Raw genomic sequence first — 122,743 nt, forward strand, 5'->3', positions numbered from 1 at the left:
GAAAAACATAAGGGTACAGCCTGTATGACTAACATTTATAATGACCAATATGAGAGCTTTAAAGTAAAAGTTGTGAAATTGCTTCATAGAGTTAAAACTACAAATGTCCGCCTCAAGAGATGCCGATCATATTAGGGGATTATATTAAGATTTATCCTTGGGGGAACAGGAATATCTGTGCAAGATTTAAGTCTGGGCTTGACAAAACCTGAGCTGAACAAGCCTCTCAAACATCCCATTCAGTAGAAGTTGAAGCCTCCGCTGCTCATCTTGATTTAACATTTTCATTTACAAATGCATCTCATCAATTTCGTGTCGATTTTTGAGTCAAGAGGGAACCAGCTTCCTGCGACCGTACTAGAATCCAGACCTGATTGTTTGCTCGGCACTTCGTTCACAGATTTAATTATCGTGCTCATTTGGGACAGTTTAAGTAAATTACGTAACAGACAGAACAATAACCGAGATGCTACGTGATGCTTGTTATCTGCTGCAGCAACTAAAGGGCAACAGCAGCGATGATCCATTTCCTGGAAACAACAAGTAGACACGCCTGGAGATGATGTTTATCAATTTACACCTCTGCAAAAACACACGTCGGATAACCAGACAAACCTATTTTCTTGCTTTGCGATGCTAAAATGGCAGTTTTTGGTCCAGAGCAATGGAGAGTGTGGAAAAGAGGTGAAGAAGAAAGCAGGTCGGAACGAGCAGAGGAAAAAGTATCAGCAAGAACAAAATGAAAGGTGTAAAAAACAGTGGTGAGATTAGTGATATTGTCTGGTACAACAAGACAGTAAAAGTGAGGGAAAGACAGGAGGCAGAGCTGGAGGTAGTAAAAGGTTAAAAGGTTGAGGTTTACTTTGGGATAATAATGGATAATAATGACAATAATAACTAACAAAAGAACACCGAGAGTGCAGTACTCGTACTTGTATCATTTCCGACAGTTGAAATCTTGAAAAAATTAGTGGCTGAAATCACGGTACCATTGAATGCATCCATTTAATATAGATGTACCCGCAAACAAAATTACCTAGCGCTGAGCACAGTTGTGTTTTTTACACATTTTGAACGACATACTAAACTATGATGTTTTTTATACATTTTGGACGACATACTAAACTATGACATTTTAGTGATATTTTGGACAACATACTAAACTATGACGTTTTATTGACATACTAAACTATGATGGTTTTTCCACATTTTGGACGACATATGAAACTATGATGTTTTAGTGACATTTTGGACGACATACTAAACTATGACGTTTTTGTGACATTTTGGACGACATCCTATGACATTTTTGTCAAAGTTGTTTTTTGGGCCCTTTTGTTGGTTTTATTCAATAGGTAAGTAGAGAGGAAGACGGGAAAGCAGGGAAGACCTGCAATAAAGGGCCATGAGCTGGAACTGAACCTGCATCTCTGACGCAGTCCTGTTTAGGAGTCACCCTCTCAACCACCTGAACTACCTGGGCACCATTTGTCCACTTGTTGGACGACAACATTGACATTTTTTCATACATTTTAGATGACAGACTAAACTATGACGTTTTGGTCATATTTTGAATGACATACTAAACTATGACGTTTTGGTCATATTTTGAACGACATACTAAACTACTAGAAAAGCACTCAGAGAGCGCAGTACTCCGCAGGGCTGCAAAGTTGATGTATCATTTCTGACGGATGAAATATTTAATAAAAAATGACTTTGGGCTGAGCACAGGCACGTGTTTTGCATGTGCAGTGCACGTTATGTATGGATACCAAATTGCGTATAAATTACTCTTGTAAAGGTCTGTTGATCAGTTCATCACTTTTGGCAAGCCTTTGTTTTGCTTGTGTTAAAATAACCGTTCCCTCCATGCTTTTATTTTGACGACGTATTTTTAAATGTTACAGGTTTTTATTTTGGCACCATTCCGGTGGCACAGGAAATGTTTATCTAAGAAGCGATTTCTTGACATGTCGAAGACGCTGCCGACCAATTTAGTATAGATGAAAGAAAACGGTTCCACGCTGTTGCTGTCTAGCAAAGGACGTGTCTAAACTTAGAAGCAGCTGGAATGGAGACAAGCTCTTACAGTGTTTCCTGAAAGGAGTGAAGGACAGAAAGGTGATTTTGTGTTCAAAATAAGGCTGATGGCTGATGTAAATAAAGGCTTTGTGAAACACCAGGAGCTTCACCATTGTCTGGCTGGGGGTTGCTACATTGCTTGACCTAAATATGCAGCGGGCGGCAGGAATTGATGGGACTCAGAAACACCCCACAGTTTAATCATTTGTTCCTTGTATGATTTCCAACTGATAAATCATGGTCAGTTTGTAGTAGGATCGCAATCATGTGATCGTCAGCAGGTAACTGACAGTGTTCACTTGTCATGGTTACAGTGACACTGTGCCAGCAGCTATATCGTCCAATGGGAAATCATTAACAAAGCCGTGGATCCAGGTTATAAGCCGCATCACTGTGAAAATTTAATGATGTGGTCCTTGTGTCATTTCTGACTTCCCCTGAAAATTTCATCCAAATCCGTTAGTCCGTTTTTGAGTAATGTTTCACACTGACAGACAGACAGACAGACAGACAGACAGATTTACAGATTCACAGACAAACGTACGCCGATCATCACAGAACTCCACTGTTCCTTGGTGGAATAATAAAACTTAAAGATGCAAAAAGTTTAAAAGAAGGAAATGTCAGAGTGAGTAAGCTTGTTTGAACAGGTGGGGTTTGAGACGAGATTTGATAATAACTTTAATAACTTTATTTATAGAGCACCTTTCAAAACAAAGTAACACAGTGCTTTACAAAGTGAATAGTGATAGTGAACATATCAGTAGGAGGCCTAGAGGAAGACCAAAGAGGTGGTTTATGAATGTAGTGAAAGAGGACATGAAGTTAGTTGGTGTGAGAGAAGAGGATGCAGAGGATAGGTTTAGATGGAAGCAGATGGTTCCAGAAGGGAAAATCAAAAAAAAAAAAAAAAAGAAATGATGCTAAAATGGCAGCGTTATTTGAACTGTACAAGCCACTGTTGAGATTTCTAGTGAATAACGGACCTCTTAAGGTACTTTACGCAAACTCAGATTGGGCTAACAACGAGATACACACGTGGATTTTTGTCCAGGCCTGTTTCATGAGTTTATTTTTTTAAATAATTCTGTTGAACGACCGTTCAAAAGCAATGTCTGATTTCATTGGTTAATTCTCATAGAATTTTTATTTATTATTACTTTTGTCAGATTCAAATTATTTCTGTGACCATTGTGGGTTTTTCTTTCACCAACTGAGGGGTACCAACAACTTTGTCCACGTGTGTATAAGAATGACAAGATCAAACAACTTAAACAGGTTCTGAACCAGAGCACTTGTCAATCATAATTGATCTTGAGTAGCGGGGGGCTGGATGAAGGCACGCAGCAAGCATCATCCCCGGAGGCTACAAGCACTTTTTAAGAATCAGAGGCCCTCAGGGGCTCCAGCGCCCTTTACCCTGCTTCAAGATCAAACCCATTTCTCCTCCATCTCGCTCTTCATCTTCCTCATCAAAATTCCTCTTCATTATATTCGCTGAAATACAACCTCCTAACAGCTGGAAATAAGAGCAGCACGTTAGTAAGTTTACGGACGAGCGTCTATTCGGAATTCATTGCCGAGTCGCAGAGGGGCTCCGGTGGAAAACACGCTGGCAGGCCATGATTCACTTTTATCTGCACATTGAAATTCTCCCTCCCTATTTTCCAAGCAAGCGAATGTCCTGTACAAATGCATTAGCAGCTGCTTTTGTTAAGCTGCGTTTGGTAAAAAGGCTTATTATCATAGCTCTTACACTGTCACTGTAATTATCTTTAAGAGAAACTCTGTCAAAGGCTTTTTACCCCCTGTGCAGTCAAATCTGATAATACATCCAGCAGGGCAGGAATGCACTGAAACATAATTCTGATGTATTTGACTATTGTGATCATTTAGATTATCTCCTTCGTCTGAGACCTCATAATGTTTCTGATTCTGTGTACTGTATGTTTTGGTCTATGCAGCATTAAAGTTCATGCATGTGAATTCTTGGGGCTATCTGTAGCTATGCTAATGCTATGGCAATGTTGGTCTGTCTTTCAGTTTGGAGTGAAATATTACAACAACTCCAGGCGCATCTCAGATTATTAGAATTAAATCCTCAGACTTTTCCTTTAAAACCACCATGTTGTTCACATTTTTTAGTTCAGACTGAAATGCCCCAGTTACATGATGTTCTGTGACATTTGGTGCAGAATTCAGGCTGAATTTTAGCAAGTTTCAGGTCAGTATTTTAACTTTTCCAACACTTGTTGATTCCCAAATTCCAAATTAGGAAAATGACGCTGACACAAGATGCTAATTAGCAAATGTTAGCACAGTAAAATGATTAACAGGGAAAATGTTACACCTGCTACAGCATTTAGCCCAAAGCTACAGGTTAAAAAGAATGGAGCCTCTCAGATGCAGTCCTCCAAGTCTGATGAATTGGTGCAGAGCAGCGCCTCGTGTTCTGAACACCAAAAACACTGACCCTCATGGCCATGACTTTTGTCTTTGTCTTGAATTGGGCAATGGCTGTTGGCAATTGTGATTTTTTTTTTTTGCAATTTGAGGAGCTTCAGTTCAATATTAACTGATTTAAAACGTGATGGAGCATTTACAGTCACTCATTCAACCTTCACTTAAACTTAAAGGCCTCATTCGGAAATAAAGCCGAATAAGAAAGTAAAAAATGTAGGTGCATGAATAAGAAACCTGGATAACAATGACCATAAGAATATTAAAAGGCAACATTTGTACAATAATAAAACTGTTAAGTGTAATTAGAGCATTTTAAAGTTTAAAAACAAATGAATGAGCTGAAACAAGAACAGCTGGAGGTGAAATAGGATAAATTCAACAACCTAAACTGCCCTAAGGCGTAAAAACAAGTCACAATTAAAATTGTTCTGCATGTTTTTCAAGGTTGCAGGAGCACAGTGAGTAAACACACATGAGAGACCATTAAAATCATGCCTGTTGCACAATGAGGACAGCAATGAATTTGTAAAAATACTCACAAAACAGTTTGAACTCTGCAAAATGTACGAGCTGTGGCTGTTGAACCCCAACTTGCAACCTGAATCACGTATTATACTTTGATCAACAGCCAGCAAAGACAAAGCCTGAAAATTGTGACCTGCTTGGATTAAATACGACTGAACTACAGCATTATATCCTAAACTGCAGCCTCTGCAATTTGTGAATTCCATCATTTCACGTTGCAGTTTCAGTTGAAATCAGTTAATTGTTGAGGGTTAATTTGGACACTAACTTTCAGCAAAAACTGAGCATTATAACCTTTGTGAAGGTTGGATCTATTGAAGGAGTGTTGTTTCAGTAGCTAGATGTAGCTAATAAATTGGCAACTAGTATGCTGTATATAGTGTACACCTATTTTGGAAACAATTTTGTATAAATTAGTGAATTAACCAGCTAAAAATGCATGCAACTGTGACAGGTAAATAATGAGATTTGGCTTATGTCATGCAAACCACAACATGCAGCCTGAACCACATGGTCTACATTGATCAATAGGCAGCAAACACAAAACCTGAAAGTTTCAATCTGCTTGAATTAAACAGAATTGAATTACAGCTAAATAGCCTAAATTCTAGCCTTCGGGGCTAGTTTGAGCCGTAGTTTTCAACAAAAACTAAGCGTTATAACCTTCATTAAGGTGGCTCTATTACAGGAATGTTGTATCAATAAGTAGGTGTACCTAATAAACTGGCAGCTGTTATACCGTTTACTCTTTTCATACAAAGCAGCCAAAAAGAGTTTGTTTTTGCATAAAGAAGTGAATCAAACAGCTGAAAAAGTGAGATACTTCAACTGCAAACTTTGCTGTAAACTCTTCTTCACTGGTCGGCACATCGCCTCTAATGGTCTAATAAATGAGAGATACTAAAAGTACGGACACCTAACATCAACTGGGTTGTATGCTTTTTCCGTTCTGCATCAGATACGTAGTACAGTTTTTTGTTTTTTTTCTGTTTCGTCAGACAGCTTGCATCTTTCTCTCATGTAATTGCAAACAGCAGGTTTCTGGGCAGGTATGATGAGAATCATAGTGTGCTACATTAACAATATGTCTTTCTTTGGAAGTGATGCTGCTGCTGAGTTGCTCTTCACTTTCTTTTCACATTCGCTTTAATTTCACAAGTTGCTTTTTTTTTCTTTTAACAGCAGCTGCGTCGACATTCCATCCTGCAAACATTTGCAGTTCAGAAGCGCATTGAACCAAACTACCTGAGCCAAATGTGAAAACTGTATTTTCTTTAATCTCTATGTCTCACAAGATCCATTTAAAGTCACAGTCAGCAGGTTGTTTTTCGCTCTTCATCAGAGTGTGAGACAAACTCAAGGCAAATGATTATGAAGTCTGGCATTGGCTGAAGTTTATTTACCTCACAGCCTCTTTGGCGGGTACCAGCGCCGGGTTGGAGGTTATTTTTAATCCAAAAGGTCAACCTTTGCTTTTGATTTTGGGAATCTGAAAGCTGTTTTGGCCTGTGAGCAAAAAATGTTAATTTCTTTGCCTGATGTGAATGTTCATATATTTGAACAGGATGAGTCATGGAAGGTTCAAGTTCAGCCACTTGGAGGAAACTGCAGCGAGGAAATAAGACTAAGAACTAAAGCGAGCAGCTGGTCCGTTGCCAGAGAGCCACAAAAGAGAGAAGTCCATTTCACTTTTCTGTGCTCCTCAGCTGTCCCTCACATTCCCCCAAATGAAATGACCACTGGCAGAGATCGTGGAATGTGTCTTTTGTGAAAGAGTAATGCTGTTGGAGCAGAAAGAGCGTCGCCTCTCCCCACTTCTCTCCTCCTGGTTAATTTCCTCGGAGCCTGCCGGGCCAGCCGGTAGGGGGATTTGACGGAGGACTTCTGACAATCCTGAAGAGAGCTGACACCGAGAGCACCAGTCTCCCCGTCGCTCGCGGCCAGATTGGAAGATGCTCAGCATGCAGAGAGCAGATGAGACAACCAGAGGAGCCAGGAGGGCCGTCGGTGCAGAGCTGGCTGAACTTGAGATGCCTGAGATGGGCACAGCGAGCTCACACTGCCACACAGAGGCCGCAAATCATACTTCATCCACAGCCGGCAACCAACTAAATCTGTGGTCACAACCCTTTCCAGTTAATTTCTGAACGACAGTGAAATTAATATTTGAACAGCTGAATGGATCACCACTTATTCAAAAGTGTGCTCGTGAGATTTTTGGAAACAGTTTAGCAGAAACGCAGCTCTGCAGAAAAATGTCCTTGTCACCCTCATCTGATATGAGAAGCGACGCGAGCGTGTAACTTAGCTTTTAATGGAGCCCCATTTGAAATGCGGCAGCGATTGTCAGCCTGCAGCTCGCACACTTCAGTCATTTCTTGTGACCTTTCAAAGCAGAATTTACATTTAAATTTAAATAATAGGCGAGTTCAAACATTCACAGCCGAATTCAAAAGGCCAGATTCATGCCCGACTCCTCTCTGCACTCCGTCCACAAATCTGCTTCTCGCAATATAAATGGGAGGGAGGAATATGCATGCAGCCATTTCCCCCAATCAATGTCGAGTCATAGAGTGTTCATGATTCATGGGAATACAAGCCAGTGTTTGGTACAGACACATGTGCAGTACAGGGAGGGGAATAGAGAGAGACAGGCTCATGAAGGGTTTCTGGGAAGAGAGAGGAAAATATGTCACTGATGAATTTTTAGTGCCGCGTTGAAGCTCGGCACATCAAAAATCTGCATGTAACAGAAAGTGATGTTTTGATTTGGGCGAAGCAAAGTGTGGAGAAAAAATCTTGACAATCGTTCGAAGGAATATTTTCCTGTGTCACAAAGTCGCGTTCTGTATTCAGTGAAAATGCATCAAAAGTGAATAGACCTTCATCTGCCAGACAGCTGTGAAGCCCCACTCGTTACAACCATCGGCCAAACCAAGGACAACTTTATTATAAACCCATCCAGCATCTTATATCACTCAAGAGGAGAACAAACAACAGTCAAGATTCTGGACAAGACGGGTTTTTGTTCAAAGCAGCAGAACCAAGTGTGTTGCTGCTGTGGTTAAAAACATGGCCAGACAGACTGTAGTAGTAACCAGGTAGAATCAACCCTGTTTTTTTACAAAATTTAGCCCAGTTACTAGTGATAACTTAAACTGTGTGTTAGTGTTACTCCTTCTGCAAACCATTCTGTAGTGTTTCATATATAATTCATGTATTGTCTTCATTGCTATATGGCTAGAAAATCAAATGTTGTCTCTTGAAACTTCCTTGAGTTCTTGGATACATCACAGTGAAGCATCAAATTATAAAATAGATCAAATCAGGCTACACTTAAATTACAGTATTTAAGTAAAGCCTTTATTATTTCCTGTTGTAGTTCTGTATGTACATCTAAAACAGACATATGAAACTTTAAGCAGTTTGCAAATTAGACTACACTAATACAAAGTTCTTGCACAGTTTGTAGCTGAGAAGTGAGACCTGGCATAAACAGATAAAACTGTTTTTTAAAATTTACTTTAAAGGTGCAATATACAAGTATTTCAGTATAAAGATAGCATTAATGTAGTTAATAGCTATAGGTAATGTACAGTTGTAGAAAATTTTGGCACCCTTGTCAGAAAATGAAATCAATCTCCTTGTGTGTTTTAATCTGAGCATAGATGCTAATGATTGATCGATTTATTGCGGTAATAATTTAATCAATTTAAAATATATTCACCAACAGGTTGTAGTACCTGGATACACCACCAGCCTCTTACTGTTTAACACTGCATCAACTTGAGGATTAGGTTACCAACTTCCATGTTGGCAAGCAGAGAGCATTGTGGGAGTTTAGCTAGTGAAGTGCCACCATGAGAAAGTCTCATGTGACATTTAATACCTGATGGACATAATGAAAGATAGCAGATGAATTTAATGCATGTCATCCAAGGAGGATTCCACTTGGCTTTTCTGCGGTGGTGAAGGTGGTTAAAAAGTTCAAAAAACGGGCAGTGTCATGGACAAACACCATTCTGGATGACCAAATGTATTAGCCCAAACTAAAGAGTTGGTCATGGCTAAAATTCATGCTAGCCCCCCAAAAATCCCCTCCCTAACCCTACCCCTATCTTTCGATATGTCCATCCTTCATGTCCACTAAGAAGCACGAGTTCAACTCTTTCTTCTTTCGACAAAGCCATATTTAATCTGTGCAGGCAAAAAAAAAACATAGTTAATGAGATTTCCTATGTGTCTAGACTTTAGGGACAGTCTGTACACTGCTCAAAAACTTAAGGGAACACTTAATCATCACAGTATTACACCAATTCAACTAAACTTCTGGAATATCGATCTGTTCAGTTAGGAAGTGATTGTAGTAATTTTGGTTTCCACTGTCCATTCTTATGTCATTTTGTTCTCAATAAATTACACTGTGTATATCAGTAAATACAGTGTTCCTTTAAATTCGTAGTTTTTGTAGTCAGATTAGCTGTAAATGCATGTTAGTGAAGGTTTGTGCACGAGTCCCTCCCATTGAAACTGTTGGCCTTCCCCACATTTATAAATGGACCTACAGTGACCTTCCACACTGCTTTGTCTAGACTGTTTAGCTGGTGCCCTATATAACCAAAGCATCTTAAAAGTTGACCTTAGTATTGTATTTATACGTGTTATTTGCCTTATTTTTGTACACTTTTTCATTTTAGCTCAATGTGAGAGTCTTTGTTTTGCTGCTCGCCTCCTTCACTTCACCTTGTGTTTTCAGCTCTGAGTGTTTACAGAGACTTCTGTCTGTGTGTTTCACTGTCAGTATGTGTGTTTCTTTGATCTGCTGTGTCTCCTCCGCTGTGTGTCGCGGACTCACAAATACACACTGAGTGCAGTCGAACAGACATCACGGAGCAAAGAGGTGACAGGTGAAGTGAAGATAGCATTACTTTAGTTGACGGCCACACTAGCATGCACTCTAACATATCCTCATCACTTAAATAAATGCATGATCACAAGATTAAACTTCTAATTTACTGATTTACATTAACCTTTTAAGTTACAAACATTATTTAGATGGGTTAAGTTGACATAAAAACTTAGCATTAGCTTCATTTTGTGTGTGATTTAAACTTAATTTTCTGCATTAGTTGCTTTAAAACTAAGTTTAAATTGAGGTAACTTAATGAATTTGGCTTGATAGCTAATTTTTTATTCACCTTGAGATCAGAAATTCAAGCATCATCTCCTGTTAATTCACCAAATTAAAAATTATTATTGTAATTAATTATGTCACCCTTAAAAAACCTTCTATATAACATGAAAACACCATTTGAAACACTTTAACACTTGTATTTATGCTACTAGTTATTAAATAAGTTGTAATTATCTGTAACTTTGATTGTGGAGGATAGGGTCATTTCCTTAAATCAACAATTTGTTGGTGGAACATGATTTAATTCTAAATTGTCATGTTTTAAAAAGAGTGTTGTGGTTGGATTGTATTTTTGGCAGTTCTTCTACACTTTTCTGATGTACATAAAAGTGACAGTAGGAGATAGTTATGGCCGATGTACCTGTTTATTCTGTTCTATTATATGTTTTAGATGCTGATGCTGTAGTGTGACACCCAGTGGTTATGTAGTTTTCTCTCTTTTACACTGACATTGTGTATATGGATTTTGTTGGACAGAACAAGCACTTTGGGAACTTGTGATGACCTTTGCTCAATATTTTTTGTAATTTTTAGGACTAAAAACGATAAATCAACGAACACATTTATCAGTATAGTAAATTCACAGAGTTCAATAACAGTTGTGTGAATGATTTAGACTGAAAAACACATTTGGTGACAGATTCTTGTTAACTTTTACCCACAGAGCTTGCAGGATCGTTGTTGCTGATTTAGTATCGAATTAACTTTCGTCACCATTAATGTGGAAATAACAGTCATGAGGATGAAATCTCATTAGGATACTCTTTTCCGATACTTGGCTGTAATTGCAATGATTTTCACTGGATTGACTTGAATTCCTAATTTTGCCTGAAACCTCCTACATCCCCTCCAGGGTCCCTCCTGGGGGTCCCTGGATCCCACTTTGGGAACTTCTGCAGCATCACTCCTTCTTCACATTCGAATAGCAGTTAGTCTTGGTAACAGCCCCCATGTGGTCGTGCAGATGTCCCTATCTTTCTCTGTCTCTGTTCTGATTCGATACATTCACACCTGGCTTCAAGGTGAGGTGAGGTAGCTGGAAAGATAGCCAAATAATGATGTGTGGGAGTGAGATTGTGTCCAGGGCAGCCCTGGCCGCTGTTCTTTCGACTAATGGTGGAAATGTCCAGCCTCTGATTAATTAAACATCCCTCGGGGTCACGGAGTCATGGAAGGTGATGTGATTTATCATCTGGCTCATGGGTAATGGAGTGTGGCCTACTGCAGAGTCTCTCATTAAGAGTGATAAACTCAGTGGTTGTATCCAAGGCCTCTCCACAATTCAGCGCGGCCAAGAAAAGGAACAGGACAGGGTTGTGTCTTTTCTGGGAGCCGCCTCTATTTGCTCCTGGAAATGAAACGAGTGTGATCGTAATCGGCCGGCTTTCACCTTGAACTCGGTGGAACAATAGCAGCTCTTCCAATTTCAGGAGGGCTTAAAACACATATTGGTGTTCAAAGAAAGTGCCACCCCAGAGGAATTTCACATTTCCAAGCCTTTCTCCGCAACGATATGTTACATTCAGGGTTAGCATCACAGATATACAGCATTTATTCATACAGTAGTTTGGCAGGTGCTCTCCATATATCCCAAAAAGAGCATTTTCAACCGTTTTTTACAACAGTTTTGGTAAACATTTACAGCTGAAATGTTATCAGAAACCCTCAAGCTGCTTCACTTTATCGCTTTAAACAGAAGCCAAATGAAAAGTGTATCTTCTGAGCAACAGAGGACTGCAACTCTTGCAGAACCTGGAAGTTACAGAAACAGCTGATGCAAGATTAAATCACCACCTACACACGTGAACCTGAGGCAAGATGCCGTACACCGAGGTTAGTCGGACAACAATTAAAATTTTAAGGGGTGATGCACTTTCTTTGAGCACCAGTGTTGACAAGTGTTTTGCCTCCAGTCGCCGGAGTCAAAGGAAAGAAGAAAAAATTTAAATCACCACTGGAAACACTGCTATAAATAGTGTAGGGGTTGGTTCAGTTCTCTGAATACTGAGCTGTCGACGCTCCTATTGTTTAACGCAGTTTGTGTTTTGAGAGGTTTTTACCTTTGCTGCACTGATGCAATTTGGTCTCTTTTGTGCCTTTTGTCAAATTTGGATTGGACATTTCTCGATTTATAACATGAGTTTTACCCATACCTTAAAGACTGCATGTAGGTATTGTTTTGGTTCATCATTTGAGGTAAACTTAAAGGTTGTATATGCAAGTTTTCTACATCTCTGAAAGAGTGTCCAAATCTATTTTTTGATAGTCCACTTTACATTTTGGGTTGCTCTGCATTGTGAGCAGTTGATGCTAGTGCTACGATAGCCATTTTCCCTGCAGGATTTTCCTTTTTTTTTTAAAATCAAAACAGCAATGTACATCTTCATTTGGTAAACAGCCAATAAAAACAATGCCCACTTTTTCAAAAAAAGATCTGTGATTGGCTGAAATCTCTCATTACCGGTTAGCTATTCTAAATCCTGAAATAATAATCAAGAGAAGGTGCAGAACTTTAGTTTCTTCCCAAACTACTTCAATTTCAATATGCTGAATTGTTATTGTTGATACTAAAAAATACTGCCTACCCCAGCTTTAAACGTGCTACGCTAACACATTGTATGCATTTTACTCTGTGAACCCCAGCTAGCGTCTGGGTGTTATTTGCTCCCGTGTCACATTTTTACTCACTGTAGTCTCGTTTTTCACCGTAATATAAAAGTCCTGCACCTCAATGGAAGCAACACAGCCATGGATAGAAGAAGAAAGACTTTAGAAATGTAATTTGTACAGAATGGCACAGTTAGAAGGCCATAAATCACAAAAAAAACTAACTTCTTTGATTATTTATTGTACAAAAATGTAAAAAAATAATAATAATAATCTTGAATGAACATATATAACAATTGTCTTCAGATGTTACAATGCTGGATTCCACGATATAAATTTTACTGCTTACGTTTTTAATTTGCTTTCATAGTTTTGTCTTTTCTGCTCAGTGTAGACACAGCCTGCAGTACAGCCGAGAAGTTTCTGAATGTTTGTCACACGACTGTTGCTTGCAGCTGAGTCACTTATGATGATAAAGATATATAGCCTGGTGCAAAATGTTTATTTAGATATTTTTAATGAAGCATTCACTCCTATCATGCACCATGGTCATGGAATAATCTTCAAAAAAAAATTAGAAACATTCATATCCATTAATGAGTTTAAGAGCATCATAAAGAATACAGTGAAGGAGGAATGGCAATGTTTTTCATGAGAGGCCTTGAATTAACTGTCAATCTCTTTTATTGTTTTACTGTTTATTGTTTATTTGTGCATTATGTATCTGTTTTATATGACTTTTAAATCTTTTATGGCTGCTACCTTTGCCAGGTCTCCCTTGTAAAAGAGATTTCTAATCTCAGTGGGACTTTGTGGTTAAAGAACGGTAAAGAAAATAAAGTAATTTTCCTGAAATATCACAATTTTTAAGCTTAAATGTGATTACATTTTCGGATGAAATGCCGCATTACATATGAGTCATTCAAGACCTATAGGAAAGTTCAACATATGATTATTTCAGTTTTAAGAGTTTCTGGCTCTGATAAACGGTGTGATTTTGGTGATTTTTAAAAGACCACATGCCTTTAAAATCTTAGCTTTCAATAATGAACAGCTTTGAAACTTCACATATCCCCATCCTGACTGCCAAACGCTGTCCGTAGCTAATTTGTGGTGATAATTCCTACTCAAGCTAATATTGGCCACTTTGGTGCCAGTTTGATTTCACACTTTAGTAATTTTCCATGAGGTGCTTACATTATTCTGTCAACACTCTGCTTCAGTAAATTGTCTCTCTCAGAGGCTCATATTCTAGTGTAAGCAAGTCCATAACCGCAATTAGTCATCTTCCTCTGAGACAAAGATTTACAGGCCCAGAGAAGCTGTGCAACTTGCTTAATGACAGCTGATTGTGGAAATCCTTAAGTGGACTAAATTTGCGCTCACTGATCAGACGCTTGTCGCAGCTGAATTATCCGTCGCTTATTAGCTCGTCTATTCCGTCATAAAGCAAATGTAACTTGATACTTCAGAAGAAACAAAGGGATGAACTCGGACTGATGTGATGTAACGATTACAAGAAAAGAGACTTTGAAATGGCTTTCATCTCTCTGTAATGATGAGATGGGAGAAAATCTCTCCCTGGATGGGCGGTTTTCCCCAAGCTGGTCTGTGCGCTTATTACGATGTGAATTATTGAAAATGTTTATTGGGAATTTTGCTTTTACTAAGCAATTAGAGATTCACTAGCAGCGTGTCAGGAAGGGCAAGCTAATTAATCAATACAAATCTGCTCTTCAGTGTTGTTCCGTGTGGGTCGAAAGGTCAAAAAAAGTGCTTCTCTTTGTGATGTATTTGACAGCAGAGGAAGATTCCCTGACGCTGTAAATTACTCTCTGATCAGATGCTCCCTCTTTTTTTTTTTTTTTGCTCTCATTGGTAAATCCAGCAATGTGACCTGAGAAGCATCGCCTGCCATTTTCTCGGTTTTCCCCGCTGAGCTGCGTAGGCGTGACTCAAACGAACTTCCCCCCGCCGGGCAGAGAACATCCACGAGGCCCCGCAGCTACACTCCTGCTGGAATATCAGAGCATCTGTCCCCCCCGCGGCTCGCCTTTCTAACAGCGCGAGGCCATCTTCTCCCAGCACCAGCATTTTTCAAAGGCACAGCCAAACGCTTGGGGAATATATTATCATCGCATCCCAAAGCCCATCTGGTGGAGCAACACCTGGGAGGGCGTTCTCGCCGATTGTCGAGCCCACACCGGGAGAGAAATTCTTGCCCTGCAACGCTAATAAAGAATCCCTCTGCCGTCGTGAGCCGCTCAATCATTAAAATTCATTTCCGTGCACCTCCTCCTCGCTGCCTCTCAGAAGCAAAGAGTAAAGGTGACGTCTGATAAGAAAGGGGATTTTTTTATATATGTCTATCAGAGTTGTGATATCAGATATTAACTCGGATGAAAGGAGCTGTGGGCTGTTTCCTCGTGGTCAAAGCAAAAAAAAAAAAAAGAAAGATAAAAATTCCCCAAGGTGCAGCACTGACTAGCATGCTGGGTTGTAATGTGTCATAAGAGCCAGCAAGTTTTCATTTAAGATACATGACAGACACAATAAAAGCTGTGAGGTTTCAATATTTTTCTTCATATGAAATCCCCTCCTGAAGGGTGTTTTTGACAGAATTGCTGCTTACGTGATTCACACACGGTTTTGTCAAAAGAGTTTTTCTACTGTTAGGTCTCTAGTGGCCTGAAAAGGTCTGGACTTGACCTTTGTGAATATTCAGATGTTGTGCATTTCTAATGAGAGACACGAAGGAAGAAGACGTAGCACTTTTTCTGTTGTCTTTCTGGAGAGCAGAGATGTCTCCAAAGGGGGACCAGAGAGGGCTATGCTCACCCCTAGAATCTCACTGTACACCCTAGATCTCATAGGTCAAGTTCATTCACCATAGATTAGCTATACAGTTTATACAGGGGGTCCTTGGTTCACGAAGTCCTCGACCTACGGCGAGCGGAGCATACGATTACGTCGTCACGCGGCACTATAAGACGGATTTGTTTACATTCGCTGGTTGTACGCCACCTTGGATTGTGCTACATTTGCTAACGTCTTGCTCTTCATTATGACTCCCAAGCATGAGTCAGACTCATGAGTCAGATGCTTCGACACGTCCTGTGCCGCTGGAATGGTGACAAAATAAAAGCCCGTAACATTAAAAATACACCTTCAAAATAAAAGCATGGTGGGAACGGTTATTTTAACACTAGCAAAACAAAGGCTTGCCAAAAGTTATGAACTGATCAACAGACCTTTAGAAGAGTAATTTACATGCAATTCGGTATCCATACATAACATGCACATGCATAACACATGCCTGTGCTCAGCAAAAGGTCATTTTTTCTTAAAGATTTCATCCGTCGGAAATGATGCGTCAACTGAGCAGCCTTGGCGGAGTACTGCTCTCTCTGAGTGCTTTTCTAGTTTTATCTTACCTTCACTTTATACCCTAATATTCTGTGTTGCCTTATATCCATGCTTTTGTAACAACTTTCCCTCCAGGGATTAATAAAGTCACATAAGCCTAAGATGTCCAAGTGTTAGTGAATGCAACTTCACAACATCAACACAAGCTGAAGATTAGTTTGTTGCTGTTTGTAGGAGTCTTTTAAAAGTCTCTTTGAATTTATTAAACACCTGCAGCATCAAACAGTAGCAGGATCAATATGAGCGACTCCAAAATGAGAAAAGTGCATTTACACACAGCACAACAAAGCGGTAACATAATTATTTGGATCTAATGTTAGTTAGACTTTTCTTTATACAAATTTGTTCGCTACAATCAAATAATTTGTTATAAAATTGAATTCTGAGCTCCATCAAAGCTGGATATTGTTGTATTTACGTGAAAAATCTGATTTGTTCATGACTAATATTGTTTTTCATAACAGGGGTTTTCTTTATTAAGGAGTTGTTCCTGCTTGCCTGCAAGGTATTTACAGCACTGGCATTAATATGCATATAAAGGCTTTGTATACATGTGACCTCTTTCATGTACAAGAGGGAATTAATCCTTGTGCAATCTGATAATAAGGGTCATGCAAACCAACGTGTGCAATATTACTAATATGTGCAATATTCTTCGATTTTGCTGCTGCTTTTTTTTGTTACAAAGTTGCCTTTGAGAAATGCACAAGAATTCCAAAACACCTGTACTGTAATGTAGCCATACATGCAAATGGCAATGAAACTTCTATTCTGTTCCATTTTGTTCTTAAAGTAACTACAGAAATACGGCAACAAGCAACCCAGTAACAATAAAAACACATATTGTTGCATCATAACTGGCTGTAGATTGCCAGAGATATTTTCATCTTTGCTCACCGCAGTAAACAACATAACCGGTGCTGCAATAGTCTGTGAATATCAAATAATTAGTAGCATTAACTGGAAAATAAGAAAGCATTTCATATCAGCATGTGATTTCTTAACTCTCATATTGACATTGTTTTCAGCTCTTGCAATGGCATAATAAGATTCCTGAAATTTCTGAGTTTTTTTTTTTGCGTGCCACCTCTTTGAAAACTTTCTGGATGCCTCCCTGCTAGAGAGAGAGCGAATTCACCTCCTCATTAAATACAGATTTTCCCAAAGTGTGCATGTTAATTAGAGAATGACACAAGCTACACTTGAGCACAGAAACCTAGCCTGTTCATAAACAGGTACACAAGAACTAGAGCAGCGACTGTGCTTTGCTTACCTTGACTGGAATATAAATCACTTGTCTTGTAGTGCACACTGATTCATTTCTTTGTAATATAAAGAGCCGAGCAATCAGCTGTACTTGCACACTGCTATTCTGCAGGCTCGGGCACATTGGAATAGTAAATCAGATGGCAGGAGCTCAAACCAAAACCACTCGGGTTATGCATGCCTCTTCATGCTTCTACACATAAATTCCATGCAGTAATCGGCGTAAGTTTGTCTGTCTGTCTGTTAGCAACATCACTCAAAAATGGACCAACAGATTTGGATGACATTTTCAGGGAAGGTCAGAAATGACACAAGGACCAACTGATTAGATTGTGGCAGTGATGCAGCTTATAGCCTGGATCCATGGATTTGTTAAAGATTTCTGTATAATTGCGAGATAGTGGCATGGCATCACTGTAACTATGACAACTAGTGAACACTACATCAGCTGCCTGCTGACGATCACATGATTGTGATCCTACTACAAATCGACCATTGTGGACTTATCGGAACTTATCCTTTGGAGATCGTACAAGGAATAATTTATTAAATTGTGGGGATGTTTCCAAGTCCCATCAATTCCCGCCACCCGCTACATATTTAGGTCACGTGCTTCGGTATCCCTACATAACGTACACATGCATAACACATGCATGTGCTCAGTGCAAGGTAATTTTGTGTGCGGGTACATCTATATTAAATGGACACATTCTATGGTGCCATGATTTCTGCTACAAATTGTTTCAAGATTTCAGCCGTCGGAAATGATACGACTGAGCAGCCTTGGTGGAGCACTGTGCTCTCTGAGCGCCTTTCTTTTTGGCAAAATGTTAGCACTTTATTGGCTCAAAAACTTTATTACATTCTTGGCTTTATTCATTTAAAATGACCAAAATTATCACGTTATTTGCAGGTATTAATTTATCGGCCGTTATTAAGTTATTGGTTGGTACAACATATTTAGCGCAGTCTATCTCAACATTTAGATTATTCATACAACGTACCTGGTTTAAGTATAGTGAATGGTAAATTATTCCTTACAGATGTAGCGGCCATTATTTTTTAACTTTTTGTGGCTGAAAGAACTCTGTACGGACTCAATAAACTGATGAGATCGCAGAACTTGCTGACAGCAGTTACAATTGGCTTAGTCATTATGTTTTTGCAGAATCGTTTGTAAAAATATCAGCCGGTGGCATCATGTCAATTTCAGAATTTCCTGATTAGAATTTTATCAGTATTAATGCCAATAAATAAACAAGCATTTAGCTGTGACTCGAGATCTTCGGTAAGTGTCGAAGTCATCATGTCGCTGTTATTTCAACAAGTAAATACATATTTAATCAACACTGACAACATTTGAGGATGAATTAATTCCGATCTGATCTCATTTTTAGGTTGTAGCTGGAGCGTGTAAACATTAATTAGGCTGCCACTCAAAACTGTGTCTGTCTGCACAACCTTCAACTACATCACTTGAGCTGAAGTTTTCCTACAATCGCAGCAACTTTAGAAACTAACAGTGAACATGAAACGCTTCACCAAGAGGTCAAATGATTTTAATACAAGCCTCAGATTTAAATAATTCATAGACTTGACTCCAGAGATGAGAAATGCATTAATTAAGTACAATGAACTTCACTCAGCAGCAAATCTTATGTTTCAGTACTCTTCTTCCAGTTAAGTCAGTTTTATATGTATGAAAAGAAGATGCATTAATATAATTCCTTGAAGAGTAAACATATTGGTTTTCCAATTTTTTTTCATTGAACCACATAAATTATCCATAAATAAAAAAATGTGTGAATTATTGCATATGTAGACATGTTCTTTATCGTTTTACTTCATCTGTGAAACATTATTTATGCACTTTGTCAATTCAAACCTCACATTTGGTGTGGTTCTCCCAGGCACTAATCAAATTGTGAGGTCATGAAAGCTACATGGTCAAAAGGTTATTCTGGAGGAGTCAAAGGAATGCAAAGAATGGGCATTTCTGTCTCATAACACTTCATAAATATAGCTTAGTGATTAGTCCCTTCGTTGTGGTGATTTGTCTTAAACAGTTAGACGATTTGTCAATTCCAAATTTCAGTATGAGGCAGACAGAGATCTGTCTCTGAAACATTTGTCTTCCATGAATGAATCCACTTTGAAATAGTGTGATGGTTGGAATTCTGTTATAGAGGGTTTTAATAATCATTTCATTGTTTGCATTAATTGGCGGTGTTTGTCAAAAATCACAGGAGGGGAAGGTTTTAGTAGCAGATAAATACTATTACGAGTCTAAAATATATCAACTTCTCCTGTAGTATAGTTGGTATCACTCATTTAGTAAAAGTACAAGCTGCTAAAACAAATATAAAATGACATGAGCAAAGTTAGTGGGAGAATAAATATTAACTTCTGCCTGATATGCAACTCCACACATTAAGGTCACACCAGGGATGCACGACGAATAAAGGTTTTAAAGTGAAATATCTGCATCAAAAAAATGAACGTTGACAAACAGATTTTGCCTGTCAGGCTTAAACTTTACAGTTTTGTTTGAAAATGTTGCCAGTGGCCCGTCAAGATGACAGGAGGCAGATGTTAAACTGTTCAACCCACTACAGGAGAGATGTGATGTTCTCTGCAATTACAGTATACAGGAGTGAGTGCAGCTCTGTGTAGTATCACTTAAATGTCAAATGATTAAAAATCCCATCACCCCTCAGTAATTGCATTACTTCTACGTTGAACAGCAGGGTTTTTGCTCTTCAGTAAAATTAAAAACTAACTGTTTACTGTATTAAAAATACAGGCCTCGCACTAGGAACTGGAGAAACGTTCTGCCTTTCCTCAGAGATGATTTTTTGTTCCAGCTGTTCTTTACTGGAGGGGTTCTGTTTCTCTGCTTTTCTCTTTAAAAACTCCCCCAAAGGTGTTTTATTGGATTTGGTTCAGGCGACATACTTGGCCAGATGATAGTTTTCACTTTGTTCTTCGTCAGAAACTCTTGTGTGATTTTGGCGGTGTGCTTTGGATCGTTTTCATGCTGAATTATTCCTCTTCTGGGAAGCTTCTGCAGACTGGGAGTCATCCTGTCGGCCCGTGTTTTAGGAAATCCATGGATGTTTATGGTGCTGACTATGAACATCGTGTCCCCAAACACCTTCTGCACTCGTACAACCCCATATCATCACAATCTCACCTCTGTGCTTCACTGTCAGGACTATGCATTCACTGTGGAAGCCCTAAGCAGGTTCTCAGCAAATATGCTACACCCCATGAGAGCTGATGAATTTAGCTTGACCAAACCTGACCAAAGAATGTGCTCCTAATATTATCAGGCTTCTTTTTGTGCTTTTAATAATTAATAACTCCTGTGCCAAGTCTTCTGTTTTCCAGCACTAGATTGTGAAAGTAACACATTTTAGGAGGACTGCAGCCCTGATTAGTGGGACCAATCAGATTTCCTAATATACTATAATAATACTATATCATTCTATACCTCCTGATTAATACTGCAACTGTGTTTCAACAGATTTTTTTCACCATCCTCTCTCATTTTTAAATACAATGACATTATCAGTTCCTCTGGTAATTCTTTTCCACATGGAACCATGATGCAGACGTGCAGATACACAACCTGTAGATCCAAATTTGATAAAGTTCTGGTGTTCTTAGCTCATTTTTAAACCATGTTCATGCAGTTTACTGACTGGAAATCACAGGGTACTCAATATTTTTTAATCACTCACAGGTTTTCTGCATTATTAGTCAGTGATAACAGGTGTATTCACTTGTGTTGCATTGAGCCTCTGCTTTGGGGCCTCTATTTTCAGTATTTATGATGTATTTGCTTTTATTGTTTCTAAACTCAATTAGTCAATGTAGAAATAATGCAGTCATTAGGAGCTGATATAGTTCTCACTCATTTGACATTTACGTGATATTCTGTTGGGGAAAAAATGTGCAAACCAGCAATTACCCAAAATTAGATGCAAAATATCAGTGAAAATCCAACAAACATACATACAAGATCTATCAATTCTGCCACACATTTACATTCGGAAACATCTTTGAAGTAAACAATTAGCATTAAAAGCATCTACTGTGATATTATCCATGCTTAAAACTACTGACTACCATGTTTGTTCACTATTACATCAAACGAACACTAAAATAAAGGAATAGAGAGGCAGGAAGCAGCCTCACTCTGAGAAGCTGAGTTTATTTTAACCCCTAGTGTGTAGATTACAGTGGGATGAGATCATGAATTCTCAACGGGGTCTAATCACTGAAAAGCATAGATTTATGTCGGCGTGCTAATGTCAAAACCGCAATCACACATCTCTCCGTAATAACACTCTCCTTTCCCTTCCTGATTGAAATGTAATTTATTATCTAAACTCTGCGGGGTTGTGCATTTGAATGTTAAAAAATCTCAGAAAAATAAATAACTGGAGAGGAGAGCTGCAAAGCCGGTGTATGTTGCTGTTTTATTTTTTCCTTAAATGCAAGCATGAAACGTCCTTTTCCTCCCCTTACTTCTGCATTTATCACTGGAAGACAGACAGAATGAATATTGACTATGCCTGGAATAATAGCTTGCAAAGCGCAAAATCTGGGCTATTCAAATATTTCTCCCTTGCAGTTGCAGACTCATGAGCCCCACTGAGTCCTCCTCCTGATAATTTAATTCCCTTCCTTCTCTTCCTCCACTTCTCACCATGTGTCCTCACTTCTCCGACCCCTTTCTCGTCTGGCGAGTTGCGAACCTCGTGTTCTTTCCCTCAGGATCTCGCAGCTGTATGCCGCTCCATCTTTCCTAGCTTTAGCATTCTCTGCAATGGAATTAATATTTCACAGGCAGCACCTCAGCCATTTTTCTTGCTGACGAATGGGAGGTGGGAAGAAAAAAGTTTCCAACCAGCCCACAGAACAATAAATATTTAAGTGTTTCCCTTGGAACTTCTCCAATCAGGAGAGCCTTATGTACACTGTCAAGCACGTGCTCTCCTGCCATTCCTCTCTTTCCCTTTCCTTACTCCTCATCTATCCATCTATCCCTCCCATCTCATCTGCTGCACCATCTGTGCAGCTGTAATAAGCAGGACTCCTCATGTGCTCCCTTTCACTCCCTTGGCTTCCCTTCCCTCCTGATTCTGGCTCACCCTCCTCTCCAGGCTCGGCCTCCCCCGCTCGGCTGTTTGACTGACTCGTTTGCGTCCCACGATGGAGCTCCCAATGTGGTCTCTGTGTGCACAAATGGCCTGACGCCGTTCGCTCACACACTACGTTCTGCCATCACGCAAGCTCAGTTAGCACGACGTCGCTTTCATGTCTCAGTACAACAGTAACAACAACAAAAAAAAAAAAAAAACAAGAAGCATGCTGCAAGCGTGTGATGACCTCTCTCTCTGTGCCATGTACAAAACGCGTGATCACTCTCAATTACTCCGACAAAACAAGACCGTCTCCCTCGCACAGAAGAGCAAAGAGTGTGCAGCCCAAATGTAACAATTCAAGTCCTCACCAACAGCAGACTATTGATCTGAGCCAGTAATCATACAGACACCCCACTCAGCTGGATGATGGAAAAATAGGGATGGTGGAAAAAGCTTCTCCTGGCTCACGGTTCACAGCAAAACCGCCTTCAAAAGACCAACTCACAGTGTGTGATTAGTTCTTTTCTTTACCCATGTAAAGCACCAAGTAAAAGCCTTCCATTGGCCGGTGAGGACACTGTGCGACACTGCAAATACTGATTTGGCTTTTGTGGTGTCCGTATTGATTGTAGGCCCACCAGAACAAAATTGCATCATGGGGTAAACAAGGCACGCCATCCAATACAGCGCAGAGCTCTACCACCTCACTGTGGCACATTTGGACAACAGTCTGATGTTTTGGACTGAAGGAGGGACAATAAATATAAAATAAACTTAAATGTGGGTTCATCCCCCTGAGATGAGTAACACAAACATGAGAACAGTTTTGGGTTTGTTAAGCCCTTATATTCATCACTTCACGGCATGCTCACTTAATTTTCAATGAGACTAAACTATGTCTGCATATTTTAAAGGCATCATCCTTATGTATTTCATACATTTCTATGTTTTGACTGTGATTTTCTCACTCATTTGAGGTGAGTGAAGCTCAGGAACACGAGAATCAGTTCAACAACATCTGATTCAACATGTGCTGACAGTTGTTTGCTGCTGCTGCTTTCAACTCTGTCAGTTAAATGTGATCAAACCACACCCACACGCTGCTGAATAAATGCATAGCAAGGTTTTTCAGCGTTTTAATAGCTTAGGATGCATTATTTCGACATAAACTTAAATTGTTTTATATTGAGGCATGAATATTCTTTGTAATAGGCAGTTTAAAAGTAATGTTCTGAGTTTTTCAAGCCACAGAAAATCTAAATAAATGAGAATGATTTAATAAAAAAAAATAAAAATGAATCGGCATGAAAGATTAGGTTGTAAAATTGTTATAAAATAAGCATGATACTCTGCTTTGAAACCATACAAACAGACCTGGATTTGTTTTAATCAAGCAGTTTAGATGTGAACTGACAAAGGCACACTGTAGAAAATGAATATTTTTTTTGTTGCTTTGTGACTGTGGACTAAATTACCTGCATTAATTAACTAAGTGTGACTCCAGTCATTAGTTCTGAGCTGCCTGACTCACTTGAACATGAAAGTGATGAAAAATAATCTAATTCCACACTTCAGTCCCATGTAATTCACAGTCCTGTCACATTATCTGACACGTATGATATATTCAGAAACTAATCAGAGCACAGCAAGGGTCACAGTGAGAAGTTTTTGACTTCAGTTACCTTGCAATTCTTGCAAAATTCCGCCTGAGTTATTGGTCTGGTCCAGTTGTAACTCACTGCAAATAGTACAGAAAAGAGTGTAGTGTTAATGATACTGTATAATACTAGTATAATACAGTTGTGACTGCACCCTCAGCTGTGACATTTGCATGTTTACTGGTTGTAACAAATAAATGAAAGCTGCTGTATTCCCGAACTCCTAAATAAACAAAGAAACGCATCTGTCTCGGAAAGGTTCAAACAGGAACAGCTGGACACATCCAGAGCAGCAGCTGAAGTCCGAGCAGCAACCATATATCGAGCCACAGCTGTGCTCACAGCAGCTGGATGCTGTCGGAGAACCACATTTAAAAATGAATAACGAGCAATAAACGCATCACACACAGGGTCACACCATCCCTCCTCTCCATACCGCCTGCAGGTTGGTTCCAATAAACACAATAAACGTAGATAAATACTCATTTTATTCAGAAAATGTTCTGAGAAAGCTCTGAAAAGTTATTTTAAAGTTTGCAGCAGGAAGTTTTCTTTTAGTTCCAATAATGTTCTTCTCTAAGATAGAGGACCAAAACATGTTCTCAAGATATTTGGCAAGAATTTTCTTCCAAACATCTGACTTTGCTGCATGAGGTTTCAGCAAACATCAGAGTCCAGTTGTTTTTTTTTTGTTTGTTTTTTTAAATTATCCCTTATTAATCCCACAAGGGGAAATTCTGATTTTCGCATATCCCCCCAGCTGGGGGAGTCAGAGTGCAGGGTCAGCCACGGTACAGCGCCCCCTGGAGCAGGAAGGGTTAAGGGCCTCGTTCAAGGGCCCAACAGTGGCAGCATCAGGGTTTGAACCTCTGATCTTCCGATTAGTGGTCCAGAGACTTAACCGTTGCACCACCACTGCCCCAATATGTTTGTTATAGAAGAATGTTCTAGGACATGTTTCCTCACAATGAAATCTAATAAGAATTTTCTGTCATCTGAGGTTTTCTGAATGTTGGTTCTTCCTTCAAGTGCTTTATAGAAGAACGCTCCATAATGAGTTCCCTCAACAAAAAGGTGAAGTGTTCTACCTTTAATGTAACACAAAACATTACAGGAACAATGTTCCACCTTTGTTAATAAAATACTTGAGGAATGTCTTCATCATATGTCATCTGAAGTCTCCATAACATCTTGAAAACGTTTTCTGTATGTTTCATTGATGTTTTCATTTATCATTGTGTGAACATCTTGTAAAGGATTGTTCTACTGAAAAACTTGTTCTTTCAACAAAAAAGGAAAACGTCCCACCTTTAATGTAACGGATTATAAAGCCTTGGTTTGAGAACGTTTCTCCTTGTTTAGAAGAACGTAATGCTCTCTACTATGTTTCCTAATAACTACATCTTACAAAGAACTTTCTGTCACCTGAGGCCTCAATAACATCCAAATGTTGGTTCTTCCTTTATGGTGTTGTAGAAGAACGCTCTATACCAGGGGTGTCAAGCTCATGTTAGTTCAGTGGCCACATTCAGCCCAGTTTGATCTCAAGTGGGCCAGACCAGTAAAATCACAGCATAATAACTTATAAATAATGATAACTTCTAATTCTTCCCTTTGTTTTAGTACAAAAAAGTGCATTCTAAAAATGTTCACATTTAATGAAATATCTTTTTGCAAAACATTATGAACAAACTGAAGTTTCTTGAGAAAAATACTTTCCAAAGTCATGTATGTTTGACACCCCTGCTCTGTACTGAGTTTCCTGAACAAAAAGATAAAATGTTCTACCTTTAATGTCTCACAGAACGTTGCAGGAAGAAAGTTCTACCTTTATTTATAAATTACATTAGAGGAACATTTGATAAAAATCATCTGAGGCCTTAATAACATCTGGAAAATATTTTTCAAATGTTGGTTTGAGAACATCCTTCTTTTGTTATCATAGAATATAATATGTTTCTCACAACATTCTCTGAATGTTGACATTGAAACAATTATATAACTTTACAGGAACATTATTGGAAATTAAATTATTCCTGAAAGGTTCTTTGAACTTCTTACAACTTGTAAGTAACGTTAGCCAATGTTTTGGGAACGTTCCCTGCTTGCTGGGAAGGTTCATACGGTGAAAGAATGTAAAAATAGTCCTCAAAAAATTCTCAGCATGACCTCTAGGGGGCTCCAGAGAATTTCCTTTACATGAACTTTAGGCATTAACTTCAAATGCACATTATTCAGTTGAATAGAATTGGAATAAAGCAGCTCTTAGGTGATGTCAAAGTGACAACAAGCTGAACATAAAGCACATCAAGGTTCATGGTAAGACATATAAACCAGAAAGTATCTGCAGCTGCACTTCTAGTATCATTGAGAAACGCATGAGCCAACAAAGACCTTCACAGTAAAACGTGTAAAATGTATAATCAAGGTGAATTACTTTGTGCAGACCTTTCGTTTGTTGAGAGATTCCTACCGGCTTCAAGTTCAAGGTTGCAGATCAGCTGAGACAATATTAAACCCTCCCTCGCCGGTAGCTCTTCCTTCCATTAGATTGGATTTTTCAAATCTCCTCTTAAGCAGCAGAAATTCTACCGGAACGATTCCTTCAAGAGTTATTGATTATAAAAAAAAAAGTCGGATATCTCCGGACAGTGCCGGATCGATACCACTAAGCTATCTCATATCTATCCGTATAATGCCTCCAGTTAGCCAATCCTTCCAGTTTAGAGGTCAAGGAGTTGGCTTAATCTCCAAACAGTTTAGCCACTAAGTCAGAACCAAACCATTTTTTTTTTTTTTTTTTTTTTTTTTTGGAGGCCACAGTCATAATTAGGGAAAATACGCTGCGCAGAAACACAGATGCCATGATCCCTCAATGAGTTATTGATCAGAGCGTATTGAACGGAAATAAGCGGCGGCTGAGGAGCAACGACCGACTCTCTGATTCGGCATCAGAGGCCAGACTTCCTCCACAGATTGCCGGGCCGTGGGCAGCCGGGGTGGGGGATTATCCTGCCGGTGCAGCGCCGGGTTGTGCAGCTCAGAGCGGGACTCGGCACCGGCACCACGAGGACTCGGTGGATAATGAGCAGTCTTTGTGATGTGTGCTGCAGGGGCTAGTGAAGGCTGAGCCAGGTAGCAGTAATGAAGCCTCCGTCTAAAGCCACACACACGCATTCAGACCGAAATCCACCTCTATTGTTGTCCGTGCCGTCTCTCTCGCTCTCTCAAATTCTGCTGCCGCTTGATATGATTTCACACATTTCTGCGTATCATTCTGCATCTTATTCTCATTATGGAAATCAGGGAGTGCCTTGGTGTCAGTAGTATTTTTTTTAACATATCTGTGGCCAGAGGTACATGCAGTGGAGAAGATTTATGAACTTTCAGGTAGAATTTTAAAGACTCCTGACTTCCACTGCCTCCTCTTCCCTGTAAAAACAACAGGTCAGGTCTGTGTAAACAATAAATCTTTAGACGACGGATAAAAAAAGTGAAACTTCTGCAGTTTGTGCGCAGATGCTGCTTTGTATGCAGCGGTAGTTACTGCATGGCTGGTGAGGACAAGACACCCTGACCTTTACTTCCACAACAACATGTAATGCAGTTGTCACCGCTGCTTTACAATTCATGCACCGCCCATCCAATGTGCTTCTTAGAATGATGTCCTCAGATTTGTGTAATTAAATGCACACGCACGTGCGCACGCAAACACACCGGCGAGTGTCAGCCTCGTTGCCACTTAACTGCCGGACGACTCCCTCCACACTTTGCAGCTCGATCTCATTAACGACGCATTTCTGCTAAAACAGCATGGTAATGTGCGAGTTATCAAACGGAGCAGGTTCTACTTGAGTTGCTGCCGTCAGCGAGGCCCGCGAACACAATGACTGCCGCCCCGCTGCTTGAACATCTCCAGAACGCAGCAGAACACACGTGGCTGCTACTGTCTGGGTGTCACAGTTATGCACGCCAGTTGAAAAAGAAGGAGAAAAAAAAACATAAACGCCAGCGATATGCCTTGTAGATGGAGACCCACAATAGCACATTACCAGAGTGTGATCTTTGGGGTTGCACGGACTGCTGCGCCTATTGGCCTTTTGCCTATTTAAATTGCACAGTCCATCTGCTGTGTTCACTCATGCTAAGGAGAGAGATGCGGCGAAATCCCTGCTTGGGCTTGGTATCTGCACAGCCAAGGAGGATGCAATTTCTTCTTTAAAAAAAGGCAAATTTCTCATTACTTTTTTTTTGACAACCATTTGAATATCTATATGGACTTAATTTCATGCTTGACCAGCATGTCGCCACAGATGTAAGCAGAAATGGCAAAGGCAGACCGAGCTTTTCTTGGAACAAACAGAAGCGGCCAAAAAAAATGTCTTTGTTTCTTTTGAAGTTATTGACACATTTTCCCGAAGGTTTATGATGCATTCTTAGAGTTTTGAAGCCGTCTGACTTCTCTGACTGACTTGTTTAAACACATCGAACTAAACTCTTTTATTGCCAGAAAGGTTTGACTGCATGTCTATGGTGGCTCTTGTGTCAAAGGTGGCAAAATTCAACATTTCACATAACATTTCCACTTGTATTGTTCATCTTTCAAAAGTAACAAAGGTCATTTTAACATGCAGCATTGCCTAGCTGGCAGAGAGGAATGTAGGAAAATTTACTTCCACCCTCATTTAGCATTCATTTATTGAAATTAGCATTTTAAGCTATACTTTAACACCGTATTGAACACGTGATGTATCACGTCAGTCATCCAATGTTTCTCGAGTGACTCACAGAAATTCAATAAAACCCCAGACATGTAACACATTACACATAATAAAGACCGCTGTGTTCTAAATATATTTAATGCTTCATATTTTATTTCTCACAGAAGCTCATTTCCATTCCAACTTCAGTTCTGCATGCAAATGGAGGAGCTCCGTGGGAGTTCAGCTACACTGCAGCAATAAACTTGATAACTGAATTAGGTGAATAAGTGTTTATAACGTCAGTTCAATATCTGGGACAAGTTAATGTGGTGATGTAAGGAGCAGCAAGCACCAGCAGCCTGCATTAGTCGGAGGAGTCCAGAAATGCTTAAATGATCTGCATCCTCTGATAAAGCCAGGCATCATTTATCTCTGATGATAAACACTAAAATATTCATCAGCGTAATCCTGATGAATCTTACCCAGCTTCTCCTGAAAATAAAACTGATCCTGATCATATTTGGATTTAGAGGAGTTAAAAAATGCACGCTGTGGTCTCACTGGTGATGTCAGTTTGTGTTGGTTTAAAGTCCGCTGAGAGGTGATGCAGGAGGAGTGAAACCAGGAATAATGAAATCCAACCTCCAGTCGGGCTCTTTTGACACCTCTGAGTCACTGCAACGCCAGCGTGGCTGCGATGACCAGCGGCAGCAGGAAGCCAGAAGACACGTGTCGGCCTCCTGACGTGAGAGTCGCCCCATACTGGTCCAGGAGCTGCAGAGCGACGCCGTTGGTCCAACCGAACCCCAGCTACAGAAAGAGCAACACAGCAGAGCATGAGGCTGCACTGGGCACGTTAGCATAGCAGCAAAATCCAGTGAAAGAATTACAGATGACAATAAAAAATAAATAAATTCTGTTAAAAGAAAAGGAAGAGTGACTGTGTTAACAAGAGGATGCAAATGTGTTAAGAAGTAAAGGTGGGAAAGAAAAATAAAAACACAAAGCCAGGGCTTTGCATGAAATGAGGAAGACTTGTGTGACTGTAAGCACATGAACATTATCATCACATGAAAGTGGAAAATACCTGAACTTCGTACTCTCCTCCACCACCAGGTTTGCCATCTCCGTTCACATCGTACTGTCAGGAGGAGGCAGAAATTACACATTCTGAGGCGGCTGTGTTATCAAAGCGCATCGTGAGCTCTGAAGTGCTGAAAGCCTTGAAAGACTCACCTTTTCAAACATGGCTTCATACTTAATGTAGGCCAACCAGTTTGTCTTGATCCAACGCTGGGCCAAATCAAATGCCAGTTGCTGGGCGTCTTTTGAAGGCAGTTTGGATAAACCTGCAATACGACAAGATTCAGATCAACAAACCAGTTATAAAACATGATTCTGCTTCATGATGTTGATTCTCGACTCCAGCACAATGGATTTTACATTTTACACAAAACAGTGACTGGAATCGCAAAAATAATGCTGAACATAAAGGCTAGGAGCAATTTTCTTAACCAGTCTAGTCAGTTTTTTGATTTGAGTGTGTATCTCACTTGATGAAGACCAAACTGAAGGCGTAAAACCCCTGAAGCAAGAGGGGAAAAGATGAATATAGTTGCTATGGAGGTGCACAAGGGCGTTACCAAGGAAGATCCGGGTGAAAAACAAACCTGGGAACTGAAGGTGAGCAGTTCTTACAATTCAATTTCAATTCAATTTTATTTATATAGCGCCAATTACAGTCAAATTGTCTCAAGATGCTTTACAGAACCCATATGCCTGACCCCCAGAGCAAGCCAAAAGGCGACAGTGGCAAGGAAAACACCCTTTTAACAGGGAAAAAAACCTCAAGCAGAACACTGTGTTTGATGTGGATGTCAACAGAGGCCAAATTAAACCATAAAATCTGAACTCAAGGTCAACACGGGGCCATTAACGTGCTCAGAACATAGACAATCTACTGACAAGTGGGCGACTTCATCTGCTGAGGAAAGCTTGTGTAATACGATCACAAAGCTGCAGATGAGGAGACCTTGAGATGAGGATGTTCGATCAGCTGAAGGTCACAAGTTGAGCTCAATCACTAGTCAGTGCTGGTCACTGTATCGTTTCATATTCACCGAGCTCAAATCCGGTACACATCACGTAGGAGGAGCTCACTAGATTGATTTTGCTGTGCATTTTGAGGAATTATCATATAATGTAGGATGGTTTTGAGCAAATGCTGCATCATCAAATGAGGTTTTTTTTTCGCACATTCTCATGGTGGCACATCAAAACCCTGCAGCCTACCATCGATGAGCATGTGCTGTAAAGGAGGCCAGGCGTTCGGATAGTCCCACTGCTGCCCAGACTCCTTCAGTGACGTCGGTACTCCGTTGGGATACTGGAGAGCACCACTCCCCTGCACAGACATGAAAAAGCAAAAAAAAAAGCATGGGTGAAACCTCCGTAGTGTTTGTGTGCCATCTGCTGGAGCTACAGAGCATCGCCCTGCAACCTCCTGAACAGAGTGCAAGCTCGGGGCTGGAAATCAAACCAGCGGGCTCTCCTCCCTCAGCGACTGACAAGGAGCACTTGGGCAAAGTGTTTAAAGCCTCAGCTGTTAGCAGTGGAGCTGCAGTGGAGACCGGTCACACTAGGCAGCTGTGTGCAGATGTGGAGTTTGTGACAGTGTCTGACGTCCAATCATCCGTGTTCACTCGACCTTATCTGGATAATAGATGATAAAGGGGCCACCATTAGCTAACACAATGTAGCATTAGAACACAGGAGTGATGGTTGCTGGAAATGTTCCTCTGTACCTCTATGGAGATATTCCATTAAAAATCAGCTGTTTCCAGCTAGAATAGTCATTTACCACATTAACAATGTCTAGACTGTATTTCTGATATATTTAATGTTATCTTCATTCTCATTCTAACCCTATTCTATTCTATATTGTGATCTGTGAGTTAATCCAGAGTCACTGGGGTATTATTCCGGGGCACATTTTTGTGACAAGTTGACAACTATCACAAAAACCTGTTCAAATAAAAATATTTTAAAAGTTTTCTCATTCTATTTTTATGAATTTTAGCTTCTATTGTACCCTTTACCTATCTATATTTATCATATGTATAGTTATTTTTTTTAATTGTATTTAACTTTTTCTGGTGTTTCCTCATTGCAGACTTCATTCATTTAGAATAGCATTTCTTCAGTCCTTCAGTCCCTGTGTTTTTGAGACCTTCATTCATTAAATGATGTTGGGAATATTGTCTGATTTCATTTTTTTTATTCCTTTCCTGTGTAAAGCTCTTTGTGTTACCTAACATTTGCATAAAAAGTGTGATTTAACTAAAGTCAGGTTTGAATGAATGCTATTCAAGGTAAGTGGGGAAAATATGCAAATGAATCAACCGGTATCTATTCGGAAACCTGAAAACATGTCAGCATACACCAAAGGGATGTTTTCTTTTTAATAAAATTTGCAAAAATTACACCCTTTATCAGAGCCAGGAACTGTAAAAACGAACGTAATTATCAGACTTTCACATTCTATGAATGTATCATGTTTGCCCTCATAACCAAATCTAAGCTTAAAATTGTGACATTTCATTAAAATCCTGATTTATAAATCAAATATTCTTGGCTTGATATGAAAGGGTATGAGTGGACCAATATTTACCACATCTTTCCTTAGTCTGAATCGACAATACAAAGACACTAGTTAGTATTTATATTATTTTTGTTGAGCTAAAATTGTACATTTATGCGAAAGAGGGTCATTTTCTTTTATGTGTTCCTCACATTGCAGGTTTACCTTTATGGTCAAATACCACGAATGAAAGGAAAACATAAGACATATGCTTTTTTGCTTTCTTGCTAGAGTTAGGGAAGAGTATTGTTACGATCCTCTAGTCTGTAAGATAAATTGCTGCCACATTATCACCATCTTTACATCTCTGATTTAAAAATTCCCCCAAAAGAAACAGTTTGCATCAGAAAACATAACAACGATGTGCTCCTCAGTGCACCTAAGAAGCCATGACTGACTCAGCTGTGGCCAACAGTCACATGACCAAAATTTTGTGACGTTTCAGATGAACTGCAGGCAGTGTTTACACACAGCAGGGAGTTGATTCCAAGAGAGACTGAGAGGAAAATAAGCGAATAAAATCAATGCAGCACAGCTGAAAAAAACCCTGTGCAATATCTAGTTTTTCCACATAAACTAGTTCGAATGCTACATAGGTATTTTTCTACTTATAGCATTGCAAGTACTGCCATCATTTGTATTTATGAAAGAATCTGTGCAACACCGTCGGCATGTGCAGTGTTGTTATTTCTAGAACTAATACTGTATATTTTGGTTCATTTGGGTTTATTTTTGTACTACATTTCATATATGTTTGCACTGTTTTTGCTCCTGTGACACTGCAAATGTCACCACAGTGGGATTAATAAGGGCTTATCTTATCAAAAACAGCATACAGAAGAGAGCAGAAAGTTGCTAGAAGATGATACAAATATCATGGTGAAATATCTCTCTGGAGCACAGTAATGTGATAGATTGTAGAGCTGGCAAAAATATACATCAGCCTATTCAAATTGCTACTAAAGCATGTGGAGCCCCTATTTTTTATCATAGTACTGGCAACACTTGTGGGCACTTGGGATTTTTCAATAGTCAACATTTTGAGTTCTTTCTACTTTGAGCTATGGTTGTGCTTTTTTGGCAAAAGTGGAGGACTTTGATTGCAATTAAAAATGAGCCCACGTTGAGTAAGAATGCAACAAAAGTGAATAAAACCACCCAGAAACTGAACAAAGCAAAGCACAATGAAGCTCTGAGTATCCACCAACCCTCAGATACTGCACTGCCTGCTCTCCCATCTCAGGCCGAGAATAGCACCGAGCCCAAACCGGCGCCAGGTTGGAGGGGTGAAACTCGGAGTGTCTGGAGTGCGTCACCAGGCTGTAGTCAAACCAGGCTCCCCTCTCAGCATCCCACAGCACCAGCTCCACCGCCTCCAGTCTGCGGGCTGCAGCCTGGTCGTAGCGAGCGGCTGAGTCACCGTCACCTGTCAGGAAGCAGCACATCACCGTTACATAACGCCGGTTAGCAGCTGAAACACCCATGTGGGGGCCAGAGCTGGCTTCAAGGTCAGAGGCTGCTCCCGTTCTCACCCAGCAGCCGGTGAAACGAAGCGAGAGTTTTCTCGTTGCGGCACAGCAGAGCGTTGAGGTCAACGGGCAGGATCTGGCTGGTGCGAGTCTCTTTGAGGGTGCCGTTGTTGTGGCCGTCACCGTCTATGAACCAGCGGGAAGTAAAGTCCCAACCAGACTCCGCGCCCGCCTTCAGATCCATCCACAGCTGCTCTTTAAGCTCTGAGGGCAAGAAAATAAAAATTACATGCCGAGCCACGACAAATCAGCATCTAACATGTATTACTTATTCATGTGTGTCTTGTTTCCTAACTAGAAGTGGAAAAAATAAAACAAGCAGCCTCATGTCGATGCATTTGAGCTTCACTTTTCAGATAATCTTCAAAGTGGGAGAAAATAACTTTGTGACCTTGAATATTTGTTTGTAATTAAACAGACTTTTTTTTGAAGGCAGATAGCATCAGTAATGATGGCAGAAAAATTCAACATTTTACCAGTATTTAGAGCAGTTTTATGCCAAACAGCTTCTCTTTGTGATAAAAGTGAATGTGTTGCATATCTGTAGGTATTCATTACAGGGTGATACTGAGGTATTTTCAGAGCAAATCTGTTTTGCATGAATCAAATGGGAATATGTTTAATTCTTTATACTGACTGGTTAATTATGAAATAAAGGATCGAGCACCTCGTAGTGTTATCTTGTTAAATAAAAGGGCCAAAAGAAGGCAATAAAAAAAGTGTGAAATAAGTCAAAACATGTTTAATTTTAGATGCTTCTAAATAGCCACCCTTTGCTTTGGTTACTGCTTTGCACACTCTTGATATTCTCTGGATGAGCTTCATGAGGTAGTCACCTGGAATGGTTTTCCAACAGTCTTGAAGGAGTTCCCAGAGATGCTGAGCACTTGTTGGCCCTTTTTTCTTCACTCTGTGGTTCATCTCATCCCAAACCATCTGGATTGGGTTCAGGTCAGGTGACTGTGGAGGTCATCTGACCTAAGCAGCACTCCATCACTCTCCTTCTTGGTCAAATAGCTCTTACTCAGCCTGGAGGTGTGTTTGGGGTCATTGTCCTGTTATAAATAAACGATGGTCCAACTAAACACAAACAGGATGGGATGGCATGATGCTGCAGGATGCTGTGGTAGCCATGCTGGTTCAGTGTGCCTTCAGTTTTGAATTAATCCCCAACAGTGTCACCAGCAAAGCACCCCCACACCATCACACCTCCTCCTCCATGCTTCATGATGGGAACCATGCATGTAGAGACCATCCGTTCACCTTTTCTGTGTCACACAAAGACACAGTGGGTGGAACCAAAGATCTCAAATTTGGACTCATCAGACCAAAGCACAGATTTCCACTGGTCTAATGTCCATTCCTGGTGTTTCTTGGCCCAAACTAATCTCTTCTGCTTCTTGTTTTTCCTTAGTAGTGGTTTCTTAGCAGCTATTTGACTATATAGGCCTGATTGGTTCAGTCTCCTCTGAACAGTTGATGTAGAGATGTGTCTGCTACTTGAACTCTGTGTGGCATTTATCTGGGTTCTAATCTGAGCTGCTGTTAACTTGCAATTTCTGAGGCTGGAGACTCGGATGAACTTCTCCTCAGCAGCAGAGGTGAATCTTGGTCTTCCTTTCCTGGGACAGTCCTCATGGGAGCCAGTTTCATCATAGCACTTGATGGTTTTTGTGGCTGCACTTGGGGATACATTCAAAGTTTTTACAGTTTTCCGGACTGACTGACCTTCAGTTCTTAAAGTAATGATGGACTGTCGTTTCTCTTTATTTAGCTGATTGGTTCTTGCCATAATATAAATTCTAACAGTTGTCAGATAGGGCTGTCAACTGTGTATCAACCTGACTTCTGAACAATACAACTGATGGTCCCAACCCATTAAGAAGACAAGAAATTCCACAAATTAACCTTGCCAAGGCACACCTTTGAAGTGAAAACCATCTCAGGTGACAACCTCATGAAGCTCATCCAGAGAACGCCAAGAGTGTGCAAAGCAGTAATCAAAGCAAAGGGTGGCTACTTTGGAGAATCTAAAATATAAAACATATTTAGAGTTACTTCACAATTATTTGTTTGCTACATAATTCCATATATCTTGCCTCATAGTTTTGATGTCTTCAGTATGTATCTACAATGTAGAAAGTAGTAAAAATAAAAAAAAAAAAACATTGAATTAGAAGGTGTGTCCAAACCTTTGACTGGTATTGTATATAATGCTCATAAATAGGGATTCATTTATTACCATCAGTCAATCCTTCAGCTAATTCCAGATCATCTGTGTAGGATTCAGGCCTTGCAATAAAGAAATGTATGATTAGTAAAGGTGAAAACACACTTTACAGTGCTCATATAGCTTCTTTTTTGCTTTTATTACTCGGTATATTTCATTGAAACACACCTCGGCAAGTCGGCCTGCACATGATACCGGTTCAGTACCTGCAGTGTCCCATTTAGTAGTACAGCCACGGAACGGTTCGTCATCCAGAACTGGTACTCCTTTTCCAGAACTGGTAAAGCTGCTCTAAACCAGGTACATGTGCACAGACAGCAAGTTCTAATTCACAACGATTCTCATATTCATTAATATATTACACACAAGTGTCAAGGTGTCACACTCTCATTATGGTTAATAACAACAAAACACCGGAGGTACGGAAGGGTTTTGATGTTTAATGTGCTCCTTTTTTTCTATTCTGGAAGGAACAGGAGGCAGCTGACTAATAATAATGTGTCTGGCAGGACGTCAGCTCCGGCCTAAATATCACCTGAGGAAGTCTTTATTCCTGGTTGTTTGATAGTAGCTCTCCACCATTAGAGTGAGGAATGGAGGTTGGCTGCGCCTTTCATAGTAAATCCGCCCACCATTTGGAACGAAGCCATATCTTTAAGAGCGTGAGAGAAGGAAAAAAATAGATATTTTACTCCACAAATCGTGAAATTCCTCCGAGAGCTCCTTTTCCAAAGTGAACAACTCTTGTTGCTAAATGAGTCATTATTCAAAATGAGCATGCTAAACTACCTGCACTGGAGCTTTTTAAGTGCTGTGAGAGATGAAAGGAGCTGCGAAAGTCTCACCTGTTGACGAGGTAGAGGAAGTTCTGAATCATCCCCAAGGCCGTGTCTGTCATCTCCGACAGCAGGAGCCCATTGATGACCCAGTAGGAGTCCCTGTCGGGCACAGAGCGCCTCACGTCACTGTCTGAACGCTGGGCCGAAGTGGGATCTGATCAGAGACCCCCGACTGGGTCTGGCTGCGATCCGTCCTCGCTCTGACCCGGCGACAGACAGCTGAGTGAAAGGCTCCGTCGTTCACTCACCAGTAGTAGAGCTCCCTGAAGCGGCCGCCCGGCACCACCACCGGGTTTGGGGTGTAGATCTGCGAGTAGAGCTCCGGCTGATCGTTGACACCGGTGTGGATCTGGAGGAGGAACCAGTTTCAACTTTTAGTCCAAAATATTCATACCCCTGCCAAATTCAGATGTATAGGGAATTTTTGCTCCCATATGACCAAACTTAAAACTGTGTTTTCTCTCGCTGCAGCTCTTCCGGATCAATCAATAACTTAACATTGTTCTCTTACAGCTCTTCATGTGTAATAATATCATGTTAACACTGGTCTTTTCCTTTTAAAATAGCAGAAATGTGGATAAATTATCCTCCATGTCACACCTGTACACAAATAAATTTATGAAGTCATAGTTGTACATATCCATATGTAAATTCATTACATCAATACTACCAGTCAAAGCGTTGGACACACTTTCTCATTCAAATGTATTCATCCATATGTAGATTCATAATGTCATACATGTACATATCCATATGTAAATTCATTATGTCATATACATAATGAATTTATATTCATTAGAAGGATAAGTGCAGCCGTGACATGGTAAATTTGCATCTGGATGTGTCATATGTGTACTTATCCATATGTATATTCACCATGTTATAGCTTTACTTATCAAAATATAAAATAATTATGATTTATATGGACATAACCATATGCAAATTAACTACGTCATACATCCATATATAAATTCGTTACATCATATATGTATATAGCCATATGTAAATTATGTCATATATGTACTTATCCATATGTAAATTAATTATGCCATATATGTACACATCCAGAGGTAAATTCATTATGTCCTACATGCATTTATTCACATGTGAATTCATTATGTCATACATGTGCATATCGATATGCAAATTCATTGTTATATATGTACATAATGACTATAAATACATGTACATTTCCATATGTATATTCACCATGTCATAGCTTTACTTATCCATATATAAAATAACTCTGACATATATGGACACATCCATGTGTAAATTAATTGCGTCATACATCCATATGTAAATTCATTACATCTTATATGCATATATAAATTCATTGCATCATATATGTATATAGCCTTCTGTAAATTGTCATATATATATTTATCCATGTATAAAAGAATTGTCATATATGTATTTATCCATATGTAAATTAATTATGTCATATATTTACATATCCAGATGCAAGTTCCTCATGCCGTGTTACATTCTCTTTATGAAGATCTTTATAAGTTCTTTGTTTTTACCCTTATTCTACTTTTTGTAATCCTTCTCCTGCCTTATTTGCATCCAACTGCTGTAACATGTAAATTTCCCCAGTGAGGGAAACTTTTACCTTATTTTATTTGACCAATAGGTTTCTTCTGTCTAGAAATGGCAAACACAGTGACAGTAAGACACTGTGTTGTCATATCATGTCCACAATTAACCACACTTCTTGAGATTCTCATAAATTTCTGAGAAAATGCAGCTTCTACAGCATTGTAATTCACTTCAGACTAAAAACAGCTGGTGCAGTAGTTCTCCAGTAACTTCACAGTCAACTTCAAGTCATTTCTAAAAGCATTGAGAGCTTGCTATTAGGGTTTATAATGCAGAGAAAGCTGCACATTGTGGCTGCTCACAAGGCAGGGCAAAACTATGAAGTCATCTCCAAGTGTTTTCAAGTGTCAGTGCTCACAGTGCAAAAAGTACAAGGAGTTCCACACTGTGAAAAATCTCATTAGGCCCGTTAGGAAGCCAGATGCGGACCCTGTACTGGCAAGGATGGCAGAATCCAAGGATCACTTCAAAGGTCAACCTGAAGAATCTGAACAGTTCTGGTACCAAGACTCCAGCAGACACTGGACAAGACTGATTTTCACTGATGTCAACCAAGACGACTCCACTTCTCCAAGAACCCAAGTCTTTAAAAGCTCATGTAGCCAAAGAAGAAAGGGTTTCGTCCTTAGTTCTGTGGTCAGATGAGATAAAAACGGAGCTGTTTGGACACATTCATGTGGCTTTACTTTGAAGGAAGAACATAGAAGCTTTCAACCCTCAAGAACACCATCAAACACAGCGGTAGAAGTTGAACACTTCGGGGGTGTTTTTCAGACAATGGGCCGAGCAAACCTTGTCAAAGTAAGCTGGAGCATGAGGAAAAAAAAAGGAAAACATCAGAGAAAGTTGGCCTTCAGGGAGCATTGGACCTTCTAACAAGACAACAATCTGAAACATGCAGCCAAAGTGGTGAAGAAATGACTGAAAGAAGACAATGCCAAGGAAGTTTCCAACCTCAAATAGCTGAAGATCGTCACAAATAAGAAGTCACTAAGAGTAAATATAAATACATTCAAATTTTTGATATACTTTTTAAATTACTTTGTTTTTTTCTTTCTTCCTCTTCTTAATTTTCTTTGTTTTCTCCCCTCCTATTTAAATTTTAAACTAATTTTCATCATCTTCATTATATTTACTTATCATATATATTTCATACAAACCCTGACAGTTTCTAGAGTAACAGGCTGTAAATGTTGATGCAAACCAAACCCATATGTCTGCAATTAAAGAAAAACAATCCCAGTGAGGACATGCAGAAAAGTTGTAAGCAAATAAAGGCTTTGCCAAGGATTACAGGCAGATATAAATCATTTTTAGCATGGCATTTTTAGTAGTTGTTAAAAAAAAGCAGAAATTGTGGTAATTTGTCAATAACATCTCTTAACACAATGTGATGTCATTTATTGATGTCATTATTAGGAAAGTAACTTGCTAAAACTGTTATAGTTGTGTATAAATCCGAGTTATTTTTAAGACTACTGAAAAGTGCACATCAAGATTTCTTAAAACCCAACTGATGAATGACAATTTTTTTTAGAAATTTGGTTGAAATTGGAAAAAAAAAAAAAAAATACTTATTCTGCATCGATCGAATGCTCATCACCTTTCTGCCGAGTGACTTCCACAGATTGTGAATCTCTCCTGCCCACTTAAGTAGCTGCTCGTCCGCTATTCCTCCCAGGAACTTCGGCCTGCAAATTAAATTCAACTCATGTTCAACGGACTCGATTTAAAACCTCAGTATGACCTGAGACCTAACAGCTGGATCTCACTTGTCATGCCAGTCAGGCGGCGTCCACGACTCAAACTCCGTCCCTGGTTTCTCAAAGTGCTCATTGAGGAATTCCCGCAGGTCGGCAGGCGGGACGTTGTTGTTTGGGAATTTACTTGAAAGGTTGTGAAAGGCCGACAGCACAACATCTGCAGGAAAAGACAGAGGAGCATCTGAAGCAGCGGACTCAATGAAAGATCTGAGAGTCGTTCCAGAATTGGAGGACATTTTACATCCCCTCCATCAAATTTCAAATGATCCATGTACAAAATCCTAAAACATGCAATTGTTGTGTAAATTTACTTGTCCTGAGACTGAATGGAAAAAAAATAGGAAAAAAGATTGTTTGAACATATTTTTAGAAATACCAAATAAGTTTGGAGTTCCTCTTAAAATGTCATTTTTCTCTTGTCCCAACCCACTGATGACCAAAATGAAACTCAAATAAAATAGTTAAAATTTAACTTAAATCTCCATCTTTTGGTAATATTTGTTTTCACTGATGTCTTGTAATTGCATAGGAAAAAAATTCAATAAACATAATATTTTAAACAATATTATGTATGGAATTTAAGTATTACAAGCAAAAACTAGACTCTGACATGGAATTTTTCAAAAACTGCAGGTTTTCTGCTCTGATAAGAAGAATATGATGCAGTTTGATGCAGACCAAGGAAACAATACCTGTCATATGATGCAAATAACAGTTATACATAATATGCACTTCAAAATAAAAGGCAAATGGAGCTTTTTCTCTATCGGACTGGACGCTATTTTTGGCGGACACCAATGAAACATGATGGTCCCACAACAACCCAGTTAGCATAACCTTTTTAGCTGGTAGAAGTAGAAGAAACCAGTGAATCACATCAAACAGTTTTTGAAAAGAACGGGTAGAGCAAAGCTATGTGCTCTCTTCTATTTTTCACATTTTCATAACATTGTCAGCCTTGATTGAATGTCTCACTCTAACTCATATTATGAGGATAACTTTTTTTTTTTTTTTTTTTACTTTTTAACATCAGTCAGTTTGTCTTCATTGTCAGCAGTAACAGCTAGCTAAATATCTAGCTTCTACTCCTGAGAAAAGCTAACATTAGCATGGATTAGCAACCCTGTTACTGAGATTAGAGTAGGATTAGCAAACAACAAATAAAACATGGAATAAAAATGGTATCATTGATGTGTAAGGTGAGCCAAGTCTTTGATAGTTTATTACTTATTACTGATGAATATGTAGCAGAAAATTGTAAAAGAGAAGGTTTATTTTTCAAAAATGTTTAAGTCTGCAATTCTGGAATGACCCGAGACATGATTCAGATTGAGTGTGACTTACCAGGAGCTGCCCTCAGTTTCATATCAACAAAATACTTGTCGTCATCAAACAGTTTAGCCGTTTGCACCTGATGCAGGATGGGCCCGGTGCAGTAGATCTCACTGCAGTGAAGAGATGTACATTATTAACAGATATCATAAAAGGCTTATCTGTTTAATTACAATGCACCCAAATAAATCCAGCAATAAATCCTATCACTATCCTGTCACTAAAAGAGCAGCGGAGGGCAAAGGTTTGCTGACAACTTAAGAAAACAAATTCAATCAAGAGAAACATGGGTGCAGGAGGTCGATTTAAAACCAAACTCAGCTCACTGGGCTGAACAGCAGGAAGCTCGTGTTAGTTTAGGAACATTTGCTCAACAAGGGCAAAGGAATCGTCTGAACCAACATGAGGAACCATTTACTAAAAGAGAGCCTCTTCAGTGTTTTAGATTGTGATCACTGCAGCGGTTTAAACGTTACAGTTCAATGATTTAAAAGGTGTACATTTTAAATTGGAAAGGAGATGCTTAAAGATTTTGGATTGCTCATGCCACTTGGAGACATACTTAACAAGAAATTTCTTACAGAATCATCCAGAGAGGAAGAACAGAAAGTCCAAATACAGACTTGTATATACAAAAACCTTTTAAGCAAGAACACCAGAGTCATTTGTCTTACCTGTCACAAGGTGGAGGAAACGCACTCTTTACACAGGCAAAGAGAGTCACTGATGAGAAGCAAATTACCAGCAAGTTATACATCTTGAGCCGTGAACTGAAGTGACACCAGAGGACGAACTGTGGTCGGATTTATATCGAGACAATCTGAGGTCTGAGCGGAGCGGCAGCAACATACTGACACCTAGCTTTGAAAGACCTGTTAAACAACTGGAAAAAACACTTCAGACACATTAAATTTCAGTGACCTTTATTGAACAAAACTTATTCCAATCCAGTATCCAATATTATTCATCATATCTCAACTGTTGTAAAATTAACGTCACTGAAAAAATTGCCAATTGAGTAACCAAATTTGGAATTCAAAATAAAATGAAAAAAATTATGAACTCAGGTTTTAAATTTAGAGACATTTTAAGAAAAGGTGTACTCCACTTTAACATGTCATTTCAATAACAAAAAAAGCAAGATCTAAGGGCAACTCTTTCATACTTTTTAATACCCCCATTGCCAAAACTTTGGATCTTTAGATCACATAATCCTGTTGAAGTGCCCACAGGCCCCTCCCCGCGTTATTATACTGATGCATCAGTTTTGAAAGAAATCCTAAAAAGGACTTGTCACATTCCCTTGACAGATAAATAAAGGGACGGCCAGATTTCACACAAAAGCTGTGTCTTCTTAAATGTGTCGCAACTATCAAGAGGATGAACATGCGCATCAGGGCAGCAAAGTGCACTAATTTACCCACCCACAAATTTAAACACCTTAAAGAATGAGACAATTTTGTAAGGAAAACAACCCAATTAGTCACCAGATCTGGTGCAAGATGCTCTCGTCTCAGACTTAAAGGTTCTCGACATGGCAGCCACTGGCAGTAAACGCAAACCCATCGGAAGGTAGCCGTACGCTGAATCTTTAAAGATCACACATTTTAGCCTTGAAAGCATTTGCTGCAGCGATTACTGCCAGTGGGCTGACAAGAAACAGACAGCTGCCAAGTGTCTGCATATTCAGATCGCTGTTCACTCAACTGATGCTTAATTTGACCTTTTTTTTTTTCTAATAAATACAGCCCCCCTACCCCAAATATAAGTCCAATTGTCAAATGATATAGTTATATATATTTCTGGGACAAGAACAGAAGTCTGTGAACAGGGATCTGAGTCCTAACCAATGAGAAATACATGGGAAGTCATCAACATTGTCACACTTATCTTTAGAAATGAGCTTAAATTAAATGAACAATAATACTTCTCATTGATAAGAACATTCAACAAAGCATCTCACCATAATAAAGGGAACCTCATTTACACAAAGGTTCTGGCTGAACACAGATAGGACCTTAATGCAAATCAAAGGCTGTCATGTTGCATAGAAATGCAAAATTGTAATCCAATCCCCCCCCCCAAAAAAAATAAAGCAATAAAGGGCAGAGAAATAAGCCATAAACTCAGCAGGCTGAGATGCCCGAGTTTTTTCTTTTTTTTTTAACAAGCAGTCCGACCAATAGTAATCTTATAATCCTTCATGCCCGTTCCCCCTCTGTGCCAATATTTTTTTAATTGTCTGCACCATCATACACTTCTCACTTCTCTTCTATTTGGGCATCATGAGTGTACAAAAAGCAGTGCAGTCAGTGTTTGCCTGAATTCATCTCTCTGTGTTTAAGTGCAGCCTCAACCTGCTCAGGTTGTTTTTTTAAATGAAGCTTCTTTTGTTAGCTGTGTGCACGAAAACCAGCTAAGTTGCAACGCACAGAGGGTGAATTCCTGCTACATGTTAGGTCAGATGTTTCGTTTTGTTGCGTTCGGCCAACATTCTTTAAAAAGGAGGAAACTAAAACAACAGCTCCCCACCCCCTGGCATTAGGAAGTCAAGTAGCTGTGCTTAAACGGGGCATAAATCAACGTAACAGCTAATACCTCCCCCAAAAACAAATTATCTGCCAATTCAGCTGCACTGCAGCGAGTAGTACTACTACGTGATAGAATATTATTTTCTCTTCCAACACCAGCACTCAGTATAACTGGAAATCACAGAGTGTCTCAAGAGTCCGTTTCACAAGTCAAGGCTGGTGACAACAAATAATTCATTACTCAAATGCACAAGCTTAAGAAAGCCATCTGTCTACACTCAGCACTTGTTAACACTGGTAACAGGAGAAGCAGGGCAACAATTTAGACTCTCTCTCTAAGTGCATCTTTGAAGAATAGCACTCATTAAATTTGGAGGGGGCTAAAAGATTATCAGGGATAACTGTCTCTGAAAACATTCCATGAACAAGGTCATTTAAATGTTTTAGATTCTAATAAATTCTGCAACTTCTAAAATTATAAATAAATTCACAGGCCAATATTGCAGATCAAACAAACTGGCAGTTAAGGAAAACTGTCTCCAGTGCTAACAAGAGAGAAGGGGCGGGCGGCTTTTCAGTTTGTCAGCCAGCCTTTTGAACTTGTTTAAAACAATCTTAAAATGAAGGTATATACACAAGGTGTAAGATGCGCCCCTTATGTCGGCTGCACGACTCGCAGAATTAAGTATGGCCATCCATAGGAAGGTGAAACACAGGACAAGAAAAAAAAAAAAAAAAAAAAGCATTCTCTCCAAATAAACTCCACCGAAACAGGAATCCTCATGACTCATGGTGTTGCAAGGCTGCTTATTAATTTTTAGTGTTCTGAAGCTGAAGACAGAGGAAAGGGTCTGGGTCTCTCAGAAGCACAAGTTTCTTCACAAGCAACTGGACAGTCTGGCTGTCTCTTGGAAAAAAAATCCAGCATCTCTGTCCATGGAAATCCAAGTTTGTCCTCATTTACCAGCCAGATTCGAGTTCAGTTAAGCCAGCAAAAAGATGATTCAGACCAGCCTCCCTCCAAATAATCTCCATTCCTCACAAATGGATGACCAAACCGAAAAACAGTAATGAATTCACCTATTTGGTCAGACGTTAAATTAGTGTAACAAATTTTCAATTAGGTGAACATGAATGCGTGGTATGAAGTGAGCGAGATGGCGAATAATGACGGGTTATTACTTTAGAACGAGTTGAACTGCTTGTTAAGGCACTTGATACAAATTGGTTAAAACTTCCAAAATAAAATGTGGAGAATGGAGGGTGTCGTATCTGGGTCTGTTGGTGCTGGCTTCGTGTCAACGGTGGATATGAATCATCACAATGTGCACTGATATCATTTTTCGACTTGGTCCCATACTTTCCTCCCGGTGCTTATGTCTTCAGGGTGTGGTAGTGCAGCACAGGGCCTTGTAAGAAGGCAGATGAGTTCTTCCAAAATGCGTTCATCAAAATACACACATTCCCTATGGTGGCATCCAAAAAAGGAAGACAGACAGAAACTGTACATTTAAAAAAAAAAGATGTTGGGGGATGAAAATGGATACAAAGGGGAGTGAAGGATGGACTGATCTGTGGAGAAAGAAAAGGGAAATTAGATTAGACCAGATCATATTTAATTAGTACATCTTACTGTTATCACACCTACATTTCAAAGGTTACTCAAGAAATAACAATGGAATCTGGGAATTTTAAGAAACAGTATCTGTCCCTACTGCCATCTGTGCAGTTTTCCTGAAAAATTTTGGGCTTCATGCACATGATGAAAATTAGAGTGTACTTTAATTATGGTAATACATAGGTAGCTGCTATTTTTTAGGGTTGTATATCTAAAGATAACACATTGGTTTAACAAACTCAGGTTTAGGAAATGATAATGCCGTGGTGTTCTGAAGCTCTGCAGTGTTGCGGTGCACTGTGTCATTTTGACAATGTAGCTTTGCTCCAAAAACTCTGGTAGTCTTTGTCAGACCGAGGTGACCCTGTGAACACACTGCTACCAACTGAAGCATAAACTCAGCTTTTAATTGGTGGGACTTTGTCACCTTTCCAAAGCTCAGGCAGGAATGCTTAATAGGGTTATGTACACATTTACCTGTAAAACTAAAACCATTAATCACGTCTTCTGCTAAATTAATGATCATCTTAAGCGACCCAAAGCATTTGCTTTATGGAAATTAAAGAGTAGTCTGGGCTTGGACTGCTCAAACAATTACCCTCAAATCAAATAACTGCATTCCAATTAGCTGCAAGCACCTCTGTTGCCCTCTTTCATACACACATCTGTAATTAACACAGGCGGCCAGATACACAAATGCATGTAAACTCAACTAGCTGTCAAGTATGAAATTAATCAGCAACTATTTTGATAATTTATTAGTTTGTATAGTTTTTTTTAGGAAAAAAGTGAAAATTCTCCAAGTCTAGCTTATTAAACTTTAATATTTTCTGGTTTCTTTCCTTCTGATGATAAACCGAATCTGAGTTATGGACAAAAGAACTTACAGGACATCATCTTGGGCTTTGGGAAACACACACATTATTCAGCATTTCTTTCACATTTTATAGACCAAAGAAAGAATCCAGAAAGTAATTGAGAGCTGAATTGGCAATGAAAGTAATAGTTGCAGCCCTACAAAACAGATGTTAATGGTTCTGTATCTGTCTTCCATCTTTGGTTGTACAGAGCATTGTACAAAAGCTGCAGCTCTCATTTTACACGCGTAGTGACCATTATTTGGACGTTAAAGTGACACTGTCATGGAATAAGATCATAAAATGCCATCAACGTTACTTTAGAGAGTAACTTGACGACATGCCAAAATAAAACCTGCCTGTCAGGTTTGTATGGTTTTTGCACACCTCTGTCTTTACATCTGTAAGAAAGCCCACTAACACCACTGTACAACTGCAATTGTGATATTAAAATTTATGTAAATACATGCACTACAGGAGACTTGGTATTAACAGATTTTTAATATTAAAAAGGTATGTGATTGGAGAGAAGGTTGTTATTATCAGGAGACTTGTCTGTATTGGGAATAAAAGTGCAGTCTGGTCACAGCACATTGAAATTAAGCGCTTTTAAACAATAGACCTATTGCTCATTTTCCTGTCCAAATCCTTACTTGCATCACTGTACATTATTTTTGCCATGTTTGAAAAAAAAACTAACTGATCTTTCTCAAATTTTCACTTCGCACAGCAGGAGAGAAACACAGTCCTGGTATAATGTACAGCAAGTAATAATGTCTGAGTTTCATTTAGTTGTGCCAGTAAGCAGAGCACTAACACAGCAAGATTTAATGCTTGCTATTCATCAGCTTATTTATAAATGTCAATAGAATGGAAAATTGAAATATAATAATGTAGTTAGGTCTCTTAGCTATCCTCGAAGAGGTCTATGTACTCACTGGCTTATGGCTTGACTTCTTCGCCGCTCTCGCTGTGGTACTCTGCCACATATAGGCTCTTGTCAATGATGCCAGGGATGGGTTTGATCTCTGTTCCAAGCTGCTCCTCGATCCCTTTCAGGTTGAAGCGATCATCGTATGTGATGAGGTTGATGGCGAGACCCAGGTGTCCAAAGCGGCCTGAAAATTAAAGTGATGGGTTTAAATAACTTAACAGTTTACTCTGTGCCCAAAATAAAACTGTGTGTAGAAGTACAGGCCAAAAAACCGTTACAGGCCTTACCGGATCTACCAATGCGATGAAGGTATGTTTCTCCCAGCTTGGGAAAGTCAAAATTGATCACAACATTCACAGCCTGAATGTCAATTCCTCTTGTGAAGAGGTCTAGAAGAAACAAAAGAAGAAATTAAACATATTATAATGGAGAATGTACATTTTCAGGAAAGCATACAGTCGTTAACAAAACACACGCTAGTCACAACAAACAGAAATAAGCAGCAATTCAGGTTGTCACCACCATGACGTGAACGCACCAGTAGAGTGAGTCACATCTACATTGGAATTTTCACTTTCATTTCACTTTCTTTAACCTCACATTTCTATCATGGTTATAAAACCTCCTGTTACCAAAACCAGCTGTTTAACTGTTTATTCTTCCACAGACAACATGTTCATCCATCCATTATCTATACACCGCTTAATCCTCACTAGGGTCGCGGGGGGGCTGGAGTCTATCCCAGCTGACTCGGGCGAAGGCAACTCAGACACTTCAAAATGTAGACATATAATCTGGATGTATTTTGGAGTGTCAGTGGTCTCACAGCAGCTTGTAGTTCATTTCACAACAGCTGGTAAAGTCTTCCAGTACATGCATTTATCACTTACCAGTGCAGACAAGATTCCGGCACAGGCCATTTCTGAAGTCGTGGAACACACGGTTGCGATGTTCCTGACAGCAGAAGAGAGAAAAGTGAATTTAGATGACGAGAACACACAGCAACATGTCAAATGAAGCTCATAACATGGTGCTTTCCACAGCTGTCACACAAATCAAAGTGGCATTTCTCTAAACTGGCTATTTATTACTAAAATATTTGTCAATAATACAGTTTAAATGGATATGTTGTGTTCTGCTGTCAGTTCAAGTTGTGAAGTTTTTATTTGTATCCCTATTTTTTTTTTAAATACAGCAGAGAACGCCAACAGAAAAACTTAGCCTGAAGGTGCATGCTACGTGTATGATAAAAGCTAAGCCTCAAAGCTCAGCTGTCAGGTGTCATTTTATCTCTTCAGGGCTGCATGTAGAAGCAGATGACAAATAAAAGGCACTGTTGCTTAAACACATTCCAGAAAGCACATTAAGTACAAGGACATTCATATCTAAACAATGTACCACTTAAATGCACACCAAAAGCAAAACTGACAGCTGTTCTTTTATGCATCATTTGCCACGTGTATTTTGGTCTATTTTATCCCTTAGGCAGTACTCTGAGCTGACCTGTCTCATCTTGGCATGAATGTAGAAACATGAATAGCCAAGCTGGGAGATCTTCTTGGCAAGGAGCTCCACTCTCTGAGAGGAGTTGCAGAAGATTATAGACTGGTTGATCTGGAGCTGAAAAGAGCGATAAATCCAGGTGAAATTGACTTCTAAGGTCCCACGCAACACCACATACATTCTACAGGACTGGTAAAAATACTCTCTAGTGAACAGGATATTTATGGCTGGTAATCAAGCAGGCTTTTTACAGTGCTCTCTGTATGACACAACAGAAGAAAGTCAATTAAACAGGATCGTAAAATGCAGAAAGACGTCACTCACCCTGGAAAACAAGGTGTTAAGGCAATGGACTTTTTGCCTTTCAGTTACATAAGCATAATACTGAGTCACACCCTTCAGTGTAAGCTCCTCCATTAGGTTTATCTCATAGGGCTTCTGCAGGTGCGCATTCTACATTATGTGGGAACAAAAACAGATTGTTATGTTCAGGTTAGGCTACAGGTTATTAAAGGTAAATCTGTTGATAAGCATACGGAAAATGATGACAAGTAGGGATTTAATGTCAGAAAAATGTACCATAAACTTCTGCACGCTGAGAGGGAAGGTTGCAGAATAAAGCAAAATCTGCCTCTGTTTGGGCAGGAAGCCCAGTATCTCCTCCATCATGACTACAAAGTCCTGAGACAGGAGTTTGTCAGCCTTTTGAGCACAAGGACAAGTGGGGGAAAAAGACATTTAGTTATTTCAAGCAGCTGCTTAACTTTTCAAGTCACATTGGTTTGTTTAGAAAAGGCATTAAAAGGTCAAAAATAATGAAACTAACTAACTAATTAACTATTTAACTCACTTCATCCAGAACAATCATCTGCACTTGATTGACTTTGGCCACTCCTTTCTTGATGAGGTCTAAAATCCTTCCAGGAGTAGCAATGACCACATGTACTGTAAAATAAACAAAATAGAAAATACACTCATTATTTTTTACAAAATAATGGCATTATCACTTGGCTGAAGACTTAAAATGTATACATTGACAATAGTCAGCCACTGAGGCCTTTATGGTAGAGAACGCTGTATTCACTACTTCGAGGAAAATATATTCATATTTGGTAGTATTTGCTCAGCCTGGCATACTTCAATCATTCACATTAACTGACTGCTAATAGTTCAGCTGTAAAACCACCAGAAATATTAGAAAGAAGAAAAAAAACACCACTGGCATACATTAGCAGGTTTCCACAACACATTTCACTGTGCAGGTTCATAATGCAAAAGATACACAAATGCTAGAGTCAATAATTAAGACTTAAACAAGAAAAGCAGAAAGCCCCCTACATCGTGTTTTTGTAATGCAGGCATTACGTTAAAAATACATTTGTTTCATGATCTGCATTAACTATTTGCATGACTAGACAGGGACTTTCCACACACCAGAAATCATGCATAAGCCACACTGACATGCATATATCCAGGTGTCCAGGTTTCAAAATATGTTTATAAACAATCTTGAAAATTACACATCCTTAATTTGATATTTTAATGTTTTTACACAACAGGGTAGGTAGGATTTTTTTTAAATTCACCATCACTTAATCAGCCTTTCTTTCATTATTAAATAATCATAAGACAACATTCAGGACATTACTAGAGATGTACCAGCGATCTGGGTATATTCTATTGATATACCCAGATCTTGGATATTGTCCTATCTGCTAAAGCAAGCCTTTACTCTACTGGCACATTTGTCTGGACGATCCGCATTGTCTCAAATTTCAAGCTGTATGCAGATGTCCACAGAGGGCAGCAGAGCAGACTCACAACTTCAACATGAATTGGCCTTTAGTCAGCACACAGTACTTTTTAAAACACATTGCTTCACAGATAATGATATAACCCTAAACATCCCCTTATGATTACTATTAGGTCATAGCGTACTGAATAATTTTATAAAGTACATTTATTAGAAAAACAACCCAGACACATCCACTGCCTCACCAAACTGGCTAGTTCAGAATAAGAGATTAAGTATCTGCATAAGTATTTAAGTCATTCATATGTCACTTATGTATGTATGAAGACATTAAGTGAAGAAATCCCACAACATCTCAACCAGATGACCACAATTTGTTTAAATTATGAAGGTTACCCGTTTCATCGAGTCTCATGATGTCGTCACGGAGGTTGGTTCCACCTGTGGTTGCCATTACCTTCACTCCACCCATGTGTTTGCTGACCTGGATACATATTTGGCTTACTTGCAGAGCCAGTTCTCTGGTGGGCACTATGACCAAAGCTGGAAAAACACAGGCACTTGTTTAAAAATATATCTTGGAATAAAAAGGATTAAACCTAAACCATCTTAATCTCACTCAGGACACATGAAGAAAGCTTTCACAAACCATTATGAACAGTTATGTCATACTAACTTCAAGTACAAAGAGCACTTAAGCTTCACATAATGTTACCAAGACACTTGATTAGTGTTGTGCTTTTATTTAGGTATAACATGCAGTAACAACAAAAGGTACACAGCAGATGATCATGTAGGCCTATGGCTAAAACTTCAGTCTCTCAGGTAGCACCAGCGCTAGAGTTGATGCCATTGCTTTGGTTTTGTGCTGAAACGTAACATGAATTGTCCTTGAAATGTTTTAAAATTCTTTTGCCATCAGATATTCATAATCAGGTTAAGACAAAATTATGAGACAAGTTATCTAGGTCAGAGTGGAGCACAGTGCATAACTCAGACAACAGTTAATCAAGAACAGGAAACCTACTCTTGGGATAATTTAAAAACAAATAATACTGATTAAGATTTATTGGTGGAACTTTTTGTTCTGGAGAAGAATTTCTGATTCAAATTTGGCAAAAGGCATATCCTTTTAACCAAACATCTTGGCTTTATCCCTCACCAGTGCACCACTCCTGATGCAGAAAGCTTGTGGGAAGAGAAGCTGCTTACCAGGCAATACATGAGTCCCTGAGCAGCTGCGCCATATGCTCTCTCAGTGCAGTTATAAAGTTTAATGGTTAAAGTTTGTAGAGGATGTTGCAAGCCTTGTGTTGCCTGCACCAGCAACACAGCATCCAGCGCTCTTTACAGAGTGCATGCCGTTGTTTTTTTGTTATCATCCTTGTACATTTTTGGCCAACAAAACTCTGCTAGTCATCGATGTAACATACATTTTTTTTGTTAAACTGCACTTTGTCGCATCTGTCACCCTGATCAATCGATAAATGTGATAATTACTATTAGAAATCTATCAAATATCAAATATTATATAATATTCAACTATCAAATATATCAAATATCCACATTTGAGGCAGTAACAGCTGACTTTTTTTTGCATTAATGGTTTAAAATGTTAGATTATTAAAATAGCTGTTAATTGTATGCCGTTTATATCACTAGCTGTTTAGATGCACAAACAACATCTTCATACGACTTAGGACCCACAATATGCAAAAGTGTAGCAGTTTTGGGCATATTGATTTTATTTTCACTGACATTTTTGGTCCTCTCCATCTGTTTTTGTCCAATACTCTGGATGAATGACTTTCAGCCTGGGTAAGATTCAACTTTCTGACATTTACTGGGAGTGCACAGTGAAAATAAGCTTCCTCACCTTGTATGCAGTCCTTCTTCAGGTCAATGCGTTCAAGTAAGGGAATGAGGTAGGCTCCACTCTTTCCCGTGCCGTTCTTGGCTCTGGCCAAAATATCCCTTCCTGACAGTGCAATGGGAATGCTTTCCTCCTGAGCACAAAGCAGATGAATAAACGATGAATACACAACACTGCTTTTTACAGCCAAGTACGATCAGCAGCAAATTATGTCGGCTGTAGCGAAACACAGTTAACATTCAATAGTAAGGTTTGGTCAAGTAAAATATTAATTTAATAGTCCCAGTTCATTTGCCCACTAATAGGCCATTGAGGCTGCTTAGTGATGTGGGTCAAATCCATACCTCGGGGGTGGGGGTGTTATCTGAACGGGTCAATGCAACCTCTTTCGTATCTTTCCTTCAGAACAAGTGAATATGAACAGAGCAAAACTTAACTTTACCTGGGAGTTACTTAATGTAAGAGTGTGATTCTTTGGTTTCCCAATGAGGCCTGTAAACCTGCAATAGTGAAATCAGCAGCCATCTCCTAAATGGTTACATTTGGGTCAGACTTGTCGCATGTTCCCGTTAGCGTGCTCACAGTGATAATGCCTGTACTTCAAATTTTTAGCAAGTATAGTGTTTATCATACAAAAACCTCTTTTACAGTGCATTACTTAGCACTAAAGACAAAGCATAAATCAGCTTTGCAAATATGTAGTCAGAAATAGGAGTTCCAATATATTTCACAAAAATAAGAATCTGAACCAGTGATGGAGCTAAACACTGTCAGGTGTCACCACAGTGATCATCTCCACCATCACGAATGTCTGTACCAAATTTCCTGGTAATTACTCTAAGAATTGTTGACACTTTCATTAAAAATAAAAATGGCAAACTCATGGTTGTTCCACATAAAAAGTGAGGGGATCAAATCAGAACAAATAGCCTGGGAACCAATAACGTGTCAAACCACCCACCAGAGATATTTCATTCTAATTCATCCTCCATGGAGCATGAATGTCAGTACAAAAATTCATGACAACTAATACTTGTCATGATACTTCCATGTGGACCAATGAGGTGGAGTCACAAAGCAACAAACACTGCCAGATGCCCACAAGCCATTCCCCTTACCATGGCTAAAAATAGTTTAACTTCAAGTGCAACCACTCGCGATCTTATTTGCTGTATCACCAGAGTCTGACCAAATCTATTCCAATTCTGTCCAGTTTTTATTCCCTAACCTTTTAGACACCCCCCATTATCAGGTTTAAACTTTATACTGGAATAAGATACTTGGACTAAAAACCTTTGGCATGAAAACACAGCATACTGTATTAAGACATATTAGAGACATTTCATGACAAAAGTTAAACTGTTTTTTCAGCAAACTGATGCACCAACAACTTTAAAATGGAGCTTTTGGTATGATTTTTAATTCAGTAAAAGGCATTAAAGAGCTTATAGCAATGAGTCCAAGTCAAACAACTGGAACAGATACTGGGATTCTTCTAATGCACCAAACGTAATAATTATCAGAACGTGCACTTCCGGAAGCGCAGACACACCTTGTTAAGCTGTCAAAAGAGATCAAATCAGAGTCGTGTCTGAATGTACCTGGATTGGAGATGGCTTTTCCCAGCCCATCTCAAAGATTCCCATGAGAAGCTCCCTCTTTAGGCAATAATCTTCAAACTCATTGCCTTTAGTTGCGGTCACATCCTGTAATCATCACAGAATGATATCAAAATAAATGAGCAGCAAGCGAAAATGATATAAAGACATTGCTAAATTGTATTCAATGTCACTGAAAAAACTAAAAAGAATTGTTTGGATGGAAGACCAGCAGTACTTGTTGTGGCAACATTGATTTAATTGAGAACTGTTTGTTGAACATCATTTAAAAAAAAAGAAAAAAAAGAAAAAAAAAAAAGACTAGAACTTAAATAAGACAAAAAAAATGGCACAAATAAAAAAAATGGGTATAAATAATTTTTACTTTCAAAGCAACAAAAAGTCAATGATCTTGTACCAACCGAAGTTTTCATTCTCATGTCCTTTGGGGGTAATTTCAAATTTTTCTTCCAGTCATCTCCAGGTCTGTAGAGAGTAAAAGGGCATAAATAACTGACCATAGTAACTCATCAAAATGCAGAAAAGAATGAGTCTAAATTCTTATTTCCAGTATGACATAACTTACTTGATGACAGCGTTTGTTGTGGGGGCTGGCTGGGAATTACCATTGTTGATTGTGCCTTTCATCTGGTTGAACTGCTGCTGTTGAGGGCCTCCTCCACCTCCACCTGGTGCTCCAGCAGGTTTCACAGAGCCTCTGGGCTGTCCATTCTGGTTGGACAAGCCCAAAATCACCGGGTTCTCTGTCCTGGCGGTGCTCATGTTTACTTATATTAACGTTTATGTCCCAACTCCAATGAAACCTTTAACAGTCTCCAGATGAAGTGAGTCCACTCTGCTGGGACCACTTCAAAATTTAAGCCTGCCCTTGCCTCTTGAAACCTCAATAATCAACAAGATGTAAATTTTAAATCTTTTTCTTCCTCAACAGTGTTGTTATTGGGACATCAAGTGTCAAGAAACAAGTATCTCTTTTCAACTTTTATAAGACTTCTAAGCATGGGGATTAAATTAGGGCTTAGCATAGGTTTAATTTGCCAATATTATCTGGAAAAATATACATCAGGAGGGTTTAGCGAGCTTTCAAGTTTTGGCCAACTGTTCAGCTAGCCATCTTGTTAGCTTAACTGAGCCGCTGTGTCCTTTCTCAGGTCTGTCCAACCCTGAAACATACGAGACAGAGAGTTAGAAATCACATCAGACGAAAAATAAGACAAAAAAATACAATTACGCTGTGAAGATCTGCTGTTGTTGGGGTCAGTGAGGGTTGTGAAGTCGATAGTTAGCTGGTCAACAGCAGTAACAGCAGGTGACTGGCCTAACGTCAAAAGTTAGCCGACATAGCGGTGACTGTTAATGTTGTGTAGCTTAGCTAACAATGACAAAATAGCGTAGATATACGTAGACTCAAGAACACTGGGAGATTAAGTGCACATTTATTAATTAATCGAGGCCGTCTGAGAAGTCAAAGAGATAAATGGACAAATAATTGACTCGACAGAAGCATTTTCTGTCCGTGTAATCCAACTAACTAGCTTCGAAGGAGAACGAGGCTAGTTGACTTTCTGCTAGCCACCGACACGACTAACTAGCACACAGGCTAAAGTTAACGGTGAGCGGTTTCGGCAATAAACGTTACTACTCTGAATTCAAACATACCTCTCTGCTACAATCTTAGTGCGACTATTATTTGACCATATCTAACTTTAGCCTGCACACCAGACTGACGCCAGTTTTCCACCGTCAACTGGTATGAGCTAACGCTGCCGAAAGGAGATTGTCGCGCTCGGTCTGCTAGCATGCTAACACCAACTGGCTAACGATGGCGAAATAACGCCAGCGGTGAACTCGGTTATAAAAAGTCACCGCGACGCAGTTCAATATGCGGCAGCGAGCTATCTGCGAACGGAGACGGCTTGAATGTGTCCGCGTTTACCTTGGATAACTGAAATAACCGGTTCCGTTTGCGGTGTCCGTTAGGTGAATTCGATTTCTAGCTGACTACGAAAGAGTCTTGTCAAGCAGCCGTTCAAGATGGCTTCCACTCGTATTTGAACCCGCCCCCATCAGCTAATCAGCTGATTTCATTTCAAATCAACCATCTACCTTTAAGGAGTCCAGTCAGAATTATGCGGTTAAACGTCTTCTGTCGCTAAAAATATCCACGCGGCTGCATGTAGGGAGCTTATGTTGATAATCTGCACCGCCGTTGTTGTGTGTAACTCAATCTGACGTGACTCCTGTAACTGGGTGACATGTTTTGACTGTTATGTCCTTAAGTTACTGTAGTTACAGAGATTTACCGAGTGTCACCCAACATGCCATGAGTTTAGAAGCTGCGCAGCTACTTTTAATGATTGTGCTATAAGTTGCATCTATGGCTGTGGCTTTGTATTGAACCGTGCTGCTGAACTCCTGCAGTGTGTGTTTAGTGAACATCTGTCATAAAAGCACAGCTGGACATATTCATAGCCACTGAGGTAGATTTATTTTGAACATTTGTGGGTCTGGGGGTGTTTCCACAATAAATGTGATGCATCAAACACTAAATTTCCTGCATTCTGGTGCATTTTAATGCACTATTTTGGGCATTTTCTGCATCATTTTACAGTGGAACTGTATATTTATGTAAAGAAAACTCCAAAATTCAAGCACAGTGAGTGAATCCTTTGCTGCTGTCATGTTTTTATTGTGGTGGGGACAAATGAACATGTTCTAAATATTGCATCGTACATATTTTGCAAGTAATTAGCACTAAATGCATAATCTATTCTTTCTGTAGTGTGTGCAGTTTTCTTTTAATTTGGGCCTAAACAGCAAATATTCAGATGGATTATACGGAAACCTTTTAAAGTCACTTTATTAGGGAGAGTAAGAGGTGTTGTTCTGGTTGGAAAAGTGGAGTTTGCCTTTAAAGAGTGCTGAAATGAGAAGTTAGATTACAGAGCAAACTGTAAAAAGAATAGGTTTGGTATGTAAGTTGTGTATCTGCAGTCTGTGAGCCCACAGTAGCTTTTATTTTGTTCAAGTCCTTGTTTTGTGGCACTTATCCAGGTCGTTTTCTCCTAACTAGATCCTTGCTTGTGTTGTATCTTCTCTCAGATGTACGTCGCTTTGGGTAAAAATATCTGCTCAATGAAATTGTAGAATTCTAGAAGTAACCACAAAAATAACATCCAGTAGCTTAAAAGGGAGGCACACTATAAAATACTACCTAAACACTTTATTGTATGAGGTTGCTGCAATCGTGAACACAATATTTCTTTGGGACAGAAATCTGAATAGAGGTGAACGCATAAGAAAAGCATCTGTGGTTGGTCACAAGTTAGTTCTGCTCCTAGAAGCCCTTTAAGTGGAATGTAAAAATTAAAAGCTGAAATGTGTTCTATTAAATATAATTTCATGTTAAGAAATTGCGTGTTTTAAGTTAACTTATTAGTAATAACTTGGTGGGTGTGTTAAATATCCAAATTCGTTGTCGAGTTTTAATTTCCAAATGAACTTCTTGTGTTGTGTGTAGCCACTTCCCGTGACAAAGAAAGTTTTATTTTGAAAGGTTGCTGACCGCACGTAGCGAACTGAAAATCAGACGGTCTATGACGGGTAAGTATGGAAGCCCGTTTCTGCCATTTAAAAAAAAAAGAAGTCACATGCTGTCTCATAATTATGAGATCATAAGTCATAATTATGAGTTTGTATCTCATAATTATGAGATAGTAAATATCTCATAATTATGAGATAGTAAGTCATAATTATGAGTTTGTATCTCATAATTATGAGATAGTAAGTCATAATTATGACTTTCTATCTCATAATTATGAGATACTTACTATCTCATAATTATGACTTACTATCTCATAATTATGAGATACAAAGTCATAATTATGACTTACGATCTCATAATTATGACTATCTCATAATTATGATATACAAAGTCATAATTATGACTTACTATCTCATAATTATGAGATACAAAGTCATAATTATGAGATCGTAAGTCAAAATTATGACTTTCTATCTCATAATTATGAGATAGAAAATCATAATTATGAGATAGAAAGTCATAATTATGACTTACTATCTTATAATTAAGACTTTCTATCTCATAATTATGACTTTCTATCTCATAATTATGAGATAGTATGTGACTTTTTTTTTCAAGTGGCAGAAACGGGCTTCCATAGATAAGGATCACGAGAGATAAACAAAAAAAGTGATGCAGAAGTGGAGATAAACAGAGTAAGGTTTTATAAAAATATTAGCTCCAGTTGAAAGTGACAGCAAGGTGCGGTAACTGTTTTCTCAACTTTACGGTTTAAAAGAAACACTGTGGTATTTGTAAAGCAAGCTAATGTGATATTTCTGTGTTTTTTCTTTTTAGTTCTAACTTGCAAAACTTCAAGTTGGTTTCTGACCTGCAATCACAATAAAAAAAAAACAAAAAACATTAGACCATCAATCCTGGCTTTGTAGCAATTGTCACTACAGCTGCAGCACCTCTAACAAGTAAACAACACGAAAAGTCTTTTTGAACGGCTGATCGCTTTAAATTTCCACTCTGGCTTTGATCACTTGTGTGGAGAGGCATCCTGCCATCTGCTTTCTGTCTGTTTCCACGTTCTGCAGCTGTGCATGCTCGCCATTTCTTTTTTCTGCTCCTGAAATTAAATGAAAAGCTGATAAATTTGTTGGCGAATCCACAAGTGCAGCACAACAACTCCAAGATGTCTGAGGTAAGCTATATTTCTCATTTTTGCTCTATGTTACACTTAAATAACCTCCATATGAATGTTCCATGTCGGTTTATACATAAAATTAACAATAATAAAGCATTTCCCGACATGCTGGGTTTTGTTTAAAGGCCTATCAGTGGCATTTTCCCACCAAAATTTGTCTGGAGAACCAATAACAGATTAGATTTACAGTACTGGCCACTGCAACTCAAATATGCAATTAATTAAATATGACAATCACAACAGAACTGATGGCAGTGAATGTTGCAGGATGTCTGGATGTTGCATTCACAAAAAGTGTTGCCAAAAACGCCGAAATAGATCTGATAAGCTCGGTATAATTGTCTGTAATGATAGGGTGGCGCGTCTTGGACTTGCATTACTGCGCTTGCATGTTAATTATAGAAAGCCAAGCAAAAAGCTGTGATCGTGTTTTGGCATTCGTTCTTCCAGCCCCAACACTAAAAGGAAGTACACACATTTCCCTGCAGCAGTGCGAGACATACATTCAAGTGCATGCGAGTTACCCATATGGCTTTAACAAAGACTTACACAGCATTTGAGGTAAGACATAATTAAAAATCCAACAAACTGATGCTAAATTACTGTAGATGTCCCATAGAGGTGTTGGCTTTTGCAGCATTTTTACAGGGAGAAATTCTGCGCTAAATGTTATTTTAGATATTCACATGCAGGACTTTTGTATGTGTATTTTGCAATATCTACAACTATAAAGCCTGAAATATGTTAGGTCTTACTGTCATTTTGTCTGTTCTTAAATATTCTTTAACCGCACCTCAACAACTTTTAGTAGCTTCCTGTGCGAGACAGAACTGCACCAAACTTATTGGATTATGCTTTAACAAACCTCATCAGCAGCATTTTAAAGATATTTTGAGGTAATGGGCAACGTGTAGCCGTCACCTATGATTAAAACTCAGCTATAGGATTTTCTAAAAATAACTTCTTTCAAAGTTAAGAGGGGAAATTCACAAATTTCTCACAGTATCTTCAATTACTGAACCGTGAAAATGCACCAGATGTGGGTTAGTTACATAGGGTGTAGACTGTTTTTTCCATGTTAACTCACAAGGGACACCAGCAAGGAAGAAATTAACTTCAATACCTCCTATATGACAGATGTTTAGGGTCACACTGATGCAGAAAAATATAATAATTTAAGGAAGCGATGCAGTTATATCGGATGATTTCCACTTCAAAATCACAATTATTTCATCAGTCTGTTGCTCAGCATTGCTTGTCAGGGGAATAAAATGTAAACAATTGATAACTGTAGTGGAAATTACATTATAAAATGTTGCTAAACATTGTGATGTAAGAACGGCAATGATTAGTTTGAACAGTATTAAAGTGAAGTTTTTCTTTTTAGAATAACGAAGTAGCATAATTAGAAAAAGATTTACTCCTGTCATATGCAAAGACATTTTTTTAGAAGTTACATTCATTTTTATAACATTGCTTTACAGTAAAATGATGCATTCAGTGTTGCAAGATTCCGAATATATTTGTTAACATCACATTTTATCCGTACGGACATTTGTGTTTTTGTTTTTCTAAGTTTCTGAAAATACCATTTTGACTATTTTAGTTGTTTTTTTTTTTTACCAGCTAGACCACATTTACAGTGAAGATAGATAGACAGACAGACTGACAGACAGACAGACAGAGATAGATTTGGTTGTTGATTGGGGGAAATCATGATATTTTTAATATATTATTAGCCAAAGTAGGAAGTTTTGCCTTATTTGCGCTAAAAATACCTCTTAGTTGGCATAAAGAGGAAGTGAAAGCAATCTGGCCTATACAGTGTTTCCTGCCTAATGATTTGCATGACAAAACTGCAGGGACAGACACAGCAAGCACACTTCTGCAGCGATTCAGATTTAACTTCATTACGAGAAAAGACTATTAAAATGAAGCCAAAATCAATTATCAGTACAGTGGTGCATTATTTCACAGCACTGTTTCATGTAAATAAAAAAACTTATTTTCTCTGTGTGTATTTTTTTAAAGGATTACACCCAAGATGTTTTTAACTGGACTGACTACCCTGATGAGTACGACACCATCTGTGCTGAGGAGCAGCTCAGCCTGCAGGGCTTCTACGTCGTGTTCCCGGCTGTCCTCTACAGTGTGATCTTCCTGCTGGGCGTGACGGGGAACGGCCTGATGATAACAGTCCTCCTGACTCGCTGGCGTCAGCTGCGCATCACAGAGATCTACCTGCTGCACCTCGCCCTCGCTGACCTCATGCTCCTGATTACGCTGCCTTTTGAAGTAGTCCAGAGCATCACCGGTTGGGTATTCGGGGAGTTTCTCTGCATGCTCTGGGGTGTGTTCATGCATCTGAGCATCCTCTGTGGGAGTATCCTTCTAGCTTGCATTGGATTTGATCGGTATTTGGCCATTGTTCACGCAATCCCTAGTATGCAAAGTCGGCGTCCCAGAGTTGTGCACCTGACATGCATTGTGCTTTGGCTTCTCTGTTTGGGTTTGTCAGCACCGAATGCTGCGTTTCTCTCTGTGGCACGAGAAGACATGAACTCCTCTCGGCTCTCCTGCTACTATTATCGTTACGGTATAAACGCACATAACTGGGTTGTGACCAACAGATTTCTACATCACGTGTGCTTTTTTGTACCTCTGGCTGCCATGAGCTACTGCTACACAGCCCTCATAATCACTTTGTGCAAGAGTCAGAAAAGCCAAGCCAAGAAAGGAGCCATTCGACTGGCTCTACTCGTCACGATTGTGTTTTGCGTCTGTTGGCTACCATATAACATCACCTCACTGGTGCAAACCTTGGTAGACTTTGAGGTTCTTACGTTTAGCAGCTGTGACTTTTTCACCTCACTGCCACCGGCCCTTTTTGTGACACAATGTCTGGGTATGTCACACTGCTGTCTGAACCCTTTCTTGTACGCTTTTGTTGGGGTTCGGTTTCGCAACGAGCTGATACATTTGCTTTGCAAACTGGGCTGCAGCCGCATTTGTCTGCCTTTCATCAGAGCTCAGGGTCACAGCCGACCGTCTGTTTCTGACGGCGTGACGACCAACAGCACCGTCCTCAACTGACAAACTCTGTTCTGCGGTTTTCTACTTGTATTGATGTAAAAAGCTCTAATTTTTATCAAGCGTTCTGTTAATATAGTACCCATTGCTTCTTTGTCTGCATTTAAAATGTTTTATTCACCCAGTCAAGAGAAAAAAAATTTTATCGTTTCACCAAAGTCTGTTTTTTTGCTTGTATTGTAGCTACTGCTGACTGAACTCAATAAAGATTTCATATATTATACAGCAACTGCATCCTGTTGTCAGTGTTATCAAATAACAATAACCGACAATAAATCACCAAAACCATGTCAGAGATTGTTATTATTCTATTTTTAGACTCCTATTAAAACACAGTTATACAGAACAACTGCAAACAATCACAAATTGCATCTTATATACAGCAAGTATATATTATATATATATTTATATAATTTCTTTGCACAACAGTTTGGTAGTTGGAGAAAATAAATCAATGATATTAAAACAAATAGAAATTTGAGGCACTCCTCTCCTGATCGCCACTCTGTTCCCACAACAAATACACACATTTTTTGAAATATACACATTTTACAGTATTTTTAGAAAATGGCTTCAAATTTGTTATTGAACAGTGTTACAGTGCTTTTAAATATTTCATATTTAATCAGTTCTAATCCCCAATTTGAAGATTATCACTGATTAGATTTTTTTTCTTTTTTTTTTTAATTGATTCCTCTTTTCAAACAACTACAAGAATAACAGTAATGAAAAAATTTGGACACAATGGGAAGGTAACCTAGTGAACACGTGTTTTTTTTTTTTTTGTTTGTTTTTTTACAGTTTATTGAGCTGGATCAGAATGGCATATTAGCCATACCGCCAGGGCCATAGCCAATGGGACTGTCCAGAGACATTCCCCGCTGTCTGAGAGACTGTGGGCCCATCATACCAGACTGTGGGTGGGGAGGGCCCATCATGGGACCCTGAGGGGACATTAGAGGGCCCTGGGGTCCAAAAGGTTCCCCTGGAATCGACATGCTTCGCTGTTTAGCCTGCATCATCATGATATTCTGCTGTGCCATCAGATTGTGTGGGTGCTGCTGGGAGGGCATCATGCCGGGGTATGGGTTGGAAGGATGGTGGAGGAGGCTGTTGGCCATCATGGCTTGCTGTTGCTGGAGTTGCTGCTGGGACACCAGTCCTGTCCTTCCCATCATGTGTCCGGGGCCGCACATGGGGCCCATGCCTCCACTAGACACCATACCCCTGGAGCCCCCCTGAGGAATGCCCATGCTTTGGCGTATTCCACCGTGCGAGGGGTGAGGCGGCAGCTGCTGTTCGGCCATCATGTTCTGTAGGCTCGCTAAGTGGGGGTTGGACGAAGGGCCACTGCTGTGCGGAGGGCCAGAAGAAGACAGCTGTTTAAGCAGCTGCTGCGGAGTAGGCTGCTGGGATGGTGGCCCCGAATGTGGATTCTGATGTGGCTCACTCTTAGGGAAGTACTGAAGAGTGCTACTGGGCTTATCAGAAGGAATGATGCGGGAGAGATCAAACTCCGGGATCCCTGTGTGACTGGGTCGTATGACTTCACTCAGATCCGGCCCATCTCCCATAGGAAGAGAGGCAAATGAGTCTGACGGGTGAGAAGGACGTTGCTGAGGATGCCCTTTGCTGAGCAGGTGTAGCTGCTGATGTGGCAGAATATCCTCATTAGACTGAGAGAAATTCTGTGACATTCCTCCAATAGGCGAGTGCATGGGCCCGTGTGACGGCGGCTGCATGCGAGGAAAACCCGCCATCTGGTTCTGAGATATTGGTGAAACGTTGCAGGGCCCCATTCCGTCAGGTCCTCCTCCTCCCATCATGGCAGAATTCATGGCAGTCATGGCCATTTGGTTTGGGGAAGAAAGCACAGGTCCTGAGGCGTCATGGGACAGGTGCTGCTGACCTTGGCTTACAATACCCATCGGGCTTTGTGGATCACTGTGGGGCCCGATGGATCCCTGGGAGACCATGATCTGTGATGCCTGGGGATTCCCCATGTTTCCTAGTAACAAAACAAGGCAGACATGTTGAGAAAAGAAAAAAAATATCATACTGTAAACATTTAAAAATAAATATTTTACTCAATCTGTAACATAAATTAAGTATTTATTGGGTATCTGTTAAAAAAACACATAATCTGGGGGTTAATATGGACAAACGGTGTGTATAGACGGAATTAATACTGTAGCTGCAGCTATTATTTCAGCATAGAGTACTGCGATGTGCACACAGTGTGATGTCATGACAACCTGTGTAAACACATCACGCTACAACTTTATTTATAGCAGTCTTAGTTGTACGGAAATATTTTACTTATGGAAAGGATGATATTGGCCAAAACAGCTACTATGTCTGCTTTGTCTTTCCATATAGTAGTTAAATCAACACCACAAAGCTCTGTATGGAGAGTGCAAAGTCAGATCTGAATGCGTTTAAGGCAAAAACAAAAATATTTCAAATGCTTGCAGCAGTGTTACAATATATGACAAAGGTTGCAAAACTGTCTTCATGCCTAAAACAAATTAAATAAATAAAAATCTTTACAATGAATAGCAATTTTCAGGTTTTTAAATTAGTTTTAAATTTCTATGTCAATGATCTCACCTACAAAATCTCCCTTATTATTGCTGAATGATATATATTTTTCCTAAATAGTTATTCAAGTCATCTGGTGAAAATTCCAGTATGTTTCTATGTTGCAGTATACGTTGCAGAAAAACAATCGCAATGTGAGTTTTTTTCAATATCATGCAGCCCTAATTATTACACTTCATTAATTCAGTGTCTGTCTAACAGCTTGGCAATATTTTCAAATGACAGAATTAACCAGTGCTATTCAGTTGCTTCCTCTCTGTATCAGCTCTATAGAATTGTCTCTGTCTGTTTCAATACATGTTCTTATTTTCATACCTCCAATGCTGACACCAGATAGAAGAGGCCGATCTGGCAGCATCTCATCGTCGGAAGTGGCGATTGTTTTGATTGCATCATGGTAGAGAGGAGTAGAGCTGGGCATGGCATACTTGGACATCTGAGACATGATCAGAGATAAAGGATTCTGAGATGGTGGGGCATCGGGAGAGGAAGTAAATGGCATACTAGGATTCATTGAGCCTGGCTGGCTAATGGGGGTAGAGTTGGAACTCCTGGGTGGAAGTGATTGTCCTGCAAAGAAGATTAAAACACTATTAATGTCACATCAACATAAGCAACAGCAGTAATAATGATCAGAGATGCCAGTACTGGAATCTCTGATGTCTGTTGGTCTTGGATTGGAGTGTACCTGTCTCAGTAGAACTACTTCCTCCGTTGCCCACTACCTTCCCACCGGTTGGACCACCTGGACTTGGAAGAGCTGTTTTCGGAGACGTCCACCCTGGAGAGCCCACAGCCATGGCTGGGGACTTGAGTCGTCCAGGAGATGCAGATGGAGAGTGCAATCCAAGGTTGGAAGACCCCATCACCTGGGGAGACTTCATGGAAGAAGAGGAAGGAGTCCCAGCACCAGATGCAGGGGGAAGAGGAGGGTGATGCCCAGCGGAGGACATCTGTGATGGGGACTTCAGTCCTGGAGCCGAAGGGGAAGGTAGAAGAGGAGATGGCTCTTGGTTGAGGGATGGAGACTTGAGCTGATGAGGAGGAGGCACTGAAGGAGACGTCAGGGGGTTCACATTAACTGACAGGTCAGAGGGGTGCCGAGGACCGAGGTCTGCTCCCCTAAGGCCTCCGCTAATCGGCATATGACTAAGCCGTGATGTACCTCCCATTTGATTAGGACCTTGCTGGTCGGGCCCAAACATCTCAGGACCAGGTTGTTGAAGATAGGGTCCTTCCACCTGCCCTCCGGAGAAGGGACCTTGATTGGGAAACTGGAAGTGACCATCAGGTCCTGGCATCATTCCCTTATTTCCTCCTCTTCCATTCTGTGAAGCCCTGATTCGTGAAATCTCTCCAGTGCCAAACATCTCACCTAAAGGTCCCCCTCCAGAATGACCCCCTCGGAGCTTCTGGGATAAGATCATCTGCTGCTGTTGCTGAACATTCATCTGTGGGTTCATGTTCATTGGGAGGTTTCCCCCCAGAGGAGAATCCACCAAGTCTCTCATCTGAGGACCCCCTCCAGGAGAGCCCATGATCTCCCGTGAAGTAGGAAAGTCCACAGGATCACCTCGAACGCTGGGCGGACCCCGGCCCATTCCTAAATTGGGAAAGTCTGGACCCCCAAGATTTTCCATAATTCTTGAGCCGAGGTTTCCTTGTTGCTGCTGTTTAGCTAATCTGTCAAGTTCAAACCTGGAAACACCCTGCATGTGCCGTTTCTCCATGATGCGAAACATTTCCTCACGTGTCAACAGATGCTCTGGGTCACCTTGCAAGTGTTGAGGAGGTCCACCAGGGTAGCAGCCATGAAAAGGACCTCCACCACTGATGTTGTTGGGCATATCATCTAACCAAATCATCCCTGGGCGGGTGGGCCTTTGGGGTCCCAGGCTTTCCATTGATAAAACCGCCCCTGGACTACCAGGAAAACCCCCTCCCCCAGGCTGCCCTCTCTGCATCGGCCCCATGAACCTTGGGCCACGGGGTCCTTCTTGGTGCATGTCCATCATTCGTGCATTTCCACCCATTCCTCCACCCATTATATTGGAAGGACCCCACTGTTGGTCTCCAGGCTTGCTGTGGTAGGGAGGAGGGGGTCCTCTCATCATCATGGGGCCTCCATGCATGCTCATCTCAGACATCATTCTAAAGTGCTGGGGATGTGTAGGCGGCTGTATTTCCTGCTGCCGCCTCTTCTCCTGGTAATATTCTTCTTGAAGTTTCCTCCAGGCCATCTGCTCTGGGGTCAGCCCTTCTGGTCCCAGTAACTGAACCATGTCGTCCCCAGGTGAAGACAGCTGGTGATGGGGGTGCTGCGGTAGGTTATGGTGAGAGTCCATTTGAGGGCTGTCAAGGGCAGGTCCACCAAGCGATTGTGTTTGGGAAATTATAGACTGGAGGGGTTCTTCATATTTCTTCATCCCTCCCATTGGAGCCAAAGCAGATGATAACAAATTGCCACTATTGCAATTTCCAGAGTTATTGGTACCATTATCACTGTCCTCTAGAATACCACTCCTATCAGTATTGTTGCTATTATTTAGGTTGGATGAGTTATTAGGAGCACTGTTGTTGGAGCCTGCTGGGTCTCCAGGACCTCCACCAGCTCCACTGCGCAGAAGCAGCCTCTCGATGTCTCTGAGCGTTTGTAAAGAGCGCTCCCTGTGTTCCAGCTGTTCTTTGGAAAGGCCATCTGTGTTCCCTGGGCCACTCCTCTGGACTGTGTCACTCTGTAGGTGTGCAGAGAGGATGGAGGGACTTCCAGAGGGAGAAACAGTAGCAACAGGAAGAGGCATGCCGCCTGCACCTTCCCCATCTCCAGACCCTGGATCTGGGCCTGCAGGCGTTGCTGTGCTCCCTCCATCTGACCTGTGGGGGACGATGCTGTTATTGCTGGAAGCTCCACCAGGTCTGGTCTGAGAGGATTCATTATCAGAGTGTCCTGCTGATGATGGCGTTCCTGCAGGATGCAGCGGACCCCCAACTCCTGCAGAAGCCGGACGTGGAGTTCCACTTTGGGATTTTGGGGTGCCAGTGGGTGGAGAGCTGCTGGAGTTTACCTTCTCAGGCAGGTTAGGAAGCTTCCCTGATGGGTGGCCCTGTAGCAGGCAAAAGTAGGAAAAGCTATTAAGATGTCATTTCACCTTTAATTGCATTGCTGCTCATTCACTTCATCATTATTTAAATTGGTTTTCAAGTTGTCTTCAAAAATTATATGATATAATGCCTATTTGTCAAACAGCACAAATTGAATATTGCTTCTCATTATTATTCACAGAGGTTTAACAGGCAACAAATAGAAACAGGAACAAAGAGCTACCTGAAATAAAAATAGTTAAACAAGTCAACCATGCCACATAATTTGCACCTGTGGTTTTCACAGTGGCAAAAACACTTTTACTCTCCTGTGGTTATATAAACATTTGAGATCTTCTTTAATTTGAATGTCTGACCTGCTCCAACTTGGAGTGTGGAACATTTTGCTGGTGAAACAGGAGGATGGACTCAGTCTGCCCTTTCATTACAGCCTCTGCAGCACTGTCGAACAAAGACATAACACAAATTTAATTGCTCACTGTAGTTTCAAGCGTATAATCTTAATAATAGTAAAAAAAAAAAAAAAAAAAAATCATCTCTATTTATGATGTGATGTTTGATGACTGCAAATATTTGTCACCTGTTGGCTAGGCTGGTTGTGAAAACATATACCACTTGCTGTGAAGGCTGAGGCGGCTCTGGTTTTATCCCTGGACCCACTCCACATCCCAAAACCGGGCCCACAGGTTCAGACATGGGTCCGGCAGACAGGCGATCGGAGAGTCCCTGGATAGGACCTGCCAGCCCTCGCTCCCCTGAAAAGAGTCAGTAGTACATTGGTTTAGTTTCTCCAGACTGGCAGCTTGGATTTTCAATGCAATACCAGCACATTCCTTTAGCTACAACATCTGAACACTAGATGGAGCTAAAACACATGTAAAGTCAAATCAGTGAAAGGGATAGTATAGCATTCCAAGCTGACATCTTCCTTTCAGTGTGTGAGCGCAGGATCTGACACAGCTATTGATAATTTATGGCTTCAACCTGTTGCATTCAGAGCAAATAAAAATGAGACATGGTAGAGGATTTCTGCCTGGAATTCATTCACTGCTGTGGTCACAATAACACTATTGTTGGACACCAGCTAAAGGTTGCATGTTGTCCCCAGTGTTGAGGCAGATGGACTCACGGTGGGCTGCAGTGTGCGGCTTGTCTTCATCCTCCTCTGTGTCAGGTCCAGAGCACCATTCATCCCCACTATATGGCTGTTTCTTCTCCAGAACACAGCGCCGCTTACTGCGCATAACACCCTCTAGAGGATAACACACACACATCAATACATGGATAACAACTGTCATACTACTGTCCCTTTAAAGGGTATTACAGATGTTATTCTGTTTTTATCATTAACTGATAATGGTATAAATTCTCCTCTGTATTTGCCAAAACTAATGTTCTATCTCTTCCAGTGTAGTCCACTGAAAGATGCGGGATCTCAACTTCCTCGACAAAAGTAACTGACTTCAAATCAATCAAATGGTCTTAAATAAAAACAGTAATCATGTAATCATGTTAGTAAAGTGTACTATATTCAAAGTCATTATAGACTACCATATGGATCAATATTTTAATACACACGCTGAATCCTATAAAGGTGAAACACAGACTCATGCACACATTCTTGAACCATCTCTGTAGAAAAATGTCATATGCAGCCATAAAAAAAAAAGCAGCAACAAACAACTAAATGTTTCCTTTTTGCCTGTGCAACAGTTTTAAATACTAGAGGCAGAACCAGTTGACATGGCATCTGACCAGGACGGTACCTGAATATCTACTGAGGCAGGTGACCAGAGTGGGGTGATTATATATCCTCTCTGAACTGGGAAAACCTTGGGAGTCCCTCAGTTCTGCTAAAACTGCCTCCACAACATGATTCTACATGAGCAGTGGTGGATAATGACACAGTAATGAAATATAAGGTATAAAAATACTACACTTTAGAGGTAAATATTTAAAACTGCTGCCATCTGCAGTTGTGTTCACCTATGTATTGTCATGCTGTACTGTATGTAACAATTTGCCATGCATGAATTGAATGTTTTGTTTAGCAGAGCTTCATCACAAGTCCCCAATATGATTTTATGGTCACAAGCAGCTACTGGCCAAGAGTACATTGTTAGATCCAACCTAATACAACAGTGTATTCAAACTCTAAATGGTGATAGAAGAGAAGATTACTGTCATATTTAGAGCAGCCCTACAGCACATTAGTGACAGTGTTTCAGGTTTGTTAGTCAAAATCTTTCTGATTTGTGGATGAAAACTGCCTCTCAATAAGCACAAAAGATGAGCTCAAAAGCCTGCTAATGTAAAGTATGGAGGGAAGTTGCTATGACAATATAGAAAAAAGGACAGCAGAGGGAGGACTGCTGCCTTGTCAGAGAGAGGCAGCATGAAAGAGCTGACCTCTTGTTTTTTATTACCAGCAGTTACTGGTTTATCTAAGAGAGCCAGCTCAGTTTTTCACTGAATCTTTACAGGTTTCAAGGTTTGGTGGCAGGGTGATTTCACATAAAGAGGAGCTACGCAGTTTAGTTCTTCAACATGCAGAATAATCACAACAAAGGAGACAGAAAAGAGAGAGATGGGAGGAGTATTTTTGGTGTTTATGTGTAGAGGGAGCCAGGAGAGCTTTGCTTTCAAATGATCGTTCATTTCTTTCAGCCTCTGTTGCTCTTTGTGTTGGAACCACACCTCTGCCTCGGTGTGTATTACTGATGTTGTGAGGACATATAGCTGTTAATTCAGTCACATTGTGGGAACTCGCCTCAGTGTTGGGGACAAAAGGCGAAACCGCCACAATGGAAATGATTAACTTCAAAGGTGAAGATTAGGTTTAAGATTAGGGTTAAGGGTTAGAGCTCGGTGAGTAGTTGTTACGGTTTTGGGGAAGTCTCCAGGAAATTAGTCAATGTAATGTCCTCTGAAGTGATGGAAACATGACTGTATATGTGTGTGTTTAAAGAGAAGGTTCAAGTCATGTACAGGAAGCCCAGATGAGTTTCACAAAACACATTAATGTCATCTGCAGCCAAACCCTCGCATGAACACTTAAATAAGCAACAGCAAAACAAAATGCAAAACAAACACTTTGTGCTGAATCACGTGGACGCAAATATTTACCCAAACACTCACAAAAACTCATCACCTCCTGCTATAATAACAACCTCTCTGAGCTTGCTAAATTTTCACGACCTCGTGACACGTCTCTCCCTCTGAGCAGCCACAGAAAACCTCGCTGTGTTTTCATCTGAGACACGTCACTGCCGTGCAGCCACGGCACAAACAATCAAAAGCCAGGGGGAAATTCTGATGCTTCAGTGAAAGGTCAGGGCATTTCAGCAAGAGAGAAAACAAGTCCTCTCAGTCCTTACATTCACTTCCTGCTGTGGAGGAGGTGAATGCGCGTAATCTGGTATTTCGGGTAAAGATGTGGCTGATAAGGAAGCTAAAGGAAGTGAACTTCTGCATGGTTAGAACTGAACCACGCTGACTGAATGTCCCAGATGCTGTTACAGTTTCTTGTATACTTTACCTCCTTTGGCATCTGCCTCCAGCACTGGAGGAATGGCATTTCTTGATTCACCAGAATCAATGGAGACGCTCCGCTCCCGCTTGGATTTGGTTTTCAGCATCCCTCCGATGCTGCTCACTGATTGGCTGATGGCCTTAAGCCCGGGGTTGCCGAGGGAAATCTGGTTGGTTTTGACTCCATGGCTCCCAGCGCCGACCCCCTTTGAACCCAGGTGGGCGGCAGCTCCCTGCTGCTGCTGCTGCTGCTGATTCACGCCGGGTATCTGGGATCGGCCATCACTGCTGACCTGCTTGCCATGATTGGCCAGTTTATTGTCTGGGTGCATTTGAATGGCTGGTGATTGAGGCGGAGGTCTGGTACGGAGAATTTCTGGGCCTGTTAGTCAGCGGAGCTCACATTGCTTACAGGCGACACTGATGGAGAGAAAAAAAAATCTAAACTCTGATTCAGATAAATCTCTACACAGCATGCACAAGGAGCAGCTAGGAAATATAAAACAGTTAACCCTCTGAACTCCAAAACCTTCCAGCTGCTATGAAAGACGTGCAAATTATACCATTTATCAGGGACAAACACTGTAAGAACGGGAAGGATTATCTTTTTTTCCCACTTTGCAACAGTCCTTGAACTACTTGTGTGACTTTTCATCTCGTCAGGAAAGCCAAACCTAAGTTTAAAAATGTGGTATTTTATCACAGTTTGCCAGAAAAAACACTACCAGCTTCCATTAAAAAAAATTAAATTAAAAATTCTGCCATCACCAATGGAACCAGGAAGCTATCAGTGAATCAGCTGCGACAAACAGTCACATGAAAAAAATTCAGAGACTTTTCAGAAAATTTGGGCTGAACTGCAGGCTGTGTATATGGAAAAAAATGAAAATCTTAAATATTGTAGTAAAATATCTAATATTTAGAGTCTTTTTTTTTTCCAGTATTGGTAACACCTGTGGACATTCTTTGTTAATTACATTTTTTTTGTTTTTAGCCAAATAAATAATAACAGAAATTCATGTTTGTGTACTTTTTTTTTCTTTTTTTTTTAGAACTTAAGGCATTATAAGTGTGTCACACTGCCGCAAATGCACTTCTAGTCATGGTTGTGTTGTTACATTAGGGCTTTACATGACAGTGAAAAATGACCCCACAGTGACTAAAAATGTGACAGGAGTCCAAAAATGCAGAGGAACTGCTTGGGGTTTAGAGGGTTAATCTGAAAATTTCTACTTCACAGAGCACATTACACAGTCTAGTTGTGGTTTAGTCCTTTAAAGAAAAGCTTTTTAGTCTGTTCACTCACCTCATCTCACCTAGACGCTCAGTTGACACACTGCCATGCTGTTCTCCATGATGCTTCACTGGCCACACAGAGATCTGGGGAACAATCAGACAGTAATATCATCAGTAGAGGCAGATGGCGACCCTTACACCCTGTGCTATCTGTTAGAGTTAGCGTCCTCAGCCCGAGGGTCAACATCAGCTTCATGGGTGAGGACGGAAAAGAAAGAAGAAGGAGCTAAAAGACTGATAAGACAGCAGGGCCAAAGTGTGTGTGATAACTGTCCCTTTAAGGAGAAGACAGCAAAGCCGAGTTTGAGCCGAGGGAGGGAGCTGAAACTCAGAAGCAGCTCAGCAGCATGTAAGGTCCCTCCCCCTGCCAAACACTTTGCAAACCGCAAAAACTCCGCCACATGCCTACAGTGCTGTCTGCAGCAAAACCTCCCTCTCCCTCTCTCACTCAAACTCACTCTCTGTTTCACACTCGAGGCACGTGATCTGCTTTTGACAGATTTGACTGTAGGGCCATTTAGACACACAAGCAAACCTAAAAGGTTCATCTGAATTTGTTTTTAATCCATTTCAGATCCTAGATGACAAGGCCTCTCCTCCCCCCCACCTCAGCTCAGCTCTCAGCTTCTAGTTTTACTGGAAAAGTGCAGGCATAATAACAGCCTTAAACTGAGCTGAAAAGTGGAGGACATTACCCAGCACATGAGGCTTAACTCTCAGTTCAGATCCATAGCTGCAAGCTGACGCCCTTTTGACACCACCACCTGCCTGTGTCCATAACCTCCAGCTTCTGATTTTAACCTTTGCCACTGGGGTGTGCTTCCCGCCGTAGAAAGAATTCATATCCAGTCTGAAAACTACTTGTACACATGTTTTCCTGGAGTCTATCCCAAAAACGCTACTGCGCACCAAGCACCGAGCAGTTCTTCAGTGTTTTTCAAGTCTCGACAAGACCCTTCCACACCTGTTGCTGCTGAACAATAGCTGGTCAAAACAGCTATCGTGGCCTGTTCAAAACAAACAGCGAGCCCAGATATGTGGCTGACATAATGCAGATCTCGTGTAAACATTTCCACTATTTTCCATTTCTGGCCGATGACACAATCCCGGCGCTGCACGCGTCAGTCGGGTCAGCTGTCCCGCTCCAGCAGAACCATATGTACGGCTCGCTCACCTTGACAGGTAATGGCAAACACAACGGCGTAATTAGTCATTAACTAGCAGCGGCTCAGCTCGGCACAGAGAGGTGCGTTGTTCACCGGCTGAGGACTTCATCACTCATTAACTCAAACAGGGACAGTCAGACGTCGCTCCTGTTGACAAAGTGTGACTCACTCGCTTTGTGCAACACAAAGGGAAGGCAAGCTAATCATATGGTGAGATGCTGACCTTCGAGTGGGCACTTAGGAACAGATAGGCCTATCTAAAATGAATACCAGTCGAGTGAATATCAAGCAGAGGCTCTGTCACATCTGCCACGGTGATAACAAGTGGAATCAAGGTAACAAAGAAAAAGCCTAAAAAAAATCCCATTCTGTCCAGTTTTGACTGTAAGAGCAGGCACAAAAAATTAAAGAGGCGTTAAAGTAAATCTTCTGTCTCACTAGAACATTTTGTAAACATGTTCAGCCTCACACTACTATTATCCCCACTCCTCGCCACATGTATGCAGTCTATGTTTAAACAATCAGTTGCAAGGAGCATTACAATGACTTCAGCTTGTGTTGTTCAGGCTGCCTGAGTTTTTATTTACTGGATTTTAGTTTCCGTTTAGCAGTAACACATCGACGTATGAAAATTACTGCTGTTCGTCCTTAAAAGTGGAGTCTGCAGCAGTGTTCTTGCAACAATTTTAAATGTGCCATCTCAGAAAAAGCTAACACAAACTGTGAAATTAGAAAAAATTAAAAGCAAAAAGTTTCTACAGTCATTTCAGGTGGTTTTTACTTTTCAGAAACAGAACGAATTTGCCTGATGGGAGATGGAAATCCCTTTTCTGAATAAATTCTAACATTTTACTCATATAACTGATCAGGTGTTTCGGTGTCTTTGACTTCAGACAGCATGAAAAATGCAAATATCATCTGAAATGAAAGAATAATTACACCTTTACCAACTGAAAACAGTTCCTTAAGATTTCTCCATTTGTCCCCTGTGGATCGCCAAAGTTTGGTTTCTTGTACTTAGTAGTTTCCAGCTTCTACTACTCTATTACAGCCATCTGTAAAGTAGCCTATAGCACCATCCTCTTATGACGCTATGCAGCCCAGTTTATTTGAACCAAAAGCTTGATTTGCAATGATTTTTAAAATAACCTTTTAGAACATTTCGAAAGTTTGCTTCAAATTGTTTTTCGCAATCATTGCTGCAGTTTGGCTAATTAGCATATTCGGATAGTTAGCATGTGCTAGATCTACATTCCCTCTTTCTCCCGTCTTGTGCACAAGTACAAACGTGCACAAGCTTGAACCCGCACAGGACCGTCTGGATCCATCTGAGCCAATTTCTTGTTTCTTATTTACAGGGTCGTGGCTGTGTGCCAACATTGGATATTCTTTTCAGTTAGCGGACCAAGAAGAATTTGACAAATGTCGTTTTGCATTAGAATCACTAATTTTACTTTTAACGATCATATAGTAGACAGGGCTGAAGAATTATTTGATTTCAACTCGAAATATGACATAATGCAATCGGCAAATCGCAAAAGCTGCAATGCGGGACATACATAAGTAGTAAGGTTAAGGCTGCAAGGTAGTGTCATTTAACTTGAGCAGATTAAGAGGTCGTTACTGTTTGTCCACTGTGTATGTTATATGGATCAGACATGGTTCAACTGCAATAAGCCCATTCTCATTAATTAACAGCTACATGAAACATCTGTTCACATGATTTAAATCTATCGCAAATAAATACTTGCAACATTTGTTAAAAAAAGAAAATCACAATTAGATCTTCACCTCAAACGGCCCAGTTGTTCGAATGCATAGTAAATGCTGTCTGTTGACTTTCTGGAAGAACAGCTAGCTGGTATGACTGAGATTTTTTAGTTGGCGTATTAATGTTTAACTGAACTGTTGTGCAGCCACAGGTCTCAAACAAAGCAGGTCTCTCTGTTCAAGACAAGGAATTCTGTTCATGTTGTACTTTTCACAACTCTGGAAATGCAACATGAACATCCAACTTGTGTTTCACAGACAAAAGACCATAATTAATGTGGAGTAAATAAAGTCATTCAAAAAAAACATTTTGAAGCCTGTTAATGCTAAAAATCACTTTATTGATGTACCTGTGATGATTTGTCAGTCATCATCACAAGTATTTTTTGTTTTATATTTGTGCCACTTACTTTTTAATGATTTTTTTCCCCAATTTTACACTTAGTTTTCTGCTCTGATTTGTGATTTTATGGTTTGTAGTGACACCGAACAAGACAAATTGGACGTGCGTGTTCTGCCATCAGCTCGGGTTTTTGTTCATAAAAAAGCACAAGCTAATCAGACACACCTGGGGTTCCAACGCTGAACTTAATTGGTGTCATCTGCATTCATTACATCCTGACCTCAATACATGAACATAACAAGACATTAAACAGCTGAGCTTGAGATATGATTAGCACTTAATTATGGTGACATTTGAATGATGCGTTCAAATCAAATCAACATGGCTGCTAGGCAATTAATCTACAATAAAAATCAAGGTTGTAAAATCAAAGTTAATACCCCTTAAGAGAGGCGTTGTTCTTGGTTTCCCTCCCACCTCGTCCAAGTCGGTTTCTGCCAAAGCAGGTCTGAAAATTCATTTTCAGTCTAGCTTTTCTGTTCTTGTTGACAAAGCTGCGTTTCTCCATCTGGCCCGACAGACTGAAGCTTTCCTGATCAAACAGATTCTTCTGCAGTCATCTTCAGGAGGTTTAGCAGCTTCTCGGCGGCAAGAAAATATGTCGCTCTCATACATTTCTATCTGGAAGCCGAAAATGCTAATTGTACTTCCACTTAATATAAGATCGATAGACATAAGGGTGACATGACCAACTTGTTGAATTTCACACCTAAGTTGAGTCTCCAGCAAGTGGGGAGAGATAATGGGATGATAGCTTAAGATCCAAGTCTAACTATGCAAACAAAGGAGCGAGCTGACCCGGTTTGTAAAGGTGCAAACACCAGTATAGCTTGTTATGTAAAGGGCACCACTTCCTGTGATTGATCACACATACCGGGTGTGTACAGAGACTGACTAATCAAGGCCCTGGCGTCACCCATACTGAGGAGCAGCTGACCAATTAGTGAGAAAACGCATAAAAAAATAACAAGTTAATCATTTCTCAAACTACGAAACTCAAAAAAATAATTGCTGCTAACATATATTGCCATTTGACTCTTGGACTCATTCAAATGTACACTGCAGAGTTGATAAAAATACAAAAATAATTCTGAATAAAGTGCGACTACATGGATGCAGGCCTGGAGTGCATTTATTGGCTCAGTGTAATAAATGAGAAAGAATAATCCTGTATTATCAGTAACAGACTTAGCAGCCACCAACAATTCAGAAATAGATTCATGCATGTCCTGTTACAAAAGTCTGCTGCTCTAATGAAGTTGGCTGAACACCCAAATTAAAACTGTATTTAGCAACACAATTTAATGAAAGTTATAAAAGCTGCTCAGCCTCTTAAAAAGTCACGGGATGGATCCAGAACGTAAGAAGATGCGGCATCTGGCCAGAAAACAGGGAAATTAGTAGTTGAGATGCTCGATGATGCTGAATTAACTCCACGGTCCTCCAGTGAAGAAGTAAAATCAGAGCCCACGAGGAAGAATCATGTGGTGACAGTCTGTTTAGTGTCACTGAGAGGACACCAGAGCCCACTATCAGTCCACTGCACATACAGATGCCAATGAAAAACAATACAACACAGATACATAACACAGAGATGTCTGGATAACTTGGTAAAATCCAGATCCCATCGAATCTGGCACAGGACCTAGAGAAAACAGAGCTGCTCTGGGCTTTAAATAGGGCAACATGGAGCCCTGCGTTTACCTGGGGTCAAATCTGTAAAGAAGACTTTGAAATCTGTAATCTAATATTAATAAATTGCATGCATCAATTACCAGAAATAATTAGCTATTATATACCACCCCTGATAAGGACATTTTAAAGGCTATAAAGTGTGTTTAGCACAGTATATCAATGTATCTCAGTTCAAATTAACATGTAACTGTATTAAACTCATTAAACTGCCCATGACTCGACAACATTAGCTGTTTTTGTGTAGCACTATACAGAGTTAACGCGCTCACCTAGCAGTCAAAAGCTGGAAAATCCAGAGTAAACATGCAGAGCTGAAGAATTCCCCAAGCAGCATCAAGAGAAAGTATGTCAGGGGAACAGAGCCACATAGAGTAAATGTAGTAAAATATTAATAGTACAGTCATTTCAGGGGTATCACTGCACTGAAACATAGTGTTGGCCTGCTGGTGGCTCCTCAGCGACAGTGATTTTTGAAAAAGTTGCTAAAATTACACCATTTATCACAGCCAGAACCTGTAAAAACTTAAAAAAAAAAATCAGATGACATGTTGTTCTATTGGGTAAACTATCCAAATCTAAGAATAAAATTGGCATATTTCATCAAAATGAGTTTATTCTACATGTCTCACTTTTTTTTAAAAAAGGCAGAAATAAATCATTTGCACTAACTACATTGTGAAAAAAACAAAAAACTATGTACTCCTTAGCACTAATACTAAGCCACTAGTGGTTCAGCTGCAGCCCACAATCACATGACAAAAATTCTGAGTATTTTCAGCTTAACTGCAGGCAGTGTTTACACAAAGCAGACAGGAGACAATTATGGAAACAAATAAAAATGGAAGGAGTAAAATATCTGCAGTATGTAGAGTTACCGTTGTTTTTCAGCATTGGTAACACCTTGTTGAATCCAGGCTTTTTTTCCCAGTTGTTTTGGTAAAATACACACTACTGTTCAAAAGGTTGGGGTCACCCAGGCAATTTCATGTTTTCCATGAAAACTCACGCTTTTATTCATGTGCCAACATAATTGCACAACAGTTTTCTAATCATCAAGTAGCCTTTCAACACAATTAGTGAACACAATTTAGCATTAGAACACAGAAGTGATGGTTGCTGAAAATGGGCCTTTGTACCCCTATTTAGATATTCCATTAAAAATCAGCCACACATGAACAATGTCTAGACTGTATTTCTGTTGAATTTAATGTTGTCGTCATTGAAAAAAATACTTTTCTTTGAAAAATAAGGACATTTCTAGGTGACCCCAAACTTTTGAATGGTAGTGTATAATCAAAGGAATTTTACTTTTGTGTTTAGGTTTATTTTATTTATCATCATAACTTTGGCATCCTGCACTAAAGACATTTTTGACTTCCCTCTACTTGTAGTCATGGCTGTCCTGTTTCCATAGAGGCGCAGGACTTAATATTGTAGGAAAAATTAGCCCACAGTAAATAAAAATGTCGAAGGAACAACAAAAAAAAAAACTGTGTGAGTGTTAATTCATCACTTGTTGTACCCTTTTCTGTAAAGCCAAACTATCTCAAACTTAGAAGTTCTGCTTATCATTCAGGCTTCTGCTGAGTCACCTGAGAATGTCAACAAATAATTCTGTCTAAACAGCTACTTAAATAAAATGTACAATAAGTGGACTGACACCGACTGGAGCAGTGCCTCTTATTTGAGCTGTCTCTATTCAAATATCCCAGTGTACAATGGCTCTGAAAACTACCACGTCACGTTCAACTAATGCAGTCTAATAAAGCAATCTGCAGTAAATCAAAGTTTATAATATTTGGCTTTCGCTGAAACTGTATTAAAGAGTAACCGATTCAACTTTATTGTCACTTTGGAGTCTGAAATTTATGGTGCTGCTGACCTATACTGCATCATAATACGGTGATGCTAATATTTAGCCTATACTCAACAATGTAAATGGGTTTGATCCCCACAGCAGGAAATGTGAACTGGCAGCCATTTGTTTACACCGATAGCCCACTTTCTTGTCATAATTACCTCTGAATAACTGAATTAACTTGAATGTCACTGATGTTAATTCTTTAAGTCATGCCTGCATATTCCACAGTGACCGGTTTTGTGCAGTTTTTGTTGAAGAAATGGTGTGGAGAGTAGTGAAAAGAGTGAGCAGTTAGCCAAATTAACATAGGTGGAGCCGATTTATAAAAACATCTTCAACTGAGACAAGAGAAAATTACTGTTTGTGAGGATCATGATGTATCTGAACGGCTGGTGTTTTGGGTTGCAACAAAAAAGTAATTGTCTTAGAAAGCAAAAAGAAAAACAAGGTGTGGATAGTTAAAGAGCACATAATATGGTTTTTGGGGTTTCCCCTTTCAGGCAGTGTTATGTGGCTGCTTTTTGTACACGTGAAAGCTCTGCAAACATGCAAAGTTGGCAGCGAGAAAATGCTGCTTTTTACCTGTCTGAATCACCTTGTTTGACATTTAGACTTTTCTTCTGTTACTTATCTACACTACTGGTCAAAAGTTTTAGAACATCCCAATTTTCCATTTTTTTTTACTGAAATTCAAGTAGTTCAAGTCCAATGAATAGCTTGAAATGGTACAAAGGTAAGTGGTGAACTGCCAGAGGTTTAAAAAAAAAAAGGTAACATTACCCAAAACTGAAAAATAATGTACATTTCAGAATTATACAAAAAGGCCTTTTTCAGGGAATAAGAAATGGGTTAACAGCTTTAAGTTGTTCTGCAACAATGGAGGCTGGTCAAGCCTTGAAAGTTGGTGCTACCAAATCCTACAGGTGTCACAACTGTTCTTGATTACTTACAACCTCCTCTGTCTACATAGAAATAGTGTTGGAACACACCCTGGCACCATACCCTCGAGAGCATTATTTGAACTGTTTTGTACTGCAGACAGTAGTGTGTTGCTATAAAAATGGCAAGGAAAAGGCAATTAACAATAGAAGTGAGACAGACCATCATAACACCTAAAAATGTAGGCCTTTCCTACAGAGAAACTGTGAAGAAAGTCAAGGTGTCAGTGAGTACAGTTTTCTTCACCATCAAAAGATACTCTGACAGGAAGAGGTCTGGAAGACCCAAAGCCGCAACACAATCAGAAAACAAGTTTGAGAGAGTGAACAGCTTGGTGATAGGCGACTCACAGGATGGTCTTAGTTTCATCTGTGAAGAGAAGACTTGGAGTTACAGGTTTGACAAGTCGAGTTGGAGCAAGAAAGCCATTCCTAAGGCGTCAGAATAAGAAAAAGAGACTTGCTTGGGCCATGAAACACCACCAATGAACTACTGAAGACTGGAAGCAGGTATTATGGACTGATGCATCAAAAATTGGAAATCTTTGGTTCAACAGGCAGGATCTTTGTTTCCCGTTGAGTAGGAGAAAGGATGGTTCCTCAGTGTGTAACATTAACTGTCAAACATGGAGGAGGAAGTGTGATGGTCTGATGCTGTTTGCTGGATCTGGGGTCGGTGACTTGTACAGAATGAGAGGTAGCCTGAACCAAAATGACTACCAAAGCATTCTGCAGCACCATGCAGTACCCTCTGGTATGTTCCCAGTTGGTCAGGGGTTCATCCTGCAGCAAGATAATGACCCAAAACATAAGTCCAAGCTATGCCGCAACTACCCTAGGAAAAAAGAATAAGATGGTAACCTGCAGCACAGTCTCCAGACTTAAACCCCATGGAGCTGGTTTGGGATGAACTGGACAGAAGAGTGAAAGCAAATACTGCAACAAAGTTTCTGAAGAATATTTAACTGCCATTGCGGAAAGAGTGCCACAACTGTTTTCAGCTGTTATATTAGCCAAAGGTGGCTACTTTAATGAGTCAAAAGTTTAAAATACATTTTGGTTTCTAAATCGATTTTTTAAAAACTTAATTTGTTATTTGTTCTATGCTTCTATTTCAGAGTACAATGAGACATTAACATGCATAATTTCTAATTTAAAAGAACGGGAAAAATTGGGGTGTTCTAAAACTTTTGACTGGTAGTGTATGTCATCATGTAACACATTTACATAACACTTGCTAGCAGCTAATTTGGTTCTCAAACAAAGAAGAAGCGTTTTCAGCCATTTTTAACCACACTAGATACTCACTATGCTCAGAGATCTAAGGCTACAGTACATAAACAATGTCAGCTGACCAATTAGCACAGAATAGGCTGTTACGATAGTGGGCCTTAAAGAAACAGCAGCAAAAATTCAGCATTTCCAGTAGAGAGAGGAGATGCTGCAGTAATGTATAGTATGAGAAAAATAATTTTTTTTTGAGCATTAAAGGACGTAAACATATTCTAGCAAAACCCCCAAAATTAAATTATACTAGCAATAGACTGGCCAATTATCGTGGCAGATATATGCCATTTCTCCAATTATTGGTATCTGTATTTTTATTAGCCGATTATTGATAAATTAAATGGGCTACTTCAGGTCTGATACAGACACCTCTCTCTGTCTGTAGTCAGAACTGTCTCTAAACCAGCAAAAACTGAACAAGAGACACAAGCCATTGCCACAAACCAGGAAATCAGCTTCTCTCACAGTGGCTAATGATGTGTTGATTACGTGCATTAACACTGTGATAGTAGCACATAGATCCACACTCTGCAGTGTCTCAGTCACAGCTCTACACTCTCTAAATCTGTTCGAATAGTTTTGTACTGTGGTCACATCCAGCATCAGTCACTGTTAGCTTTCTCAGCTCTCTGTTGACTGGCAGCAGAAGCTCAGTCGTGCCTTATTTGCAAAATCTGCTCAACAGTGTGTTTTCGGTTCATAAAAGTTTATCTGTCTTGCGGATAAATCAACATGTCGTCCATTACGAGCATTCCTCTCTGCAGTCGGGAGTTACAAAAGCTTTTATAAATAGCTCAAAGAAACAATCCAACTGGCTGTTTCTCTGCCATTTATTTTCACGCACTCAAAACAAATCGATCTGTGCCAATCAGACGGAGAGCCAGCACAGACACCGACAACAAAAACGAGGGCTGGAATTATAGTGTTCGGGCCTCAGTGTACACTGTTTTGCTTTACCGTCTTATTAGAAGAACTTCTGTTAGAACATGTTGCTGCTGCTCTTAAAACAGGTGTCAGCTGGGCACACGTTTATTAAAAGGTCTTTTTCCAATTAACAAATGTGGTTAAGAAAAAAATGTTCCCGACTCCCAATTCCTCATTTGACATTTGCGCAAATAGTTTGAGAAACAAATTGAATTTGAAAATTGGATCTTATCCAGATGTGTCCAGTCACTGCTCCAAACAAATTAGGCAAATAATTAAATGAGTTTTAAAATGCGCAACACATGATCTTCACGTATAGAGTCAATTCATTTACAGCCACAGTGATAAGTGGAAACAAACGTCCCTGCTCTCGGTTAAGGCTAGAGGTTTGAGATAATATTTAAATTAATTTGCCAAAGGTATTTCCTTTCAGTGCGGAAAATGCGGGTATTATGTGTATTATATTCAGCTGGTGAACCAAGGTTGTCGTACTGTTACAAAATCTCCTGCTATAACGACTTGATTTCCAAGTTTCAGTGTGAAACTCAGGGGAACTGTACAGCAAGTACAGGTCAGAATTTATAACTGCTATGTGTGTGTTTGCATGTGTGTACGGGAGGCAAGTGTATGCATACGGTAAAGGGCTGAGCTCCTATTTAGTCCCAGTGGGTCACACAGAGGTGGTATTAATAGATGCAGAGAGCCCTGGGAAGTCAGGGCCAGCAGAGAGAACAAAGTATGAAGCCAAGTCTGAAACACAGATGCCACAGTGCTGGTCTGTGGATCGACACAAGTAAACACTGAGGCCAAAGTGTTTAACAGTGCTGATGAATGAATAATGTGTTGTGACGCAGGAGCTCATACAGCAACACACCGACACAGAGCTGAGACGTTCTTTGACATTAGCTACTTAACAAACTGCATTTGGACTTGGTGCCAGTTGAAATGTGTCCTAAGAGAAGGAAAACGAGTTAAATGTGCCGGACCCTTCAATCTCAGGACAAGGCCACGGCTAGCACAACATGCATGACTGTAAACAGAATAAATCTTCCGGGAGGGGCTAATCTAAGTGGAAATCTTTCCTTGCATGACGTACCGAGTTATTCTGCAGCTTTTTTTTTTTTTTTTAACCTAAATAATGGAGATCTAACAGCACGGTCACTACAAATATCCAGAGACAAAAACCCTGCAAAAAATAATACAAATTTTCAATAAATTATTAATTACATGACACATTTAAATAATAGTCTAGGTCGCAGCTGAGATGCCAGATTAATGTTGTAAAATAATGAAAAATAGAAAAAAAATAAAATAAAAACTGAGTGAAATACAGTCATTATCTATAGTTAAAATACAGTCTGGCTTTAATTTTCTATTAGATCATGTGGATTTTTTTTCTTTAATACAATATTAAATAAATAATACATTTAAATAACATTCTAGCTCACAGCTTAGGGGCCAGATTGATATTGTAAAAATATTTTAATAAACTAAATAAACAAAATAAAGCTAAATACAGTCATTTTCCATACTTAAAATAAAGTCCCTGGCTTTAGTTTTCCATTCGATCACGTGTATTTTTTTTTTTTTTTAATAATTTTTTAAATAAAATATTAAATAACTTAAATTTAACTAGTACTCTAGCTCACAGTTGAGGTGCCAGATTAATATTGTAAAATAATGAAAAATAAAACAATTACATAAAATTTAAAAATACCAGTCAAATACTGTCATATCTAATTAAAATATAGTCTCTGGCTTTAATTGTCTATCAGATCATTTGCATTTTTTCTTTATAAAATTTTTAAACAATAATATTGTAGCTCACAGCTGAGGGGACATATTAATATTGTAAAACAATGGAGAATAAAAATTAACAAAATTAATTAAAAAAAATTTAAAAAGTCATATACAGTCTTTACCTATAATTAAAACACAATCTCATACTTTAATTTTCCATTAGATCGAGTGAATTTCTTTATTTTTTAGTGTATAATGTAAAGGTTAATATGTACAAATAATTAAATTACCCGTCTACATGATGGACTAATGCCATAATACAAATATTTAGGTGTAATACTGAAAAAGCTGTAATTATTTGGGTTTTATTATTTAATTTCATTTAAAAAAATCTTGTGAAAAATATCAAATAATGTAACACTCACAATTTGATTTCAAATTGCAAGAATCTTCTATTAATTTCAGGTCACATCAAGTGTAATGGGGTTTCACAAAAATATTTAATAAATTAAACTGATTTTGATGTTTAAAAAAAACGTTTCCACCTTTAAAATGAATATACTCACCTTTAAGAAATTGTCAAACTGTGATCTAAGAATGCTAAAATCACTGTTGTCAGTATTATAAGAACATTTCAGTGATTTTTTTCCATAAAGCTAGTGGAATACTGTTAGATGAGAAACATCCTCTACTGTAACATAACCATAATGTTGTGTTTTTAAAGGCCAATCCAACCCAGTCGCAGTATTATCTGGTAAGTTTACCACTGTTTTCCTTAAATGCTGTTTTCTTGTTTTCTCTGCAAATGAGGTCTCACCACCTTAGGCACAGTTTCCACTCAACCTTGTCATCAATAGGTTCAAAACATTTCCGCACTTCATCTGAATGTCTAGTCTTCATCCTCCCGAACGACTACATGTGTGCACTCTCCAACAAATGTACATTTTTAAAAACAACAGTGTCTATTTATTCTGTACAGAAAACATCACGCATTTTACTTCCAAAGTGAATTGTGTTTTCAATCTACAAACTCAGTCGTGAGCTGCTACGAGATTTCTTTTTTCTTCTTCAAAGATTCTAACAAAATGTGCGTATTAGTGCCTGTAAAAGGCAACACCTGTAAATGAAGAATAAAAACAACAAAAGACGTCTCGTTCTCTTGCTCGCCTGCTTTTATGTTCAACATGTGTTGCATATGTGGCTTATGCGGCTTGTGTAACAGCTCCTTTCATGTCCACACACAAAGGGTTTCAAACAAGCCCAAAATTGTCACCTTTATCACCGCTGACTTTCCCTCCGAGACATGTTGCACATTTCGGAGTCTATCTGTGGGCTTCGAACTTTTATCAAATGGAACGTAAACCAGACAGCCTCTTGTTTTGGAATGCAGGCGAAGCCGCGATACAGACACGACTACACTGAAACCGGTGTGAACGAGCAGTTTCACTTGTGATAACGAGAGTGATGGTGTAATCAAAACAGAAAAAGAAAAAAAAAAGCAAAGGATGGTGTCGCTTCTCCCACCTGTCTGACACAAGTCTGTGTTCTTAGCCACCTGTTTGGAAGGTTGCTTTTGAAACTACCACAACATCAACAATTGAACGTACAGTTGCAGTTCATTACAGCTATAATAACCCTCTTCAGATGATTCCCAGCTCAAGGACGCAGCTGAACTGAGGAAAGAACTCTCAGTTTTTCTGCAGCAACACAGAAAACAAAGCTACGACTGGCCAATTGGTGGTAGGAGTTATTTTAGATTGGACAAAGAACACAGAAGAGTACTGTCACTATCTCTTGTTCAAATCCTACTACTTGCACAAAAATTTCACTTCTTAAGCTGGTAGTACAGAAGTTGTTGCTTCAAGTCATGATGAGGAAGTAAATGTGGATTGCACAATGGCTATAGAATAATGAAACTATCTTTGTTGACATTGGTTCTCCATTAATCCACGGTGTCAGCGATGCAGAATGGTCCAGCTCCACCTATAGTTAGTCTTCTATAGCAGGGTATTCAACTAGAATTCAAAGAGGTCCAGTCAGAGAAAATTTATCAAAGCAAAGGTCTGTAACATCATTATGTCTAACTTGAATTAGAGTGAAATATGTTGATGTAGTCCAGTAGTTCAATCAACATGTACATGTGATCAACAATTGACTGTCAAATCAAATACATTAAGTATGATTCAAAAACATTTTGACATTTATTGTCACATAACATTTAAGTATACAGATATACAAGACTACAGATATGCATAATGCTCTTCTCTTATTAAGAAAAAAAAGGGCTGTATTTAAAAATAAGAGAAAAACAATAAAATAGCTCTTGAAAAAGTTCCTAACTTGAGACAAATAACGTTTAGCAGCAGCTTTTTCCCTTTTTCTTTAACTGTCTCACAGTTTCACATCTTGACTGATCAGTCTCGACCATCTCTACAATATACAAATCTCAACAAATCTTAACAATTGAACACTTTCACAGTTTATTTTTATTTCCCTCTTGCATCCCACTGTATCGCTTTCTTTATTTTTCCTTTCTCTTTCTATCGTTGTTTTGTCTCTCTCTCACCTCATAACTTTTGTCTGCATACAGAGCGGCAATATTTAGTGCCTGGAATGCAAAGACTTTAATGGATGAGTAGCATCACGTGGGACGGCATAACTCGCATGAAATTGGTCTACAATTCTACAATTTCATTTAGGAGATACTTCTATCCAAAGCGACGTACATCTGAGAGTAGATACAACACGAGCAAGGAGGTCTGTGTGTTTCCTGATCAGCTAAGCCAACGGCGTACACAATAGAACTACACGGGTTAAAATAGAAGCATCCCGTCAAATTTAAAAGCCCCTTATAATTTATTGATTATAGGTCCGGGTCCATATAGAATGGTGTCTGAGTCCAGACTAGCACTGCAGTCCACCTGTTAGTGGCCTAAGTTCTATAGGATAAAATAAAACGGTCTGACTGGTTTACATTTCTTCATCCCTTCGATGCACAACATGGGTCAAAAGTGACCCATATTCAATGGAAAATGGGTATCTCTTGACCCATGTTGTGCATCAAAGGGCTAAAACAATTGCATTTGTCTTAGATGGTGCTAAACAACTTTCCTTCTTCAATGAGTGCACAGATAATTAAAGGGGAGGAGAATGCTGTGTGAAATAAAAGACAAAAATGGCCGATTTATACCCACAGTCAACATTCGGCAAGTCAGACTAGTTTCGTATAAGCCTAATTTTCTGTCTACCATTGGATAGGAAATCTCCAAGAAAAATAAAGGCTCACATACAACAACTGGAATAACAATTAAAGCACTGCCTGGCAAGAAAAAAAAGAAGAGTTTTGCTGTTAGACGAGGTAAAGAAACCAAGAAAAAACGGACTGAAACTCGGACGATCACTTGTTTGAAGGCGAGAGATCAAGAGGGCTTAAAACTGACAGTCAGTTGGCGTTATTTCTATTAGATCAGGATCTAACAAAACCTGAATACTTATCAATACAATCAAGTGTTTTACTCAGATTAGCTCTGAGGAAAACGGAAAGGAATTCGGTCTTTAAAACTACTTGGAAACGCAAACAGGGAAAAGTGGAAGTTGTCTGTTATGGCTTTAAAAACAAAAAACACTTTTTTGTCTCAACATACAAATATGCCAACACATCACAATCAATACTCCAGTTGTGAAATCTACAGTGAGCTGTTTTTGACTAAATCGAAATCACTGCGTTGCATTTCTGAAAGAGAAAAACAGTCAAAATTGAAAGCAAACACAAAATGCCTCCGTCAGCTACCGTTTGGTTGTAGGAGTGGAATTGATTTGCAAGCAGAGCAACTTTAGAAAAATCAACAAGGACGATGACAAGCGAGCTCCGCTAGGTTTAAAGATGTTGAATCAGCCGTCGAGCCCCTGCCAACTTTCACCCAAAGGAAAACCAAGTGAGACCAATAATGTAAAACTGCTTCCAAGTGACAGTCATCGGTACATTTTGAGTGATTATTGTCAGTGTCAGCACCCAATAAATTAGAGTCTTTGGAATTTCTGTGGTAAATGAAGCTTCAAAATTTTGCACGCTTCTGTCACAATCCTTCAAAACCAACTTAAAATATATATTTTTCCCCAGCGTGTCTCTCCTTAATCATTGACATCTAATTGAGAAGCACTAACTGTCCCTATCAGCTAACAGAGCAACTAATTCTATATCATCAACTGACAGTCTTACCCATGATGGAGAAATGATCTGGTGTCTTTCTGTGCAGAGGCTGCGGATTCAAAACTCATATCTTTAAGGCGGAGAGAGGACTATATTTGTTTGCTTTCAGAGGCTGTAGGCCAGAAAAAGACACAACTGGAACTTGTTCAAAGGTCTTGAAGGAGGCAAAAACAAGAATGCGAGCACAATGTGTTTGGCATTTTTGGTCAGAGCACTCTAGTGGATCTGCTCACAGGCGGGAAAGCCCAGTTCATAGATTATTGACCACATTCAGCCATATAGCCATATCTATTTTTTGCTCTTTTATAGCCCTTACCATAATGTTTTCCTCCCCTCTCAATTTCCTTCAATCACACACTTGTTCTTTTTTTCTACAACAGTTTGTTTTCCTGCAGCCGGATGTTGCGGGAATGTGCCGGTCTACAGGACTTTCCAGGTAAGCATGCATTTTAACAAAACTGACAGCTTCCACGTTTTAAAAAAGATATACACATTTACTTGTGGGACTCGTTAGTGGTTAATTCACTGTGCTGACAAATCTCACTCTGTTCATAGTACTTGTTGGACAGTAAGCTGCAGTGCATTGTGGGACAGCACACAGGTGACGGCAACAGGAAAAAATAAATAAATCTGCACACTCAGGGAGGGTTGTGGCCGGTTGCTATGGCAACAAAACATGTCACAGGGCTGAGTAAATATAGGCTAACCAGTAGGGGATGTGAGGAGAGAAGGGCCTGCAACACGGGAAAGGCCACAGACAGAAGGAATAAAAGATGTTTATGAAGATCTAAATGTATAAAAAAAGAACATCCTTCCTGTAATTTTAGATTGTAGCCTACATATGTGTAGATACATACACACAAATGTATGGAAATACATGCAAATAATTCCAATAAAGATAGATGAAGCAGTAGCATTGTATCAGAAAGAAGACAAATTCAACTAGTTCTTATAGTTTAAATTTCTAATGATAACTCGTCCAACTCTTCAGACTATCCATCCATTATCTAGACAGGTCACCAGTCTGTCGCAGGGCTACATATATAGACAAACAAGCACTCTCACATTCACACCTACGGGCAATTTAGAGTAATCAATTAACCTCAGCATATTTTTGGACTGTGGGAGGAAGCCGGAGTACCCGGAGAGAACCCACGCATGCACAGGGAGAACATGCAAACTCCATGCAGAAAGATCCCGGGAAAGCCAGGACGCGAACCAGGGATCTTCTCGCTGCAAGGCGAAAGTGCTAACCACTACACCACTGTGCAGCCCCTCTTCAGACTATTTGTCGGTTAATGTATTGACACAAATTCAATATTTCTCCTCATTCAGACTGCAGGGTGTGAAAGAAGTGAGTAATTTTCCAGCTTTTTCTTCTTTTTTCTAAATATTTTTGATTTGAATCAACAGAAATCAAATTCCACTTCCTTATTCAATAAGTTCAGAAGTTGGAGCTTTGTGTTCAGTGATTTACTGCACAAATGCCATTCATCTTCTGCCTCATGGGCTGCCTTCAACTGTTTTTGTGATATGTTCATGTAGTTCTTTGCTTCTCTCCGTTTTATGCGTTTCGACATTCAATAGCCAACCTCTGCATGTAGCACTGCCGTCTTTTGAAGTAACAGTGACAGCAGCAGAGATGACCTCAGTTGTACCTTTCGTTTTGCACCAAGGTAAAACATTATGAGACGTACAAAAAGTGGTGAGTTAAGCAGAGGAGGGGGAAGATATTTCAGCTGAAAGATGAACTGATTCATTGGAGCCACCGCTGATTTATAAGAGCCGCAGTCAGGGAGGATGTTGCACATGCTTGAGTCATATGTGATCTGAACTAGGGGATTTTACTGAGAAATTCTGACCATTTGACGCAGAATTTGCAGCCTATTCCACACAAACAGTGATAAAGACACCTCCACAACAGTTTTGAAATTAAGCAGCAAGAAGCCCGCAGGCTCCTAACTCATGGTTTTGCCTCAGCTTGGGGACAGGGAAGTACTGGGCTCATTTTGTACAGAGGGTCAAGGGTTGTATCCTTTCCAACACATTCTGGGAAGGAAGCCAACTGGAGCAAGGAAAAAAAGACTAAACTGCAGCCTCAGTGCAGACAGAAGGCAGGCGTTACGGCACAGAAGCAGCTGGAAAACAGAAGACTGATGGACACAAGCCATTCAGAGTCAAGCTGAGCACACATCTCCCAGTCTGCTGAGGGCAGGACGACCAGTTAGTGCAACCAGACGCAATGTTTTTTTCTCCCGCAGGTCAAAGGTCATCATAATTAAAATTGGTTCAAGAATGCAATGAATAAATTGGTTCATTGTGCAGTTCTGATTCGCAACCCTAAAAAGTGAAAAAAAATTAAACCAAAACAGAAGTAGACCTTAAAAAGAATCTACACTGACTGTGCAGAAGGAAAGAGAGAAACCTCAAATAAGACGTCACTATGACTTTTAGCTGGTTTTAACTGGACAGCAGGTGATGTCAGTGGGAGAAGCAGAAAGGTGAATGTCCTGTGCTGCAGGAAATGATGCAACTTGACCGAAACCCAGGATGGCACAGAGATGAAAGAATTCTAAGAAGAAAGTCCACCGGGATTAAACAAGCATGCTCCCAAATACTGGAATCAAGGCGGTGAAATTACCTCCAGAGCCTCATCCAAGGGTTTGCACATGTTTGGACTCTGCTGGCTAATTTATACAGACTGCTAAATTCGAGTTCAGGACTCATGATGGAGGAACTTGAGCTCAGCGGTTGTGGATCACACCTACAGCTGGTTTAGAACTGGAAATTTGGCATGTTTCAAACGTAAATAAAAGTCCATCAGACTCATAGTCAAAAACTATCTAGACTTCCTTTCCTGTCACTGTAGCTATGCACGATACACTTGACATTAGAAAATATCTTAATATAACCATGCACTAAAGTTGGTTTTCTCTGCATAAGTGCGGCAACAAGAAGAAAATAAATGTGAACATCTGCTTTCTAAAAAGTAGTACAGTATCTGAACCTGTAGTTGGTTCAAATTACATTCTGACTTCTAGTGAGCAGCACCTCAGATTGTTTGGAAAAGGATCAAGACCTTCGTGCTCACTGTGTCACAGGTCTCACTGTGGTTATGTTGTGCATAGTTCAGATGGCATTGATCCCACCTGAGCGAGCAAACCAAACTTAAAAGAGGCTGACTGTGCTGCTCAGAGTTCACCTGGTGTGATACACGCACTGAGGTCATTTGAAAGTTTTCAGGACACGCAGACAGACATCTTTCCACCGACAGGCCTGTATGCAAAACATGCAAAAGATAAGAACCGAGAGAGGCACAGAAACTACCGCACCGGGACATTAATACGAGCCGAACGCAGGTGTTGTAAAAATACTTTCTGTTCAGAGATCACACTGAGATCTGGCTTTTTTTTTTTCACTTGCCCAATAGAGTCCAGCACTTAAGTGTCTAAGTATATTCTGCCGTGTGGAAACGTTCTCAATATCACATTATTCTTTCATAGCTCACCTTAGCTGTGCTCCCTGTAACTCACCCCAAAGTTCTCAGATCACCTAGCCAGATAAGAAACGCTTTGTCAGCAGCTCACCAAATCTGTGTCCGCTTGCTCTGGACTGCCTGTGTGCAGCACACTTCTTCATTCAAAATCAACCAAATGAACCAACAGGCAGAAAATAGACCTTTCATTCATAAGTCGATCAATACGTGCATGCTTACATTTTGCTGTGCTGTAGAGTTACAGATTCATTAACCTTCTTATTGTTACAGGAAACTGCTTCATCACTTCTGTGACCTGCTTTGTGTACAAAAGTCGCACAATGACTTACTAAAATATCCAATGAGTTCATCAAAAGCTGACCAGTGAATGAAAACAACAATATGATATGCTGGATTAGTGGCCTTGCACAAAGTTTCCAGCAATAGCCAAACAACCTCATTTACAAGAAGGGTTCCTAATGACAAAACTCATTCAAATGAGTAAATGAAGCCTACAGGTAGGAAAGCAAAAAGAAGCAGAAAATAGACTTTTCATTCATGCCTGGAAGATGTCGATCGATACACGCATGCTTACATTTTGCTGTGTTGTACAATTACAGATACATTAACCTTCCTATTGTTACAGGAAACTTGCTTCATCACCACTTCTGTGACCTGTTTGGTGTACAAAAGAGTGCACAATCACTTAATGTTCACTGGGTTTTGCAAGAGCTGAAAATTGCATTAAAGTAATATATGACATACTAGATTAATAGTTCTGCAAAAAGTTTACATCATTAACCACAACAGCCTAATTTACAGGAAGGATCCCAAAGGACTAAACACAGGCCTACAGGTACACAGGTAGGTTGTCCTTTAACACAAGTCTGGAAAGCAAGAAAAGAGGCAGAAAATAGACTTTTAATTCACGTCTGTGATACGTCAATATATATGTGCATGGATATATTTTGCTGTTTTGTTCTTATTGTGACAGGAAAACTTCTTCACCACCACTTCTGTGACCTGTTTTGTGTACAAAAGTGCACAATTACTTGCTAAAATATCTACAGAGTTTGGCAAGACGTAAGAAGTGAATGGAAATAATAATATCTGACATACTAGATTAACTGACCTGCACAAAGTTTCCATCACTAACTACAACAGCCTCAATTACAGGAAGGATCCCCAAGGATTAAACACAGGCCTACAGGTAGGTTGTCCCTCGACACAAGTCCAGAAAAGCAGAAAAGAGGCAGAAAATACACTTTTCATTCATGCCTGGAATATATCGATCAATACATGTATGTGCTGTCAATGACATACATTAACCTTCCTATGGTTGCAGGGATTTTGCTTCATTACCACTTCTCTGACCTGTTTTGTGCACAAAAGTGTGTACAATTGCTGACAAAAACAGTAAGTAATAGTAATAAGAGCTGAGCAGTGAATGAAAATAATATCTGACAAACTAGATTAATAGTCCTGCACAAAATTTCCATCATTAACCACAATAGCCTTATTTAAAAGGGGCGTCCCAAAGGATAAAACACATTCAAAGGCGTAAATGAAGCTTTCAGGTAGGCCGTGCATTGAGACAAGTCTGGAAAGCAAAAAAAAGAGGCAGAAAACAGACTTTTCATTCACGCCTGTGATTACATCAAGCTGCTCGTATTGTGACAGGAAAACTGCATCATCACCACTTCTGTGACCTTTTTGTGTACCAAAGTGTACAATTACTCGCTAAAATATCTACAGAGTTTCTCAAGAGGTCAGAAGTAAATGAGAATAAGAATATTTGAGACACTAGATTAACAGTCCTGCACAAAGTTTCCGTCATTAACTACTACGGCTTTATTTTAAAGGGGCGTCCTAAAGGACAAAACGCATTCAATGGTATAAATGAAGCCTACAGGTAGGCTGTACATTGAAACAAGTCTGGAAAGCATAAAAGAGGCAGAAAATAGACTTTTCATTCATACCTGGAATATGTTGATCAATACATGTATGTGCTGTGCAATTACAGATAGATAAATCTTTTTATTGTGTCAGGAAAAGTGCTTCATCATCACTTCTGCGACCTGTTTCGTTTACCAAAGTGCACAATTACTTGCTAAAATGTCTACAGAGTCTCTCAAGAGGTCAGAAGTGAATGAAAATAATAATATCCGACATACTAGATTAACAGCTCTGCACAAAGTTTCCGTCATTAACCACAATAGGCACATTTACAGGAAGGATCCCAAGGGACAAAACACAGGCCTACAGGTAGGCTGTCCTTCGAAACAAGTCTGGAAAGCAAAAGATGCTCTAAGCTTAGAAAGACATTTCAGTGGAAAGGAACACACAGTGTTACTGTAGCCCTGAAAGACAATTCGGATCAAGTTGCAAACTCTGTTAGGTGCTATATATAGCTCAACAGGACATTGTAGATACACGCACATACAGCATGAAGCCTCACACACACACACACACACACACACACACACACACACACACACACACACACACACACACACACACACACACACACAGAAAGGCTGTGCACCTAAAGCAGAAATAAGCTGCAGTCTAACTGTGTTTAAGTGCAGCATTATCACACCATATTCAACAGGCTAAAGTAGCAGGGTGCAAGAACAAAACCGAAACAATTATCCCACAGCAGTTTGCACAAATCTGCATACTAGAAATAAGCTATACAGTCATAATAAGTGCAATTACCAGTGGTGCAGCACAAGTGAATCTCAGCAGGGCACGCAATTAACTACCCTAAAAGAAAATAAACACGATTAGATGAGCAAGAATAAACGTGAAAGTGGCATGTTGGTAGTAATAGTGAAGCAGCTGTAGGTGTCCACATGCCCCACACGGAGTGTGTTTAAGTGACAGGTATCGTTACGCAGGCGGTCACCTCCTGAAACACGGTTTAGCTGTTTAGCACCAAAAAGAAAACATTCCAACGGCTGCTTTGGCTCCGTGTGTCTGATTAGCTAGCTGACGGGCTAATATCGATAATGCACACATCTGGATTCAACGTGAAACCGTGAAAGTTGAGAGGATGTGGGGGAAGGGGAAAAAAGCACCGCATTCTTGTTAGGAGGATTTAAGGACACATGCCCCTGATGTGAACCTCCGGCTGGCGCTCATGAGCGGAGACTTGCTGCGCCAGCCGGGGCTAACTTTAGCATGCTAATTCATGTCTCCGCTAGCTTGTAAGCTGACGTCGCCGTAGCAGCAACACATCTGCAAGCGAGCCGATGCTAGCTAATGGGATTTGAACTTTGTTATCGGGTTGCTAGCAACCCGCAGACTTCCTAAAAAACGACATAAAAAAACACAAAAGGAAAAGGGGGGAAGGAAGGGAAAGTTACGAGCTCGGAAAATGTGCGCACAGCTAGCAGGCTCCCGGGCAGTGACAGTGTTTGGTACTCTACCCCATTTAGCGGAGATCAGAAGAGGCCGATGTCAGGACTGACGGCCAGTCGACATTCCCCGGAGTGGCCGCCGCTGCCCGCCGCCTGTCGCCCGCCTGCCCGCCGCCACCGCTTGCTCCTCTCTCCCGTAGCGCTGCGCAAGATGGTCCCGTCGTTTTTGATGAAAGATGGGGTAGAGAGAGAAAGGAGGAAAAAAAAGCAGCTTGACGGAGCTTCAGATGGTGGTAAATAACGCGGCGTGTCTAGGTGGAAGTTTCGCTTGAAATCAGAGGACGCGTCACCTTGCAGCGGTTCATGACTCCCACTATTCAAGATGTAGAAGGGCAGGACGCTGCGTTTCTCTCCGAGTCCATATCACTCCCAGCCGCTGACAATAATTAGTGTGGCCACACGGGCATCCGTATGTCACTGTGCCGATATGTCACACTGGACTTCTGGACTGGATTTTTTTTTTTTTAAATTATTATTAATGATAATAAGAATTACTGTTCTTATTTACAGATCATATCAGCAGCCTAGAATTTAAATCCATCCATCAGACATTCCATCAATAAATCAATTAAACAGCAATTAAGTGTTTTTTTTATGTTTGTTTTTTAAATCAGACTGAATTCAATCTGCACAATTAAACTCACTTTATATTTTTTTCAACGATTTTAAAGTTCCGACGAGTGAACATCCACTTGCTTATATTTTATATATATATATATATATATATATATATATATATATATATATATATATATATATATATATATATATATATATATATATATATATATATAAATATATACATAAATAAAATTTATTATTATTATTATTATTATTATTATTATTATTATTATTATTATTATTATTATTAATGACAATTTTTATGTCCAGATGATGTCAGTAGCCTGGAATTCAATCCATCGATCAGCCATGTAATAAATCAATTAAACAGCCAATTAAGTGTTTTTTAATGTTTTCAAAAATCACACCTCTTATTGAAGTCATCCTGCACTAAATAAACACCTGTGATTTCAACCAGTCTGCACAATCGAACTCGCATTATTTTCTCTTTAACCATTATAAAGTTCCTAAGAGTGAACATCCAGCTGTTTTGTTTTTTTTTTTCTAAATAAAAGTTATTATTAATAATGGCTATTTTTATGTCCAGATGATGTCAGCAGCCTGGAATTAAAACCATCCACTAGACATTCAATCAATGAATCAATTAAACAGCCAATTTAGCTTTTTTGATGTTTTAAAAAACACACCTCTAAATGAACCCATCCTGCACGAAATAAACCACTGTGATTTCAATCAATCTGCACAATTAAACTCACGTTGTATTCTTTTTAACCATTATAAAGTTCCTCGGAGTGAACATCTAGTTGTTGTACTGTTAAACCTGCTCTGTTTTTGGTTTTTTTGGTCTTTTTTCAGATTAAATGCTCCCTCTAGTGGTCTGGGTAGCAGAAGTGGGTTCCCTCAGTTGAACCTGAAGGCATTTTTTTTCAAATTGAGTTTTTTCCCCCAACAATTTCTTGTATCTTAGTCAAAAATACAGTATTAAACTCCCAAACCTTCCCAGATCTGCTATAATTAAAAGAACATGGGACACATTTGTGCAGATTCACCTGCAGTGGTTGCCTCTCTAACTTAGCTACTAAAACAACTGGCTGAATATTAGGACACATATAGTCCCTGAGGAAAGACTTAATAAACCACAAACCTGCAGCGGTTGCCTCTTTAACTCAGGAAAAAAGACTTTCTCATGAGACGACTAGTTTAATATTAGGACAGAAAACATATAAAAGAGCTGGAAAGAAGAGGGTTAAAGCACAAATCTGCAGTGGATCAGGGTGGAAAGTAATCACTACAGAAGAAAGAGGTGACCACATCTCTGCAGACCGGTCCATGTTGTGCCGGATCACCGACCGCCTTCTTCTTGACCTTCTCCTTCCCAGACAAGAACAGAAAGTACCGACATTAATCAGCCGAAGGAGCCCCCATCACACCTGTTGGCAGCAGACATTTTTAATCACCGAGTGATTAAATAGCTTTGAGGTTTTTAATTATGCCATTTGGTGGAGATGTGCGAGCTCCACATCGTTCTGTCATTATATGCCAAATCAGAATGGAAATGAGCTCGGGCTGGATCCAGGATGATTTTTATTTTTTAAATGTTTGTTTAAATGAGTAAGTTAACAGATGAGGGAATATATTTAAAAGAGGCATCTTGTTCTCCTCATTGCTAGAAGGAACAATCTGCTGCACGTTGCTTTTGATTCCATCGTTTCTGAGGCCAAACAGAGCAGCCCAGAGATATTTAATAGCTGTGTTTGTATATTATAATGGGAAAAAAAGAGAAGATGCTCTGAATTTCATCCCCCATCCTCTGAGATCTGTTTTATCCGACTCCATTATCCTCCGCTGGTACATGGCAAGCAGAGGAATGAGCTCAATTAGGCGAGGAAATGAGAGGAGAGGAGGAATCTGGACCCTGGTATTTGGAGAGAAAGAAAATGAAACATTGGAGGGAAGGTCAGGAGAACATAAGAAATGGAGCAGTGGGAAATGAGAGAACAGGAGAGAGAGGGAGAGAGACAGATAGAGTGAGACAGAGAGGATGAGAAAGTGAAACTATGTTGTCATGGAAACTGGCATGGATCTGAAGAGCAAAACAAGAATGTAAATTGGTTTACCCTTAGGGAATGCGATGGCGCTGCGGAGAAAAATAAGCAGGCACATGTGTTTAAGGGAGAACCTGCCGTAACATCACATGCAAATAAAGAGATCTGAAAGATAAATGATAGTAGTAATGATGACAAGGCTATGGATTTTCATATGTAGAGACTTGATGCACTGAGCATCTAGTGGTTGGGAGGTTCACTCTCCTCAGGCTGAGCAGTTACTTACAAATGACTAATTAAAAAAGGCATCAGTTTGGGAGGCGCAGAGGTCAGCCTGAGTGGGTGAATTACTAATATGAGTAAACAACTTGTGGCTGCTGCTGCACGCCAGGAATGTTTTTTTTACTTTAACAGGTTGACATTAATGAAGACGGTGATGCTTGTCGTTAATTTTACTGCCTGGTTTTACAAAACACGCTTGTCCACAGCTGCAGACCCTTCAGATGAAGAAGAACTTTTCTGTTCCTCATTATCATTTTCCACTCTCACCTGTGTGTCGTTTTGCACCGACAAAGACTTTTTGCAGCGCTTTGCTCACTAACATTCTTGTTTCACTCGACTGCTGGAATCCCATCATTAGATAGTTCGATTTTGGAGCCAGCCAGAGATGATATGAATGTTGCCAAGAAACTAATGGTTTCCGTGGTGACAAACACTACCCCTGCCATTGTGTGTGTAGCAATGCAGGAAGTCAAGTCCCTCACCTACAATCTCTTTCAAAGTGGAGACAGAGTACATCTGAGAACAGCATGTGCTCAAAAGACTCGACAGAAAGAGCTCTGATGTGTTTTTTCTAGTGCTAAAGTATCACACAGGTTGCTTTTCATATTAAATTTGCATAAATGAAAGTGTTTTTCATACAATGCACATGTTTTTACCCAAGATACTTGTTGAAATTGTATAATATTCATTTACCATGACATTTTCCAGTGCAGACAAGGCTCTGCAGCTATGCACGCATGTAGTATACTGCTATTAAACAACATTATCAGTTCAAAAGGCTCAACAGAAAGAGCTCTTATGTGCTTGATCTTGTGCTAAAGTATCACACAGGTTGCTTTTCATATTAAATTTGCACAAATGAAAGTATTTTCTATGCAATACATGTGTTTGTACTCAAGATACATGATGGAATTGCACAATAATGATATTTTCTGTTGCAGACAAGGCTCTGTAGCTATGTGTGCATGTAGTATTCTGCTATTAAACAACATTATCAATTCAAAAGGCTCAACAGAAAGAGCTCTGATGTGCTTGATCTTGTGCTAAAGTATCACACAGGTTGCTTTGCAATAAATTTGCATAAATGAAAGTAATTTTTATGCAATACATGTGTTTGTACTGAAGATACATGCTGAAATTGTATAATAATTACATACATGCATGCAGTATCTTGCAATTAAGCACCACTATCAACTCAAAGGATTCAACAGAAAGAGATCTGAGGCATTTGTTTGTGTTCTAAAGTATCACAGGCTGCTTTTCATATTAAATTTGCATAAATGAAAGCATTTTTGAATGTATTGCATGTGTTTGTATTCACAATGCATTCAGCATACAATATATTGCAATTAAACAGAATTATATCTGTAATAATATCAGTGTAATCCTAAATATTCCAAATAGAAAAGGGTCAGTTTGAGAAACAAAACAATCATGCATCAGTGGCTAACACTGATAAATAGCTTAAATGACCTGTGTTTGTGTGTTTACAGTGTGAAGGTGGTGTGTGTGTGAGAGTGGGTGAGAGTGTAATTGTAATTGCGGTGAACCGGTTGCCGTGGCGGCTGCTGCAGCCACTGATGCACAGGATCGGTGTCTCAAACAGGTGGATTCCCAGATGGGCAAAGTCAGCAACAATCATATTTTCATCTCACTCCTGCAGCTCTTCGGTGGAGGGCAGCCAGCAGACACAGAAATGATCAACTGTCCAGAAAAAGTGGAGGCAAATCAAGCGAGCAGATTGAGTTGCCTGTTTTGGGCCAGGAGGAGACCGGAGATGTTCTCGTCTGATTTGAGTGGCTCTGATGTATATAATTGACTCTCCTGTGTGTGCAAACTATTGTTGTTGATTACCAGGAGGAGATGAGCATCTGGGTTCTTGTGGGAGTCAAGCCAATCTCCACAGTCGTATTTGTGTTTTGATCCAGGTTGTTGGCAAACCTGAATACCCTTGTGGCCAATTCTCTGCAGTAGATGGCCAACTTGTTTTGGATTCAGCCTAGGATGGCGGTGAATTAAGGTTATGTTTAGTTAGGGAGTTTGAATTTTGTCTCAATTCTTGGCAAGGGATTGGATTGGGTGGTTTCAAATAAACATTTAATGAAACCAGCTGACTAAAAGTATAAGCCAAACAAAGAGTAACTTACGGTACAGATGAGAAAGTATTGCCTTCTCACAATGTTTAGCTCCATAAACTTTGCCATTAGATCACTGAGGAGCACAGTGACTTGAAGGAGTGAGGACAAAAGAACACATGTGTTCCTGGAGGGCATTTGTGTTAAAAAAAAAAAAAAAAAAAGTTTGGTCCCATGCACGGTAAAGTTCCCATGAATCACTAATTTTACTGGTAAGCTGGGAATGCTTTGCAGCAACTTCAAATAAAACTTGTTAAACAGAGACCACAAGTAGAAGATGCAGATGCACTCAGGTGAGTCTGGACAAAACTTGCTGCTCTCGGCTTTGTCAGATTTGCAGACAGTTTTTGAAAAAGCGTATTTCACAGATAGCATACTGTCTCTACTTTTATGATACTGTCAGGCAAAGTAATGGTCCTGTGCTTCAACACAAAGCCTCACGATAAAACAGAATATTTTCCATTGTGGAAAATAGGAGCTGGCAGTAGATGGCAGTAGAGTTACTCTGATGAATTTTAATCATTCACTATTCCTCTGCTCTCAGCAGAAATGTGAGTACTGCACGAGCCACTGAGAAGCACAAGAATAAGTTTGATTGCAAAAATCTCTCAGAAACTGGCAGATTTTTCTTTTCTTTGTGAATTTATTCAATTTTTTTCCATGTTGGCGTAGAACTTCCAATCCCGTCTAACACAGTATGAAGTGCAGACAATAGTTTGATCTTGAGTTGGTACACTATTGTGTTTGTACTAAGCATTCATTATTTGATAAATGAATCATGAATACATTATAAAAATTGAAAATCAATGTCTAAAACCAACATATACTTTAGACTGAAGCTTCAAACATATCAAAAAAATGGAAATAACTGCACCATCACTACAAACATTGATCAGTCTAGAACAAAAAATGCCGGTTTTGTAGATAGATTTTTTTCAATATGAAATAATTAAGCTAGAAAATACCCCTTTATTTCACCTCAGCTCATGCAAATCTAAGCTATGATGGTACCTGCAAGAGGCCTACACATCTCTGTACAACAATGCGTAACATCCGACCAGTTGCAACTGTGTGTATTTACATTGAGGGGGTAATGGGAGACACAGAGCAGGCCATGCCTATGAGGTTTAATGGGGCCACATGAGGTGAGGTCCTTCACTATTTGTGAATTGAAGCTTGACCCTAAAAGAGGTTATGGGGACTGGAGGTGTTGCCGTGACCTTCTGTAAAGCTGTGAACGCCTGCTCAGGTCTCAAAGCAACAGCGTGTATGTACGTACATATGGCAGCGTCCTCCTTTGAAACAGCCAGAGCTCCAAACAGTCTGGATCCTATTAGGTCCTTTTGTCTTTCTCCCATTCTCCCCTCCTTTTCGGCCTGTCTGTTTTTACTTTGTGTTATTCATAGTCATTCCATTACGACCCTCCTCCTCCTCCCGCTTTGTTTTAAGCATCCCACAATGCATTTCGTCGAGACTGCTGGGCAGATGTGTTGCATATGAATTCTGGACGCAGAAATGTTAAGAAAAATTTGGACACTGAACATAAAGCTGGCAAACAGTCCTTAAAATTGGATAACTGGGTTGTTTGTGTGACTTTGGTGTGCCTTAGAAAAGAGCCGTTAAAGAGACAACTGGTTTATTCTACTGATCCAAGCAGAGAAATCTTTGCCCCAACCCACATGACAGAGCAGCTGGCTGAGCGTGGCCTCATCTGGAACTGCCATCAGTCGCTTGTTAAATGCAGTGTGCGAGTGGGGCGGGAACGTGGCAGTATGCGGTCTCAGCCAATCCATAACCAGACAATGGGAACTGCAGGTCACACAGCAGTGCTCTTAGTGTGTGTGGGTGTATATGTGGGCTACAAGCTGGACCCGACCAAGATATAGAATCTGAGCTCCCTCCTCTTTCCCTGAATCCTGTCTATGTAATTGATCCCAGACTGGACATTTGAGTTGCCAGCAGCGATTCATATCATTTTTATCTTTTAGACAAGCCCTCTACTGCTTCCAGATGGGGAAGGCACTCCGGGGTTCAAGTTTGTTTTTTGAAAAAAAAAAAAAAAGAAAGAAAACTGTAATGCTTTAATGTCTTTACCTTCCAAAAACCACGCAGCAAGTGGAGAAAGTGACACCAGTGGGATGCAGCCGGCAGTAGAAATGTGCACTGGAGGTCATTTGGTGTTTACCTTTTTGGTGTTTGCTCTCGTAGCCACTGTATGTATGTGAATGGAAGCTTTGTGTCTGTGGTTTAACACTGCTGAAAAGCAGCTTGTGGAGGAACAGTATGACTCCATGTCAGACATTTGTTCTGATTTCCTTTTATTCTTCATCTTCTAGAGCACACTAGATGTACAAATATGATGTGGTTGTGCCTGTTCTCCAGTGTGCATGTCTAGATTTACTGCAGAAATTGCCATTAACTGCAAAGATTTAAACACGTCATGCATAAAAAATCTGATAGATCAAACATCTTTAGGTCAGTTTCTGTCTGCATATAAATGGTAGAACCCAACTAAAAATAGGCAAGTCTCCATATAGGAAGCTTGTAAAGCAACTGAAGGGACAAGAAGACAGAAAGAAGCAGTTTCTAGTGGATGGTAGGTTTTACTATCGTCTAAAACATCTGCACAGGAAGTTACAAGAAGCAAGTCCAGGAGTATGTATGGGATGTATGGAAAAACACAATACTCTATTTAATTTGCAAGTAACTTTTTATAACGCAAATATATTTCAAATGGTCTTGATCAATCACAACAATTAAACTACTGACTGGTGAATGGAATAACTCTAAAACATCCATGATGTTACAGTGCAATGTTCTGCTGAGAAACTTTGAATTCTGGTATTAACGTTGATGTTATATGTTAAGGCCCGAGCTGTTATGGCAGCAGGACAGGGACTTGCACAACAGTGGTTTTAATGTTGTGGCTGTAAAAGTTACATTGAAATGAGTGGGAAATGAAGTGTATTTCAGCTGCACAAATCTAGTTTCAGAGGGTGTATTAAAGGAGGATTGGTTATTTTATGACCTTATTGTAGCAGAAAATGAAAAGTTTGTTGTATAATGTAAGCCAGTGAGTGATGTAGACATAACACTTATAATATACTGCAGTAAATCAGCCTTACAGCCTCTCTTTAGGTCCAGATTTATGTTAAACAGCTACAGGTACAGTAATAAATCAGAGAGAATTCAGATTTGTTTTTGCTGTCTGCATACCTAAGTCCTCTGAAAAACATGGTATGCAACTAAACTGAATTCAGTTCAGTTCAATTCACTTTACTTCTGTTCAATTCAGTTCAGTTTAATTCAATTCAGTTGCCTTCTGTTCAATTAAATTCAATTTAATTTAGTTCAGTTCACTGCAGTTTAATTCAGTGCAGTTCAGTTCAGTTTAGTTTAACTCCATTTAATTCAATTCAGTTCATTTCAATTCAATTCAATTTAGTTTAGTTCAATTCACCGCAGTTTAACTCAGTTTAATTCTATTAAGTTCAATTTAATTCAGTTCAATACAATTCAGTTACATCCTAATTCAATTTAAACGGCTATATTAGCATTGAACTTTCAAGAAGCAATATTTGAACAGTACACAATAATGCTTATTTGAACATTAATATAACATTAAGATGAATATATATCATAATTATACAATATTTCTTTGCATGTGTGTTAGTAGGTATCTTGGTCATCTAGTTACAGTCATGGATGAAACTATTGTCACCCTGGAATTTTTCCAGAAAATACACCATTTCTCCCAGAAATTGTTGCATTTACATTTTTTTTTTTAATATCCACGTGTTTATTTCCTTGAGATGCACTGGAAAAACACAAAAAAGCAGAAGAAAAACCCCAAAATTTACATAATTTTACACAGAACTCAAATAATGGGCCGGACAAAATTGTTGGCACCCTTTTAAAACTGTGGGTAAATCATTTTATTTCAAGCATGTGATGCTCGTTTAACGTCACCTGTGGCAAGTAACAATACAATACAATACAATAACTTTATTTAACAGGTGCTGGCAATATAGAAATCACACCTGAAGCCGGTTAGAATGTATAAAAGTTGACCCAACCTTTGTGTTGTGTGTCTATGTGTGTCACACCAAGCATGGAGAAGAGAAAGAAGAGCTGAGAAGTGTCTGAGGACTGCCTGCGTAAAATTATGTCAATTTTGGCTTTTTTCTTCTGCTTTTTTGTGTTTTTCCAATGCAAATTAGGAAATAAACACATGTATACCAAAAACATTTGTAATTGCAACAATTTGTGGGAGAAATGGTGTATTTTCTGGAAAAATTCCAGCGGTGCAAACACTTTCGTCCTGCCTCCTTCTCTTGAGAGTATTTTTAATTCTGAGAGCTTATTAAGCTCTCAAGAGTCGAACTTGTGAAGATAAATATTTGTCATTTCCTTGGAAGTTTTACATTGTAGGAGGAAGTGCATCTCAGTCTCACCCTCACCTGTCAAACAGTCGCCACATATTCACTTTTCTTTTGGTTGAAGTGATGTTTTTTTTTTTTTGTCTAGGCAGTTTGTGGTTTCTGAGTCTGGGCTTGTTTAGGATCCGTCTCAGTTTTCAATCTCTGTCAGTAGAGAGATATTCTGCCAATTCTTAATCCCTTTTTTAGGGTCAGATAACATTCTAATCTGCTTTGGCTTTTAGTTTCTCTTTCCAGGGATCTAAATATGTTTCTCCATGTTGCGTTGTAATTTGGTTTGCCCTGATTTGTGCTGTGAGATGGATATGAGTGAGCGAGCCTGGATCAGAAAAGATGTTACTGCGTTCACAGAAGTGGCAATTTTATGAATGCATCAGTGTGGAAGTCAAGTTGTTGCTTGTTCTGGTGATTCATAGCTGAGTCAGCAGATAAATGGTGCTGAACTTAATGTCTATTAAGGGAAAAAACAGGGATTCAATGAAGTTATGTCTTTGAAGGATCATTTTATACTTTATAAAAGGTTACAGTAAACATAATGACAACAAACCAAAGAAAAATACACATAGTTTAACATGCAGTTGCCTGATTATACTGATGAAATGCAGAATATTTAGTGCGGTTCGTTTTTTAGGCCATGATAGCAACATGGTCCTAGTGATGGAAATGCCGGGTTGTTTGTGGTCTTAACATTGATGAGGAACTGGATGGATTGGAGATAAAATGCTTAATTTCATGGAGACCAGATGATTTATTACCTGCAGTTTCTTTTTGTTCCTTTTCAGAAATAACTCAACAACTATAGGACTGACAGCCATGATAAGTGGTACAAATAACAGCTTTCTTGGCAATAAATTCTCCAGATTTTAGCAGTCCCTTGAATTCTTCTCAAGCCACTAAATGAGGCTGATTTCATGGAGCAGTGCAGTCCTTTAAGGTTTTATTGTTTTCTCGCCTGAAGACAAATTGTTAGTTCCAGAAATTCACACAAACTAATAACTAGTGTTTGCATTTGAGTGTGATGACTTGTGCGTTCCATGTATGAGGATGTAAGAAGCTTTTGATGTTATTTTTTAATATATATATAAGTATCTGAAAATGTAAGCCCAGCATCTCAGAAACTAATCCAAACTGCATTCTGATAGAACTCGTGGGATCCTGACCAAAGCTGACAAACTCTGCAGTAAGAACTATCAGACTTCCTCTCTGGCTGCGATTTCTGCCAGTTTTGAATCAGGGAGCATCGTGCCAACCGGCATCATGCACGTTCACACCCCTGCTAGCGCAAATTAGTGGTACGCTCGTAAATTACATGCAGGATATATATAGTTTTTTGAGAAGACGAAGGAGTTAAACCATGTTTGACAAGCCCATTACGCCAGTGGAAACAAAACTGTAATTTTACAGTCGTGTTAGAAGCCGTTTTTGAAGCTAATTTTTGGTTTCAAGGAAACATCTCAACTCTGACATGCCACAGCTCTGTGCTTCAAAGATAATTTACTGTCGTACATCTGGTGATAAATTGGATAATAATACAAAGTGATCCCCAAATGCTGCACTGTAACAAGTTTGAACAACAAGAAAAGGGTCACACTGTCAGTGAAATATGTCATCTGATTGTAAGGGGAGAGAAAAGCAGTTTGTATCTGCCTAAAGCAATTTAAACATCCACATTTCTGCTCATTTGTGAAAGCGTGCCACAGTTTAGGGTTTCTGAACTGTGTTCATACCAACTTTCCACTGATTTCACTTAATTCTGAATAGGAAGAACAGGAAAATGTTACCAACTTTGAGTTAAACACCACAGCAAAAGTGTTTATTTGTGGCTTGTTTTGTTTTTACGGTTAATTAAAACTTCAGCATATCGAAGTTACCATGAGTCGATCTGCCAATATTTCAATTAATTGATGAGCTGCTCTACCACCCAAGCCAAGGCCACCTCCCCAAAAAGAAGCAAATTGGCAGAAAATTACATAATGTGCTACTTTACATTCATTTAGCAGATGTTTTTGAGTCAAATAAATCCACATGCATACAGTGTAGTAGGAAAAAAATAAGATGTCATCAAAATGCGTAAGTGCATTGCATGTACGTATCTCTTTAGTTGTTGATTAAACCCATAAAAACCCATCTCTGTGCATCAAAACCGAACTTTTATACTTTTTTTCCCATGAAAATAATCCTTTCAGGTCTTAAAATGGATTAGGTGTAACTCTACACCGCTGCTCCTTCACTTTACACTCCTCACCTACAGTTCTGTACAAATACTGGAAAACTACTTTATGCTGCACAAGGCCAAATCAGAGAATTGTAGTAATTCAGAGAAATACATGTTCGTACCAGAAACCAGTTCGAAAGAACTGTTTCCTATTATTTGCTATATATGAAACCCTGCAAGTCTGAATCCATGTTTTTCATACCGTCATTGGTACACTGCAGTTTTATGGCATTTATAGCTTGTTTCATTCAATGTGTCAGCATATATACACTACTGTTCAAAAATTTGGGGTCACCCAGATAATTTCATGTTGTCCATGAAAACTCACACTTTTATTCATGTACTAACATAACTGCACAAGGGTTTTCTAATCATCAATGAGCCTTTCAACACCATTAGCTAACACAATGTAGCATTAGAACACAGGAGTGATGGTTGCTGGAAATGTTCCTCTGTACCTCTATGGAGATATTCCATTAAAAATCAGCTGTTTCCAACTAGAATAGTCATTTACCACATTAACAATGTCTAGACTGGATTTCTGATTAATTTAATGTTATCTTCTTTTTTTTTTAAATGCTTTTCTTTCAAAAATAAGGACATTTCTAAGTGACCCCAAATGGTGGTATACATAAAAAAAAAAAAAAACAAAAAAAAACAAAACAAAACAAATAAACCCTGCTGTTCACCATAGGGGTCCTTTAATTATTCAGCAATATTCAAGTATCTCTGGTGTCAGTAGCATCAGCTAATAGATAAGTCCCTGGAAGGTTGAAAAGCATCTTTCTAAACACAGCGCTTTGTTTTAAATAACACTGAAGTCACATAGAGCCTTTAAAATTATGCTCAACAGATAAAATATGTAAAGTAATGCAGTAGTTGTGTCTGTATTAAAGGAAAATACAATGTTTTGCTTCTGTACTGATTATGACATGAAAGTACTTGTGGCAACTTGAAGACAGGAGTGTAAAAGTGTCACAGTGTTGGAGGGTTTTATGTGCTGGACGATTGCTTGACCTTTGCTTCCTGGAGTCTCCACCTGTTGTCTGGTGACAGCACAGTCACAAGACTTCAGGAAGTTACTGCAAACTGCCGGGAGAATATTTCAGCACATATGATCCACATGAAATCTGCTTTTTTTTTTTATTACACTTTAGCTTTCCGGCTAGTTTGCAGATTCTGTCTATCTGTTGGCTGGTTACTCTTTTTATTAATGTTTATGCTAAGCTAAAGTGATCAGTAACTGGATGTTAAAGAGGTATTGATCTTGTCATCAAACACTCCACAAGAAAGAAAACTGCAAAAAAATCTCAAAACATTCCTTTAAGACTTCGAACAACAATCTTTTTTGCATCCTGCGCCATTTCTTGAGATTGTTGGAATTAGATTGTACAGAAAACAAAGCTAAATACAAGATATTTGTGACAAAAAACAAAAGTTAAAGACCATTTTTTAATCACTTATTCATCTGATTGTTTAGCATTTTGTCAACATGTCCAAATGTCGGTTTTCTGATGTGTTATTAAGAGTTTTGCTAAACTTTTCACTGATTTTCCAACCACACAAACTCCTTAATGAAGTCCCTTTTGTTGTCTCCTTTAGAAATAAACATGTTGATGATTTTGTTGTGTTGAATATCAAAACGTACTGCCTTCAGTATGGCAACATAGACTTTATGCAACATAATACGTGAAACCACAAAATAAAAGACCAAACCGCTGTGTCATCCTCACTCTCCCCCGCCTGATGTGATATTCCGACTAAACGAATTAAAACGGAGAAAGCGCAGCCAGAAGAGCCTAAAGCGGCAGATTATTGCATGTTTCTCTTGTTCTCCGGCCTCAGCTGCCAGGGGAGACTCTGGAAAACAAAGAGGCCTATGACAGACCACCTGCTCAGAGAGGATTGTGGGTACCAGCTACTGTACACTAAACAGCTGAACCAGGAGCAGCGTGAGCGTCCCGTCGGGGGAGGAAGGGAGGCTAATCCGGGCGAGGTGGGCTTGTGGAAGTGGTTGCAGAGGTCATGGCTGAATGTGGCGTATCTGAATCCTGACGGACAGTGGTCAAGTCTTCGCTCAGTACATAAATACTCCACGCTACATTAGCCACCAAAGCCTTTCCACATGTTGTTTGCAGAAGGCCTCCGTGGTGCTTAAAGCCCGATCCCCATCTGGGTCTTTCCAGGTCAGCTCGTCCAGGACTCACGGACGTGCATTCGGCTGCACTAGACTGCAGAGAACACTCCACTCTGTAGTCCTGTGGTTTACATACCCAGCCAGCTCCACTCAGACCAGCACACTCCAGAAAAACCCAACACAATCAGACCTTGTTTGGCATCCGACCGAGTCTGTATTCGTCTGTCAGTGGAGCCAAACTACTCCCGTTCGATCCAGTGTTTCTTCTCCTGTTACAGGACTCTGAGTGTAAACAACTTGAAACAGGGCAGAATAAGCAGATCTTTCCACTGGTCTCAAGAGAACGACACTTGATTCAAGTAAATCGTTTACACAAGTTGATTTTAATTGGGAACAAGTTAAATAATCTTACCCCAGCGACCGATTTTTCTTCTTGCTTTTAGAGAAAAACAAGACATCAAAACTGAGCATCAGACTGCGACATTAAAAACTTAAAAAAACATTAAAAACTACAACACTATGATTAGTTTTGGGGACATACAGAATGTATTCAGCACTGTATGCTGTAGTTTTGATAATTGTGCCCAATGCAGAGACCTCAGTTGTAATATTTTGAGCATTATTTATCGAAAAACAAGATGTCAGCACTAGACAGCAAAGTATAGGGTGTGCTATGATGTAAGTCTTGTGCAGTACTAATGCCAAAACTACATCAAAACTACAACATTTTAGATATTTTTGAGCAGTCCTGGGGACAAAAAGAACGTACACCGTGGTGTGTGCTCTAGATTTGATGCTTGTGTCCAATGCAAATGCCTTCATTGTAATATTTTGAGTATATTTTATAGTAAAACAAGATGTCATCACTAAAAATCTAAATACAGGACATGCTATGAAAACAGTTTTTTTGTAATTTTTAAGCCAAAAATACATTAGTCCGACTATGAGCAATTATATCTGCTTGAACGGCATTACAAAGGAGAACAAGTCTTAAAAATCATACAGATTGTAAGCTGTGGTGTGTGCTCTGGTTTTGATACTGCAAATGCCTCAATTCAAATATTTTGAGCATTAAAAAAAAATGTCCACACTAAAAACCAAACTATAGGATGTGCTATGATGTAAGTTTTGTGCTGTGCTAATGCCAAAAGTAGATTAGTTTGACTATGAGCAATTTTATCTACGTGAACAGCACTAAAAAGGAGAACAAATCTAAAAAAATCAGTGTTTTTGGCTAGTTTTGGGGACAAACAGAATGTGTACTGTGGTGTGTACTCTAGTTTTAGTACTTGTGTTGATTGTAAACACCTTAATTCTAATATTTTGAGCATTATTTACAGCAAAACAAGATATCAACACAAAACACCACAATACAGGACGTGTTATGATGTGCATTTTGTGCAGTGCTAATGCCAAAATTACTTTAGTTTGACTATAAGAGCAAATAGATACACTTGAACATCATTAAAAAGGAGAACAAGTAATGAAAATTTGTGGATTTCTTTCAGCAATATGCAGCATTTTAGAAAGTTTCTGACTAGCTTAGGGGACTTACAGATTGTAAGCTGTGGCGTACGTTCTAGTTTTAGTAGTTGTGTTCAGTGCAGATGTCCTCATTTACAGGCACCAAAAAATATTGTTTCCTTGTCTGAAAAAATCCAAAAATTCTGCAAAAAAAAAAAATTCTACAAAACTCTGAAAATCTGCAAAACCTTCAGGAAGAAAATTCCAATAATTCCTTAAAAGTTTTATTTAAAAAAAATCCCCCAAATTTGGCAACCAAATTCTTGTAAATATTTTGAAAAAATGAGTAAAAATCTTCCCAAAAAAGTCCTTAAAATATCTAAAGTGATTACATATGTATCAGTAAAATTTCTGATGTTTAAGAACATTCACAAAAAAAAATCAACCAAAATCCATCGATTTTCACTGGATTTTGGTAGATTTTTTTGTGAATGTTCTTAAAGAAGCATTTTTTTTTTAACATTTCTTTTTTTACACCAAAAAATATCCAAAAATTTCCCAAAAATGTTGAAAATGTGGACATCAGAAGTTTCATTGTGGAAATATATATACATTTTTTTCCACATTTTCAAACTTTAGAACGGGCCAATTTGACCCGCAGGACAACATGAGGGTTAATTGTATTATTCTGAGCATTATTCATAGAAAAACAAGACGTCAACACTAAAAATCAAACTACAGCACATACTTTGATGTAAGTTTTGTACAGTGCTAATTCCAAAAATATATTAGTTTGACTGTTAGAGCAAATATAGTTATAGTATAGTATATATATATATATATGTAATATAGTGCAAATATATAAATATATAATAAATATAACAAATATATAACATAGTGCTCTAGTTTTGATAATTGTGCCCAATGCAGATACCTTGACTGTAGTATTTTGAGCATTATTTCAGCATCTTCCGTGATTCTGGAGCTTTAGTGAGTAATCTTTCATATTTCTTACAAATCTGGACCTGGATATCTGCAAGACAACAAATGCACGGCTACACAACGTCTGCGGACTTTCTTTAAAACAATATTTTGTGCTGCCGGACCCCCGGGGCTGGGCTGAGGAGACGGGCCTCTTCCTGCTGCCCTCGTTCCAAGGCCACTCAGCTGTGCTCTGCTCAGTCATTGGGGTTTCAGCCCAACAGGGAGCCCTCTGCGGCACGGTGAGGTCCTCAGGCTGTGTGATGAGAAGTGAGCCGGGAGGGAAAGGGAGGTCACGGCGGGGAGGTGGGCCTCCGAGTTTTACGAGCACAGGCCTGTGCACGGCTTTGCTTACCTCCACTTCACCGCCTGCCTGGCAGATAAACGATGATAGAGCAGAAATATACGGTAGGCTGGCTAATATATGTCGGCCTGTCGAGCAGAGTAGTACAACAGATTCGCTCCACCTCCTCGCTGTGTGGTCCGTGACACAACTGTCAACTGAAGGGAGGAGGAGGAGGAGGAGGAGGAGGAGGAGGAGGAGGAGGAGGAGGAGGAGGAGGAGGAGGAAGCTCACAGCTGCAGCCAGCATGAGACGTATGGCGAGTGTGAGGAACAGAGGACAGCTAAATTTACAAATAAGAGGAAGTAAACATTGTTGGAAGGGGGACAGCTCATAAAAAACAAACACAGTGGCTCTACAGCACTTTCTGTCAAGGAGGAAAATGAAAGAAAATCAGAATCTCATTAGATGTAAATGGAAACACACATCCTCACTGTAAGCCAGCACAGACTATTTTTCTCATCCAGAGATTGAATCATCTTCTGTTCAGCTTTAGTAACACATTCCAGTGCAGGTGGTCCTCAGAAATGAGAGGTTAGCTTCGCTTTCAACAATGCCAGTGGTAATGACTGATCTAATCACAGGGCACGCTGGAGGAACCCACCTGTTTTGCCAGCTTCGCTCTCACATAAAGCGCAGTCTTGCCAAGAGCTCACAGTCTGGGCGGGTGGCACATGTTGGGGTGGCAGTAATGTGTTACGCAGATTCCTATAGAGTCTCAGCTATCTGGGGCTGATTGTGTTCTCTCATCTGCTGCCAAGAACAAAAAAAGAAAAGAAAAAAAAGCTGCCAGAGCTTGGACCGGCCGGATCCGCTTGATGGGGCACCGCACCTGAAAGCTTTTACGGGCTAAAAGGGTCCAGATAAGACGTTCCCTTCTGTCCCTAACTCTCCCCCGACCCCCGACACAATCCAAAACATTTTGTTTTTCAAACGGCTCACATTTTCCAGTGGCCTGGTCTTCTTCCTTCCCATTGTTTTTTTTTTTTTTTTTTTTATAAAAAAGAAAGAAGTTGCAAGCAGCCAGGCAGCAAATCAGGCAGGCAGCCAGCAGATGTGGCAGGCCCTTGTGTACAGGACTGCAGTGCTTAGAAAGGATGTGCTTCACCAGTAAAGTATTTGGTCAGCTCCAGCTCCAACAGAACAGTACTTATTAATGACATATCTCACTCCTCCTCTCCTTTGTCACATCTATGATATTCCAGCAGCTGCATGGTGGTTGTGTTAACAGTCTAGCTGCACTGGCACAGACTTCAATTTCTAGTGTGCATAATAATTTTATTGCTTTTCCAAGATCTGATTTATCGTGATCAGATGTGATATAGACTCTCCTCCTCCTGTAGTCCAAGGTTGGCTTACTCTGTGATTCCCAAAGCTTGTAAAGATGTCCCATTTTCCTTTTCCTTGACTGGAAGTTGCCCAGGTGTTGTCATGTCACCTTGACCTCATTATAACAGGTATTCCATTTGTTTCCTGAAGTTTTTATGGTAAGCAAACACAATTTTTTGTTTTAAAATGTAGAATTCTTTCACCAAGGTCTGTTTTTAGTGCAGTTTGTCCGGTTGTCTGTTTGCAAGATTACACAAAAACTACGTAGCCGAATTTTATGAAACTTTGTAAAGAGGTAGAACATGTGCGGAGGAAGAATCCGTTACACTTTGGTGCAAATGTGGAAAATTATCTTTAAAATTAAGAAATTGTGCATTGGCTTTGGTGGAGGACTGTGCTCTCAAAGAGTTTTTCAACTCTTGCAAGAACTTTTAAAGTAAAACCTTTTGAGGTCTTTGCGCTGGCTTCCAGTCACTCAGAGGACAGACTTTAAAATACTTGTGTTAGTTTATAAAACTCCAAATGGTTTAGAGCTCAAGTCTATCAGTGACCTCCTTTCACCATATGAACCATTCATATCGCTCAGGTCCTCTGGTAGAGTCCTGCTCTCTATCCCCAGAGTCAGAACCAAAAATGGAGAAGCAGCTTTCAGCTTTTATGCTCCACATATCTGGAACAAATTTCCAGAAAACTGCAGGTTTACTGAAACTCTTAGCTCCTGTAAATCAAGGTTAAAGACTTATTTATTTACTTTTGCCTTTGATTAATGACTGTCTTAATACCAGCACTACACTGTAACTTTTAAAGTGGATCTATTTTATCTCTCTCTTCATCTTAGTTTTAATTTCTTTGTTTTTAATTGTCAGAAACTTTCATGTTGATTTTATTGCTTGAATTATGTTTTATTTCTATGTAATGCATGCTTTTAATGTCTATGTGTTTAAATCATCTTTGTAATTAATTTATTTGCCACTGTGCATGAATTGTGCTATATAAATAAACTGACCTTGCCTTGCCTTCTTCCGTCCAAAGTTCTTCTAAACTATTTCACCTGACTATATGCTGAAATATAATACAGTTTTTATTGGTGCTTTATGTCATACAACTTAAATAAAACTCACAGCCTAACAATATATAGTATGTCTCCCTGTAAGTACCTGCACCTCTACAAACCTTCCCAAACTGCACTAAAAAACAATTTTTATCACACTTTTAGGGATACTGGCCACTGCAGTTAACCTAAAACTGCTCTCCAACAAGCAAACCATCAAGTAAAAAGTCTCCTAAATTTGCTAACTCCTTGTAAACTGTGCTTTCTGCAGGAAAACAGGCCATCGTGCTCTCTCTTTGGACCTCCACGTAAAACATCTGGATGCTCGCATGTGATGCTCATACGCCAAATCACATAGAGCCACTCAAAATCTAGTTCGCATTACATCTTAATGCCTTCTGGAATCGCACATAATCTTCTCATCTTAGTTATCCCTAGTAAAGAAAATTAGAGGCGACCACACTCGGCTAATTCATCTTTAACAACGCTGAATCACTCTGAAGGTCAATATTTTCTCACGTCAGACGATTCTTGGCTATTTTGTCCGAAGCGTCGTTGCTCAACGTGTTTACATCCTTTTAACTTCGTCTGCCAGTCCACCGTGCCCTCAGAAACCATGTTGTTTTATGCTGCAGTTTTATCACATCTGTTTGTCTTCCAGCAGTCTTCTAAATATAGTCTCCCCTCCACAAAAAAAAAAAAAAAAAAGACGAAGCCCTCACTAATTAGAGCCTTCTCCTCAGTCTGGGGCTGCTTCCAGTGAGAGCAGCTTTATGGACTTCTTGCTTGCAGTGCTGAGCTTCAACCTCCACCGTTGCAGGCCCAAACATCAGCCTGTGGGAGTTTTTACTGGACGCTGCTCTAATGAAGCTCACTGTTTGTCTGCTCCTGAATCTACTCAGACTTTTATTTAGCTTTTGCATGATTGCGCTCCTTCAACAACGGAATTATTTAAAAACACATCCATTTTTAGGTGTCTCCATGCGTCTAAACACGGAGATGACACCACACTGAGTCATAAAACAGCTAGTTATCAGTAGGAGCATGAGTCACCGGTGATTTTTATTCAGTCTGCGTTCCCCTCGCAGGGTAAATAATAACTCGCATGTGTTCGCGTCGGAGCCTCTGCGTCAATTTTCCGACCTCGCCGGGCCCTCGTTTTCATTTGGGAGTGATGGAATTTCTAAAAAGGCTATCTCCACCGGTTTATTCAATAATATATGAAGCGATGGCATCATACCGACACCCTACACCTCTTCGCTCTCAGGTCCAGCCATTAGCCCAGTCATGAGCGGAGAGACAGGCGAAATGGAGCGACGCCGGGGAGGTGGAAGCGTTGATGAATAATTTAAGGTGTAGTTTGAAAAGAAATCTCCCCCGTCAGTCCTCCAGCCTTTGCTCAGTCACTCTCGGTGTGTATAGCAGAGTGGACGCAGCATCAGCGGCTGCTTTAAATAGCCTCCTCACTTGAGATTTCCACACGAAGCTCGGTGTCACCGCGGGGAGTCTGAGGATGATGATTCCCGTTTCCTGTTTGCTCATCAGCTGGCTGACGCTTCCACTGCAAGGTAAGGAGTCGAGGTAAGTAGACTTTTCCCTCTTTATCACACACTGCTGTCATTATTTCGTCAGACTGCTGCCAGAAGGAGAGTCATATAATTTGATCCATCAAATAGGCCACAGGCAGATAAACTATGAGCGTTTAATTATGTGTTTGTCGTCCTCAAGAGCTGACGCAGTCCGTTTCCAGCGAACTGTGAGGTCTTTAAAAAGTTTTCTGAAGACGCTTACTGATAACTATAAATCTGTCACCAGTGAGGCTGTTCAGAAAACAACATCAGATTTTTTTTTTTTTTCTTTCCGTACAGTTATAGTAACTGGTTCTTGTTACAGGTCTGGAGATAGTTGACCCTGAAGAGGTGGAATACATTCGTTTCGATGCTACTGGAACGGTGGGAGGCTCGGTCACTCTGGACTGCGGCTCCATTCTGCCCACCATCTTCATCTGGGGCTTCACCAAACCAGGGAGTGATAACAACGTGGCCGTGGCCTACAACTACGGACAAGGCCCGAAGCTCCAGGCTCTGTCCAGGAGTCTGGGCAACATGCAGGTTCCCGTTAACTCGTCCGCTCTGGTGATAGAGGAGCTTCGGAGGGAGGCAGCCGGGACGTACACCTGCCAGGCTCTGTACAACACCGACGAAGGGGCCAGGATAACGTTTTACTTCACCAAGCTGGACGTGGACGACGACTGATGATGAAATCTTCATCTGAAAACTGTGTTCCCCTTAAGATTCATGATCGCAATGTTTGTATCTTCACAGCATCTGCTTTAAAGAGTTGGTTTATTCAAATTTCTACCAAAATATTTTTTATTTCTAGTGGCTCTATTTTGGTCTCATTTACTCAGGAGTTGAGTTATCTCACTCCCAATGCAAACAATGAAGATAAAGACAATTTCATCAACAAAAAATTGCATTTTAAGGGGAGACTGCACCAATTATGCACACCAAAACCTCTTCATTCTACATTTGATGTCTTCCCAACCTCTGAAAATGTCTAATATGAATCTGGAGTTTTGTAAAGTCTGGGAAAACCTTGACTCTGGGTTCAAGAGTACAAATTTCAACAAAAAGTTAGAGCTTGGAAGCTGTTCAACTGGTGACAGTTTCTCAGATGGAAGGATGAGGACTCTGTTTAATTACATTAGAATCTTCACCTAAGAAAACAGCTTTTTTTTTTTTTTAACATTCATGGCCATCTGCTTTGAAGAATTGGTATTTCTAGCAGTTTTGGTCTCATTGACTCTGAAGCTGACTCCCATCACAATACAATGAATAGACAGAGAATTTCTCAAACAAAAAACTACATTTAAAGGAAAACTGCACCAATTTTGCACAAAAATCATTTTATTCATCACAGTAAGTCTGATATGAATGTGGAGTTTTTAAAGTTTGAGAAAACCTTGACTTGGGGTTCAAGATTAGAAATTTCAACAAAAGTTTTGTGTCTGTGTGGAATTTGAAAGAAGTGAGTTTTTGCATTTTTGAATGTGTTTCATATTGAGGACGAAAAAAAATCGTTTTCTAAGATGTGTCCCTCACAAGTCCTCTAACCGCGTGAAACTGCAGAAATACAATCTTCTAATTTGGGAGAAACATCATTTTGGAAAGTTTTTTTTGCAGCAGATTGGACAAAAATGTAACACAACATGCACATGGCCTTCTCTGACTTAGAGAAAAAGTTTTTTAAAAAATGTTATTGTGAGAAAATTGTGTAAATTTTGCCCATTTTGCACAAAAAAGTCTTGAAATTGTTCAACTGCTGACAGTTTCTTGGATGTGAAGTTAAACTGATGATGACTGTTTGTTCCATTTGAATCTTCACCTGAAAACTGGCCACATGACCACAGTTTGTGTATCTTCACAACATCTGCTTTAAAGAGTTGATTCATCCAGATTATTCTCTACTATTTCTACTGGCATCAGACAGTTTTTATCTCATTTACTCAGAAGCTGACTTATCTCACTCACACAACAATACAATGAAGATATGGAAAATTGCTCTATTAAAAACTACATTTAAAGGAAAATTGCACCGATTTTGCACCAAAAAAAATCATTTTAGGCATCACAATAAGTCTCCTCAACCTGTGAAAGAAACTGATATGAATGTGGAGTTTTGTAAAGTTTAAGAAAACCTTGACTCGGGGGTTCAAGATTAGAAATTTCTACAAAAAGTCTGTGTCTGTGTGGAGTTAAAAGCTTTTGCATTTTGGAGCTTGATTCATATTGAGGACTGGAAATCAAGTTATTATGAGGATTTTTTTCCCCAAAATATGTCCCTTACAAGTCCTATAACTGTGTGAAACTGTTGAACAAAAGTATTCTAATTGTCCTTTTTACTGGAGACAAAGTTGTGGAAAGTTATGGTTGCAACTACACTGGATATAAATATAAACACAGTATGCAAATGACCTTTTCTGACTTAGACATGACACTTTAACATTTTTTTTCTGTATTGTTACAGAAAAATTTTTTTACCAAGGTTTAAATGTCACATATTGTGCACAATAGGTATCTGGTGACAAATTCTCAACCACTGACTTAATCCACATTGTCATCAGGTAAGGCTTTAAAGGGTCAGATAGTGTGACCAGTCCCTCCTTTGAGCAGTGACTATAAAAGTCCGCCTTAAACGCAGCTTTATTCAAATGACACACTGCCACAGATGACAAGTGAAAGACGAGAATCCGCTGTTGGCATTCAAATGTCCACAGCTCTACCATTCACCGTCACAGAAACTATTTCAAAGAGCTTCGTATTTACGTGTCTGACAACATGATCCTGTCTCCTAAAATGTCTGCCAACTTCACCGAGCCCTTTAGAAAGATGGGACTTTTCACAAAACGGCATCGACAAACTCACTGACTCTCTTTGTCTCAGATGTGTGACTCATTACTGACTATCTGCCCTTTATCATTTCCAATGAAGTCATACTTGTTTCATGATTCCCAATGCTGCTGTAAAGATGCCGTGTCTCGGAACGACAAATCCCGACTCCTCTTGGGTGAAAAGAAAGGACAGAATTTTAATAAAACATCACAAGCTGCGTTCGTATTGCTGTTGTGCACACTACCTAAGGAGAAATGATGTGCTGCGGATTATCCAGACTAACTCGTTGTTTTGAGAACGCCAGGCCGGACTGCAACACACACTGAAACACTTTGATCAGTGGAAGACTGCACTATTGTCTCCTGCAATCTTTGTAGCTGTATAAACTTACGGAGCGTGACACCGAGCAGACCTCAGGTTGTGGTTTCCATTTCAAATGCCTCTTGATCATTCGAACCACGTGGAATTTGGGCTTCATTAGGCGGGAATCATTTTTACGTTTGTTTTCCATTGGAATAAATTGTTCATTAGGAGTTTGTTAAATTCTAATAACCGTCCTGCCGCGCTGTTTTTCTTTCCTTTAACTGCAGTCGACTCTGCTCATTATCTGACTCCTGTGTGGTGTCAGTTTCAACATCCTGGTGCATCCAGAGCACACTCAGCTCGAGGCCACACGCTCTTTCTTTTTTTTTCCTGATTAGTTTCTAGGGAACATTTTGGCCCTTTTGAACTGACAGATACCTTGACAGGAGCCTGTGCATATAAAACAGATGCCCTGTTAAATAATTAATCCCTAAAAAATAAATTTATCATTACTCCTGGTGTGGTCAGTGAATGAAAATAGCTCTTCTGACTTGATCAGTTCTGAAGCTTTGCTCATTATTGATCCAGAACAGTCCGATCACGCTGAAATTCTGATTTTCAGAGGAAATAAAGAATGTTTTGTGGATGCATCTTGGACAAAGATGAGACCTTTTTCTTTCCTGATTGCAGCCAACAGGTGCAGCCTTCAAAAGCAGCTGTTTTACCAGCATGAAAACCTCAAATAACAGACTGCATCTTCAAGACCAAAAGTCTGATTACAAATAAAGAGCAGATATCCCCGACGGGAAATTTGATTATTAGTTTTATTGCATATGAGCTCATCTTTTTTTTATTTTTTTATTTTTTTTACAAGGACCCACTGGAATTCATCTGGACTCCATCCAACTAAAACATGCTTCACTTGTGTTTTTATCTCAAGGATATAAAAAAAAAAAAAAAAAAAAAAATGGAGCCAGTTAACAGCACACTGCCCGATTCATAAGAATTGCATTCATTCAGGGTGTGCTGGGGAGAGGAAGAATGGTGGGCGGAGGGAAGAGGGACCGGCGTTAACAGGTCGGCTCTGCAGCAAGGGGGCAAAAATTCCAGGGCAGACAATGAGCTTTCTTGTTCCCATGGGCTCCTTAATGAAGGGGTGTAGCTGTGTGGGTAGAGGGTGCAGGGCCGGGCCGAGGGAGAGTGCCGACTGACAGACGTGGGAGATGGAGAAGCAGCTCATTTGGAGACAACCCTGCCCTTATCTTCTCCTCATCGGCCCCGGCTGCATCTGTCAGCATCCCCTCTCCCTCCCATTTCTCTTTCATTTCCAGCTTCATTTCCGACCCATTGTTTTGCTCCCCTTTTCTTCCAAAACAGCATAATGGACCCTTGGATGAGGATAAACTTAATGAGACCACGCAGAGGATGGCTACTTCTGTCAGGGACATGAGTCACTTTTGTTTGGGTTTAACACCTCAAGAAAAAACAAATCATCCAAAAAAAACACTAGAGGCTTGAGGCAGAGCGACTTCTGGGAAAGTGAAAGTCATGTGAATCTAACGAACGCCGCGAGCCTTAGTGGCACAACGGCGACTAAAAATAACAGTCGGAAGAGGCCTGTGCCACGCCTCGGCAGCAAGGCGGGCAACTCCGGGTGCCAGGAATATCCCGTATACCATCCGGAGGAGGAGGAGATGCCAGGCGAGCCGGGGCCTGAGGACTGGCAGCCCACTCTGGCAAAAAACACAGGCAGACAGGCACCAAGCATGGAAAAGGCTGCACCACAGTCAGCCTCAGTGAAGCCCAGCCAGCCCCGTCATCCGCCCGCTGCAATCCTATCAAGTCCAATCAGCCGCCACACCATGGAGATTATTTTAAAACCAATAGAGGGGGTTTAAGTCTTTAGAAAATGGGTTTGGCTGATGCTGGGTGAAACTTGAGGAGCGTAGTACAAGTGTTTTATGAATGGGATATCTGCAGAACTGTCACACTGATACTCATCTAATACGCCTCAAAGCTACATTAGACAACTTTGCCTGTCAGTGGAAGTTTCTGGTAGCCCAAAATTCATGATTTCTACATACCAGAAGCTTCCACTGACCTGCAACATTTACTATACGCTTCAAATCACAAAACGACATATTAAGCAGGCAAACAGTTTTGATGTCATATGTCATGGGCTGTTGCAATCTGCTTTTAAACCAATGAAATGGAAATGTCAAAAATGTTTGTGCTCCTTGAATTACTCAAGATTTTGCTCTACAGTCTCAATATCATTGTGTATTTCCTAAAAACAGTGTTTGTAATAGTAATTTCACTGAGACCATCTTTCTCTATCTAGTAAAACAAGGGTGTATTAAAAAAAAACTTTTCCTGAATTGGGTGAACTTTTCCACAATTTATACACTTTTTGTTTTTTTTTTTACAGCTTTTCTGCACAGATGAGGGTTGCACTTTTCAATTCAATAGCATATACACTTCCGTTCAAAAGTTTGTCATCCAGACAATTTCATGTTTTCCATGAAAACTCACACTTTTATTCATGTGCTAACATAACTGCACAAAGGTTTTCTAATCATCAATTAGCCTTTCAGCACCATTAGCTAACACAATGTAGCATTAGAACACAGGAGTGATGGTTGCTGGAAATGTTCCTCTGTACCTCTATGGAGATATTCCATTAAAAATCAGCTGTTTCCAGCTAGAATAGTCATTTATCATATTAACAAAATCTAGACTGGATTTCTGATTAATTTAATGTTATCTTCTTTTTTTTTTTAATGCTTTTCTTTCAAAAATAAGGACATTTCTAAGTGACTCCAAATGGTGTTATACATTAAAAAAAAAACAAAAAAAAACCCAAAAAAAACCCCCTGCTGTTCACCATAGGGGTCCTTTAATTATTCAGCAATATTCAAGTATCTCTGGTGTCAGTAGCATTAACAATGTCTACACTGTATTTGTGATTAATTTAATGTTATCTTCTATGGAAAAAAACTGCTTTTCTTTCAAAAATAAGGACATTTCTAAGTGACCCCAAACTTTTGAATGGTAGTGTACAGAATGACAATAGAGACAAACTGATTGATTTAA

General features: G+C 39.7%; 4 protein-coding genes across 8 annotated transcripts; 1 reads left to right on the plus strand and 3 right to left on the minus strand.

The window, feature by feature from the left end:
- Window positions 1-29,218: 29,218 nt before the first annotated feature.
- Window positions 29,219-42,849, minus strand: treh (trehalase (brush-border membrane glycoprotein)). 2 transcript variants are annotated; one of them, XM_023283574.3, is made up of 15 exons: window positions 42,690-42,849; window positions 42,028-42,128; window positions 40,693-40,840; window positions 40,524-40,611; window positions 37,567-37,667; window positions 37,325-37,417; window positions 37,015-37,131; window positions 36,648-36,770; window positions 36,492-36,541; window positions 34,253-34,453; window positions 33,929-34,146; window positions 31,373-31,484; window positions 30,317-30,429; window positions 30,168-30,221; window positions 29,219-29,890 (listed from the first exon to the last, which is right to left on the minus strand). In XM_023283574.3, the coding sequence occupies exons 1-15, from the start codon at window positions 42,770-42,772 to the stop codon at window positions 29,753-29,755; spliced, it is 1,740 nt and encodes a 579-aa protein (XP_023139342.1). In that variant the 5' UTR covers window positions 42,773-42,849; the 3' UTR covers window positions 29,219-29,752. The 2 variants fall into 2 exon arrangements, with proteins under 2 accessions (XP_023139342.1, XP_054868149.1); XM_055012174.1 differs by lacking the exon at window positions 37,015-37,131.
- A 72-nt stretch (window positions 42,850-42,921) lies between these two features.
- ddx6 (DEAD (Asp-Glu-Ala-Asp) box helicase 6) lies at window positions 42,922-56,788 on the minus strand. The gene is made up of 14 exons (XM_023283575.3): window positions 56,640-56,788; window positions 55,269-55,866; window positions 55,105-55,168; window positions 54,686-54,790; window positions 53,088-53,217; window positions 51,608-51,754; window positions 50,309-50,403; window positions 50,038-50,160; window positions 49,783-49,911; window positions 49,459-49,575; window positions 48,846-48,909; window positions 48,243-48,344; window positions 47,960-48,139; window positions 42,922-46,118 (listed from the first exon to the last, which is right to left on the minus strand). Exons 2-13 carry the CDS (start codon window positions 55,463-55,465, stop codon window positions 47,964-47,966), a joined length of 1,449 nt encoding a protein of 482 aa, XP_023139343.1. The 5' UTR covers window positions 55,466-55,866; window positions 56,640-56,788; the 3' UTR covers window positions 42,922-46,118; window positions 47,960-47,963.
- A 2,506-nt stretch (window positions 56,789-59,294) lies between these two features.
- Window positions 59,295-62,752, plus strand: LOC111577346 (C-X-C chemokine receptor type 5). Of its 2 annotated transcripts, none has more exons than XM_023283580.3 (2): window positions 59,295-59,436; window positions 61,471-62,752. In XM_023283580.3, the coding sequence occupies exons 1-2, from the start codon at window positions 59,428-59,430 to the stop codon at window positions 62,530-62,532; spliced, it is 1,071 nt and encodes a 356-aa protein (XP_023139348.2). In that variant the 5' UTR covers window positions 59,295-59,427; the 3' UTR covers window positions 62,533-62,752. The 2 variants fall into 2 exon arrangements, with proteins under 2 accessions (XP_023139348.2, XP_023139347.2); XM_023283579.3 differs by lacking the exon at window positions 59,295-59,436 and adding an exon at window positions 59,473-60,000.
- Window positions 62,753-62,814: 62 nt separating this feature from the next.
- bcl9l (bcl9 like) lies at window positions 62,815-96,347 on the minus strand. Of its 3 annotated transcripts, none has more exons than XM_023283577.3 (9): window positions 95,960-96,347; window positions 73,070-73,143; window positions 71,771-72,183; window positions 69,362-69,484; window positions 68,813-68,987; window positions 68,589-68,673; window positions 65,819-68,234; window positions 65,446-65,700; window positions 62,815-64,537 (listed from the first exon to the last, which is right to left on the minus strand). In XM_023283577.3, exons 3-9 carry the CDS (start codon window positions 72,093-72,095, stop codon window positions 63,345-63,347), a joined length of 4,572 nt encoding a protein of 1,523 aa, XP_023139345.2. In that variant the 5' UTR covers window positions 72,096-72,183; window positions 73,070-73,143; window positions 95,960-96,347; the 3' UTR covers window positions 62,815-63,344. The 3 variants fall into 3 exon arrangements, with proteins under 3 accessions (XP_023139345.2, XP_035810229.2, XP_054868211.1); XM_035954336.2 differs by lacking the exon at window positions 95,960-96,347 and adding an exon at window positions 95,247-95,270; XM_055012236.1 differs by lacking the exon at window positions 95,960-96,347 and adding an exon at window positions 73,755-74,004.
- Between the last annotated feature and the right edge of the window lie 26,396 nt (window positions 96,348-122,743).

The sequence above is a fragment of the Amphiprion ocellaris genome, chromosome 7 (assembly GCF_022539595.1).
Source record: "Amphiprion ocellaris isolate individual 3 ecotype Okinawa chromosome 7, ASM2253959v1, whole genome shotgun sequence".
In the NCBI taxonomy this organism is placed as follows: domain Eukaryota; kingdom Metazoa; phylum Chordata; class Actinopteri; family Pomacentridae; genus Amphiprion; species Amphiprion ocellaris.

Bases quoted from the DNA above. Each gene is read 5' to 3' on its own strand.
- bcl9l (XM_023283577.3), bottom strand. From the start codon at position 72,095: ATGCACCCAGACAATAAACTGGCCAATCATGGCAAGCAGGTCAGCAGT. The intron at 68,988-69,361 runs GTGAGTCCATCT...GACTCTTTTCAG, and splicing joins GCCGCACACTGCAGCCCACC to GGGAGCGAGGGCTGGCAGGT. The intron at 65,701-65,818 runs GTACACTCCAAT...TCTTCTTTGCAG, and splicing joins AAGTAGTTCTACTGAGACAG to GACAATCACTTCCACCCAGG.
- treh (XM_023283574.3), bottom strand. From the start codon at position 42,772: ATGTATAACTTGCTGGTAATTTGCTTCTCATCAGTGACTCTCTTTGCC. The intron at 34,454-36,491 runs GTAATAAATGAA...TCTTGCCCTCAG, and splicing joins AGCTGAAGGATTGACTGATG to AGCTTAAAGAGCAGCTGTGG. The intron at 34,147-34,252 runs GTGAGAACGGGA...GCTTCCTGACAG, and splicing joins TTCGTTTCACCGGCTGCTGG to GTGACGGTGACTCAGCCGCT.
- LOC111577346 (XM_023283579.3), top strand. From the start codon at position 59,953: ATGCGAGTTACCCATATGGCTTTAACAAAGACTTACACAGCATTTGAG. The intron at 60,001-61,470 runs GTAAGACATAAT...ATTTTTTTAAAG, and splicing joins AGACTTACACAGCATTTGAG to GATTACACCCAAGATGTTTT.
- ddx6 (XM_023283575.3), bottom strand. From the start codon at position 55,465: ATGAGCACCGCCAGGACAGAGAACCCGGTGATTTTGGGCTTGTCCAAC. The intron at 49,912-50,037 runs GTACATTTTTCT...CACATAATGTAG, and splicing joins TCAGCGTGCAGAAGTTTATG to AATGCGCACCTGCAGAAGCC. The intron at 48,140-48,242 runs GTAAGGCCTGTA...TTTAATTTTCAG, and splicing joins TCATCGCATTGGTAGATCCG to GCCGCTTTGGACACCTGGGT.